The sequence below is a fragment of the Rousettus aegyptiacus genome, unplaced genomic scaffold, assembly GCF_014176215.1.
Source record: "Rousettus aegyptiacus isolate mRouAeg1 unplaced genomic scaffold, mRouAeg1.p scaffold_m13_p_6, whole genome shotgun sequence".
NCBI classification, from domain to species: domain Eukaryota; kingdom Metazoa; phylum Chordata; class Mammalia; order Chiroptera; family Pteropodidae; genus Rousettus; species Rousettus aegyptiacus.
Window position 1 is genome coordinate 63,632,238 of NW_023416309.1, and position 122,494 is coordinate 63,754,731.

Here is a 122,494-nt window from a genome sequence, read left to right on the forward strand (position 1 = left end):
AGCATGGGTCAAGACAGGCCATTTGTAGGAAAGGCCACTAGAAGGGTACATGACACTTTTAAATAATCAAAGAGTTAGTCTAAAGGGAAACAATTTAAAAATACACTGAACTGGATGAAAACGAAAATACAATATATTAAAAGTTGTGGGACACAGCTTACAGTGGTGCTAAGAGGGAAATTTATAGCACTTTGTTTACATTAGAAAAGAGAGTCTCAGATCAAATAAGCTAAAAATAAATTAGAAAAATATTAGCAAAATAATAAGCAACCAGAAGGAAGAAAAACATAAAGATAACAGAAATCAATAAAATTTAAAACAAAAATAGAGAAAATTAATAAAACAAAAAGATAAATAAAATTGATAACCTCTAGCAAAACTGACCAAAAAAAAGACAAATTGTTAATATCAGTAATGAAAGAGTGTGTATCACTACAGACCAACAGACATTAGAAGGATAACAATGGCAAACTACAATTTATACACAAGATTTAGCAACTTATATGAAATGTATCAATTCTTCAAATAGTACAAACTACCACATTCACCCCCTATGACAGAAGTTTAATAGGCTTATAGCTATTAAAGGAACAATTAAAAGCCTCCCCCAAAGAAATGCCCTGATAGTTTCACTGGAGAGTTCTACTAAACTTAAAGAAGAATTAATATCAATTTTACAATCTTTTTTAGAAAATAGAAGAGGGAACATTTCCTAACTTACCTATGAAATCAGTATTACCCTGACAACAAAATCAGATAAAGACACTGCCAAAAAAAAAAAAATAAAGAAAACCTATAGACCAGCATCCTTATAAATACAGAGGTAAACATTTTTAACAAAATATCAGCAATTAGAAGTAAGCAATATATGAAAAGAATTTTATACCATAACTAAGTAAAGTTTATCCCAGGAATGAAAGGCTGGTTCAATATTCAAAAATCAATCAGTATAATCCATGATATGAAGAGGGTAATGAAGAAAAAAAAACCCATGATCATATCAATTGGTACAGAAATAGAATTTGATAAAATCTAACACCACTAAACAAACCAGAAATAAAAAAGAACTCTCTCAACCTTATAAACAGTATCTACGTAAACCCCACAATTATCCTTATACCTAATGGTGAAAAACCAAAAGCTTTCCCCCTTAAATTAGACAAGGCAAAGATATCTGCTTTCGCTGATACCATTCAGTATAGTACTAGAAGTTCTAGCCAGTGGAATAAGACAAGGCAAGGAAATAGAGGGCATACAGACTGGAAAGAAATTAAACTCTCCTTACTTGTGTTGTGAGAAACGCCTGCAGTTTCTGGCGGGATGCCTAGTGCTTGGAGCAACACTGTCATCAGAAGCAGATTTGGACTTACACAAGGACACATTTCAGGGAAGGCGCACATGCCTGACCTAATAGACGTGGACTTACAGTCAAGGACACATTGTAGGGAAGGCACACATGCCTGACCTAATAGATGTGGACTTGCACACAAGGACGCATTGCAGGGAGGGTGCACACGCCTGACCTATTCTGGGACATCTTGCTCTAGGAACAAGGATAACACAGTGACAAGAACTAGAAAAGATACTTAAGAAGAGATAGCTGAGAACACAGAGGTGGCTTTGAGATCAGATCTGGGAGCTAGCTTTAGTTTGTATCCAGCTAATGTCTATTGACCTTAGAGTAACAATTGCTTAATTACAAAGCCAGCATTATTGTAGAACTTAACAAAAGGCCATGGAGACAGGGGTGGGGGATGCTAGCATTGCCAATCCTCCTCTCCCTTATCCATTAGTAAAAGCATTTCCAGACTTGGACTCTTCTTCCTAACCGTCTCCACAACAACTTGCAGGTGACATGATTGTCTACATAGAAAACTCCAAGGAATCAACACTAATTTCCCCCACCCCAAAATCCTTCTAGAACTAAGTGAATTCATTAATGTCCCAGGATACCATCAACATACAAAAATCAATTATTTTCCATACACTATAAACAAACATGTGAAAACCAAAATTAAAAAATATAATACCATTTACAATTACTCAAAAAATGGAAATACTTAGGTATAAATATAACAAAACATGCACAAGAGTTATATACTGAAAACACGGATGAAAGAAATCAAAACTCTAAATGGAGAGATATATCAAGTTCATAAATTTGAAGAATAAGCATAGTAAAGATGTCAATTCTTTCTTAATTACAGGTTTAATACAATTGCTAGAAAAAGTACCAGCAAGATTTTTTTGTAGATGTAGAAAAGATTATTTTTAAATGTATGTGGAAAGGCAAGGAAACTAGAATAGCTAAAATAATTCTGAAAACAAATAACAAAATGGAAGGAATTACTATACATAATTTTAAACATACCATATAGCTCAAGACTGTGCAGTATTGGTGATGAACACATGGATCAATGGGACAGAATAGAGGACCCAGAAATAGCTCTAACAATTATGTTCACTTAACTTTTGAGAAAGGCAAAAAAGCAATTCAGCGGAGGAAAGGCAATTTTTTAAAGAAATGGTTCTGGAGCAACTGGATGTCTATAGGCAAAACAAAAGAACCTCAACTTAAACTTCATACATTTTATACAAATTAATTAAAAACGAATCAGAAATTTAAATGTAAAACATAAAACTTTTACAAGACAACATAGGAGGAAATTTGGGGGAACTAAGGGTTGATGAAAAGTTCTTAGACATGACACTAAAAGTATGTTACATAAAAAATTTGACAAAGTGGACTTTATTAAAATTTAAAACTAAAATTAAAAATGAAAACATTAACTTGTAAAGTTAAATACACCCCAGTATTCATTGCAGCATTTTTCACAATAGTCAACATATGGAAACAACCTAGGTGTCCATTAATGAATGAATGAACAAACAAAATGTAGTATAAATACATATACAGTGGAAAGTTATTCAGGCATAAGAAGGAAGGAAATTTTGCCATTTGTGACAACACGGAACTAGAGAGCATTATGCTAAATGAAATAAGTCAGATGTAGAAAAACAAATATCATATGATCTCACTTATATGTGGAATCTAAACAAGCAAACAAAACAAGCTCACAGATATAGTGAACAGATTGGTGGTTGCCAGAGGTGGAAGTTAGGGGTGGCCAAAACAGGTGAAGGGAGTCAAAAGGTACAAACTCAGTTATAAAATAAGTCATGGAGATGTAATGTACAGCATGGCGACTATAATTAATAATACTATATTTCATATTCGAAAGTTGCTGAGATCTTAAAAGTTCTCATCACAAGAAACAAGTTTTATAACTATGTATGGTGATGGATGTTAACTAGACTTATTGTGATCATTTCACAATATATACAAATATCGAATCATTTGTTGTACACCTAAAACTAATAAAATGTTATATGTTAATTATACCTCAATTTAAAAAAACGATAAAATAAGATAAAACTTGGAGGGAAATTAAAAACTTTTCAGGCTCTATTAATGGGCTGTAAAAACTATAGACTGTATATTCGGAAACCATATACCTAAAAAAGAGTTTATATAAAGAACTCTCAAAATGCAACAGTTAAAAAAATGAGCAATTAAATTAAAAAATGGACAATGACATGAAGCATTTCATTGAAGAAAACATATGGATGGTGAATAGGTGCATGAAAACATGTTCGACATTATTAGCTATTAGGGAAATGCAAATTAAGACTATGATGAGATATTACTACACACCTATTAGAACAGCTAATATAAAACTGGTGACAATACCACATGTTGGAGAGGATGTAGAGAGAGTCAATTTCTTATATATTGCTGGTAGGAAAGTAAAATGATACAGCCACTCTGGGAAATAGTTGGACAGTTTCTAAAAACAAAACAACAGCAACAACAACAAAAACAAACAACCCAGCAATTGCATTTATCCCAAAGAAATGAAAAATACTGAACAAACCAAAACCAAACTTGTTCACAGAAGCTTTATTTGTAATACACAAAACCTGAAACCAATCAAAATGTCCATTATGTTTAAACAAACTGTGGTTCATCCATACAATAATTTGAATGAATCTCAGGGGCATTATAAAGCCAATCTCTAAAGGTCATATACTTCTGATTCCATTTATATAACATTCTTGAAATGACAGATTAGTGGTTGCCAGGGGTTAAGAATAGGGAGAGGAGTGAATATAACTATAAAGGGGTGGCAGGAAGATCTCTGTGGTTGCATTGGTGGTTATAGGAACCTACATGGAACTACACGTGTGTGTATTCATGTACACACACATTGTTGAATTCATGGTTTTGATATTGTACTATGCTCTACACTGTACTATACTACCTTTGCAACTTCCTGCGAATTTATATTTCATTTAAAATAAAGTTTAAATTTTTTTTAAAACACCGATATTGAATTTCATAACACCTCCAAACCTCAACCTTCTCATCCTTAATATGAAGATCATAAAGCGTGAAACAAAAGGCAATAACACTTGTAAAGTGCTGCATAAGTTAGGACTCAATAAATTAAAGCTGTTATTCTTACTGCTGTTGGTGGTGGAATTGTTGCAAGAATACTACAAAATGTAACCATTCCTCTGATGAGGGCAGAAAAAGAAAAACGTTTCAGTGCTAACTACACAGGTTTCCTATAGCTCTAAAGAAAACTTTACTATTAGTGACAAGACTCTAACATGCTCCCATTCCCAACCCAGGGGTCTTTAAATAAAATTTCTTTTCTTCTAATGTGTACTTTGCATGATACTGTTTTGTGGGTGAGGGATGATACAAAGGACTCCTCAACGCCTCCTCCGCTAAACTAGTTTTACTGAGATGCCTGATATTGCTGAACTGCAGGGAAAGACTGCCACCTTTCCGAAGCACTTGGAATTGAGTCAGTGGTTTACCGTACCTGTATTTGCACTTATCATTTCTTCTCAGAGACATATTGATGAGTACAAATGCTATGTGGAAACTACTAAATGGTCAAAAGTACAACTGGTAGTGATACCAGAAGAAAATCAATGTAATTTTAGTACACTACCAGTGTAAAACCAGAGTACAAAGCTGAGATACAGACATGTTCTGTTATTTGTGGTTCCTGGAAAATGTTCAGCTTCCTGACAGGAAAGGGAGTTATACTGCTACTCACTGAAACTTAAGAGAAAAGCAATTGCTAGTGGCTGCTGCTCAGAAATTGTCACTCTCAGAAATAAGAAAGCCTATAATTCTTCCCTTGGAATAAGAATTCATATAATTTTTAATAAAAATTTTATTTAGGGCCCTGTTGCTTATTCTAACAGTATCTAAACTACATTTCTTAAATCCTTAATCAGATGTTATTTTTAAGAGGAGTATCCATAAAGGTTAACAGCATCACATAGAATAAACATTTTAATAAAGTTGATTTTTCCACAGAAAACTGGTGGAGGCTAGAACTGTGCTGTCCAATACAGTAGTCACTAGTTCCATGTGGCTATTTAGATTTAATTAATTAAAATTAAATGAAAAGTTCAGTTCCTCAGCCACACCAGCCACATTTCAAATTTTCAGTATAGACGTAGAACATTTCCACCACTAGAAAGTTCTACAAGACAACAATATGAGTCACAGAAAACGCACATGAACCTTGAACTTGGTCCTTCATACATTCTTATTTTCTCCAATATTTGTACTTCTGTTGAAGACACTGGTTTGTCATATACTGAGCTGCTGTCGAATGGGGAAAAAATCAATTTGTAGACACCGGGATTTGAACTTGAGTAGTCTGGCTCTGGAGCTCACCTTGGAAAAAGTTACAGCCTAGGCTTTTCAGTGAGCAGGCTTACTGAGTGCCGCTCTGCAGTAGGATGTGGTTGTCTCCCATTTTAGTCCACGGAGGAAGTTCTCTTGACTCCGGATCTTGTGGACACGAAAGTACTCCCCAACGTGTGTGTGTGTGCACGCGCGCGCACACACACACACACACACACACACACACCTTGCCTCAGATATGTGCAAAAATGCAGACTTCCTAAGAAACCAATTCCATTTTATGTTCACTGGGGACTGTTAGGTTTTGTTCATTTGAATCAGTATATGTTGATTTAATGGTTGCTACATCTTAATCAATACCAGGGGCTTCCATTTTCTGAGGCTCCCAGTGTATTTAATAAATTGAAAAAATTCCCCAAATGAAATTACAATAATTACGGAATGTTTTTAAAGCTTTCATGTAACAAATCAATGATTTTTAACACGTAAATACAATACGATGTATTTGTGTTGTTTACAAGACAATCCAGAATTTATGGGGAAGTGTACTTACTGACAGTTGCTCCAGAGATGGTGCCAAGACAGAGTATAGGTAGTATAATGACAGATATTTTTTTCTCTCCTGTCAGTGTCTTTCTGTGACACTGTGGCCTCACACGGCAATAAAATCAAGTCTAAACATTAGGACCTTTTTGAATAGGTAGCCCCGACAAATGCCTACCTACTTGAGGTTTCCGCCTTCCACGTGGGAAAAGCGGTATTTACAGAAGGGTATGTATCAAGCTCTTCCAGCAGGTGGCGCCAGGACTAGCGCTCTGAAGCGACATCTTGTGCTGGCACTTCCAGCTTCCATTTTCTTCTCTGTTTACCAGCGGGCGTCTTTATTGATACTACTGAGAGGAGTGACTTAACCTGTCTGTCCCTTTCTTCCCTCCTTGCCCAGCTACCCTGTCTTTTAAGCTCTTCTTTTTAGAAATGTATATAAATAATTCTGGCTGAGTGGAAAAATTTCTTTCATTCAATTTCTTTAAGGAAACAGCTTAATATAATAATTTCATTTCCCATTCACTGTTAATAGAGGATGTTTAAGGAAGGCTAACGAAAAAGAGAGCTAGTCAGTTCAATGTATGTGTTTTGTTGTTGTTGTTGTTTTAGCACAGATTTATTCAAAAAAGAGGCCATGGATTTCTGAGTATGCCACATCCCTCTTTGAGGCAGGGAAAATCTGCCTCTGAGACAAACAAGATTTAATCTCAAGGTTTCTCCCAGGAAGAGATTGAATTGTCAGAATTCAAAAAAGCTGCAGCATCTGCCATTCTACAACTTAGAGACTCTGCCATCAAGAATATTTTTGGTTTTTGAAAACACGTGATTCTCAAACATTCTGCTCAAGGGTTTGTGAATGATCTATAAGACAAAATGAAAAGTGATGGCTCCTACCATTCCCAACCAAGAGGGTGTTGGAAATCATACAATGAGAGCCTAGTAGCCTGTAGGTTTGGCTACTTGGAGTCCAGGACTCCAGGTCTGGGCTTAGTATGTTGTAAGTGCTCAAAAGAGTACTGATAAGGCATTCTTCTGGATCCCAGTGGTTTTTATGGAAAAATGCACCTCAATTTCTTACCTCCTATTTCCTTTGTATTCATTCAACAAATCCTTATGTTGTATTCATTATGTGCAGGGTACTGTGGGAGTACAAAAATAAAGCATCTTACCTTAATTTGTGTTTATGCATACTTAACCTACCCCTTGTAATTTAAGTATTGATGTATGAAGTCTTAGGGATACGTTAAAAAGAAACAATAGGCCCAAAACGGAGTCATTTGTGCGAAGCCCCACCAGGACTTAATAACTAACTGGACAGGGGTTTCAGCTTTCCTAGGAGTGGAATTTTAAACCAATCAGTCTGGAATATCCTGGTTAACACTAGTGAAGTGATCTGCTTAATAAGACTCCATGTCTTCCCCTTAAGGAAGGTAGCCTTGCTTGAAATAGTTCATTCTTTTAACTACCTTGTCCTGCCCTCTTCCTGCCTATGAAAACCTTCAATTTTATACAGTTCCTTGGAGCATCTTTCTATTTAGTAGATGGAATGCTGCCTGATTCATGAATTGTTCAATAAAGCTAATTAGATCTTTAAATTTACTTGGTTGAGATTTTGTTCTTTAACAGATTTGGTGGCAATAGTAGGATATGAAGTGGACCTCTGACAGCATTTGGTGACAATAAGAAACATAGGTATTGTAACAGTGTGAAAGTGCATTTCAATAACATCTTCCTTATTCACATCTCCCCTCTTTATTCCGGCCATGACTACTTTGGAAAATGTGTTGTTATGGTTATTGGTATCAATTCCTCAGTAAGTCGGCCCCAAGGACATGGCAGAGAGTGATATCTCCAGGTGCCAGCTGCCTAGGAGAAAATAGCTCCCAAGGCTCCCAAGAAGAACAATAAAACAATATTGCCACCGGAGTATAGATTACAAAACTAACCGCCAACATCTGCTTCTGTAATCTGCTTGCTTGCGTAATCAAAGCCCACCAAGACATAGTTTTAGGCTTTATAAGCTGCCTCCTCCAGAGGGTCGGGGCTGATTCTCTAGTGGGGAGAATCAGTCGCCGGCCAGCTAATAAAGGCTTATAATTAATCTCGATTGGCTCCGTGGGTCTTAGATTTGAACGCGTCACAACAGCATGGTACCTGCGACTCCTTTTTTGAGTTCATTGCCTTTCTCGCTATTACCAAGGGCCATTGATAAGTTTCTCTCATTTCTGAACTTCAATTTTCATTGAGCTCTTGATCCAGTTGGCTTTACAGACTGCAATTCCCCATATATTTGGAATCAGTCACAGTCCCCATTCTTTGGGTTCTGCTGGTACCCCAAATTCCACACCAGGAATCAGTGGTGGTTACCAACTGGGATTGCAATGGGTCCAACTTAAATACTGGACTGGGTCCAGAATTGGACTAGGTCTGATTTGAACTTGACTGGGTCCAGTGGGAGGCATCAGATGAATAAAATTTTGTTTTAAATAAAGGCTAGTTGCTAATGGAAATCTTGAAAGTTAAAAAAGCCAGAAACATTGGTGGGTACGGGTTGAGCATTTAAAGGCTGTTCGAGCACTTGTCATCTCAAGAAGATTCCCATGATAAGATAAGTTGGTATCTCAAGAAGCCTCTTAGGTATTAGTTTAGCTCTGAGAAATCCAAAGGCCTTGCTAATCGAAGACTTATATGTGCTACCTTCTGGCACACCTACTTATTTTAACTATAGTCCTGGAAGCTGCAAATATCTATCAAAATACAAGATTTTACTGAAAACAACCTAGAATTACAATGGCTATTATGGAGAATCTTTCAATTAGACAAGATCATTTATTTAATAAGTGTCCTTGAAAGCAAGTGATCCCAAGTTAAACAAACAGAATCTGATGCCTGATTTAATTAGTAAACAAGCTTCATAAACACTTCAGGATTTCAAAAGAATTCACTAAAAGGCCTGTTACAAAAGACTAATAAAATCAAATAATAAGAGATACTTAAAACAGAAGACTATAAAATTGATGTAACTCCTACTGCTCCCCGCTTTAACCTTTAAGTACTCATTTTAGTAATCCTCTGAATTGCCTTACCACTGAAGAGACAATTAAACAGTTACTTTTAAAATTAGACCACCCGAGGCTATACATGATCCTCTTCATTAATCTTTCGCTCCTCTAAATAAGCAGTGACATTAAAAAATTTTAAAAAAAATTTTTTAAGTTAAAAAAAAAACTTTCACTCCTTGGTCAAAGGCCAAATTAAGAGCCATAGTTAAAGATTTTTTAAACCCAGGGAGGATTCTCAAAAGTTTTTGTAAATGAATTATTTCCTGAGCTCAGTTGAGAGAGGGAAATACAATTTCACATTGTTCCTTTCTTTCCCAATCTAGACCAACTGCTTATTAATATTTTCTCTCCCAAGGATAGCTATTACCTTCTTTCTTGTCTCACTTAAACTTGGCTTTGTTTTCTGCCTTCCTGGGATTTTGTAGGTTGTTCGTTTTTTCTTTTGACTGCCTTTGGGTAATATTTTTTTGTACCCTGTTTGAGGAAGTCTCTTGGGTCTATGGGGTTGTTTCATACTACCAGAAATGTTTACCGTTTGTCTCAGCTGAAAACTGACAATATATTTGAAAGGATTTAATAACTTTATGATAAAATTTGGCCAAATTGGAATCTGACACTCAAGAATTCTCTTTTAGCTTTTTCCCCTAAGGCAAATGTACCCAGAGGGAAAGAAAAGCATTCCAACATAGGTGGGTGGGTATGTCAGTCTTTTAACAGACATCATTTAAGTGCCAACCTACTTCTCTGGGTAATCAAATACAGCTGTCCTTGTTTTACAACTCTAGTCTTTACAAGACCAACCCTTTTTACCAATCATCATACTTCTCCTAACCATTTCAAAAGGCTTATAAATATTGGCATAGGAAACCAAAGCCCACTTGAAGGACCTTGCATTCTTTCTCTGAGCATTGGAGATATAAATGTTTACTCTTATATTTACTTGTAGCTAGATCATCTTTTTAAACTACAAACTCCAGGGAGGTAATTCTAATCAGGAGGAGAATGAAATATCATAGACAATTAGTTGCTCTTATTTACATTGTACAAACAAACAAAACAAAACAGACTCATAGATACAGAGAACAAAATGGTGATTGTTAGATGAAAGGAAGTTGGGGAGCTGGGTGAAAAAGGTGAAGAGGTTAAGAAGTATAAATTGGTAGTTAGAAAATAATCACAGGAATAATGTCATTAGTCATTCAGGAAATGCAAATTAAAACCACAATGAGATACTACACACCTATTAAAACGGATATAATGATAATTTTAAAAGGAAAATAACTTGTTAGCAATGATGTGAAAGAATTGAAACCCTCATGCATTGCTTGTTGGAATGTAAAATGGTTCAACTGCTGTAGAAAACAGTTTGGTAGTTTATCAAAAAGTTGACCATAGTATTTGCATATGACCCAGTATTTCCACTCCTTTGTATATACGCAAAAGAATTAAAAACAGCAATTCAAATAAATAATTTTACACAGGTGTGCATAGTGGCATTATTCACAATAGTCAATAAATGGAAACAACCCAAATGTCCATCAATTAATGAATGGATAATCAAATGTGTATACATACTCAGCCACAAAAAAAGAGCAAAGTTTTGACACATGCTACAAGATGATGAACAATGAAAACATTATGCTAAGTGAAATAAGCCAGACACAAATGGACAGATATTGTAAGATTCTCATTTTAAATGTCTAATGAGGAGTCCTGCTCCTGATTAAAAACTTTTGTGTCACATTTCAGGCCTGACTAATTACAAAAGCTTTTCTGGGCAGTCCTGGGGGGTTGGGTGGGGTGTACTAGTGGATGATTGGGAGGAGGATGGGGTTTGGGGGGGCAGGAGCTGCCCTCCCCACATCAGGCTTGGGGCTCAGATGATGCACTAAGGTCTCTGAGGGGAGTTGCAGTCAGGGACTCAGGCTCCCTAGCCAGCCATGCTCCTCACCTATTTTCATTCTTAGTCCTGATGGCTTCATTCCTAGGTCTCTTTACCTGAGGCCTTGAGCAAGGATCTTTACCAGGTGCCTCTTCGAGGCCTCCTTTGGGGGATTAGGGAGAGCCTGGAAAGCAATTTCCTCACTTTGATTTAGTACCCAGTACTTTAACACTCTGAGCTTTCTCTTTCCCCTTCCCCCTGATCAGGATTCATAAAACTGCCTTTTGTCAGGGTTCCCTCAACAATAAAACAATGCCCCAGGCCTGTGATGATCCACCTGACTCTCAACAAGTACACCATTTCACCAAGAAAAATGGAACAGGGAGCATCAGTGTCTTCTCCAGTATTAGATTCCTGCTTATATCATCATAGAAAGTGCATAAATATCAACACTTTCCGTTTGAGCTTATTGCTTTAGTTGTCTGCTCCTATACCTGACAGATCAGCTCTCTCTCTCTCTCCTAGCTGAGATGAGCTCCTGACATCTACAATAAGCAAATTCATAGAGATAGAGAATAGCTTAGAGGTTACCAGAGAGTAGTTTAGAGGTTACCAGGGAGTAGGGTAGAAGTAAGTGGAGAGTTATTGCTTATGAGCATAGAATTTCTGTTATCTCTGTTTGGGGTGATGAAAAATTTGGTGTATAGATAGTGGTCATGGCTGCACAACATTGTGAATGTAATGACACTAATTGAACACTAAAAATGGTTAAAATGGCAAATTTTGTGTTGTGTACATTTTATCGCAATAAAAATGGGAAAATACTATGTACAATGAAATGCACAAATAATAGGTTGCATATTCTGTATTTTGACAAAACCATACATGTACGTAACCAACATGTATAAAGATATAGAATGTTACCATAACCTAGAAAGTATCCTTATGCTCTTTCCTATTCATTCAGTCTCCATCTGCAATTCCCCAGAGGCATCTACCGTTCTGATTTTTTCCAACATAGATTTGTTTTGCCTCTTCTAAAAGTTCATATAAATGGAATCATATACTACGCCTCCTTTGTATAAGGCTTCTTTCACTCAGGAAAAAGTTTTTGAGATTAACATCTTTTGTTGTGGATAATGGTAATTTGTACTTTTTTACTGAGGAGGAGTATACCAATGAATGAATTTACCATAGTTTGACCATTCTCATATTGAAAGCTACTAGGACTATTTCCAATTTGGGAGTTATTATGAATAAAGCGTCTCTGAACATTATCGTGCAAGTCTTTTTGTGAAAATATCTTTTCATTTCTCTCAGTACATGTCAAAGATTAGAACTCTACCATAGGGTAGTTATGTGATTAGTTTAATAAGAAATTCTCAGACCTTTTCCTACATGGTTGTCCCATTTCAAGTTTCCACCAACAATGCATGAGAGAGAGGTTCAGTTGCTCCACATCCTCACAAAACTTTAATGCTGTCAGTCATTTTAATTTTAGCCATTCTGATGAATGTGTAATGGTGTGTGAATGTGAAATATAGTTTTAACTTATACTTCCCTGATGACTAACAATGTTGAGTACTTTTTAATGATGTTGAGCATCTTTCCATGTGCTTTTTTAATCTTGTGTATATCTCCTTTGAAGAAATGTCTATTCAGGCCTTTTGCCCATTTTTTAATTGGGTTGTTTTTATTTTGTTGTTATTATTGAGTTGTAGGAATTCTTTATATATTCTGAATATTAATCTCATCAGATATATGATTTACAAATATTTTCTCCCATTCTGAGGGTTGCCTTTTTATTCTCTAGAAAATGTTCTTTGATTCACAGTTTTCTAACTATGATGAAGTTCAACAAATTTTTTTTCTTTTCTTACCATGCTTTTGAGACTGTGCTTTTTCATATTTAAGAACCACTACGAAATCCAAGGTCATAAAAATTTGTCCTATATATATATTTTCTTCAGATTTTGTGATATTTATTTATCCTTGATGTTTTAAATCATGTTATAAAATTAAAAAAAAAATTTATCCCACCACTCCCTCCCCTTTGGTAATCATCAGCTTGTTCTCTATATCTATGAACCTGATTCTGTTTTGTTTTGTTTATTCACTTATTTTGTTTTTTTAGATTCCACATATAAGAGATACAGTATTTGTCTTTGACTTATGTCACTAAGCATAATACCTTCCCTGTCCATTTATGTTGATGCAAATGGCAAAATTTCATTTTTTTCTTGATGAATAATACTCCATTATATATATGTATATATATATACATATATAAAATGATATATATGTGAGCTATATATCATGTCTTCTTTATCCATTCATCTATTGATGGACACTTAGGTTGCTTCCATATATTGGCTATTGTAAATAATGCTGCAATGATCATAGAGCTATATATATCTTTTTGAATTAGCATTGTTTTCTTCAGATAAATAACCAAGAGTGGAATTAGTGGATCATATGGCAGTCTATTTTTTATTTTTTGAGGAATCTTCATACTGATTTCCATAGTGGCTGCACTAATTTACAATCCCACCAATAGTGTATGATGGTTCACTTTTCTCCATCAGCACTTGTTATCTATTGATTTATTGATGCCAACCATTCGGACAAGTGTGAGGTGGTATCTCATTGTGGTTTGATTTGCGTTTCTCTGATGGTTAGTGATGTTGATCATCTTTTCATATGTCTCTTGGCCATCTGGAAAAACATTTTGGAAAAATGTTTATTTGAGTCCTCTGCCCGCTTTTTACGTTGTTGTTATTAAGTTGTATGAGTTCTTTATGTATTTTAGTTATTAACTCCTTGTCAGATGTATTGTTTGCTAATATCTCCTCCCATTCAGTAGGTTGTCTTTTCATTTTGTTGATAGATTCATTTGTTGTGCAAAAACTTTTAATTTTGATGTAGTCCATTTATTTATTATTTTTTGTTTGTTTCACTTGCTTGAGAAGATATATTCAAAAAATATCGCTAAGATCGATGTGAAAGAGTTTACTTCTAATGTTTTCTTCTAAGAGTTTTATGATTTTGGGTCTTACATTTAAGTCTTTAATTTATTTTGAGTTTACTTTCATATATGGTGTAAAAGAGTGGTCCAGTTTCATTTTTTGCATGTATTTGTCCCGTTTTTTAACATCATTTATTGAATAAGCTGTCTTTATCCCATTGTATATCCTTGCCTCCTTTGTCATAGATTAATTGACTAGAAAAGCGGGGATTTATTTTTCGGCTCTCTATTCTGTTTTATTGATCTATCTGTTTTAATGCCAGTACTGTTCTGATTATTGCAGCTTTGTAATATAGTTTGCTGTTGAGCAGCATAATATCATCTTGTTGTTTCTCAAGATTTCTTTGGTTATTCTAGGTCTTTTGTGGTTTTATATAAATTTTAGAATTCATAGTTCTAATTTTGAGAAGACTGCCTTTGGTATTTGATAAGGATTGCGTTGACTCTATGTATCACTTTAGATAGCAAGGACATTTTAACAATATTAATTCTTCCAATCCATGAGCAAATTATATTCCGTTTATTTATATTGTGTTCAATTTCTTCATTATCGCACAGTCTTCAGAGTACAGGTCTTTCAGCTTTTTGGATAAATGTATTCTTATGTATTTTATACTTTTTGATGCAGTTATAAATGGGATCATTTCCTTAATTTCTTTTTCTAATTTTTCATTATTGGTGTATAGAAACACAACAGCTTGTTACTTTGATTCTGTATACTGCAACTTTACTGAATTCATTTATTAGTGGGGTGTTTAGGGTTCTCTCTATACATAATCATGCCATCAGCAAATAATAACAGTTTTACTTTTTATTTTCCAATGCAAATACCTTTTATTTCTTTTTTTTGTCTGATTGCTATAGCTAGGACTTCTAATATTACGTTGAATAAAAGCGATGAAAGAGGACATCCTTGTCTTGCTCCTAGTCTTAGAAGAAAGGCATTCAGCTTTTCACCATTGAGTATTAAGTTAGCTGTGGGTTCGTCGTTTATGGCCCTTATTATATTGAGGCATGTTCCCTCTATATCCACTTTGTTGAGAGTTTTTATCATAAAAGGATGTTGAGTTTTTTCAAATGCTCTTTCTGCATCTATTGAGATGATCATATGATTTTTATTATTTATTTTGTTAATGTGATATATCACATTGATCAATATATGTGTGTTGAACTATCCTTGCATTCCTAAAAGGAATCCCACTTGGTTATGGTATATATTTCTTTTAACTTATGTCTCGTTTGCCCTGAGGATACTCACTGGCGGCACTTGAAGGTGCAGCATTTACCCTGAGATACCACACAGATTACAGTCCTAACCTTACCCCTAAAGTTTGCTATGAAATATCTCACTTTTATTATTATTTTCACATTGCTCTAGTATATGGATAGTCTTTGGAAACAAATGACATCATTCAATTTATAGCATTCTGTTATTAGTAGTGGTAATTGCCAAAATTGTTAAATACTAAGAAATGTATCATTTCCACGTATGATGTTAACATCGTTCTTGAACAGTTGTTAGCCAAAAATTCATTTGATGAATCCAATTTATGTATACATTTTTGTTACATTAGGATTAGAGAGAAGTTCTGTTTAGAAATAACAGTTTTTATGTTTTATTTTCACATTGAAAACCAGTCAGATTTGCTTCAGCCTCAAAGAGGATATTTATGTAAAATTAAATTAACGCTGACAGCAAGCTGCACATTTTTTTCTAAATGGGAAATGGGTTAATATATTGTTGAATTCAGTTTGCTCATGTTTCATTAAGAATTTTTACATCTATATTCATCACAGATATATTGGCCTGTAGTTTTCTTTTTTTGTAATGTCTTTGTCTGGTTTGGATATCAGGATAATGCTGGCTTCATAAAATTAGTTTGAAAGCGTTCCTTTCTCTTCAATTTTTGAAATTGTTTAAGAAGAATAGGTATTCATTCTTCTTTGAATGTTTGGTGGAATTCACCTGTGAAGCCATCTGGTCCTGGACTTTTATGTGTTGAGAGTGTTTTGATTACTGCTTCAATTTCTTTGTTATTATTATTATTATTATTAATAATAATTTTTATTATGGTGACCTTAGTTAACAAATAGTGCTTCAATTTCATTGCTAGTAATTTGTCTCTTTAGATTTTGTATTTCTTCCTGGTTCAGTCTTAGAAGGTTATGTACTTCTAGAAATTTATTCATTTTTTAGATTTTTGAATTTGTTAGCATGTAATTGTTCATAGCATTCTTTAATGATTCTTTGTATTTTTGGTGTCGGTTGTATTTTCTCTTTCATATATTTTATTTATTCAGGCTCTGTCCTTTATTCTTGATGAGCTTGGCTAAAGGTTAATCTATTGTCTTTATCTTTTTATAGAACCATTTCTTAGTTTTATTGACCTTTTCTACTGTTTTTAAATTTCTATTGTTTATATCCACTCTGATCTTAACTATTTCTGTATTCCTGTTTACTTTGGATTTTGTTTGTTCATCTTTTTCTAACTTCCTTAGGTGTAGTGTTAGATTGTTTATTTAAGATATCGAGTATTTTTCATGTACTTATTCACTATTCATACATTTCCTTCAGTGAAGGACCTCCGGTGAAGTTCTACTCTTTTGCATATTTTAAAATTAGGTTTTTGGTCTTTGTGTTTTTGATTGTAGAAATTAAAAAAAATATTCTGAGTACTAGTCCTTTTTCAGATATTTGTCTTGTGACTATGTTCTCACAGTGTGGCTTGGCTATTTATTTTCTTTATGAAGCTAATGATAAACAGAAAATTTTTATTTAATAAAGTCTCATTTATCAATTTTTATTTTACTGTTATTTTCTGTGACCTAAGAAACTTTTGTCTAGCTTCCAAATCCTAACACACATTCCTGTTTTCTTCTAAAATCTTTAGCTTTTATGTTTATATTTATGATTCATCTTGAATTAATTTTGAATTTTGTATGGTATGAGATAGGAATTGAGGTACATTTTTTTCCCATAAGAACATATGGTTATTCCAGATCCATTTCTTCATAGGATTGTCTGAGTGCCTTATTAAAATCAAGTAACTGTGTAGATAGATACAGGTTTATTTCTGGGATTTCTATTCTATTCTATTGATCTGTCAGTCCTTTTGCCAGTACCACACTGTCTTGATCACTGTGGTTTTTAGTAGGTCTCAAAGTAAAATAATGTACATCTTCTTTCTTTTTCATTTTCAAGATTCCTTTGAACATTCTAAGTTTTTTAAATTTTCAAATAAATTTTAGAATCAGACTGTGGATTTCCACGAAAACTCTGCTGGTATTTTGATTGGTTTTGTGTTCAATTTAGAAATTTGAGGTTGGCAATCTCTGGCCTGTAGCAGCCAGTCACCTGTTTTGTAAATAATTTTATGGGAGCACAGCCCCACCTACTCATTTGTTTATTGTCTATGTCTGCTTTCACTCTACAGTGGCAGAGTTAAGTACAGTTGACCCTTGAAAAGGCAGGGGTTAGGGGTATCAACCACTCATGCAGTTGAAAATCTGCTTGTAACTAGAGTCAGACCTCTGCACGTGCCTCAGAACTGACACAAACAAAACAGTTTGAACTGTGCTGCTCAGTTGAAATATCTGTGTATAAGTGGACCCGTGCATTTCAAACCCGTGTTGTTCAAAGGTCATTTGTAGTTGCAACAGAGTCTGTATGGCATACAAATTAAAATATTTACTCTAGCTCTTTAAGAAAAAGTATGCCATTTTTTTTTTTTGCTATAGGTCAATGTGAGAGGAAATTGATATTTTAAGGATAGTGAGTCTTCCAGTTCATGAATATATTTTTTCTGTTTATTCGGATTTTCCTTAATTTCTCTCAGCAATATTTTGTAGTTTTCAGTGTAGAAAATTTGCACATCTTTTGTTAAATTATTGCTGGTAATTTTATGGTTTGGGGTGACACTACTATAAATGTAAATACTCTCTGATGGTTAGCGACCTTGAGCATTTTTTCATGTGTCTGTTGGCCATCTGTATTTCCTCTTTGGAAAAGTATCTCTCCATGTCTTCTGCCCATATTTTAATTGGATTGTTTGGTTTTTTTATTGTTGAGTCGTATGAGTTCTTTATATATTTTAGTTATTAACCCCTGATCAGATGCATCATTAGCAAATATCTTCTCCTAAACAGTTGGTTGTCTTTTTGTTTTGTTGATGGTTTTCTTTGCTGTACAAAAACTTTTTAGTTTGATGTAGTCCCATTTGTTTATGTTTTCTTTTATTTACCTTGTCTGAGGAGATATATACAAAAAAAATTACTGTTAGAAATATCAGAGAGTTTACTGCCTATGTTTTCTTCTAGAAGTTTTATGGTTTCGAGTCTTACATTTAAGTCTTTAATCCATTTTTAGTCTATTCTTGTATATGGTGTAAGAAGGTGGTCCAGCTTCTTTTTTGCATGTATTTGTCCAATTTTCCCCACACTATTTATTGAAGAGACTGTTTTTACCCCACTGTATATTCTTACCTCCTTTGTCATATATTAAGCGAGCACAGGGGAGTGGATTTATTTCTGGGCTCTCTATTCTGTTCCATTGATCGATGTATCTGCTTTTATGCCAGTACCATGTTGTTTTGATTACTGTAGCCTTATACTATAGTTTGATATCAGGTAGTGTGATAGCTCCAACTTTGTTTTTCTTTCTCAAGATTGCTATGGCCATTGGGTTTTTCTGTGGCTCCATATAAATTTTAGGATTATTTGTTCTAGCTCTCCGAAAAATGCCATTGTATTTTGATAGAGATTGTATTAAATCTATAGATTGCTTTGGGTAGTACGGCCTTTTTAACAATGTTGATTCTTCCTACTTCTGCTTATTTTTTAATTGGAATACTTGTCTTCTGTTAAGTTGTATGAGTTTTTCATATATTTTGGATATTAACCCCTTATCGGATGTATCATTGGCAAATATCTTCTCCCATTGAGTAGGTTGGCTTTTCATTTCGTTGATGTTTTCCTTTGCTATGCAAAACCTTTTTATTTTGATAAGTCCCATTTGATTATTTCTTCTTTAGCTTCCCTTGCTCAAGGAGACATATCCAAAAAAAAAAAAAATTCTAAGAGCAATATCACAAAGTTTACTGTCTGTGTTTTCTTCCAAAAGTTTGATGATTTGGGGTCTTATATTTAAGTCTTTAATCTTTTGCGAGTCTATTCTTGTATCTGGTGTAAGAAGGTGGTCCTGTTTTGGGGGGGAGTTTTTGCATGTACCTGTCCAGTTTTTCCAACACCACTTATTGAAGAGGTCTCTTAACCCCATTGTATATTTTTGTCTCCTTTGTCATAAATTAATTGGTCATATAAGCATAGGTTATTTCTGGGCTCTCTATTCAGTTCCAATGATCTATGTCTGTTTTGACATCAGTACCATGCTGTTTTAATTTCTATAGCCTTGTAGTGTAGTTTGATATCAGGTAGAGTGATACTGCCAACTTTGTTCTTCTCAAGGTAGCTTTGGCTATTCAGTATCTTTTTGGTTCCACATAAAATTTAGGACTATTTGTTGTAGATATGTAAAAGGTACCATAAGTATTTTGATAGAGATTGCATTGAATCTGTAGGTTGCTTTGGGTAGTATGGACATTGTAATGATGTTAATTCTTCCTATTTGTATCTTCCTCAGTTTCTTTCTTCAGTGTCTTATAAATTTCCAAGTGTAAGTCTTTTACCTCCTTGGTTAAATTTATTCCTATGTATTTTTTTTATGCACGTGTAAATGGGATTATTTGCTTAATTTCTCTTTCTGATAGTTTGTTGTTGGAGTATAAAAGTGCAACAGATTTCGGAATATTAATTTTATTTCCTGCTACTTTACTGAATTCATTCACCAGTTCTGATAGTTTTTGATGGACTCTTTAGGGATCTCTCTATATAGTATTATGTCATGTGAAAATAATGACAATTTTACTTCTTCCATTCCAACTTGGATGCCTTTTATCTCTTTTTGTTGTCTGATTGTTGTTCCAATACTTTGTTGAATAAAAGTGGTGAAAGTGTATCCTCATCTTGTTCCTGATCGTAAGAAAACCCCTTTTAGCTTTTCACTTCTGAGTATGATGTTACCTGTGGTTTTGTCATATATGGCCTTTATTATGTTGAGGTATGTTCCCTATGTTTTCACTTTGTTTAGAATTTTTATCATAAATGAATGTTATTCTTTGTCAAATGCTTTTCTCCATTTATTGAGATAATCATATGATTTTTGTCCTTCATTTTGTTTATGTGATACATCATAGTAATCGATTCGCAGTTATAGAACCAAACTTGAATCCCAGGAATAAATCCCACTTTGATCACAGTGTGTGATCTCGTTAATGCATTGCTGAATTCAGTTTGCTAATATTTTGTTGAGAATTTTTGCATTTATGTTCTTCAGGGATATTGGCCTGTAACGTTTCCTTCCTTCCTTCCTTCCTTCCTTCAGTAATGCAGGGAAGGAAGGGTAGGAAGAAGGTAAGTGCCGGCATTACCGGACTTCTGGACTCCGGACCTCCTTTAGTACGTAATGGATGTAGGGCGGGAGTACTACGTCCTTGCCTTCTTTTCTTTCTTTCTTTCTTTCATTCTTTCTTTCTTCTTTCTTTCTTCTTTCTTTCTTCTTTCTTCCTCTCCTCCTTCTCTTTCCCCTCCTTCCCCTTTTCCTTTCTTTCTTTCTTTCTTTCTTTCTTTCTTTCTTTCTTTCTTTCTTTCTTTCTTTCTTTTTTTTTTGTAGTGTCTTTGTTTGGTTTTGGTATCAGATAATGCTGGCCTCATAAAATGAGCTTGGGAGCCTTTTCTTTTCTTGAATTTTTTGGCATCATTTCAGAAGGATAGGTTTAATTCTACTTTGAGTATTTGGCAACATTCACCTGTAAAGTATTCCAGTCCAGAACATTTGTTTTCTGGGAGATTTTTGATTGCTGATATGATTTTGTTAGTATTTATCAATCCGTTCACATTTTCTGTTTCTTCTTGATTCGGTCTAGAAAGATTATATGTTTCGGGCATTTAATCATTTCTTCCAGGTTGTGCAATTTGTTGACACAATTGATCATAGTATTTTCTTATAACCTTTTTATTTCTATGCTGTCAGTTGTCATTTCTCTTACATTTCTGATTTTATTTACTTGGGCCCTCTCTCTTTTTTCTCATTGAGTCTGCTTAAAGATTTATTAATTTTGTTTATCTTTTCAAAGAAGCATCTCTTGGTTTCATTGATCTTTTGTATTGATTTTTTAGATTCTATTTCATTTAATTCTATTCTGATCTTTATCATTTCCTTCTTTCTACTCACATTGCACTCTGTTTTTTCTTGTTCCTTTAGGTGTTGGGTTACATAGTTTTTGTTTTTGTTTTTAAGATTTTTCTTGTTTCTTGAGGTAGACCTGTACTGCTATGACTTGCCCTCTTTGAACTTCTTTGACTGTGTTCCATACATTTTAGGATGTTGTGTTTTAACTTTCATTTGTTTCAAGGTATCTTTTGATTTCTTCCTTGATCTTTTTGTTAAATCATTCATTGTTTAGTAACATATTATTTAGCCTCCACATGTTTGGGTGTTTTTCAGTTTTCATTCTATAATTGATTTCTAGCATCACACCATTATAATTGGAGAAAATACTTTATATGACTTGCATCTTCTTAAATTTATTAAGACTCATTTTTTGGCCTAATATGTGGTCTATCCTGGAAAATGTTCCGTGTACACTTGAAAAGAGTGTATATCCTGCTGCTTTGAGGTGAAACGTCCTAAAACCAACAGTCTATCTGGTCTAATGTGTCATTTAAGGCCACTGTTTCCATGTTGATTTTCTCTCTGAAAAATATATCCATTGATATCAATGAGATATTAAAATCCTCTACTTCTACTTTATTTTTATTGATCTCTCTCCTTTGTGGGGGGTTGTGGGTGTCAATATTTGTTTTATAGTTGCTCTGTTGGGTGCATAGATGTTTATGAGTTATATCCTTTGTTTGGATCAATTCCTTTATTGTTATGAAATGTCCTTCTTTGTCTCTTGTTACAACCTTTGTTTTAAAGCCTATTTTGTTTGATGTAAGTATTGCTACCCACCTTTTATTCCATTTTTATTTGCATAAACTATCTTCTTCCATTTCTTTACTTTCAGTGTGTATGTGTCTTTTAATCTGAAGTGGATATCTTATCTTGTAAGTATCATGTGTACGAGTTTTCTTTTTTATCCATTCATCCACTCTATATTTTTTGATTGGAGCATTTAGTCCATTTACATTTGAAGTAGTTATTGATAGGCACTTTGATATAATTACTGCCATTTTAAAATTTTCTGATTGTTTTTGTAGTTTTTTCCTGTTTTTTTTTTTTTGGATTCCTTTCTTTTTATTTCTTTATATGTTTGTAAATTTTTGATTTGTGGTTACCATTTGCCTCATATATATGAAGTTATGTTTATAGCAGTCTATTTTAAGTTGATGGTTGCTTAAGTCTGAACACATTCTAAAATCACTATAATTTTTCTCTCCCCCTTTCATATACATTTTAGTCATTTTTTTACTCCCTTTGTGTGTATATGTGTTTACCTGTATTCCCTAATTTATTGTTATAATTACACATGATCTTCCTTCCTACTTTTGCCTTTTAATCTTTGTACTAGATCAATATTTGGTTGATCCACTGCTTTTACTAAGTGTTTGCCTTTGTTAATAAGCATTTTCTTCTTTTGTATATTTTCTCATTCATATTTTTAATTTGTTCTTTTCTACTTAAAGTAGTCCCTTTAACATTTTATGTATTACTGCTTTATTGGTGATAAACTCCTTTAGTCTTTTTTTTCTGTCTCAGAAACTCTTTATCTCTCCTTTGATTCTAAATGAGTCTCATTGGTTAGAGTAATCTTGATTGTAGGTCTTTGCTTTTCATCACAGAATAGTTCATGCCTATTGCTTCTGTCTTGCAAAGCTTCTGTTGGGAAATTCAGCTGATAGTCTTATAAGAGCTCTCTTGTACAAAACTAACCACTTTTCTCTTGCTATTTTTAAGATTCTTTCATTGTCTTTAATCTTTGTCATTTTAATTATGATATGCTTTGGCATGGGCCTCTTTGAATTCATCTTTTTTTGGAACTCTGTGCTTTCTAGACTTGTATGTCTATTTCCTTTCACAGGTTAGGGACATTTTCAGTAATTATTTCCTCAAATAGATTTTCAATTCCCTACTCTCTCTCTCTCTCTTCTTCTGGTACCACTATGATGTGAATGTTGGTACACTCAACTTTGTCCCAAATGCCCCTTAAACTATTCTCCTTTTAAAAAAATTTGTTTTCTTTTTACTGTTCTGATTGAGTGTTTTCTGCTTTCTTGTCTTCCACATCGCTGATTTAATCCTTTACTTCATTTGATCTGTGATTGATTCTGTCTAATGTATTCTTCATTTTAGTTAATGAATTTTTATTTCATTTTTATGGTTTTATCTCTTTTGGGGGGTCCTTTCTGAGTTCATATACTCCTCCCCTGAGTTCTTTGAGCATCTTTATAACCAGTATTTTGAACTCTGTATCTGGTTGATTGCTTGTCATCATTTCGTTTAGTTCTTTTTCTGGACTTTTGTCCTGCTCTTTCACTTGGGACATATTTCTTTGACTCCTCATTTTGGCTGACATCCTGTGTTTGTTTCTATGTATTAGGTAGATATGTTATGTATCCCAGTCTTGGTAGAGTGACCTTGTGTAGTAGGTGGCCTCACATATGCCACCTACTACACAAAGTCTGCCTGTTCACCTGAGCCAGTTGCTTCAGGGGTGTCCCTTGTGCAGTTTGTGTGTGCTCTCCTATTGTAGTTGAGCCTGGATTGCTGTTGGCACATAAGTAGGTGAAATTGTTTCTCATGCTGACTGACTACAAGGCTGGTCATGGCTATAGTGGACAAGCTATTGTGCAGGGGCTGATTCCATGGAAAAAGTTTTGCTTTAGTGGGACTCTTGTGCCAGTTGAATGTGCCCTTCAGGTGTGTCACTTGTGGACCTCATTGGGTGGTGCTCTGGTGTGATCTGAAGCTGGCCACTGGGTATGTTGGTTTTGGAGCCTCTTGGAAGGTGCTCTTGTGTAAGCCAAGGTCAGCTACTGTTTATTCCCTGCTATAATCACCTTTTGGGAGCTACAAAGTGATCTGTAGTTGGTTGTCACTTGTGCTAGGCTTGGATATGCTTGGTAGAGAATAGCTGCCACTAGTGTCAGGCTTGGGACCCTTTGGTGGGGACCATGACAGGAGCTGAGGCCCACCACTGCTTATCTGAACCCCTAGTCCCATTGTCACAATCAATCAAAAACTTATTTCTCAGAATGGCTAAAGGAATAGCTTGCTCCCTGAATGTCACTTCCTGTTATGTATGTAGGGGAACTCTAGTGGGAAATAGATGGCCATGGGGAGCTACTGAATTTTTTTTCCAACCAGGTAATACCAGATATAATGGCCCCACATGCCTCAAGCGATGGGTAATGAATTTTAGAACATGATATTATTGGACAATATTGCCTGGCCAGAGGTAAAGGAAATCTCAAATACTCAGTTAGAAACTTAATTTGCTCAGGTCAACAATATTATAATGCCACCTCCAGAAGAAGTGTGTGGCTGAGAAACAGAAGAAAAAAAATCTGTTGGCCAGATTCCCAGGGCTAGCTAAAGCCTGGCATAACCCAGGCAGGGCCTGAGACCAGACAGCCCCACATGGGCTTTACTGGATTTGTGGAAGCACAGCCTATATCCACCTTCCCACCAATTGGGAAGGAAGCTGTAGGATAGGCATGATAAAACCATCCTTTTTCCTCTTACTTCTGAAAACAGGGAAACAGCTTGATCACGTGGTCCCATACCCCTGCAAAGGATGAAAAGAGAACTCCATGTAGAGAACTGGAAGAATGATAAGTGGCCCCCAGAATGAATAATCCAATACTATGGGCCTGCCATTTAGGCAAAAGATGGATCATGGGGATACTGTACCCCCATTTACATGTTAAACTGAAGTATCTGACTGTAGGCAGTTTTAGAAATCATTACTAACAAGACTGGGAAAGCCCTGATTCTCCTTGCACATCAACAGACTCAGATGAGAAATGCCATCTACCAAACAGGTTGACACTAGATTATCTATTGGCGGCAGAAGGAGGAATATGTGGGAAATTCAATCTCACTTACTATTGTATACAGATAGATGACCAGGGCCAGGCAGTTGAAGATCTTATCAAGCAGATGACAAAACTGACACATGTGCCTCTGCATGGATGGAACCCTGATAGCCTCTTGGGAGGTTAGTTCTCCACCTTCGGGGGCTTTCCGACCTTAGTTGGAGTAGTATTCTTCCTCCTCAGTATCTGCCTCCTTCAGCCTTGCCTATTGCCTCTTGTTGTCTGGTCAATCACCTCCCTTATAGAGACTATAGTGGAAAGAAAGACTACAGCGAAGATCTTTGCACAGTGGAATTACCGGTCCCTGACACTGGGAGATCAAGGGGGAGAGCACAAGGTTGATGCCCTGTGAAGAATCTAAACGGGTATCAAAAGAGGAGAATGAAGAAGAAATTTCAGGATTTTCATTAAAAGCTGATTAGCTTTTTCATTCTGCTTCTGTAAATTGTGCTTGCTACGTACAAGAGCTCACTACAGAGCTCGTTTACAACTGTCCTACTTGCCTTTTGCTCAACAAATATAACTGTTTACACTGTTTGTACACCTAGCAGCTCCGACTTTCTGTAACAATTTGTGTCTGTCGGCAACCCATGACAACTCGGCCATACCAATGTTACTACTTGTAGTCTCCATAACAACTACCGCCGTTTGTAACAGTTTGAGTTCAAACTGACCAATTAGCTTGTATAAAACTTCTGGTGTATAAGCAATGTTGTAACTGAGCCCACTGTCCAGATCTTCAGAGCACTAGCTCCTCTGGGGCCACGCGTAATAAACCTGAGTTCTCATTTCTCTCTGAGTTACTACTTGATGTTTCGTTGGAGTGGTTTGGGATTTTTCCACAACAATGCTACTAAGGAGTTTGCATCTCAGCCTGAAGATGATAAGAAGTGATTTATTAGGAAATGAATTTGATTAAAACAAGAGTAGAGAATTTCTACTAAAAAATTCTGGCTTGGTTTTGGGTTTTATGTAAAATACTGACTCAGATATAAAGCATTATATCCTTCTCTTTTTTTGAGGTATAATATCTGCATAGTTGTAATGTACATATAATAAAATGCACTAATCTCATGTACAGTTAAAAGAGTTTTTACTTATTGACATCTCTATGGCCCTTCCAATCTGCAAAGGATGCTGGGAAATGTAGACTTGTTGGGGGAAAAAGTGACCGAAAAATCAGGGTACTTTTACACCAATGTTGATTGAGAGGATCAATATTTATTCCTGTTATCATAACAAAAAAAAAGGATTTAAAGGAAGGAAAGAGTAAGAATTTAGGGAACAGGAACTAATGAATAGCTTCACAGGACAAATGCTAGAAAGTGTCAGCCAATTACTCCCCCCACCTCCTTTTTATTTTTCTTTTTGGATTTAAGGTGTCTCTGGTAAAGGACCTAGATTCAGAGACTAAGTGACCTAGATGCAACATATACCCACCCCTTGATGAAGGCCTCTTGATTGACAGCCCTACCAATCTCTGGACTGAGGGACTGGCCAACTAAATTGTGGGCTGATGTGTGTAAGTGTATACAGTGGGTAAAGGAAAGGAGACTACAATTCCTTGGGAGTGGATTCAGGGGGAAAATACTACCCAGGCTGAAACCAAACCACTCATTTGTCTCTTGCAATGCACTTCCAAAAGGTAATTTTAGAGACACTGATACCAGACCAGCTGGCTTTCAGGAGGAGCAGCCACTCGTGATGAAAACAGAATTTGCATCTCTTTTCTTTTAATTTTGAGTGAAAAAGGAGAAAGTCAGTAACTCAACAGGATTAAAATGTGACATGATTCCCCAGCAATTACCAGGGGAACCTGATCCATTTCACACAGAGCCAGAAACCTAGAGCAAGGAAAGAAAACCAGAATGTAAATTAATTTCAAGCAGCATGAATCATCCTGTTCCCCAGTTAAGAGTCTTGCCACCGTCTGTTTGAATTTACTAATACACTAGTTGACATTTAAATCCCATAGCATTTTACAACCTCAAAATAACTCTAAGTATCATCCAGATTCACTTTATAGATAAGTACCCATTAAAGAACAAAAATTCAACCAAGTAAATTTAAAGATCTATTGACTTTATTGAACAACTCATGAGTTGGGCAACATCCCATGTAGTAAATAGAAAGGTGCTCTGAAGAGGTGTACAAAATAGGCAGGAAGAGGGTGGGACATTGGATTATTTCAGGAAAGGCTACCTTTCTTTAAGAGATGGCAGGGGGTCCTATAAAGTATATTATCTCCTTAGAAAATTCCAGACTGATTGGTTTAAGATTCACTCCTGGGAGAGACTGAAACCCCAGTCCAGCTAAATATTAAGTCTTGGTAGGACTTAGCACAAGTAACTTCATTTGGGCCTGTTGTATCTTTTTACCAGTTATTCCCTCCTTTTGATCAAACCCTCAGCGTTACTGTGAGATATGAACATTAATGCCATTCTCAGTTACTGCTCTGTAGTTCTTGTGACTTCTGTTGATTCTCTGTGTGATAGTCAAAACTCATGATGTTTTTGTTTAATTCCTGTGATACTCGTGGTTCATAGCTTCAGGTTCACAACTTTAAGTCAGTCATTCTCTTTATTCCTTTTCTGATGTTCCATTCTTAGGAGATTATTTACTTGGTGGTTATTGACTGTGAACTGAAATTTAAAGCTTTTGAAAGAATACAGCATACCAGTGAGATTAATATATTAACTACGAGCAGAATAATTCCTAATGTTTGGGGTGACATTTGGAGCTATAATCTCCAAGAACCAAACCAACCAAAGAAAGACCCTGTTGAAGGAGTCACCTTTTTAAGTCAAGTGGCTTTCTCAGTGATCTTATGTAACTGAGCTCTAGCTTCCCCATAAGTATTAAACCAGGTGCAGCAGTTGGTGTTTGTCACAGCACAGACATCTCCTTGCTTAGCTAAAAGATAATCAAGGGTTATCCTATTATCTAGAACAACTTTGACCAGAGTCTAAAGATTTTTGTTGGTCAGCTATTGCTTTAATGGCAGATTGTTGCAATATTTTCAGGAGCTAAGGAGAGGTTCCTGATTATAGCCTTGTTTAAATTCATTCCTGACAAGAAAAATAGAGAACACCTCATGGTAGGTCCTCCCTAGAACAATAAAGGGCACAGTTAGATAACCTAAAGGTATTGCTTGATTACACACTAGCTATGTAGACATTCATAGGCCCAAGGACAATGATAACCACCATAGACAAGGATAAGTTCTGTTGGGCCTAAACCACTTCCACTAAGGTGGCACTGTTAACAGATTCATTTGTAGAGATTGTTACATTTGCCCATTCAAGCCAGGGGCCAGTTAGGTGTCCTAGCCTGAAATAGAAGTTGTTCGAAATCCCAGAGGCTACTTTAGCAATGGCCTGGAGATACAAGTGATGGCATTATCTTTCCAGGCCAATGCCAGAGTAAAAGAGAAAAAGAAAAGACAGAAGGATTTAGTGTTTAGCTAAAATAGGAAGTTTTGATCTGACATTGTGCATGGAAGCAGTCTACATTGATGTCAGCTACTTCTCTTCCTAGTCAATTTTCTCTCAAAGTCTCCAACTGGTGTGCAGGATCAAGTGTCAGATGAAACCTTCTTCAGCTGTGAAATGTATACACAAGGTTCACTGTCCACCTGTTTCACACTAGTGTCAGTGGTCATGAGGGTATTGAGGGTATTAAGGATAACCTGATAAAGTTCCTTCCAAAGAACTTCAAGGGCAGTCTTTGTTCTATTTCACTTGTATGGTCTTCAAGTTATCAGAAACCTGTATTGCCAGTCATTTCCATGAATCTCCTTGAAGACTGAGCAATTTTGCAGGAACAATTTTGTAAAAGCATTTGGGTAAAAAAAAAATGGTTATCTGTAAATGACCAAAGTCTTTCAAAAGTGAACATGGTTAAAGACCATTCAATTACATTTGAGGTAATTATAGACATTTTATTATTCATCTTTTTTATTTTTTAATTTTTTTAAAGAAGTCTTTTAACATTTCTTGTAATAATTTTTTTGGTGGTGATGAACTCCTTCAGTTTCTCCCTGCCCCACCCCAAGCCCTATTGAAATATAAGAGACAATTACAATGTACAATTCAATTAGTTTATTTTTTCAATTATAGTTGGCATACAACAATATACCAGTTTCAGTTGCATAGCATAGTGATCAGAGATCCACATAACTCAGAAAACCCCACTAAATTTAGTATCCTTCTTCCCCTTTACATATTTATTACAACATTATTAACCATCTTCCCCATGTTACACTCTACGTCTCCATGTCTATTCTACAACTATCCATTTGTACTTCTTAATCTCTTTGCCTTTTTATGCTGTCCCTCCCACCCCCTCCTATCTAGTAGCCCTCAAAATATTCTCTGTATCTATGAGTTTATTTTCATTTTTATGTTGTTATTATTTTGTTCTTTAGATTCCACATGTACGTGAAATCATGAGATATTTGTCTTTCTCTGTCCAACCCATTTCATTCAGTGCAATACCTTCTATGTCCATCAAGGCAATATCTTTTCCATCCCCTTCCTTTTAATCTGTGTGTATCTTTTAACCTGAAGTGAGTCTCTTGTAGGCAACATATGTAGGTGTCTTGTTTTCTTTTTTCTTTTTAATTTTTAATTAAGTTTATTGGGGTAACATTGGTTAATATAAGTATATAATTTTCAGGTGTGCATTATCATTTGACATCTGTATATTCTATTGTGTGTTTACCATATAAAGTCCAGTTTCCTTCAGCTACCATATATATGACCCCCTCTAACCACTTCACATTCCCCCTAAACCCTATATTTGATCCCCTTTACCCATCTACCTACCCCCTCCTCCCTCACTCCACTAGTAACCACTAGCCTATAATCCATGCCCATGAGTCTCTGTTTGTTTGCCCTGCTCATTTGTTGCTTTTAGGTTTATATGCCACATATAAGTGATATCATGTGATTTTCAATATTTTCTGCCTGGCTTATTTTGCTTAGCATGATTATCTCAAGGTCCATCCATGTTGTCACAAATGGTGGTATTTCATCTCTTCATATGACTGAGTAATATTTCATTGTATATATGTACCACAGCTTCTTTAGCCAATCATCTATTGTAGGACACTTCGGTTGCCAAGATACAATCTCACACCTTTGACAATAGCTATAATCAACAGGACACGTAATAACAAATGTTGGAGAGGGTACAGAGAAAAAGTAACCCTTATACGCTGGTGGTGGGACTGCAAATTGGTACAGCCACTATGGAAAACAGTATGGAGGTTCCTCAAAACACTAAGAATTTATCTACCATATGATCCAGTAATCCCTCTACTGGGTATTTGCACACCACGTAGCACCATTATTCACAGTGGCCAGGACATGGAATTTTGTTTTCTTATCCATTCAGCCACTCTATCTTTTAGTTGGAGAACTTAATTCTTTTCCATTCTAAGTACTTATTAATAGGAATGTAGTTGTCACCATTCTTTATTCCTGTTTTTGATGCATGTTTTTTCTTCTTAAAGAAGCCCCTCCAACATTTCCTGTAATACTGGCTTGGTGATGATAAATTCCTTTAGCTTATTTTTGTCTGAAAAGCTCTTTACCTGTCCTTCAACTATAAATGATAGCTGTACTGGATAAAGTATTCTTGGTTGTAGATCATAGGTTTTCACCACATCAAGTATTTTGCGTCAAGCCCTTCTGTCCTGCATAGTTTCTTTTGAGAAATCAGCTGCCAGTTTTATGGGTGCTCCTTTGTAGGTAACTAACTGCTTTTCTTTTGCTACTTTTAAGATTCTCTCTTTGTATTTAACCTTTGGCATTTGAATTATGATGTGCCTTGGTGTGGGCCTCTTTGGGTTCCTCTTTCTTGGGACTCTCCAAGCTTCCTGGGGTTGTATGTCTATTTCCTTTGCCAGATTAGGAAAGTTTCTATCATTATTTCTTCAACTAGCTCTTCAAAATCTTGTTTTTCTTCAGGTACCCCTATGACATGGATATTTTTACATTTAATTGTGTCCTATAGGCTCCTTAAATCATTATTTATAGTCTTGGCTTCTTTTCTCTTGCCATTCTGATTGAGTGTCCTTGGCTTCCCCATCCTCTGTATTGGTGGTTCAATCTTTTTCTTTATCCACTCTGTTTATTCCCTCTAATGTACTCAGATAATGTATTCTTCATTTCTGACTGGTTCCTTTTTATAATTTCCATATCCATTTTGATAGGTTATTTTTTTTATCTCTTTGTTAAAGTTCTCACTGAGTTCATCTACTCTTCCCCTAAATTCATTGAGCATTATTGTAACCAGTGTTTTGAACTCTGTAACTGATAGACTGTTGGTCTCCATTTCATTTTTTTTTCTGGAATTTTCCCCTGTTTGTTTGTTTGTTTGAGACAGTTTTCTTTGTCTACTCATTTTGGCTGTTAGCCAGTTTGATGGAGACTCGGATATGGCACCCTCACTGTCTGTGTTTGCAGGCTGGATAGGGGCAGGGTTCAACAAAGGAACAGTTGTATCTGCCAACACCTCTGTCCTGAGAGAGAGTTGCTCCACCAGCCCTCACCCTGAAGCCAGACAATTCATTTCCTTCCCATGTGTCCCTGGCACTTTTTGAGTGGCTGTCTTTTTACTGGAATTTAGGATGAGTGTTTGTGATTTAATGAGTCTGTTCTCAGGCTCTTTTAGAGAATGCTTGTATCTATAGCAGACCTCCTTCTCACCCAGATGGAATCCCTGCTGGTTTTCACAGCCAGATGTTGTGGAGATTCCTCTTCTGCGCACTGGTGGTTTGAGCTGAGGACCTCTTCAGTTGAGATGTCCCTCCTAATTCTGATGTAGGCCGTGAGCAGATTTTTCACATTTCCCCCCCTCTTACTAGTCTCAATATGGCTTCTTCTTTATATCCTTAGTTATAAAAGTTCTGTTCAGCTAGTCTTCAGGTGGTTTTTGGTGATGGTTGTTCTATAATTTAGTTGTAATTTTGGTGAGGTTATGGGAGGAGGTGAGCATAGGATTTTTCTACACTTTCATCTTATAATTTCTATTATCTATCCTCAAATTCACTGATTTCACTGTTACCTACATTCTCTTGTTAAGCTCAACTTAGTGAATGTTTTATATTTTGCACCATGTTTCTCAATTGTAAAAATTTTTTCTTGGTTCTTATAGTTACTACTTCTTTGCTGAAATTTCCTGTCTTTTTATTCCTTGTGATAATACTTCTCTTTATGTAAAGTGTCAGCAAATGACAGTCTATGGTCTTAATTTGGCTGATTTTATAAGCTTTTATTGAAAAACAGCCTTTGTTTACATATTGTTTATGACTGCCTTCACAATGCAATTGCAGAGTTGAGCAGTTGTGACAGAGATCCTATGAGGACCACAAAGCCAAGAATATTTGCTATCTGAACTTTTACAGAAAAAGTTTTCTGACTTCTGTTTTGCATTATTGAATATAGTTATGATAACTGCTTTAAAATTCTTGTCTGCTATACAACATATGGGTCATCTTAAGATTAGTCTCTAAGGATAGTCTTCTCTCTCGAGAATGGGTCACTTCTTCCTTGTTCTTCATAGTGGAATACTTCCTTATTGTAACATATACACGGTGAATATTATGTTATAGAGATTCTAAATTCTATTACAGTCCTCTGAAAAGTGTTTTTAAAATAATTGTCTTATTTTAGTAAGCAATTAACCTGCTCTCTTGGACACAAACTTTAGATTATGTCTTTTTAGATGGCAGGTCGAATCTCAGTTCAATTCTTTATTTTTTGCTTTGAGCCTGTCTGTACATGTACAGTTTAGGGATAAGCCAGAGACAGGGAATCATTTACACAGAGAATTTGGGAATCCTCTCCGCCTCCTTTTTTTTTTTTTTCCAGAATTCCTCCCTCACTTTCTAACAGCTATGGTTCGCCTGTCTTCTGTTTTCCAAGTTTTCAGATCAGAATGTTTGCAGGTTTTCTATTGGAGTTTTGGCCACTTTATGCCAAATGTACTATTGCTGACCCTTAGGCTAAAAGTTATAAAAATGGGAAATTCATTCAATGTTGGTTCTTTTCCCAGGTGTTCACTGCCCTCCATAAATTGCCTTCTTTTTTTTCACTCCCCAATATCTGTGGCCATTGCTTTCATTTTGTTTGGTCTGATTTAGCATTTCTAGTTGTCTTCTGCAGAAAAGTGAGTTCCAGTAGGAGCTTACTCTACCACACCAGAAAGAACCCCTTCTAACCTCTTCTAGGTTATGGATGTCTCATCATTTTGTTTTTTCCTTCCTTGTAATTGACTTGTTTAAAAAATTGACTAGTTTTTCCTATGAAGGTTGTCCCCATTGTATATTTTGCTATTGTATCCCTATGAAGTAGTTACTCCTCTAAAAAACATCTTAGCATGTTTGCCTCAGTTCTCTCTCTTCTTGAAGAAATAAAGTATTACTGACACTGGTGTTTCTTTTGTGTGGTATTTCATTGAAAAGATGTTTCATAATGTATCTCTTCAGACTCCCACTGTGTTTCAAACAATGCTTTAATGAATTAACCTACATGCTTCCTAGAAATATATAATTAGTTATAAGGTGGAATTGCTTTGACAAATGATGCATGTATTTATATTTTTATAGATATTGGGCCCAAATTGCAATGCCCTCCAAGAGCTTATTCTAGTTTACCCATGGTTCTTGCCTCCCCAAAGATTTTTGCCATGTAATTACTTTTACAAGTGTGTATATTAGTTTCCTAGGGCTGCCATAACAAATTACCACAAACTGGGTGGTTTAAAACAACAGACAGCTATTCTCTCACAGTTCTAGAGGCTGGAAGTCTGAAATTAGTGTGTTGGCAGGGTTAGTTCCTACTGAAGACTAAGGAGAAACTGTCCCATGCATTTTTCCTAGCCTCTGGCAATTGCCAACAACCTTTGGCTTGCAGACATATCACTCCAACATCTTCACATGGCCTTCTCCCCTATCTATGTGCCTCCATATCTTTGTTTTTTCTTCTTTGGTCCCAGCTGCAGTGTTACTGTGGAGATGGTTGATTAGATCCATAAGTCACACACTTAATCTCTCCAGCAAAAGTTTGTCCAGCCACACCCTTGGTGATCTCTCCAGAGCACTTTCTCAGCTTTTGAAAACAATGAGAATTTTCTGAATAAATTGTTGAGTTCTGATTTCTTTTTGCTTAAAAATCAAATGTACAGCTGAAACTTATTGGATTTAGTTAACCAATATCGCCATAAAAATAATTATTTATTTATTTGTTTTTAAAAAGATACATTTCCCCTATTCCTACCTTGCTGAAAATTTTATAATAAATTGAATTCCAGATTTTATTTTATTTTTTTTAAAGAATTCATTTCTCCATTTATCTCTTTCCTCTTGCATTTTCCTATAAGCAGGAAGGAGAAAACAGGCTGCACCTTTCCACATTTTGCTTAGAAATCTCCTCACCTAAATATGCAGGTATATCCCTTGCAAGCTAGACTTTCCACATGACAACAGAACATAATTCATACAAGTTTCTTCCACTTTATAACAAGTATCACTTTTCCTCCAGTGTCAAATAACATGTTCATCATTTCCTTTAAAGCTGTACTTACCAGAAGCACCTTTGATACTCATGTACCAAGCTGCCATGCCAATATTCTGTTCATGATGACATATGTATTCTTTAAGACAACAAAAACTTTCTCTACAGCTCTCCTCACTTCTTTCAGGAGTTCTCAGCAGAATCACTTTTAATATCCATATTTTTATCAACAGTCTCTTTAAGGCAATTTAGCTGTTTTTTCTATCAAGTGTCTCAAAATTCTTTTAGCTTCTACCCATAACCCAATTCCAAAGCCCTTTCCACATTTTTAGGTATTTGTTACAGCAGCACCCAACTTCCGCAAATCTGTGGATGGAGAGGAATTTGCCTCAGGATGGACAATACATAGAGAATCATTCATACCTGATTTAGATGATTTAGAAAATGAGATTTGGGACTTTTTGTGTTGATATTTAGATGATATTTTTGTAATTAAGAGTTAGTGCTGGAATGAGTTAAGACTTTTGGGGAAGCTGGGATGGGGTAAATATTCTTTGTACATGAGAAGAACATGGATTTGGGGGAACCAGAGGGTAGACTATCATGGATAGAATTGTGTCCCCCAAATATGTTGAAGTTCTTTTGTTTTAAGCCATCCAGTTTGTAGTAATTTGTTATGGCAGCCCCAGGAAACTACTGTAGTTGTCAACATAAAAAAGTTGTCAGTAGGAGGCCAGGTTCCAGATAGGGCCCAGAATGTAGGATGGAATGCTGATCGCTTAGGTGACAACTCTTAAGGGCAGGGCAAAATTCTTAGCCTTGATCCTGAGGTTCCACAATTATTACCTCCTGGGCTACCTGGGCTCAGCAGTGAACATGGATTAAGGAAATGGAAAGAGATTGAGGCTTACCTCGAGTAAGTATCCACTCCTACTTCTGTAGCAATAGAACTCTCAATTTATAGCTCCATACATAACCACTCAGAATACAGGTTATAGCCCAGTGTCTCTTATGATGAGATTTTGCCATGTGACTAAGTTCTAGTCAATGTGATAGAAGCACAGGTAGTATATATTAATGTCCTTTCCCCCTTTCTTCTTCCCAATGGTTTCAGTTGGAGGTGATAGTCTGCCGTCCTGCACTATGAAGACCAGAGAATGCCTGAGGGATGGTAGGACAAAGAAGGAACATGGATTCCTGGCCCTTGGAGTGGCCATTCCAGTCCTAGACTTCTTATACCCACACAATTTTTAGATAAACTTTTATTTTGTTCAAGCTTCTGTTGTTTTATGTTCCTGTTACATGTAGCCCAAACTTATTCTAACATTTGTAGAGACCTAGTATTGGGAGATGAAAACAAGGCCAGTGGTGGGGTGAAGAGAAAAGGGACAGCTCATCCTGAAATTGGAAGCAGGCAGGGGTGGGATTAAAGCACATGACTTCAGTTATTGGGAAAGGACAGCTGCAGGAGCTGGGAGAGTGGGTAGGCCTTTACTATAGATTTAAAAATATAACAGGCTAAAGTATGCAAAGTGTACTAAAGGAGTAAAGGTGGACTAGAGATTGGTAGGATTATACAACTTGTCAGTGATCTCAGATTGTACCCTCAAAGGTCATGTGGTTATGTATTTTCAAACTGCAAGTTAGGACCAAATAATGTCAGGAAATGGATTTAAAGACAGATCTTAATGAAAAAGAGAAGTTATCAGAGAGAATTATACCAAGCAAGGTTAAGTGCTATTTTGTGAAGTAGTTATTTCAGTTATCGTGTGTGTATGTGTGTGTGTGCACTGTGTTCCTTACTGTAGATCTTAGCCAATAATGAAAGCCACTAGTGTACAACTTAACCATATGCCTGATTTTCCCAGAAGTGGCCTGCCCTCATAAAAGAGCAAATACATTCATACTTGTAAAAATATATGCTCCCACATTTAAATCTCAACTCTGTACCTAATGCATGTTGGAGACTGAAATACTGTGGGTCTCAATTTTTTTATCTGTGTTATGAGATAATCAGATTACTTGCTTCACAACATTCATTACAATAAAGTGCTTGGCATGTAATTGGCTTGTCTTCCTCTTCCTCCTCCTCATTAGTATTAATTATTATCATCATCATCATCATATCATCCTCATCAATTGGACCTAAACCTGGTATGGAAGAAGTATTTTTAATGTTATTATTTTCAATTAAACCTTAAACCGATTTTAAAAAAAAACAGTATTTTCCACACTAGAGGTTGAATATGCAAAATACACATAATTAAAACCATAAATCTATGTTCAGGATGAGAAGGCTTGTATTGCTGTTAATTCAGTTGACTTAATAATGCTACAATCTTTCACATCACTGAGTGCCTTGACCTGAGGACTTAGTGAGCTCACTGAACAACCCCTTCGTTTTATAGGAAGCCCAGACAGGTGAAGAGATTTTCCCCCTACCCACAAGTTGGGGACTAACATAATGGAGAACAGATTTGTGTCCTGAGGTCAACCTTGAAACACCCTCTACATGAACCCCTCAGCCCTATCTTTTGACCCTGACCAGCCATTCCACATGTCTTTCCGGATACCTGGCATCTGCATACTTGGGCATTTACTGCTGCTGTGCACATGCATAAATGCCTTCCCTCCTACCCTCTCAGCCTGGAGACCAGGCCATGGGCTATTCATGCCCTCAGGACTTATTCCAAGGCTGTGTCCAAAAGCTTTGACTACTCATAGCCTCCTGAATTTATTCCGATTGTTTAATTCAGTCACTTGCAGTCAGACATTTGTAAGGGAATATAAAGATGGAATTTATTAGAAGGTGTGTAGGCTCCTTTTTCTCTTATTTAGAAACCATTCCCCAGGTTTTTTCAGCAGCTTGCCTTTGAGAAAACCTCACTTGGCTTCTCCACCAGCTGGCTGGGCTGGAAAACAGTGTATTATTTTCCTGTGGGTGTTGTAACAAAGTACCACAAACTTATAGCTTAAAACACAAATTTATTCTCTGAGGAATATTTCTGGAGGTCAGAAATCTGAATTGGTTCCACTGGGCTAAAATCAGTGTTTTGGCAGGGCTGGCTTCTTCTGGAAATTCCAGGGGAGACTGTATGTCCTTGCTTTTCAGCTTCTAGTGACTGCCTCCATTCCTCTCTCCTGTCCCCTTCTCATCACTACAACCTCTTCCATTGTCACATCTGCTACTATTAACTCACCTTTCTGCATCCCCCTTGTAAGGACACTTGTGATTACACTGGGCCTACTCAGATAATCCAAGAGCCTCTCCCACCTCAAGACGTTAGGTATAAGGTATCTTTTTTTTGGGGGGGGGAGTCATTATTCAGCCCACCATTGGAGGGCTTTGGAGTTCCAGGAACCAGGTTGGAATCCTTGCTCTGCTCCTACTACTTCTTCTTTCTGAGCTCCTTCCTTAAAAGAGAAACAAATAATAATATCTATGACTTCATAAATGAAATTAGGTGAGACAATGTGAGTAAAACACCCAGTTCAGTGTTAGCACACATCAGGTTCTCAACAAATGTCAGGACTCTTTTGTCGTCTCCACATTCAACTTGATGACTTCTCGATGCCCACAGCCCCTTTTCTAGCATAGAAGGCAGCCTGATGATGCCAACGGTACTGGCCTTACCTGGCAGATCCTAAGCCCCTTGGAGGATTCAGCACATAGGAAGATACTACATTGTTTGCTGAGTCAAAGTTTATTCATTCATTTGATGTTTGTTGAATGGTTGCTTTTCAACCCTGGTGGCACATTAACATAATCTGAGGAAATTTTTTAAAAATGTAATGCCTCTGTCCGACCCCAAAATGATAAAAAGGGATTTGAAGGGTGTGGTTAAAAACCTTTGGGATCCTCAAGAGCAGCAAGGGCTACACGTTGCCTGCCGGTCTCTACCAGAATACACGCTCCAGAGCTCCTGCCCTCAAGAGTGGCCTCTCTGTGGGAAGGGAGACAGACTGTGGGAGATTTGGTGCTGTGAAAGAAATGAAGCAAGATGCTGTTCTGGTTGCCTGTTGGATGCAGGGAGGCTTCCTAGTAAGGTCAAGGAGAGCCACTGGAGTCTGATCTGAGTGTAGACCTGAGTGGCAGTAAAAATCAGGGGGAGACAGAAGAGTTAGTGTTACTTTCCTGAGGTGGGAGTTAGGCAGGCACGGGTCACTCGGGACTTGGAAGGTCATGGCAAGATGTTTGGATTTTATTCCAAGAGCAACAGGAAACTGATGAAGAGATGTAATCCAATTTGTACTTATGAAAATTAACTTTGGAGTAAGGTGTCAAGGAATGAGGCAGGGTCACTGGCCATGGAAGGCTCAGGACTAGGTGAAGAATGTGGACAGGGAAGGAAGTTGATTTTCTTCAGGGGAAGAATGAACAGGATTTGGTAATAAGCAAATAGGAAGAAGGCGCTGAAGGCCTAGGGGAAGCTCCTCAGACAGAGAGAAGGCAGGGCAGGGACCCTTAGGAGGAGAGGGTTTCAGGCTTAGGGAATCCATGCGGAAAAAGAACAGTGCTGACACATTTACAAGTACAGTACAGGATTCCCCCTGCTACCCAACAGTAGAGCATACTTATGTAAGCCAAAATGTTATAAAGTGAAGTGTAATTAATTCATATATGGAAAAGCTTTTGAGCATGCCCAGGCCAAAAACTCAATGCCTGCATAATGAATTTATTTCATTCATCAACATCTACACACTTAAATATGTCCAGTTTTACACCAAGCATAACACCCTCGTGAGCTCTTTTATGCTTTTCTGATACCTTAAGGCACATCTTGTTAATGGATGCACAAAATAAATGGGAATAAAGCACTGACAGACAGTTCAAAGCTTTGGTGCTTGATGCAGAGATGCTGAGTGTAGGTCCCAAGGAGGGACTTGGAAGGGCTCCTTTTGCTGCTTGGGGCATGCTGTTTCTACAGTACATTGGTTAGACATCTATATAGTTTATAAAATGATCTCTCCCCAACTGCTCCCTGCCTCCCTGCACCCTTATCCTAGACAACATATTAATACTAACTGCATTCCCTATGCCATGCTGCCCATCTTCATGACCATCCATCAGCTACTAACCTGTACTTCTTTAACCCCATTCTCCCAGCCCCCCAAATTCCCCTCCCCTCTGTCCATCATCAAATTGTCCACTATATTTTTTAGTCTAATTTTGATTAGTTTGTTCTTTTTATTCCTTAGAGTCCACATATAAGTGAAATCATATAATGTTTATCTTTCTCTGTCTGACTTAAATACCTTCCAGTTCCATTAAAGCAATATCTTTTTCCATCCCCTTCTTTTTAGTCTATGTGTGTCTTTTAATCTGAAGTGAATTTCTTGTAGGCAACATGTAGGGGTCCTGTTTTCCTATCCATTCATCCACTCTATCTTTTCATTGGACTACTTAATTCTTTTCCATTTGAGGTACTTATTGATAAGAAAGTAGTTGTCACCATTCTTTCTTCCTGTTTTTGATACATGTTTTTTCTACTTAAAGAAGTCCCTCCAACATTTCCTGTAATACTGGCTTGGTGGTGATAAATTCCTTTAGCTTACTTTTGTCTGGGAAGTTCTTTATCTGTCCTTCAAGACTAAATGATAGCTTTGCTGGATAAAGTATTCTTGGTTGTAGACCTTGGTCTTCATCACGTCGAATATTTTGTGTCAAGTCCTTCTGTCTTGGTTAGTTTCTTTTGAAAAATCAGCTACCAGTCTTAAGGGTGTTCCCTTGTAGGTAACTATCTGCTTTTCTCTTGCTGCTTTTAATATTCTTTCTTTGTATTTAAACTTTGGCATTTTAATTATGGTGTGTCTTGATGTAGGCCTCTTTGGATCCCTGGTTTTTGGGATTCTCTGAGCTTCCTGGGGTTTTATTTCCATCTCCTTCACGATGTTAGGGAAGTTTTCCATCATATTTCATCAAACAGCTGTTCAACATCTTGTTTCCCTTCAGGTACACCAATCAGATTGATATTTTGACCCTTATTAGTGTCCTATATGCTCCTTAAATTATTTTTATGGTCTTGGCATCTTCTTCCTTGCCATTCTGATTGAGTGTCCTTGGCTTTCCTGTCCTCTAGGCAGGTCATTTGATCTTTTTCTTTATTCACTTTGTTTATTCTTGTTTAGTCCATTTAATAAACTTCTCATCTTAGATAACATGTTCTCCATTTCAGATTGGTTCCTTTTTATAATTTCCATTTCCATTTTAATGTTTTTTATCTCTTTGTTGAAGTTCTCACTGAATTTATCTATGCTTCCCAAAAGTTCATTGAGCATCTTTATAACCAGTGTTTTGAATTTTGCTTCTGTTAGTTTACTTGACTCCATTATATTTGGATCTCTGTTCTGTTCTCTCATATGGTTTTTGCTTCTTTGTCTTCCCATTTTGGCTGCCTTTCTAGGTCTGTTTCTATGTACTACGCAAAGCTCCTAAGTCTCCCAGTCTTGTTAATGTGGATTTGTAAAGTAGGTGTCCAGTGGCATAGTCCTGAGAGGGGTTCAGCTGCAGGCCAAATTTAGCCCAAGCCTCTGCCCCTCTGGGGCCAGCTGTTAAGATTCAGCAAGCAATCCACAGATAATAGTTACCTCAAAAAGCCACATCAGAAACCGAGGCCAGCTGCCTCTAGTGTGACTGTAGGTGCTACTCAGCAAGGAGCATCTGACTCGCTGAGGATGTACCTGGATGTGGTTTGGGTGGGGCCATGAGTTGGGGGAGGCGGGGTTTCAGGGAATCCTCTGGGCGGAGCAACCTCTGTTATCTAATTTGATGATGCCAGGGCTATGGCAGCACTGGGACAGGGCACTGGGACGGGGGTGGGGTGGGGAGAGCTCAACAGGGAACAATGGATAATGCAGGCACTTCTGCATAGAGCAAATCTCCACTCAGCCCTCACTCCAACAATATCTCTCTGTAAGTCCCTGGTGCCCCCTGTATGCAGCCAAATCCACATGTCCATTACCACAAAAATCCGCTCGCCAACATGGCCCCTTTAAGAGGTGTCTGCCACTGCTGCTGCCGCTGCCTCCGTCTCACTCAGCCACTCAAGATTTGGCAGCCTTGCATCCTTGACCCATCCTATCTTCCGCTGTTGCAGGGTGATTTCTTGGATTTCTCTCTAATTGTATGTCTTGTTCATCTAGATCCCAGGCAATTTTTCCTTGCTGCTTGCTCCTTGTTTCCATTACAACTTTGATTTAGTCACCAGAGGAATGAACAGAGCCTCTATCGTCTATGCCATTTTTTTTTCTCCTCCACAATCTAAATTTTTGTACCATGATCAATGTTCTGAGTTGTGGGTTCAAGGAAGTCTTCCAGAGGAGGTAATGTTTCATCAAGGAGAGACTTAAAATGCTCTGACGTTCTTTGATGGAAGAATCTCATCATCACATTGGGGCAGCCATTTTTGGAAAATTCCATCTGGATCACTTATTTCTGGGCTTCATCTGAGATTTCCTGAAGGGATATTGCAAAGATTAGGACAAGATGCCTACATTTTTAACAAGCTCCTATCGCCATTTTACTGCACCTTGTTCTGATTCCCATGCCTTGTGACTCTTCTTTCCTCAAAGCAATAGCCCCAGAACCAGCAATGCCAGCTCCCCTGGAACTTGTTAGAAATGCCAGTTATTGGAAAACTTTTAAGTATGTTTGGAATGACTTGGGTATGTGAATCCACTGCCCCCCTCTACAATTACACATATATTAGGTTATTGAAGTTCTCCCTCAGCTTATTGACACTCTTTATTTTGTATGTCTTTTTATAGCTTCCATATTTCTACTTACCATGATCAGTTTTTCCTCTAGCTTTTTGAACACATGGAATATATTTATAATTGTTCTTTGAATCTTGTCTTTTCAATCTGTCATATGTGTCTTATTTGGGGGTTTGTTTCCATTACTGATCTTTTCCTTCATTATGGGTTGTATTTTCCTGTTTCTTCACATACTTGGCAGTTTTTGATTGCATGCCAAAACTTGTGAATTTTACCTTGTTTGGTGCTTTTTCCTTTTCTTTTATTTATTTTTTTCTTTCTTATCTTTCTATTCCTTAAATATTTTTTGCCTTTGTCTTATATCGTGGTTAAGTTACTGGAAGCAGTTTGATCTTTGCAAACTTTTATACTCTGTAAGAAATGACCAGAACAGCATTATTCTAGGGCTGCTTTGTCTCATGAAGGGTAACATCCTTCTGGGTACTCTCCCTAATGTCCCATGTATTGCAAGGTTTCTTTACTCTGGCTGTTGGGAATGTGAATTATTTTCAATCTTATGCAAACTCCCAGAATTACTTTACCTGCTCCTTTCTTGCAGTTATTTCCCCTGCCTCTGGTTTACTGACATGCCTACACTGACCAGTAAGCTGAAGACTTGAGGCAACACCTGGAAATTTCTGAATGCTATCTTCAGCTCTCTTCTGCTGGTGGTCTGTCCTCTCAATTATAGCCATCTTTACATCTCTACATTCCTAACTTATGGAAGTTATTGTTCTTTGATGGGCACAGTGGCCAATCATCCCAGTTTTCCCAGGACTGAAGGGCTTCCTAGGACCCTTTCAGTGCTAAAACTGGGAAAGTCCCAGGTACCCTACTCTGGGTTTCCCTTTCTTGTGCATTGCATTTGTCTTATTTCTATCAGGGATCACCATTCTGCATTTCCTGTTTTCCAGTGTTTGAAAACCACTGTTTCTTATATTTTTTTTCTTTTTGTCGTTGTTTTTACAGGAAGAGGCTAAATTGTCTCTGAATCACCATAATGGGTGGAATGGAAGTCCTCTGTTCTAGTAACATTTAAGGGAATTATTAGGGCTGCATTTAGGTCTGCTATTTTGGTTTTTTATTGTTGTTTGTTCCCTCTGATTTTTGTACTTCTTTTCTCTCCTGCCTTATTTTGAATTATGTGAGTATTTCTTTATTCTATTTTAATTTATCCATTGACTTCTTAGCTTTGCCACTTTGTATTCTTTTTTAGTGTCTGTTCTAGGGATTACAATATCAATCCTTATCTTTTATAACTACTGAAATTTAATATTGTATCACCTCACATAAAATATGGAAATCTTGTAACCTTATAAGTGTATTGACCCTCCTTCCTTTCCTTTTCAAAATGGTTGCCAATAATATTATATATCTCTCTATATTATAACCCTTTGTCTTAGTCTGTTTGGACTGCTATAACAAAATATCATAGATCAGGTGGCTTAAAACAACTGTGGAGACTGGGAAGTCCAAGATCAAGGTAGCAGCAATTCAGTGTCTGGTGAAAGCCCACTTCATGATTCATAGGCAGTCTTCTCACTATGTCTTCACATGGCAGAATTGGGGAGGGAGCTCTCTGGGGTCCTTTTATAAGGGCACTTATCCAACTTATGAGGGCTCTGCCCTCATGACCTAATCACTTCCTAGAGGCCTCACTTCAAAATTCCATAACACTTAGGATTAGATTTTAACATATGAATTTGGGAGGGAGACACAAATGTTCAGTCTGTAGTACCTCTCAAGACAATGTTATAATTTTTGGTTTAAATAAATTAAGAGAAAAAAATAAACTTTCATGTTTACCCAGAAAATTGCCATCTGATGCTCTTCATTTCTTTCTGAATATCCAAGTTTTCATCTGGTACCTTTTTCCTTTGACCCATAGAACTTCCACATCATTTCTTTTCTTCTTCTTTTTTTAAGTATAGTTGGTATATAATATATTAGTTTCAGGTGTACAATATTGTGATTTCACATTTTTATACCATATAGTGTGATCACTACACTAAGTCTGGTAATTATCTGTCTTCATGCAAACTTATCACAATCTTATTGACTATATTCCCCTTCATTTTTCCAACCATCCCTGCAACACTCTCCCCTCTGGCAACCCTCAGTTTGATCTCTGTTTTTATGAGTCTGTTTTTATTTTCTTTGTTTGTTTTCTTTTTTTAGATTCCACATGTAAGTGAAATCATATGGTATTTGTCTTTCTCTGTCTAACTTATTTCACTTAGCTTGATACTCTCTAAGCCCATCTATGTTGTTGCATATGGCAAGATTTCATTATTTTTTTAATTATTGCTGAGCAATAGTTTGTTGAAAATATATTCACCATCTTGGTTTGTTTTTTCAGTAGAGCTTCTCTCTTTGTTTTTATTTTGTCCTTATTTAAAACTCCATGATTCTGTATGAAGGAAATATGAATTAAACAACCTGTTTATGCATCATTTCAACTCAATCATTCTCTACTCTCTATTTTCGTTGATATATTTTCCCCTACAGGTAAATTTCATAAATATTTTATTATTCTAAATATATACTTATGTATATATATATTACTTTTAAAAAAATATTTTTATTAAAATATAGCAAAGATACAATATTGTATTCATTATAGGTATACACCATAGTTATTCAACATTTTTGTACCTAAAGTAGTGATCACCATGATAAGTCCATCTGACACCATACAACACTCTCACAGTATTATTAACTAACTTCTTTATTCTGTACACAACATCCCGTGATTTGTTTGTTTTATACCTGGAAGTTTGAACCTCTTGTTCCCCCTCACCTTCCCCCCAATTTTTTAATTTTTCAATTACATTGACACTCAATATTATTTTATATTAGTTTCAGATGTATAACATATTGGTTAGACATATAATTTACGAAGTTATCCCCCTTACTAGTCTAGTATCCACCTGGCCCTATACATAGTTATTACCATATTGTTGACTATATTCTCTATGCTTCACTTTACATCCCCATGATTATTTCATAACTACCAATTTGGGCTTCTTCAATTCTTCGCCTTTTTCACCCACCCCCAACCCTCCTCTTATCTGACCGTCAGCTTTTCCCTGTATCTATGAATTTGTTTCTGTTTTGTTTGTTCATTTACCTGGTTCTTTAGAGTCCACATATAAGTGACATGATATGGCATTTGTCTATCTCTGTCTGACTTATTTCACTTAGCATAATAAGTCCACCCATGTTGTCACAAATGGTATAATTTCATTCTTTTCTATGGCCAAGTAATATTCCATTGTAAATATGCACCACCATGTCTTTATTCAATTGTCTATTGATGGACATTTAAGTTACTTCCCTATCTTGGCTATTGTAAATAATGTTGTTGCGAACATATATCTTTTTAGATTAGTGTTTTAGATTTCTTCAGATAAATACCCAGAAATAGAATTTCTGGGTTATATGGTAGTTCTATTTTTAATTTTTTTGAGGAAACTCCATACTGTTTTCCATAGTGGCCGCAACAACTTGCAATCCCACAAGGACCTCCTTTTTTCCATATCCTCACCAACACTTGTTTGTCGATTTTTTGAGGATGGCCATTCTGACAGGTGTGAGGTGATATCCCATTGTGGTTTTAATTTTCATTTCTCTGATGATTAGTCACATTGAGTATCTTTTTATATGTCTATTGGCCATCTATTTGTGCTCTTTGGAGAAATGTCTATTCATGTCCTCTGCTCAGTTTTTAATTAAATTTTTAGCTTTTTGTACACCATTTTCTTTATTCATTTATTGATGGACATTTAGGTTGCTTCCATATCTTGGCTATTGTAAATAATGACGCAATGAACATAAGGCGCATATACCTTTTCGAATGAGTGTTTTTATCTTATGCGGATAAGTGAAAGTGAGATTGCTAGATCACGTGGTAATTTTATTTTTATTTGTTTGAGGAATCTCCATATTCTTTTCCATAGCAGCTGCACCAATTTTCAGAACCACCAACAGCGCACAGGGGATCCATTCAACATATCTTATTTGTTGACTTTTTGATAATAGCCATTCTGACAGGTGTAAAATAACATCTTATTGTGCTTTTGATTTGCATATCTCTGATAATTAGTGATATTCAGCATCTTGTTATATGTTATGTCTGTTGGCCATCTTTAGAGAAATGTCTCTTCAGATTCTATGCCCGTTTTTTAAAATTAATTGATTTTTGTTATTGAGTTTCCTATATATTTTCGATATCAACCTTTTATTGACTATGTCATTTGCAAATATGTTCCCCAATTCAGTAGGTTACCTTTTTGTTTTGTTGATGGTTTCCTTCATTGTGTAGAAGCTCTTTAGTTGATGAAGTCCTATCTGTATATTTTTGCTTTTGTTTTCCATGCTTGAGGAGACGTATCTATAAAATATTAAGACTGATGGTCACTACTTATTTTTTTTCTAGGAGTTTTATGGTTTCCGGTCTTACATTTAAGTCTTTAATCCATTTTGAGTGTATATGTGTACAAGGTATAAGAGAATGGTTCAGTTTCTTCCTCTCTTTCTTTCTTTTCTTCTTCTTCTTCTTCTTTTTTTTTTTTTTTTTGCATATATCTGTCCAGTTTTCCCAACAACACTTGGTGAAGAGACTGTGATTTCTTCATTGTCTATTCTTGCCATATTTATTTTTTTCAGCATATAACTAATATTATTTTCAAAAACACAATAAAACTCAAATCCTTCCAATGTAAAATGTGTATTATAATTTAGTCAGTTTGTTACAGAAGCTAGAGTCATATGTTTTCATAAAAATGTGAAGTAGTTAAATGATGTGGGTGAGTTTCAAAAAGTGAAGTGATTCATTATTTCTTTAAAAAAATGCCTATCTTCCAAACAGAATAGTGATGAAAAAGGTGAGCTGAAGCTGTGGCTAGGACTTTCAATACTTTATTGAATACTAATGATGGGAGTCGTCGTTCTTATCTAATTCCTAATTTAAGCTTTCAGCTTTTTACCATTGAGTATAATGTTGGCTGTGGCCTTGTCATATACAGCCTTTATCATGTTGAGGTAAGTTTCTTATATACCCACTTTGTTGAGAGTTTTGATCATAAATCAATATTGAATTTTGTAAAGTGCTTTTTCAATATCTATTGATATGATCATATGCTTTTTATCCTTGGTTTTGTTGATGTGATGAATCACATTAATTTATTGTTTTGGATGTTGAACTACCTTTGCATCCCTGATATAAATTCCACTTCATCATGATGTATAATCCTTTTAATTTATTGTTGAATTCAATTTTCTAGTCTTTTGTTGAGAATTTTTGCATCTATGTTCATCAAGGATGTTGGCCTGTACCTGTAATTCTTTTTTTTTTTTTTTTTTTTGTAGTGTGTTTGGTTTTTGTGTCAGGGTGTGCCGTCCTTGTAGAATGAGTTTGGAAGCAATTCTTACTCTTCAGTTTTTTGGAATAGTTTGAGATGTATAGGTATTAATTCTTCTTTAAATGTTTAGTAGAATTTACCTGTGAAATTGCCTGGTCCTGGGCTTTTGCTAGTCAGGAATTTTTTGCTTACTGCTTTAATTACTAGTAATCAGTCTGTTCAGATTCTGTTTTTTCCTAGTTCAGTCTTGGAAGGTTGTATGTATATTTCTAGATATTTATCTATTTCTTCTAGATCATAGAATTTGTTGGCATATAATTGTTCATAGTATTCTTATTGATCTTCTGTTCTATTTCTTCTTTGACCCATTAGTTGTTTAGTAGTGCAGTTTGAGCTCCATGTATTTATGTTTTTTTCTTGTAGTTGATTTCTAGTTTCATGCCATTGTTACGAGAAAATATGTTTGATATAATTTCAATCATCTTGACTTAATCAAAGCTTGTTTTGTGGTCTAACATACTGAAAAATATTTCATATGCACTTGAGAAAAATGTATAATTTTTGGTGTTGAGATAAGTGAGCTTATTAATGTCCTTATTTGTCTCTTTTTACAATTTTTGTCTTAATATCTATTTTATCTGATATTAGTGTTGCTACCCCAGCTTTCTTTTTCATATCTATTTGCATGGAGTATCTTTTTGCATCCCTTCACTTCCAGTCTGTGTATGTCCTTCAATCTAAAATGAATCTCTTGTAGGTAGCATATAGATGGGTCTAATTTTTTTTTTTATCCATTATGCCACCATACATCTTTTGATTGGAGCATTTAATCTATTTACACTTGAAGTAATTGTTGATAGGTATGTGTTTATTGCAATGTGCTCATTTTTTTATGGCTATTTTTGCTATTCCTTTCTTCTTCACTTGACCGCTCTTTCCTTTTGATTTCCTGGTTTTATTTAGTGTTTTTATTGGATTCTTTCTCTTTATTTTTTGCATATTTTGTTTTTTTTTTGTTTGTTTGTGATTACTGCAAGGTCCAAATATATCCATCTAAATCTACAGCAGTCTATTGTAAGCTGATTGGCATTAAGTTCAAACATATTTTAAAAGCACTACATTTTTACTCCCTCCTTCACTCATTATGTTTTTCCCTATCTGGGAAACTCTTTATCTTTCCTTCAATTCTGAATGATAACCTTGCAGGAAATAGTATTCTATATTTTAGGTTCCTTTCTTTTAGTGCTTTAAATATTTCCTGTCACTTCCTTCTGGCCTCTAAAGTTGCTTTTGAGAAATCAGTTGACAGCTTTATGCTGTTTCCCTTGTATGTGATTTGTAGCTTTTCCGTTACTGCCTTAAACATTGTCTGTTTATCCTTAACTTTTATCATTTTAATTACAATGTCTTGGTGTGGGCCTCTTCGGGTTCTTCTTTTTTGGAACACTGCGTTTCTTGAACCTGGGGGTCTGTTTCCTTCCCTAGATTAATTAGTTATTATTTCAGCTATTATTTCTTTAAATATATTTTCTGCCCCTTTCTCTCTTTTCCTTCTGGAATCCTTATAAAGTAAATATTAGAGTGTCTCATGTTATTCCAAAGATCCTTATTCTATCTTCATTTTTTAAAGTTCTTTTTTTATTTTACTGTTCTGATTGGATGATTTCCACTATTTTGCCTTCAAGATTACTAATCTGTTCTTCTGTACTAATTAGTCTGTTGTTGATTCCTTCAAATGCACTCTTCATTTCAGTTATTGTATTCTTCATCTCTAATTGATTCTTTATTACATTTTCCAACTCTTTTTTGAAGTGCTCTCTTAGTTCCTCTATTCTGTTCTCAAGTTTGTTGAATACCCTTATGAATATATGTATGTGTATGTATGTGTGTGTGTGTGTGTGTGTGTGTGTGTGTGTGTATCCCTGCTTTCACGGTCTGTATTAGTACTGAAAATCAAGATCAAGTGAGTTTTTGCCCTTATAAATACTACTTTCGATTATTTATCAGGCAAATTACTTACCTACATTTCATTAGTTTTTCTCTGATTTTTTTTTCTTGTTCCATCATTTGGGGCATCTCTTCTGTCGTCATATTTTGTTTGACTTTCTGTGTTTGTTCCTATGAGTTAGATGAAATACCTATCTCTCCCAATCTTGAAAAGATGACTTCTGTGTGCCAGATAGTTTGGGCAGGCCTATAGTAATGATGGAAGGTGCTGCAGTACTTGGTGTGCTGCATGGTCAGAAAGAGTGGATTCTGGTGTGGAAGTCTGGTGTATGCATGCTTCTTGCCCTTCGGATTCAAGTGAGGCTGCCTGGTGAGGGTGTGACTACCTCGTGTGTGCATGCTCTGCACATCTTGTTGTTTTAATTGTCTGTTGTGTAATTTCTGATCAAGATTGTGGAGTAGGTAAATGCTGTGTTTGCCTCCTCTTACTATCGCATCAAAAATACAACTATACTAAAGAATACTATCAGTGAAACTTGCCTGAAGTCTAGTTGAACGGAAGTCCTACAACTAAGGACAAACAGAAGGGGCAATCTCAAGATTGGTAGGAGGAACAGAGACACATAATGGACTGGTCTCACACCACGTATGACCATTGAAAACCAAGACAGATATCTCTGCTGTGGAGATCTCCCTGAAGGAGCAAGAAGTCCCAGTCCCAATCCAAGCTCCCCAGCCCAGGGGTCCTGTCCTGAGAAGAGAAGTCCCCACAAAAGCTGAATGCAAAAATCAGTGGACATTGTGGGTGAGTGAGAAGGAAGGCTGCAGGGATCCCAGATGTTCCTCTTAAAGGGCTGGCTCATGGACTTACCCATTGACAAATTCACTTCTTCTGAGCTCCAGCACTGGGGCAGCAGCTCAAAAGTCACCAGGGACATATAGGGAGGGAATGAATTGTCTGGCTTCAGGGCAAGGGATGGAGGGGCAGCTTTCTCCCAGATATACATGTGGTGGAGGTCACTGTTCCTTTATTGGGCCCTCCTCCCATACAGCCTACAGACACAGGTGGCTGCCGTGTCCGAATCTCCATTAACCTAAGTAACATTGGTCACCCCACCCCGGTGATTTCCCGAGTCCCCGCCCCACCCAACTTGTACAACCCACCCAAGCCCTTTCCAGTGGCAACAAGAGAATAGGATCCAAAAACAATGAGGATAGTTTAAGGGGCCTCTGGGACAATATCAAACTCACCAACATTTGCATAATAGAGTTCCCAGAAGGAGAGTTAAAAAATGAAAAACTATTGATAGAAAACTTCCCTAACTCGTTGAAGGAAATAAAACATACAAGTCCAGGAAGCACAGACAGTCCCAAACAAGATGAACCCCAAGAGACCCACACGAAGATACATTATAATTAAAATGCCAAAGGTTAAAGACAAAGAGAGAATCCTAAAAGCAGCAAGAGAAAAACAATGAGTTAACTGTAAGGGAACTCTGCTAAGACTGTCAGCTGAATTCTCAATAGAAACTGCAGGACAAAAGAGATTGTCACAAAATATTCAAAGTAATGAGAAGCATATAGTAAGTCTATCTTTTAGAATGAAAAGACAGATAAAGAGCTTCCCAGACAATAAAAAGCTAAATGAGTTCATCACCACCAAACCAATATAACAGGAAACATTAGAGATTATTATTGAAGGAGGAGGAAGAGGATACATATGAATAACAAAATGGCAATAACTACATATCTATCAACAATTAGTTTCTAAGTAAATGGATTAAATGCTCTAACCAAAAGATATAGGGTAGATAAGTGGACAAGAAAACAAAACCCTTACATATACTGCCTGTAAGAGACTTACTTCAGGTCAAAAGACATACACATATTGAAAGTAAAGAGATGGAAAAAGTTTTATAAAAATGGAAACAAACAAATAAAAAGCTGAGGTAACAATACTTATACCAGACAAAATAGACTTTAAACAAAGGATATAATAACAAGAGACAAAGAAAGACCCAGTAATCCTACTTTTAGGTATTTATCCAAAGAAACGCAAAACACTACTTTGAAAGGAAATATGAACCTATATGTTCATTGTAGCATTACTTACAATAGTCAAGATATGCAGGCAGCTTGGCTGTCAACCGATGACTGAATGGTTAACGAAGGGATTGTGTGTGTGTGTGTGTGTGTGTGTGTGTGTGTGTATTCAGCCATAAAAAAGAATGAAATCTTGCCATCGCAACAGCAAGAATGAACTTAGAGCATATTGTGCTGAGTGGAGTAAGTCAGACAGAGAAAGACAAATGCCATATAATTTCACTCCCATGTGCACTCTAAAGAACAAAATAAATGAATAAACATGAGAGAAGCAAACTCATTGATACAGAGAACATTTTGGTAGTGCCAAATGGGAGGGGTTTGGGGGTGGGTAAAAAGGAGAATGGATTAAGGAGCACAAATTGGTGCCCATACCAAGTTCTGATGAGGAAGTGGAGAAACTGCAATCTTCATGCATTGCAGATAGAAATGTAAAATGATAAAGTCAGTTTGGAAAACAGTTTGACAGTCTTATAAACATACATTTATCATATGACCAGCAATCACACCCCTATTTACCCCAAAGAAATGATGACTTATATTTACCTAAAACTTTATACACAGATATTTACTCAGGTTTATTCATAATTGCTCCATACATACTGCAAACAGACAAAAAAAATTATCTGTTGACTGAGCTGGTCTGTGGCGGGCTGCTCTGTGTGCATGCATGGCAAGGCCCTACTACCTCTACACTGTTTGGGGCAGCCCTGCATGTGTGAACACTCACACTTTGCTAGTTCCACACCCTCTCCAGGCCCAGTACTTGGGTGCAAAACAGCACCCTGCTTACTTCGCTGGGGGCAGCCTTGCATGTGGGTACCTCAATGCTTTGTTAGCTCTGTGCTCTTTCCAGCCAGGAGAGCCCCAGCATACATCCACAGCACCCTGCCATACCTGCTGGATCAATCTCCAGGTGGAGGGGTCCTCCTGTTCTTGCTTGATCTAGTTTGGGGGGGTATGGCTGAGGATATGCTGTAACAGCCGTTCAGGTCAGCCAGAGAATCTGGATAGAGCTCCTGCCTGGTATCCAGCTGCATGGGAGATGTAAACAATGGTGCTCACCAGTTCCTCTGGTCCTGATAATTTCCTCAGCTCCCAGAGAGCTCCCAAGTTTCCCCAACCTTCTCTATGCGATCTCTTTCTTGTTTATGCAGAAGCTGTTCAATTGTCTGCATTTTCTCTCAGGTGGAATTGCTCTAAATATAGGTGTACATTCAACATGTTCTTGAGAAGGGCAAGCTCAGTGTCTTCTTATGCTGCCATCTTGGACTTGCCTCTCCTTTATCATTTCTTGTAGTACAGATTTGCTGGAGAAAAATTATCTTAGATTTCTTTCATATAAAATCTATTTATTTAGCTTGTATTACTGATGGATATTTTCATGTTTTTACACTTCCAAGATATTGTTCTATGTCTTTTGACTTCCGTGGTTTATGATATAAATTTACATATATAATTCTCTGTATATAATGTCTTGCTTTTCTCTAGCTGCTATCAAGATTTGCTCTGTCCCACAGTAGGGCAGAGGTGTAATGGCCACCGTAATGATAAGGTATCTTTCTTCAGACTGAAAGACGAAGCAGGCAATTTCATAGAATATAACAGAATTTATTATAGGGTAATTTATTTACAGGATTGGACTAGAGTGGACAGACAGCCCAGCAGTTTTGCACAAATTATTTTCCGCTACCAGATCTCTGTTACAGTATATTTTTAATAGTATAACTCAGGCACTAATGATTTCAAGGCAATAGAGAAAAGGATACTGTAGTGGCAAGGATCATATCTCTTGGAGGTCTTGTGGTAGATGATTGCTTATAATTGATACTATTCTCAATTTAATATTTATCTAGGTTGTCATGCCATTCTGGTTATTGCTAGCAAAAATATTTATGGCTACATTTTAAGGAATACAGATAGTAATCAACTAGAAAGCTTTCATATGCTTGCTAGGAATGGTGAAGTTGATCAAAGGTCATAGCATGAAACAAAACTGAAATGAAATCTGGAACACAGATGGAGTTGGTTTTGTTCACATCTACATCTATACATGCTCTTTATTATTTGTTTTTAGTAGTTAAACTATGCTGTGTGTAGTCATATTTTCTTCACATTTATTCTACTTGGGATTGAACAGCATTTTTGAATCTGTACAGTTACATCTTTCACCAAACTTTAGAACATATCTGCCATTATTTCTTCATATATGGTTTTCATTCTCTAATTCTCTTACCTTTCCTTCTGACACTTAAATTATATATACGTCAGGACTTCTGATGTTGTCCTACAGGTCTCTGAGGCTTGTTCATTTTTTTTTTCTCCAAAATATCTTCTCTATTCTGTCAATTGGATAACTTCAGTTGATCTATAAATTTACTGACTCTTTCTTGTGTCAGTTTTATTCTGCTCTTAAGCTCACTTGGTGACCTTTTTATTGCAGACACTGTATATTTCAATTCTAGGAACTTCTATCAGAGTTTCAGCCTCTGGTCTGAGCTCCTCCAAGTACAGCCTGTCCTAAAAGCCATGAAAAACAAAAAGGTTACTTCTTTGGGACAGATCCCTTCTTCCAAATGATCCCTCCTCCCAAATCTGCTTTTTTTGCTTCAGTCTCCAATGCCTTCAGGGATTTGTTTTCATATTGTCTGGAGTTCATGACTGTTACCTGAGAGAGGATTGGTCTAGAATATAACTTGGCTATCTTGGAAGGATAGTTTCATCAGTGTTAAATTTTTTTTTTTTTTTTGGAAATGAAAAAAGTAACATTAAGTATAGAGAGTACATTTTAAGCCACATTAGTGCCAGGGAAGATGGCAAATGTCTTTTTGAGACAGATCACTCAGCATGTCACTTATTTTTAAAAACTGGGAAACTCTTGCCCATCCTTCTGTACTAAGGTAAGACATAGAAAACATTTCCAGATCCTCTTCCCTGTGGCTGTCTGGGTGAGGTTAGGGTTAAAAGTGTCTTGGAGTGTTTTAATATTACCTGGACTTTATTTTATCATCACATTTTCATGTAACTATAATTGCCTGTTAATATTGCTGCTTATCCTGCTAGATTGTGAGATTCTTACAGTGGGATGTTGTCTTAATCATCTCAATGATGACCAGATTAATAATTGCTGATGTTTTATGAGTCTTTAATAAATAATAGCCAAATGCTAAGAGCTTTGTTCTTATCTCATTTATTCCTTTCTACAGCCCTGTAATGTAAGCACGAAGCTGATATTATCACAGTCTAGTAAATAGACTGAGAATATTAAAGAATTTGCTCAAGGTTACACAGACAGTGGTGGAGCCAGGACTCTAATTTAGCAGTCTAACTTGCTTTCTAGATAGATGAGTAAATAAAATTTTTGGACCCCTGACTGGTTTCTAGACTTTGCAGAATAGTGTGAATGTGTGAACTTGAGCAAGTCTCCTTCCTTTGGGCCTTAGTTTCTTTATGTTCCCCTGTATCATGACATTTTGTCATTTCTCTTTAAGTTTTCAAGTAAAAAAAAAAGATTTTCAAGTAAAAGATAACATGATTCTCGTTATAAAAAAATTCAAACATAGATTACATTATCCCTTACCAGAAGTTAACTATTTGTTTTTTCTAGTTCTTTAGTATAGACCCACATATAGTATTATTTTTCCCTAAATGTCAGAATACTGTCTGTATTTTTCTGCAATTTGTCTTATTCATGTCTTATCAACTTTCCATATTAATGCTTATAGATCTATTTTATTTTTAAAAAAACAACTGCATAGTAGTCGCTAGAATGACTATTCCATAGTTTATTCAACTATTTTTTTTTATTAATGGTCATTTAAGGTGTTCTCAGTCCCCCTGCCAAATAATACTATATTAAACAGCTTTGTCCATGCCTCTTTTAGAAGTTGCTTCTGAAGAGTATATTGTTTTAACTTATTTATGTGTAATGCTAGTCTGATTACAGAGCATTTTAAATCATTATTTTTACCTCGAGTAGAGAGCATAAGGATTCTCCCATGATTTGAAGACATACTGATAAAAAAAATGTTATTATAGATATTAGTGTCCTGAATTCCAAGTACACATTCTTGAAATTAAATCATATTTGTAAGCTCAGTAATATTGGCATCTCCTTACATATATTTAGAGAGATAAATCACATGTAACTTGTAATTCCTGATTGACTATGATTTCACTTTTTAGTAAACTGATATTCCTTTCTCTAACATATCTATAGGTTGCCTTATTTAACCAGTGTTTTATTCTGAGAATAATCTGGTTAGATTCTCCTATAGAAGTTGTTTGGTTTAATTCAACAGGTAATTTTGAGAACATGAATGTAGCCAATACTACTCTGGTAACTGTGGGATATAGAAGTAAATAAAACACACAAAAATCATTACCCTCATGGAGATTTTTGCTACTGAGGGAATAAATAAAAAACAAACATGTAAATAAATTTTTTCGAGAAAAATAAAACAGGATTAGAGGATGGAGTATTTGGGGGAGTGGAAGTCTTCACTGAGAAGTCAGGGTCTAATAAAGCCCTTAACGTGGTTAGGGAGTATAAGGCATGGAAAAAGTGGATGGAAAAGTGGATGGAATGCATTGCAGGTAGAGGGAAACAAGGCCATAGGCAAAAGTGTGCTTGACAGTTTATTCTAACTACAAATGCTTAATTCTAGTTCTCAGTCCATTAAATCCTGCAGTTTTAATTGCTACGTCATTATTTTATATATCTATTTATTTAACTTGTGATAGCTTTAGACTGGTCTGAACAGCAATTGCTGTATTCCCAACCTGCACATGAATGCAGCGAAGCAGTTAGCAGTGCTATCGTATAGGTGAGTAGCACCACATCTCCTCCAAGTTTCTCAGATCCTTTGGGCCTTTACTTCCCCAAGACATTGTTTGCATTTGTCTGCAAAGATCTTTTCACAGTCTGCCCTGGTTCAGTCATTTATATATTGATTAGACCAGAGCTGTCCAATATGGTAGCCGATAGCACTTGAAATATGGCTAGTATGAATTGGATGTGGTGCTGAGTGTAAATACCAGATTTTGAAAAATTCGTCTAAAAACTAAAATATTTCATTCAGTAATTTTGCAACATTGTTTACATATTGAAATGATACATTGGCTATATTGAATTAAAGTTTATTACTTAATTTCACTTGTTTTTCATTTTTTAAAACGTAGCTATTATAAAATTTAAAATTAGATATGCAGCTCGCATTCTATTTCTTTGGATAGCACTAGATTAGGTCTTCACTAGGCTGCGCGTTCCTGATGGGGAGGGACCCCAGCCTGCTTCGCAGCGCCAAGCAGGTAGTGGCAGTTCCAATCCACGGTGAGGGCACTGTAATGTCTGAGATAGCTTCGAAGATGGAGAGCCCTGCAGAGTCCCAGGTAAAGGACTTTTGCTGTCAACGAAACTAACAGTGAATCACAGAAATACTGCTTTGGCTGGAAAATCGCTCTAGGAGACCGAGGCTGAGCTAGACCGCAAGGATTTGGACAGCCCAGCTCGTTGCTCCACCTCTTTGCGGCAGAGCTCAGGCTGGCGCAAACCGGAACAGGGTCTTAACGGACATCTCGTCTCACCCAATCCTCTGCATGGCCCCACCTCCCCAGTTCTCTGTGGGAGTCCCGGAATGTCAAGCGGCCAGCGTCCGCGACGCGGGAGGAGGAGGGACGGCGAGGCGGGACCTGAGCGCGGCTAGAGCCTGCGCAGTGCGGCGGCTGCGGCCGGCGTGGGGATTGCGTAGTCCCCGCCCGCGACGTCCGCGCCTCGCCCCGCCCTTCGGGAACTCGGGAGTGCGGCGCGGGCGGTGTCTGGCTAGCCGTCGCCTCCCCCACAGGGCCGCGCAGCACCATCTTTGTCCTCTCCCGGCGCTTTGTCCCAGCGTCCGTCCCTCAGCCGGCCGGGGTGCGCCGCCAAGCAGTCCCCGCGCCGCGCTGGCGTCGTCCTCGTCCCCCTCGCCGCCCACCGCGCGCGGCCGGGCCTTGCCCCCCATGGTCTCCCGGCCTGAGCCGGAGAGCGAGGCCATGGATGCGGAGCTGGTGGTGACGCCGCCGGGTTGTTCACACCTGAGCAGCTTTAAGGTGGACAACTGGAAGCAGAATCTGCGGGCCATCTACCAGTGCTTCGTGTGGAGTGGCACAGCGGAGGCTCGCAAGCGCAAGGTGAGACAACCGCTCCCCCCCGCCGCGCCCCGAGCCCCCCGAAACTGCGGGGTGGGCCGGAAGAGATCCCTCCCTTTGCGGTGCAGCTTGGCATGCAGTGAGGAGGGGGGGGGTGCAGGTGGCTCCTGTTGGGGGCGAAAGGGAGAGGGTAGGGAGAACTTGTTAGCTCCCTGCGGATCCCACTCGGGCTGCGCACCCCGGGGTGGACACAAGAGTGTTCTCCTTTCTTCTTCCCCTCCCCCGCCTTCTCTTCCCTTCTCCTCCCTTCCTCCGTTTCTGAGCTGGGGGCGCGAGGGTGGGGATGGAGCAGGGGCGGGGTCTCGGGAGTGTGTCCAGTGCCGGGGTTGGGCGATTGCTGGTCTGGGAAGGGTTGCGTTGGAATGCTGGTACAGAGGAGGCAGGTCTCCGACGTTCCAGCTCGAGGCCACTCGGAGTAATTCTCTAGGCGAGGGAGGGCTTGGAGGCAGATGCACCGAGAATAAGAAACTAACATAGGAACAAAGACTATCACGACCCTTTGTGGTGGTCAACAGTGGGTCAGTTCCTTGCCACCATCTTGAGTATGCAAACTATCCATTACGTATTACCTAGGCCAGGGATCGGAATCGTGTGTCAGTACTGGGGTTATTAGCGTGTAGTTACTGCCGTGTTTGGCTAAAATACCCCACCGGGTCCAGGGTCTGCAAGAATATAGAGATGGCATTTTTTTTTTAACCCTTTCAGGTTTGGGAGTGGTCGGAGGTGCGGAGTGGTGTGGGCAATTAGAGAAATGTAGCGAGTCATGCAGCCCTTGAGAACCATATCTAGGAAAGCTTATTGTTATCAGCGCAACGATATAGTTTGGGGACGCACTTGTAGCGATGGTGGAGTGGTTTTAAAAGAAAAGATTAGTCTGATGGAAAGGTGGGACTAGACGTGTTTTTTTCGGTAAGAGGCTTTAGTATGAAACTGATCGCCTCCACGAGACGATGAGGGAGTAATATTTAGTATTATATTATTTTTCGGATATACGTCCCATCTAAGCTTAGGCTTATTAATCATTTGGATATCAGAAAATAGTGGTATTATTTCCTGTTATCTGCATAAACCTTGGTTTTACAATGAAAGGTGGTTTTGCAGTTAACTGTGAGTTTAGGAGTCATTAGGCAATTTTCACCTTGAGTAGCATGTTTTTTTGTGTGTGTGGGAAAACTAACAAATCCGCCTATTTGGTGGAAATGTTAAGCTTAATTTTTCTTTTTATCAGTAATGATTTTGGGAAGCATCACGTCAAAATAACTAAAATCGGAGGTGAAATAGATTTACATTAGGATCAAAGTGAAATTCTTGCTAATGGAATTGTATGCCCTCAAAAGAAATTGTCTGGCTGAAACCGATGCTCTTCAGATGATAATCTCATTATTGTGCTTTAGTCTTGGTCAATATTTTTGTTTTGTAAGATCTCCACATTGGATTAAGGTAGAGAATCCAGCGGCTCTTTTCTTCTCTCTTCACATTCTCCTTCCCTCCCTTGACCCCCGCCCCTGTAATTTTTAACAAAGAGTTAAATTGAATCCATCCTTAACTTTGTCTAATTTCCTAAAGAAAAATCACTGTTTTTTTTTTTTTGGAGGGGGCGGGGGTGATGTATAGCTTGCATAGTCTTTTAATGACAGTTGCTTGGTTTGAAAGCTGTTGAAGAAACAACTTGAGCTATATATATAGAGAGAGAAGAGGTAGTGATAAATATTTCTTTCAAAATTCAGATCTGTCAGTGTTGCAGTACCTTTTTTTTTGGTAGTTTACCAACCATGAATCCTAATGTCCTTCATCTGTTAGTCTCTGAATTTTAAAGGAATCATTTTCTCATATCAGTTTGAGTCCTGTGTAACTGCATTTCTAGCACTCTCTAGTGGCCTAGTCAAGGAAGAGCTGGTTTGAGAAATAGTGAATAATACGTTTTAAAGTTTGCATAGGATTCTCAGCAGTTTTATAAGCTTAGGACATTTTTGTTTTTAAGGATAAGTTTCCTATAAAAATATGTCAAGTTATAATCTTTGTAAACAAACCAAGGTGCCTTGTGAGGTTGACACTCATCTACAGTGTAACTACTGAAATGGATCCCCTGTGAACAGGAATTAAAAGTACAGGTGGCTTATGGTTTTTGTATCCAAATTTCGATTCTTCTTCTGATAGGCAGGGTGAGAACATAGTCAGATTTCATAACTTTCTGCCCAGTTTAGGCCTGAATTGCACTACTGAATGTAAAAACGTTTCCTTGATTATTTAGAACTCAGTGCTACTACAGTGGCCTGTCCTGTGCATTTCTGGCATATAATATAACAGGCATCTTGCCACTTAAGGGTTTGTGTGGGAAGATAGAAACTAGCAATAACATCAGGGATTTTTAGTTTCGTTGGCTATTTTACTTAGCATAGTCTATATTTTGAACATATAAGACACTCTGGGGTATAGGTAATGTTTTTTAAATAATCATTTCTTTTTCTGAACCATTTATGTGACCTTAAAATTTTACAGCAACTTATCTTCAAAACACAGAGTCCTTTTTGTACCTGTAGTAAATACTTTTACCAACTATATTTTACTCTGAGGGAAGAAGAGTTGCCAAACATACTTTTAGTAATTTTGGACCATTATCGAGTTTGGTTTAATTTGGTTAGTAATCTGGAGTACAGGAAACTGCTTTTGAGACACAGTTTGAGGCCTAAAGCAACTCTTTGGGTAGAAATTCTAAGGGAAATTTTTTTTGTTTTGTAAAGGAGCTAGAAAGATATCTCTATGGGAAGTGGTAAGTGAGAGGCTGAAGGACTCTAAGATCCAGAAGTCCTACCTTACTCTAGCAATTTTTTACCTGTTTCTATGTGGTTTTAACACGAATATTTAAAGAAATATGGCAAGGGCACCCTTTGGAAGAAAGTGGGATGATTCCATCTTTTTTTGAACTTCCCATTCTCTTCATCAGTCCAGAGTCAACTCTTTCCCGTTGGTTTCTGTTTTGAAGAATTGACATCACAATTATTAAACAGCGGTTTAAACAAGTGTCACAGAGCAATATATCTGCTTTAAAATTTAGAATATTCATAGATGTGCAATGAAAATTCTTACACATAAGTTAATTTTACCTAAACAGATAATTCTTGATGTTCAAGATGTTAGTAAATTTTACTGAGGAAGCTCAAATTTCACAAGTCCACGTCTTTTTAAAAAATAATTACAGAAATGATAATGTATGTGTTCTCAATGTGTAAAAATAAAATACCTTAAAATAGTATATACAAGATGAGTGTTCCCTGGTCCTACATAACCACTATAAAAATCTGCTGTCTGGGTCTTCCAGATTTTTTTTAAATTGCAAATAATGTGTGTACATGTAAAGCAAAGTTACATGCTTTTGTTTTTATATAAATATACATGCTGTATATGTTTTCTTTTTTCATTTGTTGGTTATGCATATAGATCTCATTTATTTTTTTCAACTGTGCAGTTAGCATTCTGTTGAATGGTAACAGCATTTTGTATTTTTCTTTTTAAACGTAAGCCTTCAACTTGGAGAATTTAAAAATTTGTAAAACAGTCCTGGTAATCAGTTTAGAGAAGGAATGAACTTAGGCAGGACATTTTAGTATGTTTTGGTTTGCTGAGAGATTAAAATGTGATTGTCTGTCTACTTAACATAAGACCTGAGATGCATTTTATTTTGTTTACTTTATAATGCCTACAGCACCTGGTATTCTTGGTGGTTTCCCATCCAAGTACTAACCAGGCCCGACCCTGCTTAACTTCCAAGATCAGACAAGATCGGGCCTGTTCAGGGTGTCATGGCCACAGAGATGCATTTTAAAAGCGCAGTTTTATGTGTAGGAAACAACAGGAATGAGGAGGTAGCTAAAAGGAGAGAAATGAAAAACTAAATGTAAGACATGAAAGTTTAAGATAGTATAGATTCATAGAGTACAAGTAATGCCCTGACTTCCATTTTGTACCTTTACAAAGTGACAGTATAGATTATCAGCCTATGGACACTTGCCTAAGAAGACAGTAGCTTTTAGTGTTTTAGAGGGGCAATGTTAGGCCTTGGGTTGTACTGAGGAAAGGGAGATCATTTTAGTTGAAAAATGGTCTTATATTATTTATTTTGAGTCAGTGGCACTTTTCCGTGTGTAGAAAAAGATTTACTCTAGGGTTCTGTACTGGCATCTCTTTTTATTAATGCTGTTTCAGTTTTAGAGTTCAAGATCCATCTCTTAAGATAGGAACGAATCTCTCAAGTTTGATCTTTTGAATAAAAATCATTGGAGAATAACAGTTCTGTCGTTACAGAATACCTGGACTAACTGACAGCACACATGATCTGGCAGATAGTAGACCGAGAACCATGAAATAGTATGTGAAATGCTCTACAAATGACTGAGTCTATTGACAACCAGTCAGATACTTAGATGATGGTGAGAATGCTCAGTTCCTCTTTTTTTTTTTTTTTTTGGTTCAGTTCATTTTTTTTTGGATATGTCCCTTTTTAAAGCAGGCTTTTTTCCCCTCCCAAACTTTATTGCTTTGGGGAATTAACTTTTTGCTCTATTTACTTATTAACTGGATATTTCAAATCATTACAACAAAACATTACAGCATTCATACTGAGTGGGGGACAGGCCAATGCAAGTAAAAGGTCTAAAATGGAAAAAGGTTTTCTTTTTTAATTAAAGTTTTTATTTTGGTATGATTGTAGGTTAGCATGCTGTCGTGAAAAATAATAGAGAGAGATCTCATGTACCTTTACCTAGTTTCCCCCAATGGTAACATCTTGCACATCTGTGGTACAATACTACAGCAAGGATGTCTCCATCTTTAATACAATCTGCCTATCTTACTTAGAATTCCTGTTTTACTTGTATTTATTTGTGTGTGTATTTACTTGTATGCAAATTAATAATAGTGTTAGATTTATAGAAAAGTTAAAAATAATAGAGTTCTGATATTTATCTCTCTCCCTCCCTCCGCCCCCTGACATGCACAGTTTCTCTGATTAACATCTTACTTTATTGTGGCACAATTGTCACAACTAATGACCAAGTTTGGTACATTATTAACTAAACTTCATACTTTATTCAGATCTTATTGGCTTTCTCCTAATCTTTCCCCCAGGACCTCATGCAGGAGATTCCACATTACATTTAGTTGTCACATCTCCGGCTTCTCTAGATGGTGACAGTTTCTCAGAGCTTCCTTATTTTTGATGACCTCAACAGTTTTGAGGAGCATTGGTTAGCTATTTTGTAGACTACCTCTTGATTTGGATTTTTCTGATGTTTTTCTCATGGGTACAGGTTTGGGGAGGAAGACCACAGAGGTGAAGTGCCCTTCTCAGGTTCTATGAAGGGTAATGTAGTCAACAGGACTTATCACCGATGATGGTAAGCTTGATCACATGGCTGTCAGGTTGCTCCACTGTGGTAAATTGACTTTTTCCTCCTCCCTTCCATACCACCCTCTTTGGAGGGAAATTGTTCTGCACAGGCGCTTAGAGAGTGGGCAGTTATGCTCCACTTCCTGACGGCAGAATATCTGTACATAAATTATTTGGAATTTTTCTATATGGAAGATTTGTCCTTTGTTCTCCATTTATGTTTATATTCAATCATATATATCGGTGTGGAGTTGTGGATAGTTTATATTCTAGGTTATAATCCAGTAATGTTATTTAGTTTATTGCTCAAATTGTTCCAGCTTTAGCCACTGGGGGAGCTCTTTCAGTTGGCTCCTGTGACCTGTTGACATACTCTTGCCATTTTTTTATTGTTGTTGAACATTTCCTTACTTCCTGGTATTGCAAGATGTTCTAGACTCCTTTTGTATATTTTCTGCCCCAAACCTTAGAATCTGCCATTTCTCCAAGGAGCTCTGATTCTTTTTATTAGAGTTAGAAAATATAGTCCAGGCACTGACTGTGCTTGTTAATACTGTAGCGTCATAGCTTCTTGGTCTTTAAAGGCAGAGTTAGGAAATGTATGTATACTACCTTGGGTCACAAAAAAACAAACTTGTAAATAAAGACCAAAAACACTTCTCATACTAAACATTGTAATAAATATGAGCTATACATACATTTAAGAAAGGTTAGTGAAAATAAGTAAAATAATTATTTACCAACGTACTAACTCCAGTTCTGATGGGTAGCCAGAGCCTAAACCAGCAGCTCAGGGTGCAAAGGGAGAACCTACTCTGTACAGGAGGCCCTCCCATTGCAAGATGCACTCACACCCACACTTACTCTTACTGGGACAACTTAGAGACACCAGTTTACCCCACGTGTTTAGCTTTGGGATGTGGGAGGAAACCAGAGTCCTTGGAAGAAAACCCACACAGACACTGGGAGAATGTGCATACTCCACACAGTGGCCCAAGCAGGGAGTCATTTTTTTCTTCCTCATAAACAGTATAATAAAACAGCCATTGAACAAAAGGACATTATCTGAGGACTTACTGTAATTAATTCAATATTTATCTATCTCCACCCATATCAAATTATACCTGCGTTCATGCTGAAGTCTCCAACTATAATCCAGTACTATATGGATCATTCTAGCCTTCCCTTCTTGCTTATCTGTAGCTACTCTGTTCAACATTGAGAAACCTCGCTCTCATCATTTACCATCCATGCACTTATCTGTTTAATCTCAGTCGCTGTTTCAGAATTGTTAACCTGTACCCCTTGGGAAACAACTTTATCACCTAGAGTACAGTGCTCATGCATGATTCCTTTTGTATTTAATTTTACACTCTCAGACATTTCCAAGTTACTTAGGTAACTTTCTCTTCACTCTTTTCAGTAAGGTTATGTCGTGCATTTGTAATACAATAAGATTCTTTGTTCATAGTCTGCATTCCATCTTGCCTAACCAATTATTTAAAAATTTGCATATTAAGGTTTGCTCTTGTGCTGTAAATCAGTGGGTTTTGACAAATGAATAGTGTCATGCATCCACCACTACAGTGCTATACTGAACACTTTCATTGCCCTAAAAATGATGTATTTCACCAACTCATCCCTCTCCAAACCCCAGATACCACTGGGTTCTTCTTCTCTGTAGTTTTGCCATTTCCAGAATGTCAGATAAATGGGGTCACGTAGCATAAAACCTTTTCAGATTGGCTTCTTTCATTTAGCAATATGCACTTAATGTTGCGTGGATTGATAGTTCATTCCTCCATTTTAATAGAATTTCATTGTATGACTGTATTCATGTCTTTTAAATCTCTTAATCTGCAGGTTCTCCTTTTATACCTTTCTTTACCTTAATTTTTTTTTTTTTTTTTTTACAGTTTATCTGTTGAAGAACTTGGACTTTTGACTTGTCAACTTTCTTCTCATAGTCTGGATTTGCTGATTGCATGCTTATGATGCAAGTTCAGCTCGTTCTTTTGTTCTCTATTTCCTGCAAATTGGTAGCCAGTCCAGAAGCTACCTCAGACCTGAGCTTAATCCTTTGGGAAGATGTTAAAGTAGTGTCATGTTTTTTTCTGAAGACTCTGCTGTCTTTATCACACAGACCTGATGAAATTGGTTTAGAGCAGACATTCAGAAAATTAGGTAGAAAGTAAGTAAACTTAGTTTTCGGGGACTGAAATGATGTGCCTTCTATATATTTGAGGTCTTTCTTGCCTCCTATGTTATTGGCCAGCATCTGTGGCAGAGAGTAGTGAAGAAGATAAATCAGTCATGTGTCAGTAGCTTATGGCTTGTTAGCAGCTCTGATAAAAGATTTGGGCAGGTCCCAGAATCTCTCTGAAATTTCACTAATTTTTTATTTATAGTAATAGTACTTTCTTTATATAGCATCTAACATTTTATAAATCACTTTTCATATATAATTTCATTTTGGTTTTGGTACTCATGATAAATTTTTTAGGTAGGCTTGGCGGGTAAGTCTTCTAACCTACTTAGTGGACACTGGTTATAAATGCCAGGCATATAAATGCCTTGAAATTAGGTCATTCTAACTCTGAATTTCATGCTCCCACTACATTATTCTGGAATGTTTTCCAACACCACAAAGTGATGTTGACCTGAAGTGGGATCCATTTGCTCAGCTCTTAGCCAAATAAACTGACACTGGGTCGTAGTGAAAGGAAAGAGGATATATTTCAAAGGTACCCACAAAAAGAGAACAGGCAACTGATGCCCAAAGACTTGAACTCTCCCTGATGGTTTTCAAATGGACTCTTGTTAAGAACAAAAATCATGAGGAAGGGGTTCAGAGTTCTGGGCTGTGTTGATTGGTCAGTTCTGATTTTAGCTTTCACAGTTTAGTTAATCTGTTGTATTCTTTCCCTGGCATCATCCTGTCCTGAGTCTTCTTTACTGGCATCGAGAGGTTTTCCTCTTTCCAAACAAACCAGAATTCTGTACCACATTTTGGGATTGTGAGTCAGTGTTACTACCTTAGGAGCCGAAAAACCCTAAAGCATGTTTTATAGTCGGGTCTCCAGGCTCCTGGACATGGCTGCATTCTTGTTTTAATCTTTAGCTATAGTTTGCTTTGTGACAGGCACGGCAGCCACAACTTCTAAAATAGCTAACGGTAATTTTAACTAAAAGATGAATTTTATTTTTTTTATTATTTGCTGTCAGTTTCAGGAATTTTCCAATTTTAGTGGACACCAACTAGGTATCCTACAATTTTGACTCAATTCTGACACTACCTAGAGATAGCAGGAGATCCGACAGGCTAAAGGCCTAATCCCACGGGACCATGCCACTTCAGATATCAGTCACAAGTCTAGGTTGTCACCTGTGCTTCCAGCTGACTGATCCCCTCCTCAGGTTCAGTAATTTGCTAGAATGACTCACAAAGCTTCGGGAAATGTTTACTAGCTTATTTAAAGGATACAGATGAACAGCCAGATGAAGAGATATATAGGGTGTGAGGTCTGGAAGGGTCCAAAGCAGAAGAGCTTTTATCTCTCTGTGGAGTTGGGACGCACCACCTTCCTGGCACATTGATGCATTTACCAGCCCAGAAGAGTAAAACGAAAATGTCTGTTTCTTACTATATCAAAGTATTAAAGTTATGTTACCACTTTTGTAAATCAAAGGTGCTGGTCTAGATAGGTTGTAAGATCTATTTTAGCTTTGAGATGCAAAGGTTTGAGTCTGGCTTTCTAAGGTTGGGGAATTTATTTGAGGAGATTGTCTGATTTGGGCCAGGTCTTTTGCTGCATAATGGGTCATTGTGTTCATGTAGGTGATGGAATGTTTATATTTGTCTCTTTGCTTATATTAAAATTCATGATTGTAGAAAAGTATTTTGAGCCCTTGGAAAATTAATTGAAGAGAATGCATAAGAGTTAAACTTATCTTACAGTTGTCAGGCTTTCTTAGACTGGTAGTAGTTAGAAGTCGTGGGTAATATGTGAAAAGTGTATAAGCTCTTTGGGTGCTGTTGTGTTTGCACTTTTTTTTTTTTATGTTGGGCTCAGAATTCACTCTAGAACTGAGTCAATCATCCCCCTGGTGTGAGTCACATGTGTTTGACTTCAAGGGCCTATCACATAGAAATTATAGTTTCAAGATTTCCTTTCAGGCTACTGAATCTACTTGAATTAATTTATAGGAAAAGGAGTTTTAATACAACAATTATTTCAAGAGCTTCAGGAGCAATACATGCTAGGTTAAGTTTCCAGGAATATCCGTCAGCCACCAGATTTCTTCTGCCTCTGAAGAACAGAGAAAGCTATGTGCTGCCCTTCCCATTAGGAAGCCGTGAGAGCAGCTGATTAAGGAACCATGCCTCCAACTGCTCCAGAAAACAGGTACATGCCTCAGACCCCCTCTCCCCACTACCAACTCAGAACAGCAGCATTTGATAACAAGGTGTCTGGGGAGTTAGTTTCCTACTCTTTTTAGTGTCATTAAAAAGGAGTTAGAATAATAATAGCTAACCTGAATCCTGTATTAGTTTCCTGTGGCTGTCATAACAAATGATCACAAACTAGATGGTTTAGAACAAGTTCAGGAGGCTAGAAGCCCCAAATAAGGTGGTTGGCAGGGTCATAGCCCTCCTCCAGCAGCTTCGTGGGTGGATCTTTCCTGGCCTCTTCTTGCTCCTGGAAGACTTGGAGCCCTTTTATTCCAGTCTCTGCCTTCATCTTCACATGGCCTTCACTCATGTATCTTAATCTTTCTCTTCTTCTCTAAGGACACTTGCGTGGCATGTAGAGCCCATCTAGATAATCAAGTATAATCTCAAAACCCTTAATAAATGTGCAGAGATATTTTTTTCCAAATAAAGTATTCACAGATTCTGGAGATTAGAATATGGACATATCTTTCTTGGGGGTCACTATCAGCTCACTACAAATCCTAACGTGTATATACTATTCTAAGTACTTTAAAAGCATCAATTCAGTTAATCCTCATAATAGCAGTATGAGGTAGAAACATACATATTTTAAAGGTGAGGAAACCAAGGCAAAGAGAAATTATGTAACTTGCCCATTGTTGTACAGCCAGAAAGTAGCAGAGTTGAACCATTTTACATGTCCTGTAACTGATGCTGAGTGATTCACAGTATCTGCAGCACTAACCATGGCTACAATGAATACAGGATTTCTGAAGACTTAAACTAGAAGTCAGCAGTTGGCTCTGAATAAGTCATTCATATCATTATTTTCATTAATACTTGGTGGTACTGATCATCTGCCTTTGTGTAAACATCTTAAGTTTTGTTTTCAAATCTACAAATGGCAATGCTATGTTATAGTATCCAAGGTTAATTCCAGCTGCTCTTGTTTCTATGCTTTCTGTGGTAGGTGAACTCAGGAGACAGATATTATGAAAAGAACTCTTTCTGGAATTTAGGAACTGTTTATTTTAGGATCTAGAACTGTGCTATCCAGTATAGTAGCCACTAGCCACAAGTGCTATTTAAGTTTTAATTAAAATGAAATAAAATTAAAAATTCAGTTTCTTGGTGGCATTAACACATTTCAGACTTGATAGCCACGTGTGGCTAATGGTTGTCCTGCTGGACAGTGCATATACAGGACACATCCAACAACATAGAACATTCTTATGGGCAATTCTGATACAGAGGGAAATAATGCAAAGACAACATTGAGAACTCATGAATATTTCAAAGATTTCTGTTTTCTGTATTTAGTGCCTACTGCTTATTGGTTGGCTGCTTCACTAATTACAGAAGCTGTTCAGTCCAAGAGCCAATAAACTGTCTTCACTGGTGAGTGCTAAACTACCTGTAGTTGAGTGTCCTGTCTGTACTCATATAAACACCCAGAGGAAGAAATTAGGTGCTTAATGAGTACTTTTTTCCCTCCTTTCTTAGGGATAGCAGGGCTTTCTGCTTTGCTTTAATTCATTTCACTCTGTATGAAGTAAGATTATCCCCCTTATAAGAAACATTCCATAGAATTCCATAGAATTTTGAGCTCTCTGCTCAAACTCCACCTCTTGTAAACAAACTTTTCTAATTTTCCCTAACCCTCCTTAATTAGATATGATTGTTCTTTTAACTTTCACAGTACTCCATTTGTACCTCTGTGTTTTGTATTGCGGCTTCTTATTCCTCCTAAAGAAAGCATACACCTTGAGAAATTTTCATAAAGTGAACAAGCTTATGTCTCTGCTATACAGAGGTGAGTAGACAGCATCCAGCACTCCTAAAGTTCTCTTGTGCCCCTTTCTGGTCCCAGCACTCCGCCCTCAGGATTGCCCACTATCGGGCCTTACATAACCACCAATTACCTTTTCCTGCTTTCATACTTTGTATGACTTGGGTAGTAGTATGCACTTTTTTGTGGCCAGCTTCCTCAGTGTTCCATTGTACGAGTCATCCATGCTGCTGCATATTCCATGAGTTCCTTTTCATCATTGTAGTATTTTATTGAATGACTGTACCACAGTTTATTCTTTTTACTATTAATGAACATTTTTGTTTTTAGGTTTGGGGTATTATAAATAATATTGTCATGACATTCTTTTACATGTCGATGTCCTAAATATATGCATTTGTTGTATATAAAGTGTCTGTTTCTGTTACGCATAAACCTAGGAGTAGGAAATTATAGGATATATATTTAATAGTTGTTTTCTTAGTTTATTTTTGAAAATATGAAACCTACAAAATAGCAAATATACTAAAATAAAAGTAATATTTCTGGATTTGTCAGTTAGATTTTTGCTGATTTGCTTTATGTTCTCTGTACCTTTTTTAAAAAAGTGAATCATCTGAGAGTTGGTTATAAACATCATGATAGTTTATCCCTAAGTGCATCTCCTAAGAACTAGGACATTCTTTGGCATAACCACAATGCAGTTACCATACTCAAAAAGTTTAATGTTGGTGAAATAGTATTATCTAATATATGGTTCATATTAAATAACCCAGTTGTCCAAGTAATGTCCTTCATGACTTTTTTAAAAAATGAGGATGGACATTGGGTTCAATCCAGGGTCATGCATTGTACTTATTTTCATGTCTTTTTAGAGTCTTTTTGTTCATCTAGAAGAGTTCCCTAGCCTGTTCTGTCTTTCATGACATAGATATTTTTGAAGAGCTCAAGTCATTTGCTTTGCACCAAGCCCCTCAATTTAGACTGGTCTGAGTGTTCCTCATGATTAGCTTCAGGGTAAGCCTTGTTGGTAGGAGGACTACAGTTCCTTTAAGTTAAGAAAAGTAGTTTCTGGGTTGATGATTTGAAACTGTAAAAATCCAATGCCCTAATATACATACATATGTGTATATGTAAATAATTTAGTGTATTTATTTATTGAGGTGAAATTCATGTAACACATAAATAAAGTGAACAATTGAGTGTATTCACAAATATTGTACAATTACCACCCCGCCACTATCAAGTTTTAAAACATCTCATCTGCTCTCCATTCTTCCGCAGCTCCTGGCAACCTCCAATCTCCATTCTGTCTCTATGGATTTACCTAGTCTGAATGTTTTATATATGGAAATATACAGTATGCCACCTTTTATGTCCAGCTTCTCTCACACAGCATAATATTTTCAAGGTTCACCCATGTTGTAACATGTATCAGAATCTTTATATGGCTGAATAATATTTTGTTGTATGGATATAACACATTTTGTGTATCCATTCATCTGTTGATGGATATTTGGGCTGTTTCTACTTTTTAACTATTGTAAATGACCCAGTGGTTTTTTGTTTTTGTTTTTGTTTTACTACATAGTTTAATGTATCTTGCCTAAATCAGTTATTTCTATCATAATTATAAAATGAAGATTTTTGTATTTTTGTCCTTCCTACTATATGTATTAGATGGAATTCTCTTGTGAAGAAGACTAAACATAAGTGTGTGTATTTGTATAGTATTAGTTTCAGCATAGGATTATGTATCATAATCCATTCATTTTTATACTCAAGTTGTGCCAAAATCACCTAGCAGATTCCCATTCCTTCCTACGCCCTCACCGTTGTTGAAGTCAGTGGCCTATAGGAGGTGTCCACTGATACTTATTTAGGAAGCACCAAATAATTCAAGAATTGTCTGTGTGTGGAGTATGTGGCAAGTCTGGTGTTTATGGATAACAGATTTGTGAGATTTGTGTGCTTGGGACCACATGTCATGGAAGCCCCAGTTTATTGAGCATGGGCTTTATTTAATGAAAAAGATTTTGTTGAACGGTGACTATGTGTACAGGTATTTATTTGTATTTGAGGCTTTCTTGCCCTGACCCAATATCAGGACATGATTAGTTTCAGCATTTCTAGTTGTAGCTGACTTGACTGTTTAATTTCTGTAGTTCCTTTTTATGCAGCTGAAATTCTTGAAGCACTTTTTCTTTAGATGTATTTTTCTTTCATGAAGTTCTGCAAAAGGGCAGATGATATGGTTTTATATTTAAAATTCAGGGCTTAATTTGGGTCTGTTTTTAAAACAATGTGTGTGTTTTAAGGGAAAATAATGGTGTTAAAATTGTATATTTATACTGCTAAGAATCATGACGAGTTTATATTTTCAAGGTTATGCTAGTTTGGAATGTTTCTGTTTTATATGTGTATGGAGGTGATTGGCTTTATTTGTTTATTGAGCTTATAAGGAAATTTTTAATTTTTTTTTTTTTTTAGGTGAGACAACCCTTGGTTGCAAGGACCTTGTCAACTTACAATCCCTTATTTTTTATTTTTTTTATTTTTTTATTTTCTATGCCTACAGCACCTGGTCTTCCTAGGTGGTCTCCCATCCAAGTACTAACCAGGTCTGACCCTGCTTAGCTTCCAAGATCAGACGGGATCAGGCTTGTTCAGGGTAGCATGGCCGTAGACAGAAATTTTTTAAATCATGGTTAAAAATAGCAATAAAGATTAAAATAATGATAAAAATTTTTAAAAAATTTTTAACAACAAAGCGATGAAAATAAAGAATGCCTTAATCTTTCCTTTTTTTTACATCCATAGTTTTGTGAACAGTAAATAGATTCTAGCTGTGGTTGTAGCTAAGAATCTTCAGGATTTTGTTTCTAACAGGTTTTGTAATTAAAGGAATGAAAATTTCCCTGATACTTGGAAACATCATTTTTTATACATCAAATATAACAGTATCTGTAATTTTTAAATTTCCCCAGTAGTATTGAATGCAATTATAGTTAGTTAATTCTTTTGATGTGTCATTGGAAGAATAAATAGATGATACAACTACTATTTAAATTACTACAACATTTTAGAAATTCTTTAAGTCTCAGCCTCCTGTGGCATTGCATAGAGCCATGTTCTCACCTGGGAGGAGGGAGCCACTGTTATCTAGTGGGTAGAGGACAAAGATGCTGCTAAATCTCCCCGCCCCCCACCCCCCAAAGAATTATCAGGTTCCCAATATCCATTGTGATGCCGTTGAGAAGTCCTTATTGGGGCTAAACTTTGTGAGGTTCACAGAGATAACCTCTTCAGATTGTTCAAAAAGTAAATAACTACCATTTAATGAACAGATTTGAATTTGTGTTTCCAGAGATAAAATTGTACATGAGGTTGAAAGATGATTGACCCTGGGCATACTGAGATCCTTGTAAGGCTGTGGTTCTAGAACAAGAGCATCAGAATCATCTGTAGGATTATTAAACCCTCAGTTGCTAGAGAAGATTTGCACTTCTCACAAACTCCAGTTTAGGCATGCAGTCCGAGAACCTGGTGGAACATCTATAATTGGTCCATACTGTGTGTACACAGTTCAAGTTTTGTCTAGTTTGTCTTTTGACCTAGTGTGTCAGCTCAGGGCTTCCTCTTTTTTAAGGAGTGGACCTCCAGACACCCTCCCCACCTAACTCCTCTCCTCCATTTTGGCTGTTGGCCACAGAACTTATTGTCTCTGTGCAGCTTCCCTTAGGACAATTTACTGTGCTTTGTGTTTTTTATAAATACAGATTTGAGACAAGTCCCCATGCCCTGCCCTGCATTATAGGTGAATGCTCAGCCTATCACTTGCCTTGATCTTGTGTGTGCAGAGTGAAGCTTAGAAAGGCCAGCCTCTAAGCTGAGTGAGAGAGTGTGGGCCCTAGAGATTAGGCAGGTCCTAGTCCACATTCTAGCTGTGTCCTTTCTGACTGTATGGTCATAAGCATATACATTAAAGTAAGTTTCTTCATGTGTCAGAGGGGTTTAAAATCTTCCTCATAGGGTGGTTATGGAGACGAATAGAATAAATTGTCCGAAAGCCCCCTGCACCAGGGTCTAGCAGGCATTCAGCAGGTAGTATACAATGTTTGCGTTGCTGGCTAATGTTTTCAGAAGCCCTTTCAATTTTGACCTTCTGTTCCCCATAACCTATTTAACCTATCTTCATCTTCTTCTCCCCACCCCAGTTAAAACAGAAGTGAATTACTTGCCGTGGGTGGTATCTCAGAGGTTGGAAGTTCAATCTGATAATCAGCAGTGGATTTAGAGTTAAAATAAGTATGATTGTCATCCTGTGCTAGAAAACTGGCATTCTTGGGTGGTGTGGGTATATGAGAATTGTTCACCATTGTGCTTTTGATTGCTGGGATTAAAATTTAAGGTTTCTGTGATCTAGATCTTGGCAGTATAAACTGTTCATTCTTCTGTTTCTATATTTTGCTCTGATTCATCTCTCTCTCTCTCTCTCTGTTTGCTTATTGCTTCTAAATTTCCTGTGGTTGAGGAATCTGGATTATCAAATTTAAAATTATATCCAAGTTCAGGGCGAGTAGGTTGTGAATGGAGATGGGAGCTGGGTGTGGGGTAACTGTCGGGATGTGGGGAGAACAGAATGCAGACTTTGCTCCATAAGCTGTATGTGGCGAACATCCAAGTAGCTCATGGGTTTTGGTAATTGAGGTTACATAGATCTAGTGTTGAGCTAAATGAACTAAGTACCTTTTGGGGCAATTGAAAGGATTAATTGAATGAGATTTTTGCATACTAAGATTTTAAGAGGTAATTCCCTGCTTTCCTTCTGTCTCATAGGTATGTCCCTTGTGGATCACTTTGCTGAATTTCTCTCAGAACTCTTGTCATAACACATTCTGGTTTTTAATTCTCTTTTCTGAATTTCAGGCAAAGTCGTGCGTCTGTCATGTTTGTGGTATCCATCTGAACAGGCTTCACTCTTGCCTCCATTGTGTCTTCTTTGGCTGTTTCACAAAGAAACATATTCACGAACATGCGAAGTCGAAACGGCACAACCTGGGTAAGGTACTCTTCTGAGATGTCTCACTGGGCATTGAGAATAGTCATTGCCCTTAACTTTGTGTTCTTGTAATTTGGATTTGCACTTCTGCCCTTCCAAAAGTTTGCTTCCTTTATCTAAAATAATTTGTGCCCTTCTTGTGACATTCACAGGGGAAATGAGAGATAAACTGAACTCAAGTGGATTATTGTACTCACTTTGCCTTATGGTGCTTAAGTCGGTATTAATATTTTATGTAACCTTAGTTGATAAATTCTAGTAGCTTCCGATAGTCAGCCAACTAACTTTCTTTGAAAAATACATTTTCCCTAATGGAATATCAGAGCCTCATCTTTCCCTTTGAAAAACATGGTTAGGAATTAGATTAGGCAAAAATTTACTAAGAAAGGTCTTAAATGTAGTCAGTATTTATTATTGATTTCAACATGGAGTTGGGCGTACATAGATGCTTTTCATTGTTTTCAGTAATAGATTTCATTGTTCCGAAAAATGCAGGGTCATGAAAAGGCTGATAATGGTTTGTGTGGCATCAAGATAAGTTTACCTATTATATACTTAAAATTCATACATTATGAAAGTTAACATAAAGCAAAATTCTGCTCTTGGTTCTGTTCCTGAGCATGGTCATTAAATGTTTGTCTCCTTCACAATAAGTGTTTTCTGTTAAATAATAGTGAAGTTGTTAGAATATCCTTATGAAAATTACTTTCAAAAGGTAAAGTCAGAGAACCTAGTCTAGAAAATACTTCATGTGGGCCTATCAGTTCCTGTTAAAGTTATTTTTAGGCCTTTTTCTGTAGTTGTGTAATCTGGTGCTCTCTTGCAAACATTAGCCTAAATATTCCTAATTGAAAATGGTATCCTGCAAGTTTATAAAATAAGTGCATTAATCCATGTCCATTAAAGCTCCATATAAGCAGTGTACACGGCAAAAGATAAAGCTGAGATGGACACAAAGCAGTATGTCTATTATTTTCCTAATTTTTTTAAAGAAGAAAGATGATTTAAGGGAAAACATCTATTTTATATGATGTGTTCATGAGCCAGTTGTTTTATTACAGATATAGGGAAGCTGTCCACTCAGTATCATGCTCTTTGCAATAGCTACAATTATAATGGAAACATTTCTGTTGTGCTATTTCATGTTAAAGCATAAAAATTCATAAAACAAAGCCTCACTTTGTTTTTTAATTCACATTTTATGAGGTTTTTTTTTTGAGGTAGTAGAGATGAGATATGTCCAGTTGGACATATCTTATTTGGAGCTGATAACTTAGAGCAAGCATTTGCAAAATGTGGCTTAGAATTTGTGGTTCAGGTTGTGATGATGCAGTAACTGGCTGTTTTAGAAGAAAGCTAATGGTGATGATAGTGCTCATCAGCCATGGATGAGCAGACTGCCTGTCCCATGGAGGGACAAAACAGCGAGTGACCACTTCTTGCGTACTGATCAGTTCAGTGTGGATGTAATAGAATTCTGTGGTATCTACTTAATGTAGTAGATCTTTGCTTTTTAATAATATAAATAAAGAGTATTCCTGCCCTGTCTTATTCTCAGACCAGGCCAGTTTAGGCTGCTATTACACCTATGCCATGATTCAGTGTGGTTAAAAGGGTTATGGGAAACTGGGGAAACTGGAAGTAGATTTGCGTTTAAGAAAGATGTCTGAAGAATCTTCTTACTCAGCCATTATCCATAAAACTCACTTCAGAAATTTGTGGTGTTAATTCATTTCATCAACCCGATTGATAAACTCTGCCTTTACTTTTGCTAGAATGGGGAGTTTTAAGAAACAAAACCATGAAATGGGAGAAAGATCTCTTTGCTGAGTCCATGATATTGAAGGTTTCATACGTATATGTTAACAAAGCTAGAAATTAGTTTTGTGTGTCCAGGTGGGAAAGAGGGAAGCGGGGGCAGGAGAAGGAAGCTGAAGTTTAAAACATAAAACTTCCAGAGAAGAAAATTGGGGATGGACAGCCCTGATATTACCTAGCAGTGTGTCTTTTCTGACTTGCTAGTAGCAGTTCATCCTCTTCCTGTGGGCATCTCATACTACTCTTTCTACCCATTGTACTCAGAGCAACTTCATAGACTATTTATACTTTGTCATTTTATGGAGGGTGTTTACAAATGTTCAAAGACAATTTAATGAAGCAGCTTAATGTAGGAGGAACAAAGAACCTTGATTTCCTTTTGGCCAAGTTCTTCTATCTTCCAGGGAATATTCAGTACTACAGTATAATGGGACCCGAAGTGATTATTAGAAAAAATTCTCATTGGGCATCTGATTTTTAACTGGAGTAGGTGGGAGGCCTAAGGTGAGTCTTGCCTCAATATTGGGGACGATGTGCTTACAAATAGAATGTAAGGAGCAAATGGGGTCATTGTGGAAGGCCTTGTAGAAGGACAGATGGACAAGTATGGTGTGGGACAAGAAGGGTCTGATAGCAATGAGATGAAAAGTTCTATTTCGTTTATCCATCTTGCCCTATAAAATTGCCCTAATGTGTTAAAATACACATATCTGAAAAAATAACTTACTCAAATTTGGTGTAGTCAGTCAAACTTGCTGAAATACTTCATTTGTACTGGTGGTTGTGCTAAACTGAATGTTGGAATCTCAGGTTAAGTGTGAGGCCTACATAGTAAAGTAAGTAAACTTGGACCCGTTTGATTTCATACATTTTAGTTTCATACAGGTTTTTTTTATGTTGTCACAGGGTACTTGGATTTTGGCTGTTAAGAGATACAAGCGGTGTAAAAGTAATGCTAATGCCTTTCGTTTTGTTCTATGCATTCTAGAGGGGTGATTTAATTGCCCAAAAGAGTATGGGGTGGAGGGAGGGTGCAGAGTATCAGCTCGTTTCTGAGTTGATGGTGTTTTCTCTACGAACTCAGGCTTATCCTGTGACCAAAGGGAATAGACCTGCCAAATGCATGGTGCCTGTGTCAGTTGATGGCTTGGGAATTGCCAAGTAAACTAATATATAAAAACAAAATCAGTAGGCGAGCCCCTACAACACACGGGCCTATCTCCACATTTCATTTTGCTCTTATCCAGGCAACTGGATTATTGTACTTCAATACTTTGTCTTAGTGCAGTCAAGGCTTTGTCTTTGGAATAGTTATTTTGGCTGTGAAATGTTTTCCAAATTAACTACCTTGACTGTTGATGTTGAGTAAGTTTTATATTGAGGTGAAATTTACATAACATACAGTTAACCATTTTAAAGTGTACAGTTCAGTGGTATTTAGTCATTCACGATAATTGTGCAACCACCATCTCTACTTTCAGAATTCATCATTTCAGATCACCCCATATCTATTAACTCCTGATTTTTCCCTCTGCAAGTCCCTAGCAACCATTAATCTGCTTTTTGTGTCTATGAAAATATTCCGAATATTTTATACAACAGGAATCATACAACATGGGAATTTTCTTATAGATTCTTTCTCTAAGCATGTCTTCAAGATTCATCCATGTCATAGCATGTTTTAGTATTTCATTCCTGAGTAATACTCTGTTGTGGAAATATACCTCACTTTGATCATCCGTTGATAGACATTTGGGTTGTTCCTACTTTTTAGTTCTTATAAATAATGCAGTTACAAACATTGTGTATAGGTTTCTAAGTGGGCATATGTTTTCATGTCTTTGGATATATACCTGGGAGTGAAATGGCATATTCTAGATAGTAAATCCTTAGCAGATAGGATTTGCAGGTATTTTATCCCATTCTGTAGGTTGTGTTTTCACTTTTTTAATAATGTCTTTTAATGCACAAAGTTTTTAATTTTGAAGAAGTCCGGTTTACCTTTATTTTTTTTTTTTTGTTTTTCGATTCTTCTGCTTTTGGTGTTAAAACATAAAAGAATCCATTGCCAAATCTGAGATCGTGAAGATTTACCCATGTTTTCTTCTAAGTGCTTTATACTTCATTTCAGCTCTTATATTTAGGTCACTGACCATTTTGAGTTCGTTTTTGTAGATGGTGTAAGGTAAGGATCCAGCTTCATTCTTTTGTATGTGGATATCCATTAATCTCAGTACCATTTGTTGAAAAGACTATCCTTTTCCCCACTGATGACAGCCCTGTCGACATCAGTGGTCTTATACAGTGATGAAGTGTTGCTGTGGAAAACGCCTCAGAGAAAGACTCAACCTAGGAGGACTTAAATATGCACTGAAATAATTACACACCTTTCTCAGACTGGTAGTTTTGCTTGTGGCTATATGGTTGGCATATTTTTCATTGAATGCCTTTACTTTTCTGAAAATTTTCCTAATTTTCATTGTAAGCTTGTCTCTGACTAGATTTCTCTTTTGATATCCTTATGCCAGGACTGTACCATTAAGGAATATGTAGTACCAAAGAGCAACTGTTGGAGCTCTCAGGAATAGCTTTTGAATTGTTTCTGAGACTTGTCAGAGTTTTGTCAGTTTTTTTGAGAGGGGTAAGGGGTAAGGCATGGGATTCTTAAGTTGCTATTTTGAGTTTTAATAGATCTGTTTTAGAGGACTTTACAGATCCACACAATATTAGTGATCTGTGTCATGGTAACTTAAAACATGAAATATGATAAAAGCTGTGATTTGTTAAGACATTACTGTTTACTAGGATGTACTACAGTTAAGTTATATGTATTACTTTAGTTATCACATGAAACTATGAGGTGTTAGTGCTGTTACTATCACCATTATACCAAAAGGAAAATAAGCTCAGAGGAAGTAGAATAACTTGATTAATACCAGTTATTCTGAGTTTGTGCTTTCACTTCCATGCTACATTGCCTCTCAAACAGCTGATAATGCTTGGTGACTCTAAGCAAAAAAAAAATATTTTTAATTGTTGGATTGAAATAACACCTTATTTCATTGCTCAAAGGGCTTTATCTTATTTATCTTCATAATGAAGTTGTTAGGAGCCAGCTGTCACCCTATTTTATAGATGATGCAGTTAAGAAAGTATGCAAGATGCACTCACAGTTGGGCAGCTGGCAGCTCTGGATCAAGAAGTCAAGGTTATCCAGTCAGAGGACAATTTACTGTTGTCCTTAAAGAGTAGGCAAATTACTATTACATTCCTTTTTGTAATAGCACCAGGAATATTTGACATAGTAAAAACATGGTTACTGTATGTCAGGCCACGAACCCTGATAGAGTGATAATACTCAATGAAAGTTTTCTCTTGTTTTAAGTGCCACTCTTCAGAAAAAAAAGGTATAGGATCCGCTGATAGTTGACTTTTGGGTCCTTTGTAAAATACAGATGTAGCACCTCATTGTCACTCAGACTCCTCAGCCTTTAGTGTGAGCTTCCAGAGAAAAGACACGCACCTCATTTCCTTAGGATAAACTGTCTCAAGTGGGAGGAAATCCTTTTGTAATATGGGTTCTGTAATTGGAGAGTAGGGAAATGATACAAACAGTCCAGTGTCTTAAAAACTTGTATGTTTAGTTTGTGTTCTTAAGCATTACCTTTTTTTAATTACATTTTTTCTCTCTTTCCTTCTTTGTCTTTTTTAGCTATAGAGCTTATGTATGGAGGTATCTATTGCTTTTTGTGTCAAGACTACATATATGACAAAGACATGGAAATCATTGCCAAAGAGGAACAACGGAAAGCTTGGAAAATGCAAGGTTTGGTTTTGCCTGGATTTACGTGCCTGATTTGTTTCTTAGGCTTACATTCCCTCTTGTCTGTCAAGGGCAAAACTCACCAAAAGAAAGATCAGTATCTAAGGAGAGAGTCAGTGTAGGGAGATAAGGGAAGGTATGAGAGCAGTAATTTGGTGGGAAGAGCAGAGCCCGCACACACAGTTGCTTGCTCCTTCCTGTAGGCTCACCTTGGAGACAGCCTAGGATTGGGACCAGCAGATGAGGAGACTGGCTGTGCAGATACAAATGCCCATTGCTTCTCACAGCTTCCCAGAACCATCCTCAGCCCCAGGTCCCCCATGGGCCTGCAACTGCTATGAAGAGCTCTGTTGGGGTTGAGAAAGAATGTGCACGAACACTTCGTTCTCCCATGTAAGGGCATATTCATAGGTACAGCACCAGCAAAGCCATGTCCACATCTGGTCTCTGAAGAATAGTTTGCTCTTAGCTCTCCAATATTCCAGAAAGCAATCTCTTCTCAGTAATACTAGAAATGTATGGGGGAAAAAATGTATGTACCTGATTCCTTCCAGGAGGGAAGATTATTTTCTGATCAAATTATTATAGAACCTCTTTTAAAACTCTTAACTGTTTGGGTTATATTTATTCTCTATCAACAGAGAATTAAAATTGCCAGATGGAAAATGTGATCTACCACTTAAGCATCCTAGTTTAGGATTCTTCTTTCCTGTGGAGTGCCTCAGTGGTCATGGTACCATTGTGGGTTTCTCATTTGCTGTCATGTTTGTATACACACTTGCTGCCTTCATTGGGTACATAGTCAAGGAATATGTATGCAAACATTGTGCAACCATTTTTTCATTGTTCATTTATTTCTGTGTGGCTTCCCTGATTTTTTTTTACGCTTGTTAGTTTTCATTTCCAGCATGTGCTCATGCTGTCATGACAGCGAGAGGTGTAGTTTCCCCCATTTGACTAGTGAGCATCTCTCAACTAGCAGAACTGTTACTGTTTACAAAGAGAATATATAACCCAACATCTCTTTAACAAATTTTTGCCTTAATTACTCTTTTAAAAACTCTCCCACTCCTTTTTTTTTTTAAAAAAATAGGTGCTCTCAGTGACCAGAATTATTTGTGTTTAACAAATCTTTTCTGGAAAACAACCATTTTAACTTCAACTTTGATTCTTTCCCCGCTCCAAAATTTAGTAATACTGCCATTGAGTCTGAGTATACTGTTTCTTTGTGCAGAACATGTAAACAACAGGACTAAAAAGTGCATGTGCCAGAGTAAAACAAATACTTCTAAAATCGTTCTGCAGTTTCATCTGTCAGTGAGATATTATTCTTTAAAGTTTATTGACTTAGGCAAAAACTTTAGGTAGCATTGAAAAGGTGCCTCAAAGTGAATAGGGTGTGTATTAGGATGAAATATGGTAGTGATTAGCATTTATAGCATTATTGTCTTTGGTTAAATCTTTAACGGGTATAGCTGTTCAACAAGATGTATTTTTTAAAATATATTTCAAAAAATGTTTTTTCTGTTGGTCAGTTTTACTCATTCACCAGAGAATCCTTCAGCTAAGTTGCCAAGTACTTCCCATTGATGTTGAATGTGTGTGTAAGCCTGTTCTCCGAGGGTCTCTCAGGATTTGAGGATTAAAGGCTTTGAAAAAACAGCAATCTTGGCATTAGTGTTAGGGTAGCTTTAATTGGAGTTATTGCTTTCCTTTTTGCAGAAAACAAAGCTTATTCATAGCACATTCTCTCTAAAGGAAACTCCTTTAAGTGTTCTGTTTCACCTGCTGCAGCATAGTAGAGTTTTAGAAACACCTTTTATTATAGCTATCCCTCTTTGAAATACAACCTGATAAATAGTATATCACTACCACTTTATTTATAAATACGCCTGATGAAAATTTAGCTAACAGCACCTGGAATTGTTCATCTCCTTAGGCGTTGGAGAGAAATTTTCAACTTGGGAACCAACCAAACGGGAGCTTGAACTGCTGAAACACAACCCAAAAAGGCGAAAGATCACCTCTAACTGCACCATAGGTAAGTGGGTGACAGTGCTTGGAGTGGTGGTCTGTTTTCACTTCTACTTAGGGTTCCTTCTCAAAGTTTAAAATTAGTAGATGTAAAAATATAGGTTGCATAGCATAATAGTCTAAATCTGAATAACATTCATCCATTTGTTCAGCCACTTCTTGAGCACATGTTCACTGCAGGGACGAGTGGTAGACTTGGGGTGAAGAGATGGATGGAAATGGCCCTGATGTCCTGTGGGGCACAGTGGCACAATCTCACTGGTCACTTGAGCCAGGTACATGGGTGTGTCCCTTGTGTGAGTTGTATGTGCCCACTTGTGTAAAAAGACCCAAATTTATTCTCACCAGGTTGACGTTGCCTGCGGTAATTTTCAGGGAGGGAAATGTATGTGTGAGCCTGTTCACTGGGTTTCCTAAGACTTAAAGAAATACATTTTGAAAACTTTTTTACTTCTAATTTTTTTTTTCAATTAGAGTTGACAAAATATATTAATTTCAGGTATACAACATAGTGATGATTTATTTATATAACTTCAGAAGTGATCACCCCAAATTCTAGTACTCTTCTGACACCGTACATAGTTATTACAAAGTCATTGACTATATTCCTTATGCTATACTTTATATCACATAACTATTTTGTAACTACTAATTTGTACTTCTTAATCCCTTCACTTTTGTCACCCATTTCCCTATCCTCCCTCCCATCTGGCAACCATTAGTTTGTTTTCTGTATCTATGAGTTTGTTTCTGGTTTTTTTTTTTGGTTCATATATTTTGGTCTTTACATTCCACATGTAAACGAAATCATATAGCATTTGTCTTTCTCTTTCTGACTTACTCCACTCAGCACAGTACCTTCTAGTTCCATCCTTGTTGCAGATGGCAAGATTTTATTTTATTTTTTTATGACTGAGTAATGTTCCATTGTGTATATATATTTATATACCACCTCTTTATCCATTCATCCATTGATGGACACTCAAGATGCCTCCACATCTTGGCTATTGTAAATAACACTGCAATGAACATATGGATGCACATCCTTTGAAGTAGTGTTTTGGATTTATTTGGATAAATACCCAGAAGTGAGATTACTGGTCTGTCTTGTCTCATGTTATAGTCTTTATTTTAAAGTCTATTTGGTCTGGTATAAGTGTTGCCACCCCAACTTTTTTGTTTCCATTTTCATGAAGTATCTTTTTCCATCACTTTACTTTCAGTCTGTGTTTTTTGGTCTGAAATGAATCTTGTATGGGCAGCATATGTAAAGGTCTTCTTTTTCTTATCCATTCAGCTACTCTGTGTCTTTTTATTAGTCACTCTTTCTTTTGATTGGAGCATTTAATCCACTTACGTTTAAAAGTAATTGTTGATAGATATGTAGTTGGTGCCATTTTATTATATTTTTGATCTTTTTTTCTTTCTTAAGAAGTCCCTCTTAATATTTCTTGTAATACTGGTTTGAGGTGATGAACTCATTCAGCTTTTTCTTGTCTAGGAAGCTATTTCTCTGTCCTTTGATTCTAAATTATAGCTTTGTTGGGTAGAGTACTCTTGGTTGTAGGTCCTTGCTTTTTATCACTTTGAATATTTCATGCCAATCCCTTTTGGCCTTCAAGGTTTCTGTTGAGAAATTAGCCGACAGTCATATGAGAGCTCCCTTGTAGATACCTAACTGCTTTTCTATTGCTGCTTTTAAGGTTCTCTATCTTTAACTTTTGATGTTTTAATTATGATGTGCTTTTGTGTGGACCTTTTCAGGTTCATCTTGTTTGAGACTTTGTGCTTCTTGGACTTGTTATGTCTTACTTCCTTCACCAGGTTGTGCAAGTTTTCCATCATTATTTCTTCAAATAGGTTTTCACTTCTTTGTTCTCTCCCTTCTTCTGGGACCCCTGTGATGTGAATGTTGGTATGCTTGATGTCGTCTCAGAGGCCCCTTAAACTATCCTCATTTGTTTTTTCTTTCGTTGCTCTTCTAATTGGATGTTTTCTTCTACCTTCTCTTCTAAATCTCTAATTGGATCATCTGCTTCTCATCTACTACTGATTCCCTCTAATTTAGTCTTCATTTCAGTTATTGTTTTATTCTTTTCTGACTAGTTCTTTTGTTACATTTCCTATCTACATTTTTATGTTTCCTATTTTTTTGTCGAAATTCTCATTGAGATCATTGAGCATCCTAAAAACCAACATCTGATAGATTGCTTGTCTCCAGTTTTTTAGTTCTTTTTCTGGAGTTCTGTTCTTTCATTTGGGACATATTTCTTTGTCTTCTCAATTTGGCTCCTTCCCTGTTTTTGTTTCTGTGTATTAGATAGGTCTGCTATGTCTCCCTGTCTTAGTATAGAGTAACCTTATGTAGTAGATGTCCTGTGGAGCTCAGTGGTACAGTCTTATTGGTCACCTGCACTGGGTGCATAGATGTGTCCCTCGTGTGGGTTGTGTGTGCCCTTCTTTTGTGGTTATTAGGGTGAATTGACCCTTAATTTGATTGCCATTTGCATGTCAGTGGAAGGGATTGACCCTCAGGCTTATTGACTGTGAGGACTGGCTGTGACTACAGTGGAGGAGCTGTTACGCAGGGCTGACCCCAAGAAGCAAGATTAGCTTTAGCAGGGCTCTGATGCCTGCTGAGTTTGCCCTTTGAATGTGTTATTTGTGAAGGTGGTTGCTTGGTGCTCTGATGTGGTCTGAAACGGTTGCTGGATGTGTTGGTTCTGGGGCCTCTTGGGAGGGGCTCTGTTGCTGATCAAGGTCAGCCGCTGCCTGTACTCTGCTCTGCTGTGAACTACAAGGTGATCTGCAGATGGTTGTCACTTGTACTGGGCTTGGAGGTGGCTGTGAGAGGCTAAGCTGCAGACAGCTGCTCCTAGTGCCTGGCTCTTGGGGCTGCTTAGCAAGAGGTATGGGGTATGTTGAGGACACATGCTGCTTGTTTGGGTTTTGTAATCCCTAGAGATTTTAGGAAAGTCTGCAGTATGAGCCAAGACTTTCCTAAAAGCCATCGAAAGCTGGTTGGGCCTGCAAGTTGGATGAGTCGGAGTCTAAGAATTACCAGAGAGGAGAGAACAATGTTAGTCAAGTTGATGGAGACTCAAATGTGGCACCTTCCTGATTGCACACTGGGTATGGGGAGGGCTCAACAAAGGCACAAGGGCTTTTGCCAGCATTTATGTGTGAGAGAAAGCTGCCCTTCCATCTCTTGGCCTGAAGCCAGACAATTCAGTTCCTTCCTGTATGTCCCTGGCTCCTTTCGAGTTGCTGCCAGAGTGCTGGAGCTCAGAGTGAGTGAGTCCTGCAGCAAGTAAATTCATGTATGGGCCCTTTAAGAAGAACACCTGTGACTGCTGCCACCCTCCGTCTCTCTCAGCTAAGATCTCTGTTGGTCCCAGAAGTTGTGGGGACTTCTCTTCCCGGCACTGGAAACCTGGCCTGGGGAGTCTGGTGTGCTGCTAGAACCCCTCACCCCTCTGGGGCGACCTCTGCAGCCAAGATATCTTCTGATTTTTAACTTCCACGCACGGGTGTGAAGTCTGCTCCTCCTACCAGTCTTCCTACCAGTTTGTAATTTTAATGTGGTCATGAGAGGACACAAGCACAGTGTTTCCTCCTCCATCATTTTGACTGGATGTCCTTAAAAAACTTTTTAAAGTTGCTTTTGTTTGTGTGTTAGAGAGGCTGCATTCTAATCTGTCCTGTTGGCCTGTTGTTAAGGAATATCTTTGAGTAATTTTATGAAAACATGGCTCAAGTGGGGGAGCTGGAGAAGGGATGATGATTCCTTAGTATAGTTTATATAAATAGAAAAATAATTATATTTTTTCTCGCTCTTCTTGAATGAATGAATAAAAGGAAATGGACACATAAATGTAAAGGAACCAATGTAAAGGTTCAGTAGTACCTGTAGGTCAGTGCCCAGGTCACCCCTACTCTCCTGTCTTCCTCCTTCCCAGGTCTGCGAGGGCTAATTAATCTTGGAAACACATGCTTCATGAACTGCATTGTCCAGGCGCTCACCCACACACCACTCCTGCGAGATTTCTTCCTCTCTGACAGGCATAAGTGTGAAATGCAGAGCCCCAGCTCCTGTCTGGTGTGTGAGATGTCATCCCTTTTTCAGGAGGTGAGTGCTGTTGACTTTTGCAGTGTAACATTTCTGTAACTACTTTTTTTCCCCTTTTCAAAAATATAAAATGAGGTTGACTGTGATAAAATAAAGGAAGGCAAATTTCTAAAACCCTATATAATGAATAAATATTTACTATGTGCATTATTATGGAAGGCACACATTTTTTCCAAAAGGAATCATTAGCTAGGAGACTATTGGCATTATTTTTCAAGGTATTGACTTAGAGGATGAGAAAGAGCACATAGAAAGTGGCATAAGTGGTGAATGATGTTTGTGAATACTGTGGGAGCTCACCCTTCCTTCTTGTCTGCAATCCAGACTCACAGTAAGGCATGTGGATGTATACATACCACTTCCCTGCTTTGTTCTCAAAGGAGCATGGATTTTTCTCTCCTATTGCCTGACCTTCTGAGTGTGCTTCACCAGGTCTGTCTTTGTGACCCTCTGGTCCTGAATATCAAGTTCCGCTTCCCTGGTTGGATTGTAAGCTACACTCATGTGTCCTGTTCATGTCTGTTCATAACCACCATTGACAGCATGAAAGAACGAAGGCATCCTTGGGCTGGACCATCTGCACTCAGCTTGGTGACCTCAGAAAAACCTCTCAGCTGAAGCAGCGTAGCTGCCCCAGCTATAGAGTGGGACTGCTGCCTGCCCCATAGGTTGCTAAGAGGTCCTAGGTATACTTCATGTGTCTAGCACAGATAAGGTACCAGCAGACTTAGCCTGGTCTTTTTTGTTGATAGCTTTTGATGGCAATATAGCCACTCCTGCTCTCCCATATATCGGGCACTAGCTGCTTTTGCATTGCAGCTTAGGAGGTGAGGACTAGTTGAGTGATTGTGATAGAAACCACCTGGACTGCAAAGCTGGAATTATTTACCACCTGTTTCTTTTCAGAAAAAGTTTGCCAACCTCTGATCTAGCCTTACCTGTTTCTTTCATACCCACAGCATACCAGTAACTACTGGGTTCACAGCAGTGAGCAAACTGAATAAAATAGAAAGTCAGGTGTAGTTGAAAAACACGTCATAATTCATCACTTAGACTTACTGTAGAAAACTAGATGGGAAGGGAGAAAACAATATGCAGATTTAGAAAGTCCAATGAGTCAAAATTCTAGGCAGCTGTTAAAGATTTTTTATTTTCTATGCTTTATATTCAGGGTGTAGCATTTATTCCTGACAGGTGATTTTGTTTCCCTTCTTTCTCTGAGCAGTTTTACTCCGGGCACCGGTCTCCCCACATCCCGTACAAGTTGCTGCACTTGGTATGGACTCATGCCCGGCATTTGGCAGGGTACGAGCAGCAGGATGCCCATGAGTTCCTCATCGCGGCCCTGGATGTCTTGCACCGGCATTGCAAAGGTGCGGTCTTGCTCCCTCAGGCCACTGTGCAGGGGAGCGGGGAGGCCAAGTATGTGCTCTTCCACAAAATGGGGTACAGCTGACTGTTTTATTTGATTTGTGTTATAATCATATTTTTTTCCCCTAATAGGGAAAACACTATAATTATCTCAAAGAGGTTCTTCATAGTTTGTTTTTACGAGAAGAGGAAATAGTTTTCATTGTTGTCTTCTGACCTTTCTGGGATTAGAGCTGCATAGCACTTGGTCCTCTACAGCCTGTAACAGTGAACAGTGAGCACTTTGTCATTGCCCTGCCTTTTCCTTGAGTCCTCTGGCTGCTGTGTTCCTGTTGGCCTGATGAGTCAGGGCCTCACCTTGTAGCTCCTCTGGGTTATCATGGCTGTGTTGGGCCAGAAGGTTTTGAGTGTGCTCTTAACATAGTTTAACCATCAAACCATTTCCTTCCCTGAATAGAATCTCCAAAAAGACCATCATTTCTCTAAAGTAGCCCAGAGAGAGCTGGGAATACAAAACTAAACCTGTATACTTGCCAGTACTTCCCTGAGCCTAAGTCAAGTTCATTCTCCAACCAAGGGCCTTTTGTTTTCAAATCTCTCTTAGGATCTCATTGAGACTTGGCTTCCCCCATAATATAGGGTTCTCAGATATGTATGGGTTTGGATAGTCTAGGGGAAGGGCGGGGGGCAGCAGCTGCTAGGGCCGAAGGCAGGAGATTAGGACTGAATGATAAGACCACACAGTGTATTCCTGCCCCTGCCCTTCCCTATGTAGGGTTCCAGTTTGAAGGCCCTATGCTGAAATACTGACACAGGTATCAGCTGAGGAGTGTGTGGCTCCTAATCACCTGGAGGGCTCCCTAAAGCACATTGTTGGCCTTTCTGTTTAGTAGGTCTGGAGTAAAGTCAGGATTTTTTGTTCCTAATGAGTTCGTAGATGCTACTGCTGTTTCAGATAGTATACACTCAAGTGAAGTGTGCAGAGGTAACAAGTTACCTGGTTATCTATGGCCCATAGGCTGGTATAGCTATTTGTAGGTGATATCCTACTGGCCAATTTTCTCTTACATTGGTGTCCTTTAAGAACAAAGTCCTGTTTTGCTAGGTCACTTATTGAATGGCCTTCATGCTGCTCCATCTCATTCTCTTAGGTCATTGAGCTGCTCTCACAAATGCCCTGTAGAGTCTGAGATTACAACTCAGAGACAAGCCAAACTTGAAATAAGACAGCTTGTTTTAATCAACTGTCATGGCTTTGGATTTCAGCTTTTTTTTGTACTTAAATTATTTTACTTCTGAAAACATACACAATTGTTTTAATGCTTGCCATAGGAGTCAAATAAAAGTTGCTTAATAGCTTAGGTAAGGTTTGATTTCCTAGTATAAAATATAACAGAAAAAAGCCATATGAAAGATTCTTATTTATTCCAAGCACTTGAGATTAAAAGACTCCTGTTTGAAAATGCATTGCTGTTAAAATGCTGTTAAAATGTTCATGTGACAAAAAAATTCTCTGACATAATTCCTTTTGATGTCTAGGAAGAAAGGTAAAGCCCTTCTCCTTAGAAACATGGTCATCAGAATTCTTCTGAACCCTGAATTCATCAGGATTGCTAGTTCACAGCCATGCCCCCCAAGTTTGGTTAATTGTTAGTCTTTTATGTGGTTTTACCCTTCAGGTAATTTTTGGCTTACTTTTCTTTGCCTCTTCCTATGTATTTTCCCCTATCTTAATGTTTTGTTCCATGAACTTGAAATCCTTCTGAGTGGCATTTTCTCCCTTATTTCTAGGCAACTTCTATCAGAAGTTGGTGTCCTTCCTTTAATCTTCTATAATAATTTATCTTCTTCAGTATGTAATACACAGAGAGATAGAAACACATTCAAGCCCCATTGTCTAGCTGAAAGTTATATAGAGTGTATATAGGGTATATGTTAATTTGTATTTTACTATGTAAGTTTTGTATTCATATATCTACACACAAACTATATATACAGTTGACCCTAGAACAACTTACGAGCACCGACCACCTGCGAAGTTGAAATCCTGGTTATAACTTACTCAGCCCTCCACATACTCGGATTCCCAACAGTTAGTTGACACTTAAACAACATAGGTTTGACCTGTGAGGGGCAATTGAATAAAATCTGCGTATATGTGGATCTGCACAGTTCAAAATCACAGGGTTCATGGGTAAGCTGAAGACTTGTATTGAACTAGAGAGGATGGAAATTATACTTATCTAGATACAACTGACTGGGAAAAAGAGCTGTTCCTGAAGTTCTAGAATGTGGGAACTGATGAGACAGACGGACTAAGTGGGGGTCCTACAGGGACCCTCTCTAAAGGATACTTCTAGTCCAGGGAATGCAAGTAGAGGCTTTCCTAGGGGTATTTGACCCACAATATAACAGGCCACCTTACTAGAAAATATTTTTTCAGTCATTCTGTAAATGGAAAAAGAATCAATACCTTTTCCCACTTACTGGGCGTTTGATATATTTTGGTGCCAAAGTAGAAGCTAAGACTCTTAGGAGTGAAGAAGAAAATTGAAAATAAAACAAACTGGGTGAGCCGTCTCCACTTTCCCCACCAAGTCTGTCTTTTGAATGATAGGTATCTTCATGTGCCCTTTTGAGTTTATTGACCCCTCTGGCTTCATCATGCCTCTGTGAGTGAGTGGCCTCGTCCGGTGGGGTCTGCGGCACTTAGAAACTTGCTGACTTTGAGGGGAGGGTGGTAAAAATATGAATCACAGAGCTTCGGTCTTTCCCCAGGTGATGATAATGGGAAGAAGGCCAACAACCCCAACCACTGCAACTGCATCATAGACCAGATCTTCACAGGCGGGCTGCAGTCAGATGTCACCTGCCAAGTCTGCCAGTAAGTGGAGGCTTTCTACAGGACACCGAGTGTTTTGGAACTCCAGATGCGATCTGCACCACATTAGCAAGGCCATAATGTGGCCCCGGGTCCTGTCAGAGTTTTTTCAGTGGGTGCTGCTTATTGACATCATGGTACTTTTTTAATGTACAGATCATTGTGTTCTGAGAAGATCTTAAAGTTTTTAGATTCTTAGAGCATAATGTTTAGTTGATGCCACCCCAGTCGCGCCTGCTTCACGATGTGTCAGTAGGTTGTTAAACGACCTACTTACAGTGGAACATCTACAGCACGACCAGTCGAGAAGCAGGAGTTTTATTTAAACAGCTATTGGCATGTGTAGGGATAAAATAACTCCAATTGAAAAGATGAGAAATTAGCAGGTTACCTGATCAATGTCCCCACTGGGGTTGCGAGGCTTTGTGTTGAGGCCATCTCCTACTGTCCACACCCAACAGAGTGTGATACCCTGCATGTCTCTTCTTTCCTTAGAGCCCCTGACACCAGAAGCCAAATAAAAAGCCCCCTGCTCTTTAAGGACTAGGCCACGTGGGGCAGATAGTTGACATACATACTCTAAAGTGTGTCAGTTTGGATTATTTCATGGCCTTCTTTTTCATTTTTTCCAATGTAGTGTCCCTAAATTCTTTACAGGTCTTGATTCTGTGGTAAAAGCTCAAAACTTTCATTTCTTGGAGGAAAGTATATTGATGGTAAGGTTAGAAGAACCCTTTTATTCACCCTCAATATGCTCCCATGTTTTTTTTTATTTCATTTCAACTTTAAAAAAATCCTAGGCATGATCCACTAAAATTTTAGGACCTGTAATGGATTGCCACTTGCAGTTTATACAGGGTAGACCAGATATTGGAAAGAGTCAGTTTTGCCTGTAAGTGTTATAAATGCAGTTTTCTGTTAAGTGCCACATATCATCATGGCCATCGCTCTAAACAGTTCATTCACACTCACAGCTTTAAATAACTGCCTTGTTGGCCCTGTACTTCTGAACTCCATCAGCAGGTAATTGTCTCAGATTTACATCCTGTTCAAATTTCTGTAGAAAATTTCCCAGTCTCTGAATCTCCTGTTTGTATATTTTAAAATAAATCTCTAGGAAGGAACTGGCTTCATTAGATACAACCTTAAATGCTGGTGTTCAGCTCCAGATGCTGTGCCTGGTCAGTGCACACTCTGTATGTAAAATGTTTTTGGAGGTCTAAGTTATTACCAGGGCTCAGCAGTTCCCAGATGCTACTGAGGTAGACTATCAATTCAGAACTTCCAGTTATAGGGCCCGGACAAAAAATCTTGAGATGACTGTACTGATCTTCTGAGTTTGGAAGCTATTGCTTTAGGAACAGCCTTTGCCTTAATTGGTTTAGACACGCCGTCCCTCTCTAGGGCCTTGAAAACCTAAGATGGATTGGATGTGGACATACCTTTTTCTAACCTGGGATATCATTTGGATAAAAGGGCAGAGCTATGAAACATTGAGATACGTTCTGTGAGATGGTACCTCTGAAGCTGTATGTGAATGTTAATTCTCAAGTGTGTTTTTATCTCCTTTTCCTTCTAGTGGAGTCTCCACCACAATAGACCCCTTTTGGGACATCAGTTTAGATCTGCCTGGCTCTTCCACACCATTCTGGCCTCTGAGCCCAGGGAGTGAGGGCAGCGTGGTGAACGGGGAAAGCCACGTATCAGGAACCACTACACTTACGGACTGCCTGAGAAGGTGAGAAACTTGTCAGCACTTTTGTAGAAAAATAAAGGTCTTTCCTTGAAGGCAATTGTCTCTCCTTGTCTTGAGGCTGTTCAGAGTAGTAGTTGATCAGAGTAAAGCCCTAATAAATTCAGGGCCACCCAGAGTCCCAATAGTTTTTTTTTTATACGTCCAGTGTAGAACATGAGAAAAGATTTGACAGCCTACATACAGATGGCTACAGTTGGTGCCTAATGGCTCATACTAGTTTGTCACATTTTTATAAGATGACTAGATATTCTGTCCACCTACCTTTGCACTGTAGCATGTCTGTATCACAGCTACTATTTCCCCATGTAAATTAAGAGAAAGTTGACGCTCTTTCACCTTTCGTGACTAATAATCTCCACCAGAGATTACATTAAAATAGCAGGCCCCTCCTGCTGAAGCACATGGTCTTTTCTGCAGATGATGAAAATTTGTGATGTCCTGTCTGCACTTACACTTGTATTTAGATCTATCTATGTACTACATCATTGATTTAGACAAATGATAAAATTTAGAATGTAGATGCTATAATATATATTTAAAGAGTTATTACAATTGTAGCAAGACCAGAAACCCTTCCCCCAGCTTTATTGAAATAGACAATTAGTTGCTCATATTTACATTGTACAGTTCTCACGAGTTTTTTTTTCAGTTATAGTTGACATACGATAATATATTAGTTTCACTTGTATAGCATAGTGATTAGAGCTCAAGTGATCACTCCACTAAACCTAGTTTCCTCTTCCCCCTTACATATTTGTCACATCGTTGTTGACTTTTTTCTTTATGCTCTGTTTTATATCTCCATGACTCTTTTGTATCTATCTATTTGTATTTCTTAATCCCTTCACCCTTTTTTGCCATCTTCCCCACCTCCCTCCTGTTTAGTAGCCCTCAAAATATTCTGTGTTTATGATTTTGTTTCCATTCGGTTGTTTCCATTGTTTATTTTGTTCTTTAGATTTTGCGTGTAGAGGAAATCACATGATATTTGTCTTTCTCTACCTGATTGACTTCATTTAGCACAATACCCTCTAGGTCCATCAAGGCAATATATTTTTCCATCCCTTCATTTTAATGTGTTTGTGTCTTTTACTCTAAAGCAAGTCTCTGGTAGGCAGCATATGTAGGGGTCTTATTTTCTTATCCATTCAGCCAGTCTACCCTTTGGTTGGAGCACTTAATTCTTTTCCACTCAGGTAGTCATTGATAGATATGTATTATCATTTTTTATTCATTATTTTGATACATATTTTTTCTACTTAAACTAGTCCCTCCAACATTTTTTGTAATAGTAGCATGGTGTTGATGAATTCCTTTATCTTATTTTTGTCTGGGAAGCTCTTTATCTGTTCTTCGACTCTAAATGATAGCTTCGTTGGGTAAAATATTCTTGGTTGTAGTTCCTGTGTTTTTATCACTTTAAATATTTTGTGACAAGCCTTTCCGTCTTGCAAATTTCCTTTGGAGAAATCAGCTGCCAATCTTGTGGATGCTCATTTGTAGGTAACTAACTGCTTTTCTCTTGCTACTTTTAAGATTCTCTCTTTAGTTAACCTTTGACATTTTAATTATGTTGTTGTCTTGGCGTGGGCACCTTTGGATTCCTCTTTCTTGAGACTCTTTGAACTTCCTAGGGTTGTATATCTATTTCCCTCGCCAGGTTAGGGAAGTTTTCCATCATTATTTCTTCAAATAGCTTTTCTACTTCTTGTTCTCCCTCTCCTCCTTCAGGTACCCCTATTACATGGATGTTTTTACACTTAATTTTGTCCCAAAGACTTCTTAAATAATTATGTTCTTGGCTTCTTTTTTCTTGCTATGCTTATTGGGTGACCTTGGCTTCTCCATCCTCTGTATTGGTGGTTCATTCCTCTTCTTCATTCACTCTGTTAATTTATTCTTATACACTCTTCAACTCAGATAATGTGTTCTTCATTTCTGACTGGTTCCCTTTTATAATTTCCATTTTGACGTTTTTCTCTTTGTTAGAGTTCTCACTCAGTTCATTAAGCATCTTTGATTTCATTAAGCATCTTTCTAACCAGTGTTTTGAACTCTGCATCTGTTAGATGCTTGACTCCATTATTCCTGGATTTCTGTTCTGTTCTTTCATGTGGTTTCTACTTCTTTGTCTTCCCATTTTGGCTGCCTTTCTGTGTCTGTGTCTGTTTTTATGTACTAAGCAAAGCTTCTAAGTCTCCCGGTCTTATTAGCATGGCTTTGTGTAGTAGGTGTCCAGTGGCACAGTCCTAAAAGGAGTTTAGCAGCAGGCCCAGTTTAGCCCCAGCCTTTGTGTCCCTCTGGGGCCACCTTTAAGATTCAGCAAGCAATCCACAGATGCTCTACTTATATTTGCTTCAAGAAACCATGCCAGAAACCAAGATCAGCTGCTACCAGTGTAAGTCTTGGAGCTGCTCAGCAAGGAGCTCCCAACTTCCTGAGGATACACCTGGATATGGCTTGGATGGGGCTGGGAGTTGCGGGAGGCAGAGTTTCAAGGAATCCTCTGGGAAGAGCGACCTCTGTTATCCTGTTTGATATCTCAGATATGGCTGCCCCTTAGGGGAGGAGACACCTCAGAATGATTTGTGTCCCCTACAGCACTAGCATGCTGACAGGTATCTGGTAAACAGCAAAGGATCCCTTTTCAAGTTATATTTAGAGTAGATCACAAAGCTGTTAAAAGGAACTTAAGGTTCATGTGATTTTTTTTTATCTCTCCGGGTTTTCAAGTGTCTCATGAGGATGAGAACTTTAGGGGTAGCTGAGTGGCTGTCACCATCTGCATGAGTGCTCACACTGCTCCTTGATCCCTTCATGGAGGAGGCAGACTCAGCGGGACATGAATGCTCTCCTAGTAACAGGGCAAAACTCTTCGAAGCCAGTTGCTTCCATAGGTTTTCCATGGTCCTTTTTGTATCAGCCTTGTGATGCACTCTTTGTTCTTTGTTGCCTTATTGCTATTTCAGCTCTTTTATATTTGTGTATTGTATTTTGTCATTGGGATTGAAATGTAGCCCCTTAGGGGAGGAGACACCTCAGAATGATTTGTGTCCCCTACAGCACTAGCATGCTGACAGGTATCTGGTAAATGTTTACCTGCCTTTACCCTATCAGAGTTTTTGCAAGGTTGCAAGTGGTAGACACTGACTCTGGTGAACTTAAGCAGGTAAGGGCATTAGGTAGGTCACAGAAGCCATGGGAAGGCTAAGAACCCAGCTCAGCAAACAGATGGTAACCATAGGAGCCTTGGACCAATATCCAGAAATATATAGCCCACTGCTGCCTGGCTGCCCTGGTGGGGTTAGGGTGCTGCTCCTGAAATGACAAATCTTCCCACATCTGCCTCTTTAGAATTAATTGTTTTAGGTACAAAGTCCCCATACGGAGCATACAGTTAGTCAAGCCTCAGTTAGTGCCCTCTTTGTTGAGAGTTGGGAAGAGCAAATACTGGCTTTTGTGGTCAACTTTGATGGTAGAAGGTAGGCCCTGATCCCACCTAGATTTGGAAATTCCCCAAATGGAGGAGGGGAGGAATGGCTAGATACTTGAAAAGACATGTGAATTGGGTTCCATTTTTCTTTCATAATTTTTGTGTAACTGAATTTGAAGCCAGATTGTCTTTATGTCTAACATTGTGAGAACTTGTTTGGCTCTTTATGTCTAACATTGTGAGAACTTGTTTGGCACTTTTTTGGGGGTACTGATGCAGGTTTGGTGACAGATAGATAGCATCTTTGCAGCCAGGCGCAGGGCTTGGGAAGTTTGTTACCTCAAGCACTTGCTTCCACCCATCTGTTACCTGCCTAGCGCTCTAATGCTTGAGGGACTGCAGAGTCCTCTACATAGTTTTAGCTGTGCTTGGCATTGGACTTCCAATTCTAAAATTGTGCATAGTTCTCTCTGCCAGATAGTGACACATGAGGACTTGTTCCTGTTGTCACTGCTACTGACCGTGGAAGCTTACTGAGACATTAGAGAAGCAGTTGTGGCCAGTGGTTGTTCCCGAGCAGAGTGGTTGGGGTGGGGCAGACTCTGTTTTAAGTTGGAAAATTGGATGATGGAGTAACATTGTGGCAACTCTGGTATACATTGAAAGTCTTCACTGTTGACATGGGTACATTTTTCTCTCCTATCAGGCATCCAGTCAGTGTTCCAACTACTCTGATTGGTTTTTAAACTATTTTTTACAGTTTGTTCAAATCAGGATCCAGACTAGGTCCACACATTATATTTGGTTAATTGATCTCATAAGTCCCTTTCAAATCCAGGCTGCAGCTCCCCTCCCCACTTCTTTCCTTGCCCTTTTTGTGTGGAAAAGACAGTCATATGTCCACAGAATTCCCTGTGCTCCAGACCTTGCTGACTGCGTATGTGGGCTAGTTCTTGCAGGTGACAGTGAACATGCTTCGATGCCTTGCTCCATCCTTCCTCCTCTGTGAGCTCTAACTGTTCTTGCACTTCGCTTCCTGACATCTTTTGGGCGGGCAGGCAGGCTCACTTTGCTCAGGAGCCTCGTCCGGCCCGAAGATGGCAGAATTTCCAAAGAACAAAGAAATATCCAGACTCAGTGTGAAAAAGTCGAGTTTTCCTGTTTTGCAGCTTTAAACTTTAAAAATTTGGTGAAAACTGTATCAAAACATTTATTTCATGGGTTTTTACTTTTGTAACTACCACCTGTGCCAGAAATGTGTGCAGACTTACCTAGTGCAACCTTTCTACCTGAAGATATATCTTTATCATTAGAAAGTCAGTATTTACCCAAAAGTCTCATTTTATTAAACTTTTTGAGATAATTGTAGCTTCCCAGTACAATATCCTAGTACAACCAGGACATTGAAATCAAAGCAGACAAGATACAAGGCACTTTCATCCCTGTAGGAGCCCTCATAGCCACACCACCTTGCCCTCCCACCACTACTGTCTCCTTAACCCCTGGAAGCTGCAAATCTGTTCTTTATTTCTGCAAATTCTACGTTTTAAGAATGTTCTGTAGATAGACCTTTGGGGATTGGCTTTTTTCAGTCATCATAATTTGCTGGCGATTCATCCAGGTCGTGTGTATCAAGTTTGTTCCTTTTTATTGCTGACTAGTATTCCATGGTGTCATGTACCACAGTTTGTTTAACCGTTCACTCATTGAAGGACATCTGCGTTACTTACAGGTTTTTTTGTTTCTTTTTGTTTCTTTTTTTTTTTTTTTAGCTATTAAAAATAAAGCTGCTGAAAACATTTGTGTACAGTTTTTGTGTGAGCCCAAGTTTTTGTTTTTCTGGGACAAATTTGATTGCTAGTGTAATTAGAAAATTATTACTACTTCACCAAACTTTTCATTTTTAAAAAAATGTAAGTGTTTTTTTAAGTGATGAGAAAAGGTAAAGGAAGAAATAGTTTTAATTTTTTTCTTTGTGAAATTATAAATACCCCTCATTGTATATATGTTTTTAGTAGAGAAATTAATCCAGTGACAGTGATAAAATAACTATTTTCCCTCTATTATCTCTCTCATCTTTTTTCTTAAAAATGCGTATATTTTAAATACCTTGCAGATTTACCAGACCAGAGCACTTAGGAAGTAGTGCCAAGATCAAATGTAGTGGTTGCCATAGCTACCAAGAGTCTACTAAACAGCTCACCATGAAGAAACTGCCCATTGTAGCCTGTTTTCATCTCAAAGTAAGTTTCCCAGAAAACAAATTCTAGAGGAAGACTCTTATTTTTAGTCCCCAGAACAGCTTAGAGCCTATTGGTTTGGTGTTTAGAGTACATTTTATAATTGCAGTGACTCAGTAAGATGCTCTAAAGAAGCAAAGGGGTAATAACTTGTAACTCTTTCCCTATCTTCTGTTGAGGAGAGAAGTTTGTTGTGAACAAAATGTAGTTACTGCATAATGAAAATAAGATGTGAGTTGCTTTCCCAGGGTTAGGGATTGTTAAAGTTTTACTGCTCCTACCTAAATTCTTCCATCTTCCAAGTTTTTATTTTACTCAAAAACAAAGACTCTTAGCATTATGATTTAGTCCAGTGGTCAGCAAGCTCTTTCTATAAAGGGTCAGTTGGTGAATATTTTAGGTTTCATAGCCAAAAGACCTCAGTTTCATATTCTTCATTTTATTTTATGACCCTTTAAAAATTTTTAAAAGCCCAAACCACTTCTAGCTTGCTTGCTGGATTTGGTCTCCCCTGATGCAGTCAAAGAATGTCTTTTACCTGGTGAAAGGAGCAATATGTTTGGTTTTGCTTCCAGAGGTGACATATTCATCCTGTTCTCTACTATCTTGCACTTTGCTGGGTCTGTTGTAATATGTTTATCACTTTGAACAATTACATCATTTTAAGATTTTACTTGAACCCCATAAATTAGATTTGTATGGATCAATACTGCATTATTGAATCTGTAAGCTCCAGAAGTGGCCAAAAGGGAATAAGAAAATTGATGAAAAGCCTATTTTGGGGAGTGCACAGAGAAGCACCATCAGAGAAAGCCAATTACAGCTTCATTCCTCTTCCCTTTCATTCCCATTTCTGCAGCGATTTGAACACTCAGCCAAACTGAGGCGGAAGATTACCACATATGTGTCCTTTCCCCTGGAACTGGACATGACCCCCTTCATGGCATCCAGGTATGAAAGGGTTTGTTCAGTTGTGTCTGTCTTCAGAAGGGTGTTGCTTTGTTTGGTCAGTGATTGGCACCAGCTCCCTGATGAGGCAATTGTAGACCTGGATATAACTGCACCAGCTAAAAGAAAATTTATTATCCAGATCTTAAGCCAAGACACATTTTAGTTTAATGAGCTGTTTTCCTTCAGAAGTCTTATTTCACATTTGGGTTTTATCAAGCAATCCTTTTTCAACTTTCAGACCTGGAAATATATCAAGGTAGGATCATAGTGAGAAGACAGCATTTTAACTGATGGAACTGATTTTGAAATACAGATAAACAATTTTTCAGTTGTACATTTCATTACTCTTGTTTTCAAATCTTGGTATCATAGACCATATAAAAATTTATCATCTCCCAAAACCATGACACTAATATATTGGATACATGTTAGTTTCTTAGGGACATTGTAACAAATTACCACAAACTTAGTGGTTTAAAGTAAGAAGATGTTGGCAGGACTATATTTCCTTGGAACGGCCTAGGAAAGATTCCACTTCTTTCCAGGAGGTGTACCAGGTAGGTCAGGGCTGGCTTCATTCCTTGCAAAAGGAGTGCTCTCAGCAGTTCACTTCACCAGCCTGGGCCTCAGTTTCCTTACCTTTACATGGGGATAATCTCTGCCTAAAAAGGAGAATTGTTGGAAGAACTGGGAAGCATACATAAAATGGATCCAGCACATTATCTGGCAGAGTAGGCCCCCAATAATACGGTTGGTATCATCTGAGCCATATGTCTCTTAGGTTAATTATTTTAAATGATGCTAAGTTTTGCTGTGTTTGTTACAGCAAAGAGAGCAGAATGAATGGACAGTACCAGCAGCCAGCAGATAGTCTCAGTAATGATAACAAGTAAGTAGCGCCTTGTTGGGTGTGCCCTGGGCATCTCCCGGTGTGAATGGGGAACCTAGGACTTCCAGTAGGAGTTGGCAGGGAGAGCCCCACCAGCTTTTCCCAGGGAGATGACTGCATTTATGAGCAGCAGTGGCAGAGCTCATTTCTTTTGGCCACTGGCCTGCTTTCTGTCTTGCTGCCCACTAATCAATTTTGACAGTAGTTAAGCCCTCTATTAGAAAAGTACTTTTCACACCTTTATCATAAACACTCCCTTCACTCATAGGAGCCTGACCCCTTTCTCCTGACTTTTGTACATGAGTGAGAGTCAATTTGGCCACTGCAGTCCTAGAATGAAAGCTCAGTGTCTGAATTCTGGACCTCTTGATCTTTGCCTTCACTGACATTGTAATTAGGCCTCTGATCTTTCCTTTGTCATCTTTCTTCGTACCATTGGTGTGGCAGAAAGGATGAAAGGAGAGAGAGATTATAGTATCTCCCAATACCGATTGCTCTCATCACTTCCACTAAATGTGGTTCTAGTGAAGAAGCTCAAGAGCTGAGTAGGGGCCACCCTCTGTGCTGTCTGTTCACCAGCTTTGATTCCTGAGATATTACTATTTGGGGTCAGCAAGCTACCCATCACCGTGCAGGCCTCTAATTGCTTGGACTGTCGGTTTCTGATGGTGATAAAATTGAGTTATCTGCTCAGTCTCTCCCCACTCTTTTCCTCCCAAATCAGATACTCCTTGTTTGCAGTCGTTAACCACCAAGGGACTCTGGAGAGTGGCCACTACACCAGCTTCATCCGGCAGCACAAGGACCAGTGGTTCAAATGCGATGATGCCATCATCACCAAGGCCAGCATTGAAGATGTGCTGGACAGTGAAGGGTACGTCAGGGGTGGCAGCTCATTTCCCCATGTGTACCTCCAAATCCAAAGCCACATCTGCCTTTGGTACCATTCCAGGAGGTTCACCTTCAGTGGCTGAAGTAACAAGGCTTATTCTAGACAGTGCCAGCCTTGATTGATCACCAGATAGGAGACAGTATATCTGAGCAGGACACTCTTGATTAAGGCCTTAACACAGAGAACATGGTGGTGGTCATTTATTTTAGTTGGGTATGAGCTGACACATGAGTTCTTTAGCAGCTCCTGTCTTTCTCATTTTATTTTTTCCTGGCTCATCATCATCCACCTTTAGCCTTTGCTAAATCCTTAGTCTTGAGACTGTCAGTAGGATCCTAGCCCTAGGCATGAGCTGCCATGACTCTGCAAGGCACGTCTGGACTGTATGTTCTGAGCTGGAGAGAGCCTGTGTAGAAGAGTTTGTATTGGAGAGGACAGCCTTGTGGCAATGAAGAGGCCAGAGCAGAGGAGGGGGTTAGACTGAGTCTTACAGGAGTCTTACCAAAAATTGCCCTTATACAGAAGCACTGGCAGTCCTGGACAGGAGAGGATGGGTTCAGAAGCTGTGTTGGAAGCAGGACTGACAGTTCTCATGACTTCTTGGTGGACAGGTGGAAGGACAGGCTCCAGGAGCTTGGGCATTACATGGGTGCACTGCCACTACCTAGCTAAGGACCATGCTAGGGATCTAAGATCTAAAAACCATCCAAGAAGTCAGACTGCTGGAGAGTGCTGAGGTCACAGTGCCAAGGTTCAGGTTGAGGAGGATTAGTTTTGCCTTAACTGCTCATGAATTAGGACATAATTATGCTTCTCTCTTTGCCTCCTCAGATACCTACTGTTCTATCACAAACAGTTCCTGGAATATGAGTAACTATCCTCATCTGGTCAGAAAAATGAAGGCCAAGAGTTGGCAGGCCTCATAAAATGATCCCCAAGCTCCCCGACATCATGATACTACCACTCACAGAAGTGCCCCCGAGAGCATCAGATTCCTGTGCAACCTGGGCCTGGAGGAGGCAGCAGCAGTTGTTACCCAGGATTGTGGGGTTTGAATGGACAAGCCCTGTGGTGGGAGGAAACACCAGGAACTGCACAACAGAAACAATATGTAATGAAGGATGTGTTCTGCATGGGAAGGGGCAGAGCATGTGTATCACTAGTGTATCTTTGCTCTTCAGCGTGTGGGTGAGGGGCACCCTCACACCGTGGAGTAGCCTTGCCCTGGTGCTTCACTTCCGCCGCATGACAGTGCAGAATTAAAAAGGCACCAGTCCATTTTAAAATTATGGGTCCATTAAAGCAGTAGAGAAGACAAAAATATTGTGCAAGGACAGGGGACATTGCAAGTATCTTTGTCTTTGTGAGTTTTAGTATTAAATATGTATAGTATAGAACTCTTAGCTTCTGTTTTGTCAGCAGATATAAAGACCTCCCACCCCCACCCCCCAGAGCCTGTGGAACTGAAGACATTAACTAAGGTTTCCAAGCATGTCAGTTCTGCAGGTAATGTAGCATCACACTGCATGTGGAAGCATCAGCCTGGGTGTTCTCTCTCAGTTTCTAGAAATAGGCATTTTCTTATCTTCTCTTTTCCCACAGTGGTGAGTTTCATAAATGTAATGATAGTAACGTGAGTTTATACTGAAATTTAGGTAGTTTTTCTTTTACTCTTGAGAGTTAATCTTGTTTTTGGTGCTGTTTTGTTGTTCACCCCCACTCCAGAAGCATTTATGTCTGGTTAAAGCTAGAATATGCAGCAGAGGAGAATCAGGCTGCAGCTAATAACTGCCTCTATCATATTAATCTTTTGAGTAGATGAAGCGTTTTTCAGTGATTTCATTGTTTCCCTGCCTCATATTTTCTTGGCTGCCTGTCCGATGCTAGCTGTCCCTGTTACTGCTTGGTGGCTGGTGTGTCCGTTTGAAACTGGAGTAGCATCCAGTGGAGACTGCATTACATTGCTGAGTGCCTCTGTTTTACATTCAGTTTAGTTTAAATTGTAGCAGGAAAAGGTAACTTTGTGATTGAGCTTATGGGAAGAGCTTAATGAGCTGAAACAATATATATTGTTCTTTGTAAGGTATCTTGCATGCGTCTGTGTATCCAAACCCAGACTTAGATTGTCCATTTCTGAGAAATTACAACCGAGAGACATAGGAAAGGAAAAGTTGCTTTAATAGAGTTTGTGAAACAACCTGGGAATCCAGTCTGCATCCGATCTGTGGAATAGGCATTCCTGGAGAAGAGTAGAATCATCTTTTTCAGGATCAGCAAACTTTTTTCATAAAGAGCCGAATGGTAAATATTTTAGGCTTTGTGGGCCATGTGGTCTCTTGCCATGGATAATATGTAAACAAATGAGCCTAGTTGTGTTCTAATAAAACTTTATTTATGGACACTGAAATTTGAATTTCATATAATTTTCACATGTCATATTTTTTTCCACTGTTTAAAAATGTGTAAACTATTTGCTGACTGGCCATACAAAAGCAGGCAGTGGACTAGTTCTAGCTCATTAGCTAGTTAAGTTGGCAGGGTGTGGGGAGGAGTCATACCAGGTAGTTATTACTTAATGTGGAAAATGCTAGAATATGCAAAACAATCATACTGCAGAATCATATGGAAAAATCCTTAGTGATCTTTTTTTAAAATTTTTTAATTATAGTCGACATTCAATATTATATTAGTTTTAGATGTACGGCCTAATGGTAGTTTTTTAAGTACTTGCTTAGTTCATTCTCAGTTATACCTCTGTATTTAGGAACACAGGTTTTAAAGCATATTTTAAAATAGCAAGCATTTTCAGAGAAATATGGATGGGTGAAGATTTTCAGAAATGGCCCCATGTTTCCGAGTTGTCTGTGTGTATCTGCTATGAAGATTCTTAGGGGAAGAGGTATTGTCTTTTAATAAGGAACAAATCTAATAGAAAAGGGAATGAACTGAAGTGTGGGCCTGCAGAGTTCTTAGCCTTTAAGTCTCTTCCTGTGGTTTGTCACCTTGTGACCTCCTTGCTTTACTGGAGTGTACAAAATGCAAAGTGGGGACGAAGCAGATGTATTGGCCTTGGAGTTTCTGGCAGATTACCTGTGGTCTGCCCAATCCGCTTCCCAAATCTGACCCTCACCTAACACTTTCCTGTATCTGCTCATGTTTAGGGGGTCAGTTTCTCTGAGAACATGAAGACTTGGAGAGACAGTGGGGCCACATTTATCTTTTGTAGACATTATTTTAAACATTTGTATTCAAATTAGTTCTCTTTATTCCCTTCGGCATTGGTGTTCTAAGTACTAACTTCTCTATCTCTTCTGCTGAGAAGTACCCCTCCAACTAGAAGAACTGGGATGGAGCTGGTACTGCTACTATGGTGTTTGTCCTCCCCCTGTACTGCCAGCAGTAGGTCCTGTGGTTGATGTGCTCATTTGAATTTACCTTGTTAGGAACAAAATACTACATAATAAGGTTGGGATTTGTTTAAAGCTCCCAATCCACCCGTAAAATTCAGGAAAATGGTTTTCTTATTTCCTAACAACCATCCCAATTTTGATGTTAAGATCATTACCTATTGTGTCTGACCACTAAGTAATTGTTGGGTGACCTTTTTCACTTCCACCAGTATATTTAAAATAACCTGAGATGTTAGCTGTCACTTAAGTGCTTCACAGTGAACTTTCCCTCTTCAGGTGTCTGAAGCAAGTTCTGAGCAGTGTAGAGTGCTGAGAGAGGGGAGTCAGGGCCAGGGCTGAGGGGGCAGCCTAAGGGTTGAGTGGCCAGGCCGCCTTCTGGCCCACACAGCCCCTCTCCTGTCAGGTTTACCTTCCCAGGATTTACCTTCTGCAGCAGCCCCATATACCATATATACCTGAGCATTTGTGGTTTCGTTTGGTGTGTGTATGCTTTCATTGTGTAAAATTGCCGTTTTTTGACCATTGAAGTCACTGTTGGATTTGCTATAACTGAAAACAAAAATTGTAAGAAAAAGATTCCAATGATCGTGCTGTGGATTTAATTACCAAGATGTTTACACCTCTCTTTCACCTATTGTTCTGAAGAACTGTTTGACTCTTCTCTCTCACTTAATGGCTTGTAGTCTTTCCTATGTCATAATAAAGCTACATTTTATTCTGAAAATTGGCCATCTCCCCTTTCTAACAGCAGCCAAAGAGGGGCAAGGCATGAGAGGCCCCAGGCTGTGGATACCTGCCAGGGCAGGCATTACCAAGATGGAAACCCTGCCCAGTTCAGCGGCCAGAGCTGTTTTGTGCCAACCTGACTGCTGTGGGTGTTGGCAAGTCCATACGGCCTACATTTCCCCGTTTTCTGGATTGACCCGCTGCTGCTTTAACTCTTTTCCTCCTTGTGTGGGAAGGATGGTGACCTGTCATGGATTCAGGACAGCCATGGGCTTTCAGAATTTGATGTGCATAAAAGTCACCTGAGGGGCTTCTTTAAATGTGGGAGCCCTTGCCAGAGTTTAATTACAAGACCTGGGATGTGGTATAAGTATATGCATTTGCAGCAAGCTCCTCAAATGATGAGAAAATACCATATATCAATAAAAAGAAGGTATACATATTTTGTGCTGTCCTTGATTCTGTAATTGGTCACAAGACTACCTGAACTCTATGACTTCTTTCCACTCCACATTGCACGCTTCCCTCGCCCTCAGAACTTTACCTGATCTTAACCTGGTTGACCCAGACCATCATTTCTGAAGTGTCTTTTTTTTTTTTTTTTTTGGATGCTATTGTTGCAAGTTCCTTTACTTACATAGAAATACCAAGAGGCACCAGAGAATCTCTCTGGGTTCCAGCCTTAGCTCTCCTCTCTCCATGCGTAGCAGTCTCTTCAAATTAAGTAGGATTGGAGTTGTTTCCCCAGGGTAAACTACTCCTTTGGGGTCCAAGATCTTTAAACCACCAAAGCCTAAGTTTTCTAGAACAGGAATAAGATAAATTTGTGATCAAGTTATTAAGTATAATAATGCTGAAAAGTGCCAGTCTCACTCTCACTCCTTGATCTTGAGACCTGTATGTTTTGGGGGTCAGCACTATATAATGGTTTCTGGTTGAAAATATAAAAGTCATCCCAGAAGAGAAAAACTACATCCTTTCACCATATCAGGCATCAGTAATTACAAGCTCAGCTGCTTCTAGGAGGCAGGTGATGCAGTAAGAGCCATTCTGTAGACACAAGCCCCGAGCTGCATGATCTTGCTGCTGTAAATTGGGTTCCCTGATCAGAAGCAATGATGCATGGAATGTTGCAATAGTGGATGGTAGTGCTGACAGGCAGGGCAGGCAAATCTATATCCAGAATATTGGTTTATTGCAGAGAAGACAGATCTCCGTCCCTTCCCCTCCCCAACGTGATGGAAGAGGCCCTGTGTTGTCAGCCTGCTACCTGGTGCCTAGCTGCTCCTAGGATATTGTCATCCCAGAGATTTGTTAGTCTCTTGTTAGCCAGTTAGGCACTGTGCAGTATCTAGTCATATGGACCTTGGTCAGGACAAGTCTATGACATTGAGCCTGTTCTAGCCTCCACCTCTGTCTAGATGGCCATTTAGTTCATGGGTCCGCTAAGCAGGCATGGTAGCTGAGAAAGGAAGCTGACTACCATCTATAAGGCATGCCATTTTGTCCCCCTGATCATTAAAAGTTCCCCCTATAGGGATTTTTATGGGCATACAATAGATACATCTTTTTGACCTGTGCCCATTTCGAGAGATCTGTACCTATCCAAATCTTGTCACTGATCTTTAAATCCTATTCCAAGTCCTTGACCATCCAACCAAGCTGTTAACAATTCCCCATAAATCAATACAAATGAGGAATTTTGGTGCTTTTTCATTCTTGAACAAGGTGGGTAACCAAATGTCTCCAAGTTCCACTCACAGGGCTTCCTTTGCCACTGTTCTATAGGACCATCCTCAGTCATCTGGCCACTGGGAACACTTGAGGCCATGCAACAGGTATCTGTTGCAACAGTGAGCTACCTGCTCCTGTAATTTACTGTACCTTCTGGACATAGCCAAACTCAGTCTCTTACATGCCATTTCCACTATGGCTGCTACACACACCCAACCTTAAGGCTAAGCAAATCAGACAATATTCATTTTGTTATGGAATGCTCAGGCTTGCATGGTCAACTGTTATCCAGTCTCTACTAAGTCCAAGAAGCAAGTAGGAGCTGTTTCACAAAAGAGGAAGATATAGGTTTGATTTGCTCTGCTCTGGAATCCTGGAGGTCTGTGTTGTTATTCTCCAACTGGTCCTTGTTAGTCTGCATAAAGCCTCCTTATTTGCCTTGGACACTGTACCATTGGATCTTCTGGATCATAAGATTTGAGTCGTAGTGCAGCATGTATGACAGCCTGAACTTATGTCCCACTTGAAACTGGGAGCTATATGGATATAATTAACACTCAGATGTGGTACATACTGCTTCCAAAACCCAAGGCCTGTCAAGTATTGTGCCTCTTTTTACATAGTAGGTGGTATGAGGTGCAGCAGTGTGTCTTCATCCTTCAAGAGGATATCTTATTATCCTTCAGACCACTGAACTCCCAGACACCTAATTGAGTTGGGGGCCCTGAGTTTTGGGGAGTTTATTTCTCATGCTTTGGTTCACTTGTCTTATTAAAGCATCTCTTGGATTTGATACTTCCTGTTTATCAGGTACCATCAGCAAAATGTCATCAATATTGTGAACTAAAGTAATGTTGTATGCAATATCAAGATGTTCAATATTTCTGTAGATTCTATTATACCAGAAAGCAGAATTAATGTAACTCTGAGGCTATACCAGGAAAGTATACTCTACCCTGCCAGGTAAAAGCAAACTGCTTTGGTGATCTTTAAGAGCTGGTACTAGATAAAGACATTAGATCAATGGATGCATATAGCATACTCGCTTTATTGCAGTGGTCTGGAACCAAACCCACAATATCTTATAGGTATGCCAGAGTCTATCACCATTCTCTGAGATCTATCCGACTTTTGCATGAGCCAAACAAATGAGTCAAAGGGAAATGTGATAGGTATTATCACTGCTTATTTCAAATCTTGATGGGGACATTAATTTTTGAAATCCCCCTAGGAATATAGGATTGCTTCTGGTTTATTATCCTAATAGTGAGGTGAAGTTCCAGGGGCTTCCACATAGTTTTTCCAATAGTAGCCATTTTCCAGTAGATAAGAGTTAATGTGGGGATCCTGCCATTTGTCAAGAATGCCCACTATACACTGAGGACTGGGAAAATAACCACAGAATAGATCGAATGTACCTCAGTTTTTAAAAATAAGAAATTGTATGTATAATTTCTGGGTAGAACCTCTGAAAGCCAGTGCATGCTTTTCTGTGGTCCTTTCTCTCAACCATAACAACTGCCAGTGGTCAGGTAGGGTGTTGTGGGATCACTACCTACAAGTAAAGGACTGGCTCATAGAAGAATAGTGCTTGGTTCTAGGTGCTTCTAAGAAGTAGAGCCAGTTGAAAGAAGTTACAAAAAGGTAGAATCTCAAATTAAAAGAGAGTTTTCCCAGAGAGCCATCTAAACGTGGGAGGTGCCCATCTAGTCAGGGGCAAAAGGGCAGGATTCTGGATCTGAGCTCCTAATGAGTTGGATGTGACAGATTCATTTCCTAGAAAAGAAGACTTTAAGATCTAAATTAGCATGCCGGAGGTTTTCTGGGAAGTAGGGCAGGAGGGGAGCAAGACCGAGTGCGGAAGAAATTGTGGTGCAATGCTGTCATAACAAAAGCCTCAGCCAACCCTGCAGGAAGCTCTGGCAGAGGTACTGGCTGGCCCTACAGGATTAGGCTAAATGGCTCTGTTGTGGATGAAGATAATCATCAGGAAGAAGTATGAGCATGGGTTAGGTGGCTCTGATTATAGAGCAGTTTGTAGAGAAGGACTCAACTGTGAGGCACCGATAAGCAGCCTTCTTCCAGAGCGGGACTGAGTGCTGGGGAGATCTGAGGGTGCACAAGTGTGTTTACCACATTCAGTGATACCTCTAACTCAGGCAAAAGTCCGTCCCACAATAATAGGCAGGATGGCCAGTTTAATCCGGAGTAAACGTGAAGCACCAACCTGGACCAATTTTATGAGGCAGGATACTGTCTCCTCCCTGGTTTTCTCTGGGTCCCCAGCTCCCTATTTACACAAATCAGTCACTTGCCAAATGAGGGAGGCATATTCCATGTTTTTCAAAAGAAATTTATTCACCTGAAATCGTACACACTTTATCCCAGAGTGGGGAGTTCATTTAAGTTGGAGGTGATATTCTTCATGAAACAAATTCATGAAGACTAATATAAACTTTAGAGCTCCACATGATCCCCTCATTCTGTTTCAGTTAGCAGATCACCTTGCTCCTCCAGAAACCAGTTTAATGAAGCGGGAAAAGCTCTTTTAAGGAGACAGAGATGAGTGTTCTAGTTAAGGTTCCACACTCACTGGTGGTTTTCCTGGGGCTGGCGAGTCCCCTCTGAGGCACCCTGACCTTCTGTCTGTAAGGTGGGAAGAGAGAGAGGTTAACAGAGGTGCTCTGGAAAGTCCTTTCCATCCCTGACATTGATGAATCTAAAGATTTTTTTCTCCCTGCTTCTCCTTCTGTTGGTGAGTGATACCAACCAGCCATTAATGGATTTTAAGTGCTAGTAGCTAGGAGAGGAAGAGAACATGTAAATAAATTGCATTTTTGTAGAATGTTAAAACTAGAAAAGACTTTAAAAATTATTTGATTGGGCTACTGAATTCATTCACTGAGCAAATATTTGACAGTCCCACATCATGCAGTCACTGTTCTGGACATTGGAGGATAAAGGAAACCAAAGTCCTGTTCTCAAGGAGGTACGGTATGGTGGGGGACAAATATACATCAGATTGTGGTAAGCACTGTGTAGAAGAGACAAGCAAGGGAGCGAGAGAGTGACAGCAATGACAAGCTTCTTACACAGGGTGGTCAGAGGAGTTTCTCCAATCAGAACACTTTGGAGCAGGGGCCTGAATGAGGTAAGAGACTGAGCATGAGGTGCTCATGCTATCAGATGTGGAACGTTCCAGATATAAGGAACAGCATATCTGTCCTTGAAGAAAATTAAAGCTGAGACAGTGCCAAAGTAAGCTCACCCCAGTCTACTGTGGTGTCCAGCCCACACTTGTGATTTTCCACTGATTCTAATAGCCGGGTCTCAAAGCTTTGGGGGGCCAGTGTGTGTGTGTGTGTGACTACTGCATCTCTGACTTAAATGCCATTGCCCGGTCCTCAGGAATAGCCAGTGGGAAAATTCCTCCTGGTCTCTTGCCCAAATTTGTCATGTTTTCCATGCCAATGTGTTCATATGGTTTATCTGCCCTTGTCAATAACTTTTTGCTGTGTGCTAAAATGGGAATTCCAGCTTCTCTGATAATTTTAAATTGTAATTTTAACCTTCATTGCAGCCTAACTAGTGAATAAGAGACTGAATATGGAGCCGGACTGCCTGGGCATGAATCTGGAGCTGGGTACCTTTGAGTAAATACTTAAACATTCTGAGCCTCAGTTTCTTCATCTATAAAATAGGGACATTGATAGTACTCCCTCACAGGGTTATTGTACATAAAAATTGAGTTAATATATGTAAAGTGCTTAGAAAAATGCTTGTCACATAGTAAGAATTACATAAAAGTTTTTTTAAAAAAATTCAGATTTGAGATTTGTCAAAGCCTAGGGCTCTGTGGGATCTACCTCTATTATCTGACCAGCTAGGGAAAATGCAATTACTAGCCCAGGTGTCGGTTTCCTAGGATACATTTGGTTTTTCTTTTTATTAGTCTACAAATGAGAAAGTGTCAAAATAAATTAGGAAGGAAAAAAACAGGTGTTTTGGTAAGCCAATCTGGAACCTTTCTCTGTTCTGTTGGCAGCAGAGACTGAATGTCAGACCAATAGTTTACATGGCCAGTTTTATCCTCAGACCAATTGGTTCTCAAGGTAGATTATCTGCTGGAACCACCTGGGAGCCCAGAAGTCCTCCTGACGCCTGCCCCTTCCCTCTTGAGAGTCTCATTTAGTTGGTCTGGTAAGGTAACCAGGAAGTTTTACAGATTTTTTTCCCGCAGGGATTCTAATTTTCGGCTGAGGTTGAGAACGAGCAGCCCAGATGGCCTGAGGAAAATTTGAGAGCCAAAAGAGCATAGCTGGAGGAAATCTCACCCTTCCCTATCTTCTTTGTTCCAAAAATCTATTTGGAGAAGTTTCCAAAACCATATCTGATACACTGCGATTTTTGAAATTTTAAGAAATTAGGGAGAGGAGGGAAGCTGTAGAAAGAAGAAAGGACCTCTTAGAAGGTGGCATTTGAACTGAGGCTGGACAGGAACACCTCAGACCCAGCCAAAAAGGAGGAAAGAGTATTTCTGGTAAAAGGAACAGAAAAGGCAAAGGCTTCAGGGCAGGAGTGAGAAATGAAACAATTTCTCTGAGGATGAGGGTGAGTGTGGCTGGAGGGTGGTAGGTGCCAGAACGTGATGTGAGCTGAGATCAAGAGGAAGCCAGGGGCCAGACCACACGGGGCTCAAAGGCCCTTATAAGAAGTTGGCTTTTATTCTGTGTCAAGAACACACTGGAAGGTTTTAAGCAGTGAAAAGACATAATGTGATTGATGTTTTAAAAAGATCACTCTGGCTTCCAACTGCCAAGTAGGAAGGAGAAAGTCAGAAAGAGGCCCACTCCTTCCCTAGAAATAAAAAAGCTAGATAATCTATAAAATCATGTCTTCTCTTGAACCCATCCATGCGCTGAAGTTGCGAGGCAGCCAATGAACCTGAAATATAAGGAAGGCAGGTTCCTTCATGGAGAGGTGGGACGTGAACACTGGCCACCTGTGGCTGAGCACAGGGAAGAAGGCGAAACGGCCATGCAAGTGGATAAGGGGAGTCCCGCTAATGCTTTAAAGAATTACTAAAAGCTGAATGTGGGTTAGCATGAACATATAGAACTTCTGAGAACTGCAGACAAGGGGAGTTGATACCACTTGCAGGTTCTTCGTCCGCAGACTTTGACTGGATCCTCATAAAAAAACAAACGTCAGGCACACAGTGGGAAACCGAAGGGAGCCACCCTCAGGGATGCAGGCCTGGGGCAGAGGAGCAGCCAGGCACCAGAAGTAACACACCCTCCGCAGATTCTTTTTCCCTAACAAACAAAAGCTGCAAGCTACTAGGGAAAGAACAGCAAGAATCTCTTGGCCTTAGGATACAGGTGAAAATCCAGTGAGGGTGGTAGGAAGGAAAACCCTTCCCTGAAGTTGGAAGGCAGGAAGCTGTCCTGGGCTTGAGCCATGAGTGGGCTCCTACTCCTAAGGGGAATGAGGACCACTGCAAAAGCCTCATCCTCCAGCCTAGGAGCCCGGGGCCTGCCTGACACTGAGACAGCAGGGTGACAGTATCCCTACCCAGGTAAACAAGCATCAAGTAATGGCTGTCTACCACTAAGGAGGGCAAAAAATGTGGAGAAAACCCCACTGAGGCAGAGGCACACAGAAAGGTGTAAAGCTGAGGGTGGAGCTGGAATATTGGGAACCCGGCCCTGACCTAGGAACATGGTCACACTAAGGGAGTTGGAACCTTGAGGTGCTTACAGCAACAACAAAACCCAAAGCAAGCTCAGCTCATGACTTAGTTGACTCCTAGTTGACTCCACCCCTCACATTCACAGACTGGCACGAAAAAAGGTGTGCCTAATTCCAGTCATAAATACTTCCTACTTTGATCTCTCTGCTCAGGTCTGGCATTCAATAAAAAATGTTAAAACAAAAAAGAGCAAGTAAAACAACCCACTGCCAAGAGACCAATTGACAGAGCCGGGCTTAAAGATGATCTGAATGTTGAAATCATTAGGCAGGAAATTTTAAATAATTAAGGTTAATATGATGAAGGCTGTCATGGAAAATGTGGAATGCTGCACAAATAGATGAAGAACTTCAGCAGAGAGATGGAACTATAAGGAAAACTCAAACGAAGATGCTAGTAGGAAAATCTGTGGTAACAGAGATGAAGGATGCCTTTGACAGGCTTATCAGTGAACTCAACACAGCTGAGGAAAGAAGCAGTGAACTTGAAGGTAAACAGAACTTACACAAACTGAAAAACAAAGACAAAAAAGAATGGAGGAAAAAAATAACAGGACACCAGAGCTATGAGACTATAGCAAACAATTTGTAGGGATAATGACCAATACATTTTTTTAATAATGAAAAAATCAAGCTACAAATCTAAAAATCTCAGAGAAACTCAAGCAGGATGAATCACAAAACAAATCTAACCAAAAAGAACTCCTGACACAACATAAACTGCCAAAAAGGTAAAGAGAAAATTTTGAGGGTACAGATATTAGAGGAACAAAGACAGGAATTACAGATGTCTTGTCAGAAACTATACAAGGCAGAAATAATGGAATAACATCTTTAAAACACTGAAAGGAAAAAACTGGTGACTCCAAAGTCAATACCTAGAAAAAAAAATCTTTCGAAATTGAAAGAGAAATACTTTTTCAAACTGAGAATTCATTTCCTGTAGACTTGCACTATAAGAAATGTTGAAAGAAGTTCTTCAGATGGAAGGAATATGATACCAAAGACTTGTATCTATACAAAAAAAGAGAATTTCCAGAAAGACATTGTTTTCCTTGTTTTAATCACTCTAAAAGATACTGAATTTCTAAAGCAAAAATAGTTGTGATATAGAATAAATTTATAGAATGTATAAATGAATATATGACAACAGTAGCACGAAAGGTGGAAGGGAATAGGGAATATGCCATTGTAAAGTTCTTACACTCCGTGAGAAGTGTTATATTATTATTTAAGAATTGACTGTGGCTAAAGATTATATATATATATACTTTTTAACCATAAGGCCTATATATATTTACACTGTCTGTTCACCTCCCATAATTAGATTTCTTTCTGTCACCACACATTTGACCCCTTTTACACCATCTACCTCCCACCTCTCACCTACCCTCTGGTAACCACTAGTATATTGCCCATGACCATGAGCCTCTGTTTGTTTTTCCTGTTCATTTGTTGCTTTTAGGTTTATATCCCACATGTAAGTGATATCATGTGATTTTCAACATTTTCTGTCTGGCTTATTTCACTTAGCATGATTATCTCAAGGTCCACCTATGTTGTCACAAATGGCAGTATTTCATCTCTTCCTATGGCTGAGTAATATTCCATTTTATATATGTACCACAGCTTCTTTAGCCAATCATCTATCATAGGATACTTTGGTTGCTTCCGTGTCCTGGCCACCGTGAATAATGCTGCTCTGAACATTGGTGTGCAAATATCTTTTCAGATATGAGTTTTCAAGTCTTTGGGGTAAATACCCAGTAGTGAGATTGCTGGATCCTATGGTATATCAATTCTTGCCTTTTTGAGGAATCTCCTTACTGTTTTCCATAGCGATTGTACCAATTTGCAGTCCCACTAGCAGTGTATGAGGGTTCCTATTTCTCTGCATCCTCTCCAACATTTGCTAATTTGTCCTGTTGATTATAGCTATTCTAGTAGATATGAAATGGTATCTTACTGTGGTTTTGATTTGCATTTCTCTAATAGCTACCACTGTTGAGCATCTTTTCATATATTTGTTGGCCATTTGTATGTCCTCTAGGGAGAAGTGTCTGTTCAGGTTCTCTTTCCATTTTTTGATTGGATTATTTGTTTTTTTGTTGTTATTGAGCAGGTAGGAGTTCTTTGTGTATTTTGGATATTAGGCCCTTATCAGAGTCATTGCTTACAAATATATTTTCCCACTGAGATGGTTGTCTCTTTACCTTGTTGACAGTTTCTCTTGCTGAGCAAAAGCTTTTTAGTTTGATGTAGTCACATTCATTTATTTTTGTTTTTACTTCCCTTGCCTTTGAGGTCAAATTCATAAAGTCCTCTTTAAGTCCAAGGTCCTTGAGTTTAGTTCCTATGTTTTCTTCTATGCATTTTATTGTTTCAGGTCTTATAGTCAGGTCCTTAATCCATTTTGAGTTAATTTTGGTGTGTGGTGACAGACAACAGTCTAGTTTCATTCTTTTGCAGGTGGCTTTCCAGTTTTCTCAGCACCATTTATTAAAGAGGCTTTCCTTTCTCCACTATAGGTTTTTGGCTTTTTTGTCAAAAATTTTTTGCCCATATAAATATGGGTTTACTTCTGGACTCTCAATCCTGTTCCACTGATCCATGTGTCCTTTTTTCAGCCAATACTTTGATTACTGTTGCTTTGTAGTATAATTTGAAGTCGGGCAGAGTGCTGCCTCCACCCTCATTCATTTTTCTCAGGAAGGCTTTGGCAATTCAGGGCGTTTTGTGTCTTCCAATCCAAAGACACAGAATATCTTTTCATTTCTTTGTATCTTCTTCGATTTCTTTTAATAGGGTCTTGTAGTTTTCATTAGATAGGTCCTTCACATGTTTTGTAAAATTTATTCCTAGGTATTTCATTCTTTTTGTTGCAATTACAAAGGGAATTATTTTTTCCATTTCTTTTTCTGACGTGTCATTCATTATTAGAGTATAGGAATGCTATGGATTTTTGACCGTTGATTTTGTATCCATAGACTCTACTGTGTTTGCTTATTGTTTCTAGTAGTGTTCTTGTAGAGTCTTTAAGGTTTTCTATATAGAGAATCGTGTCATCCACAAATAGTGACAGTTTGACTTGTTTGTTTCCTATTTGGATGCCTTTTATATATTTCTCATGCCCAATTGCACTCACCACGACTTCCAACGTTATATTGAATAGCAGTGGTGATAGTGGACAGTCTTGCCTTATTTCCTGATCTTAGAGGAAAAGTTTTTAGTTTTTCACCATTAAGTATAATGTTTGCTGGGGGATTGTCATAGATGGCTTTTATTATGTTAAGGTATTTTCCTTCTATACCGATTTTGTTAAGATCATAAATAGATGAAGTATTTTATTGAAGGCTTTTTCTGCATCTATTGATATGATCATATGATACACTTATTTTTTAATTTGTTTGTGTAGTGTATCTCATTAATCGATTTGTGTATGTTGAACCATCCCTGTGCCTCTGGGATGAAGCCCATTTGATCGTGGTGTATAATCTTTTTAATATGTTACTGTATTCGGTTCGCTAGTATCTCATTTAGGATTTTTGGATCTGTGTTCATGAGAGGTATTGGTATATATTTCCTTTTTTTGTGTTATCTTTACCAGGCTTTGGTATCAGAGTAATATTGGCTTCATAAAATGAGTTGGGAAGTATTGTCTCCTCTTTGATTTTTTGGAAGAGTTTGAGGAGAATGGGTATTAAATCTTCTTTGAATGTTTGGTAGAATTGACTGGTGAAGCTATCTGGTCCTGGACTTTTTCTTTTGGGTAGGTTTTTGATGATTGTTTTAATTTCCATACTGCTGATTGGTTTATTTATATTTTCCAGTTCTTCTTGATTCACTCAAGGAAGGTTGTATTTTTCTAAGTACTGGTCCATTTCTTCCAGGTTATTACATTTGGTATCATATACTTTTTCATAGTATTCTTGTGTGATCCTTTGTATTTCTGAAGTGTCTGTCGTAATTTCCCCTCTTTCATCCCTAATTTTGTTTATTTGTGTTCTTTCTCTTTTTTCTTTAGTGAGTCTAGCCAGGGGTTTGTCAATTTTATTAACCTTTTCAAAATACCTGCTCATTGTTGCCTTTGTTTTTTCTATTTTTATTATTATTATTATTTTCAATTTCATTTATTTCTGCTCTAATTTTGATAATTTCTTTCCTTCTGCTGACTTTAGGCTCCATTTGTTCTTTTTTTCTGGTTTTTGAAAATGGAGGATTAGGTTGTTTATTTGTACTTATTCTTATTTTTGGAGATAGGCCTGTAATGATATGAACTTTCCTCTTTTGACCACTTTTGCCATGTTCCAAAAGTTTTGATATGTTATACTATCATTATCATTCATTTCTATTTATCTCTCGATCTCTGTTTTTATTTCTTCTCTGACCCAGTTATTCTTCAATAGTATTTCGTTTAATCTCCATGTATTTGTGGTTCCTCCTGCTTTCTTTTTGCAGTTGATCTCTAGGTTCAAAGCATTATGATAAGAGAATATGGTTGGTATGATTTCAACACTCATATATTTTGAGGCTATCTCTGTGTCCCAGTATGTGGTCAATCCTTGAGAATGTTCCATGTGCACTAGAGAAGAATGTATAAGCACTTGTTTGGGGATGGAAGGCTCTGTAAATGTCAATTATGTCCAGTTGGTCTAACGTGTCATTTAAGGATGTTATTTCCTTATTGAATTTCTGTTTGGATGATCTGTTTATACCTAACAGTGGGGTATTTAGGTCCCTTACTACGATAGCGTTTAAGTCTGTTTCTCCCTTTAGTTCTGTTACTAATTGCTTTACATATTTCGGGCCTCCCTGATTGGGAGCATAGATATTAATAAGTGTTATGTCTTCTTGGCACATGAATCCCTTTATCATTATGAAGTGTCCCTCAATACCTTTCTTTACCTTTTTTATTTTGAAGTCTATTACATCTGATATTAGTACCACTACTCCCACTTTTCTCTGAGTGCCATTTGCTTGAAATATCATTTTCCACTCTTTTACTTTGAGTCTATATTTGTCTTTGGAGCTGATAAGTGTCTTCTGGAGACACATCTGGTTGGGTTTTGTGTGTGTGTGTGTGTGTGTGTGTGTGTGTGTGTGTGTGTGTGTTTTGATCCATTCTGAAATTCTATGCGTTTCTATTGGTGAGTTCAGTTCATTTACATTTAGGGTGATTATTGAAATATGAAGTCTTCTTACAGCCATTTTATCTTTTGCTTTCTGGTAGTTCAGTGTTTCCATTGCTTCCTTGTCCTTGTGTTTCTGTTTTCTTTATTTTGGTTGGCTTTGTGAGTTTTCTCTCTGGTTCTTCTTTTTTTGTGTTATATACTTCAATTTTAACTCTATGGTGTGTGGTTACTATTACGAATATGTAAAGGATAGTGTGTATGTGTATGTATGTATGTATATATATGTGTATGTGTATATATATATATATATATATATATATATATATATATATCTTGTTATAGCAATTCTCTTCTTATTTTTTAAGTTTATAATGTCCTGTTCTCAGTAAGGGTTGCACTCCTCTGTTTCTTTTGCCTGATAATCATGTTACTCCTAATTATGTTTTTTTTTTTTTCTGTCATTTGTTTTAGGTGAGCTGACCCCTTTCAGTATTTCCTGTATTGCTGCCTCATAGTGGAGAACCCCTTCAATTTTTGTATGTCTAGAAAGGTCTTTATTTCTCTCCCATATCTAAAGTAGAGCTTAGCTGGATACATCATTTTAGGCTGGTAGTTCCTTTCACTTAATAGTCGGAATATTTGATCCCTCTCCTTTCTGGCTTGCAAGGTTTGTGCTGAGAAATTCAACGATAATCTAATGGGTTTTCCTTTGTAAGTTACCATCTTCTTCTCCCTGGCTGCCCTGAGAATTCTATCTTTGTCATTGATTTTTGATAATTTTAATACAATGTGTCTTGGTGAAGTCTTTTTGGGTTGAGATAATTGGGTGTTCTGTTGATGTCTTGATTTCCAAGCTCCAACTCATTCCTTAGATTTGGGAAATTCTTGTCTACTTTTGTCTGAAAATGCTTTCTAGTCCCTCCTCCTTTCCTCACCTTCAATAATGCCCATTAGTCTTATGTTTCCTCTCCTGTGGTATCAGCTATTTCTTGGAATTTCTTCCATTATTTTTATTCTTCGGTTTCTCTCTTCTTCTTTCTGATTTATTTCTAAATTTCTGTCTTCTATATAACTGATCCTTTCCTCCTTTTGGGTGACTCTATTTCCCAAGCTTGCTATTTCATTTTCAGTTCTGCAGCGTGTTTTTTATCTCCAGACATTCTATTCTGTTCTTTCTAAGGGTTTCAATCTCCTTGCTAAAGAACTCATTCTGCTCATCTAGTTGTTTTTCAGTTCCTGAAATTGTTAGTATGAATCGTTTCAGATCTCACTGAGTTTTTTCAGAAGTACTATCCTGAATTCTCTGTCATTTAAGTTGCATATTTCTATGTCTTTATGCTTATTTTCTGGAGCTTTTTCTCTTTATTTCTGAGATACCTTGTCATCTTGGTTGTTCATGGCATTTAATGGACTATTTCTCTGCCTGGGCATTAATGGAAATGTGGTCTGCTTTTTTCCCAGAAAGATTTGTTATATTAAGGTCTCTCTTGAGCCTGTTGCAAAGAAGGTGCTTTTCTTTTGGTGTCCAGTAGGTGGCGTCTAAGCCTCTTGGATTTCTGCTTTATATAATTTCTCAATAATGCTTCTCTTTTTATATATAGATGTTTAATCACGCGCACTATCCTCAGTGTCAGTGTTAGCAACAGTTTCATTAGCTTTTACTCAGATTTTCCTGGAGCTCCGCAGGGTGATAGGTCTCAGAGAGTATGGGGGAGGGGCCCTCTGGGTTGAGGGATAGGAGCTGTGGCTCAACCCCAGTTTCTCAGCCGCAGCTGGTAAAAATCAACTGTTTTTCTCTGCTGTCCACACTGCTCTGCCATCCCTGCTTCTCTGCTTTCTACCCTAATGACTGGGCCCTGCTGCTGGCCTCGTGGAGCTCACAGCACTTCCAGGCAAGGCTGTTCAGAGAACTTGCAGCACTTTCTCCCCTCCCCCTCCTCCTACAGAGAGCTCGGGCTGCAGCTGTGAGCAGCAGCTTTTTGTTTCTCCCAGTCCACTCCCCGACACCCGGGTACTGACCTGTGGTAGCTCTTATGTGCAGATCCCATGCTCAGATGTGCTGATGTGCAGCCTGGGTGTTTTTTGTTGAGTTTTAGATGTTCAGCTTATTTTTGTTTCAAGGGGAGAGATCTGGGGATGTCACTCACTCCACCATATTTCTCCAAACTCCCGTTAAAGATATATATTGTAAACAACAATTTAAAAAATTTAAAGAGGTATTAATAAAAAATATCAGTGTTCGGAGAAACAGAGAGGAGAGTGGTGGTTACCAGGGGCTGAAGGTGGGGGAAATTGGTCAAAGGGTACAAACTTCCAGTTATAAGATTAACAAATTCTGGGGATCTAATGTACAGCATGGTGATTATCGCTAATACTACTGTATTATGTGCTTGAAAGTTGTTAAGAACATAGATCTTATATGTTCTCACCACAAGAAAAGCATGGTAATTGTGTGACAGAATGGAGGTGATAGCTAATGCTGGTAGTAATCATTTTGCAATTTATAAATGTATCCAATCAACAGCTTAAACTGAAACAATATTGTATGCCAATTATGTCTCAACAAAGCTAGAGAAAAAAGATCCCCGTTGCCATGAAGTTAGATGGGGTTGGCAAGCTATGGCCCACCGTCCAAATCCAGCCTGCTACCTGTTTTCCTAAGCAATTTTATCAAAGCACGGTCATTTGCTTATTTACTTGTCACCTAAGGCTGCGCTGGTGCCACCAAAGCTGACTTGATTAAATGTTCAGTCATTGCTACAGGGACTGTATGGTCAACAGAGCCCAAGAGATTTACTACCTGGTCCTTTGCGGAGAAACTTGCTGAACCCTGGGCTAGGGAACAGGGAGGCAGCAGGGGCTGGTACAGTCACCCAGGTGAGAAGTGACAGGTGCTCAGTCTTAAGAGGTTATAAGGAGTGGCAAGAATCAGAATATACTTAGGAGAGAGAACCAACAAACATAGAGCATGGATGAAGCAGACAGTATTTCGAGTCTTTAAAACACACAAAAACACACACAGACACACACGAACACAAAAAGAGCAATTGAAAAATGGGTGAAAACCCAGGTTACTCTTGTCCAATGGAAGCTGGAGGTTGCCACTGAGTACCCTAACTCCTCCCCTAGTACCATAAATACCCTCCTCAGCCCTTGGGTTGCAATGAGCAGAATTTGAAAACTACAGAAGGAATAGAAGGCTTCACACCTCTCAGTCAAACCTTGACATTTCAAACAGCATGTTGGCAGCACCCAAAGTGCTATTACACTGCCAGTATCCAGCTACTGGCTATACCAATTATGAGGTGTTAATGCCAATGCTGTAATGAGATAAGAGGCTTCTCGCACTAGACATGATGCTGGGAAACATTGCAGCCAACATATCCCCCATTTGCCTGTTAGGTTGACTGTACACCATGATAGACATGTCTTGCTCAGGCAGGCACTCTTTCGAATTCAACTTGCCTATAGACAGAGATAGAGCAGAGGTGGATTCAGGGAGGGCCTGTGTTATATAGGCTGAACTGTGTCCCCTAAAGTTCACATGTTGAAATTTTAACTCTCGGCACCTCAGAATGTGACCTTATTTGGAGACAATCTTTACAGAGGTGATCAAGTTAAAATGAGGTCATTAGGGTAGGCATAATCCAAAATGACTGGTATCCTTATAAAAAGAAACAATTTGGACACAGACATACTGGGAGAAGATACAGACCAAGGATGGAGGCCTGGAACGGGTCCTTCCCTCACAGTCCTCAGAGGGAACCATTCCTGCCAACACCTTGATTCCAGATGTCTCACCTCCAGAATTGTGAGACAATAAGATTCTGTTGTTTAAAGTACCCAGTATGTGGTACTTTGTTACAGCATCCCTAGGAAGTGAATACAGCCATCACCATGGAGGGTGAACAGAGAATCAGGTTTCCTGTCTACACCTCCCATAGTATGTTATGTGAACCTTTGGTTCATGTAGGTGTGCAAGGTAATTTCGGGTGGCACAGGATGAATAATTTTAATTTATATAATTACATATTTACCTTACTGTGAAAATGTTCCTAAGAATAGTTATGCATTTTAAAGTTTAAATGCTACTACAATCTAATAAAAATATAAGATATAGGTAACATCTAAAATTGTGAATTGCTTAGTGTTATCAGAGTCCATAAAATTTAGCATGAGATTAAAGTAGGTCTAGAAAAAAAAGGTGAGTTAAGGGAAAGAAAAATATTGAGCAACTAATAGTGCATGTTGGTGGCTAGATATGGCCAAAGGTGGGTGCAAATGAGAACTCTTGGGCTCAGCCTACACCACACCCTGCTAAACACACATCTACGTACACATTCATGCACAAAACCTCAACACATTCATGTACATATGTGCTTGCACATACATGAGCATGCACACACGCATACACACACACACACGCACGCACGCACACAGTGCTTCATGCCCACCCTAAGGAAGCACAGTGAAGAATTGTTTTATAAAAGAAATGTAAGAAATTCCAGCCCTAGTTTTCCTGGTGCTGGCCACAGGCATACACTCTCTGCGGGCCATTCTTTAGCTTTCTCTCT

General features: G+C 38.1%; 1 protein-coding gene, 1 long non-coding RNA gene, 1 other non-coding gene and 1 pseudogene across 4 annotated transcripts; 2 read left to right on the top strand and 2 right to left on the bottom strand.

The window, feature by feature from the left end:
• Positions 1-57,879: 57,879 nt before the first annotated feature.
• USP22 (ubiquitin specific peptidase 22) lies at positions 57,880-105,745 on the top strand. 2 transcript variants are annotated; one of them, XM_016137592.2, is made up of 13 exons: positions 57,880-58,260; positions 74,818-74,950; positions 80,481-80,594; positions 82,531-82,632; positions 86,585-86,754; positions 87,980-88,127; positions 90,904-91,009; positions 92,586-92,744; positions 98,312-98,438; positions 99,295-99,386; positions 100,213-100,275; positions 101,000-101,149; positions 101,999-105,745. In XM_016137592.2, the coding sequence occupies exons 1-13, from the start codon at positions 58,090-58,092 to the stop codon at positions 102,039-102,041; spliced, it is 1,578 nt and encodes a 525-aa protein (XP_015993078.2). In that variant the 5' UTR covers positions 57,880-58,089; the 3' UTR covers positions 102,042-105,745. The 2 variants fall into 2 exon arrangements, with proteins under 2 accessions (XP_015993078.2, XP_015993080.2); XM_016137594.2 differs by lacking the exon at positions 74,818-74,950 and having other exon boundaries at positions 58,128-58,260.
• Positions 58,269-71,326, top strand: LOC118603796. The gene is made up of 3 exons (XR_004951275.1): positions 58,269-62,705; positions 63,585-63,671; positions 65,581-71,326. It is a non-coding gene; the product is annotated as an uncharacterized LOC118603796 (long non-coding RNA).
• LOC118604213 lies at positions 61,973-62,090 on the bottom strand (annotated as a pseudogene).
• Positions 72,458-72,576, bottom strand: LOC118604699. The gene has a single exon (XR_004951792.1). It is a non-coding gene; the product is annotated as a 5S ribosomal RNA (ribosomal RNA).
• Positions 105,746-122,494: the final 16,749 nt, after the last annotated feature.

Coding starts and splice junctions, on each gene's coding strand:
- USP22 (XM_016137592.2), top strand. CDS start 58,090: ATGGTCTCCCGGCCTGAGCCGGAGAGCGAGGCCATGGATGCGGAGCTG. Junction 74,951..80,480: donor GTCGAAACGGCACAACCTGG/GTAAGGTACTCT, acceptor TGTCTTTTTTAG/CTATAGAGCTTATGTATGGA. Junction 101,150..101,998: donor GATGTGCTGGACAGTGAAGG/GTACGTCAGGGG, acceptor TTGCCTCCTCAG/ATACCTACTGTTCTATCACA.